This window comes from Monodelphis domestica, chromosome 5 (genome assembly GCF_027887165.1).
Source record: "Monodelphis domestica isolate mMonDom1 chromosome 5, mMonDom1.pri, whole genome shotgun sequence".
NCBI classification, from domain to species: domain Eukaryota; kingdom Metazoa; phylum Chordata; class Mammalia; order Didelphimorphia; family Didelphidae; genus Monodelphis; species Monodelphis domestica.
Window position 1 is genome coordinate 38,836,823 of NC_077231.1, and position 124,842 is coordinate 38,961,664.

Below are 124,842 nucleotides of genomic sequence, written 5' to 3' on the forward strand. Positions count from 1 at the left end.
ACAAAGAGAGACAGAGACAGAGAGAGAGGGAGAAAGACAGAGAGAGAGAGAGAGAGGGAGACAAAGAGAGAGGGAGAGACAAAGAGAGAGGGAGACAGAGACAGAGAGAGAGAGAGACAGAGAGAGAGAGAGACAGAGAGAGAGAGAGAGATGAGAATTATGTAATTGGAATTTATGGCCTGCACAGCAAAAATAATAGAAAAACTTGAGCCTGTGATGGCAAATCTCACAAAAGAAACATCGATTGGGAATGCAAATACACAAAAGTGAAAGACAATTTAGAAGGAGAGAAACAAAAATAAATAACACTGAAAGAAAACACGATCTCTATCCAAGCCAAACATAATGATCTCAAAGACAGGATGTATAGAGGTTTAGAGGTCACCCAGAACATAACAAGTCAAAAAACCTGAACAATGAAATAATAAGCAAGAAATAATACAATAAACTGCCCAGAACTTCTGAACACCGAAAATGAAATACTCATTTAAAGGACTTATAAATTACCTCCAGAAAATGCCCCAAACTGAAAATTCCAAGATATGTAGCATTTCAATTTAGCATTCAATTCAGGAACAACAAATTCTGCAAGCAAACAGAAGAAAGACCTTCAAATACAAAGGAAAGGAAATTAAAACCACACAAGACTATTCTGCACCTGCCAGAAAACACAGGAGAGAATGAAATAATGTATTTCACAGAGCAATAAAATTCAGGATATAGCTTAGTGTGGCTCATCCTGCAAATGTAAGCTTAAGCATAAATGAAAAATCATGGATGTTCAATAGTAAAGAGATAGAAAGAAAACCGACGTGAAGAAATGACTTCCTTCTCAAAGACCCAAGACAACATAAATGTGGGTGAGGTGAACAAAACAGAGCAGCAGAGAGTCAGCAGAGGAACCAGTAAGAGGCTTCTTGCTAAATACAATTAAGGAAATAGGAGTGAAGACAGAAGTCAGGTGGAGGGATCAAAGGAGAGGCATACCCAGGCCATTATGGACAGAACCTTACAACACCCTTCCTATAGATAAATCAATATTTTTTTGTGGGACTCTACTACAAAATGGGAGAGTGCGTGAAAAGGAGAAGGGTGTGATTTGGCTGGTTCAAATTAATGGCTAACAATAGAAGAAAGTTACTTGTTGGACTTTCAAGAAGAAAAAAAAACTTATTTGGAATTATGCACAGAGGGCTTTTAGAATCACAGATATGCACAATTTCTTCTTTAAAAGTTAAAATAAATTTAAAAAGTTAAAGTTTGCAAAAATAACTTGAAAGCCAGCAGGAAAAAAAAACACAAAGATTAGATAGAGATATCTATAAAAGTTTAGTAACTTAAAAATTCACAAAATGTATATGCTGTTGTATATAATCTTGCCTGGACAGAATATACATTTTTACTGTAATTTGCTGTAAAATAAATGGTTTTACAAAAAAAAAAAGGAGAAGAAGAAGAAAACTTGCAGGTGATTAGGTGAGGAAGAGAGAGGAAATGTTAAAAAGGGACAGAAAAAGAAGGAAGTCTTGTTTTGGATAGTGGGAACTTTTCACATCAGCTTTCCACTGATGAATGCATGGATAGGTGAAGAGAGTAGGGAGATAGTTACCTGGTGTTGAGCATAGTCTAGGGAATTTGGTGCTTGAATGAGAGAGCTTGGACCTAGGGACGATATTTGGAGACAAATGAGAAAAGAAGGTATAGTTCATTGGTGGAATGTGGTCCACTACAATGGAGCAATGTCTTTTCTGTCACCTGTAGGAACTGAAATTGTTCTATGAATGAGACAAAATAGAAAAAAGGAATCCTCAAAGCAAGCTGTACAAGGCAGTGATAAAAATTACCTAGAGCAGAGTGTCCCAAATATATACCTCAGAAGTTTTGATTCCATAAGTCATACAGAGAATAGAGAGGGACTAGATAATTATAGGGATGTAAGGGTCTACAGTAGACAAAAATAGAGGACAGGTAATGGGGGAGAGAAATTCTTCTGGGAAAAGGGGATGCAAAAAATGATAAGTTTTAAAGGGTAAAAGGGGAGTGAGAATTAAATAATACAATAAAAGCAAGAAAGAGAAAGGAATTAATGAACAAAACTCCAAAGGAAAAAACATAACAAATATGGGGAAGGGAAAGGATGGGGAGAAGTAAAAAAGAACCATTAGGAATAGGGACACCTTAGAATAGCTTAAAGTAAAATAACTGGAGACAGTACTGTGTTTATAGTGGAAGAGGGGATAAATCACAATGAAAAAAATTAAGAGACAAATGGAAGAAAATACAAACATAATTATCATAACTTTAAATGTGAATGGATCAAATAATCCAATAAAACAAAGAAGAGTGACAGATTGGATATCAAAGCCTTGGGAAACAATAAAATGGAGGAGACTGGAAAAAAATCAGTATGCCTCCAGTGAATCCAAAAAGCAGGAATTACAATTATGCTATTTAACAAAATGAAGACAAATGCTCAAAAAAAGGCATAAAGAAGGAAACTATGTTATGTTGAAAGGGATTGTAGACAAGAAACTAATATTAGTAATAAGCTTATATGTTCCAAATGTCTTAGAAACCAAATTTATAAAGGAAACATTAACTGAGCTACAAGAAGACATATATAGTAATGCAATATTGCCACGAGTCTTCACTAACTCTCTTAATTTTGGATGTCTAACAGAAAGATAAACGAAAAGGAAAGTATTGAACTAAATAGCTAGAAGTACCAAGCTAAAAGACTTATGTTATTTTCTAAAAGGGACTGCAAGAAAGTATTTGTATTTCTAGCTACCAATTTGTGGAACTGTTACAAAAATTGACCATGAATTAAGACATAGATATTATAAACAGATATAAAAAGGCAGACATAGTAAACATATTCTTTACAGATCATAAAGCAATAAAAATGGTCTTTGGTCCAGGGACCACAAAAAAAATGCACAGACCCAAATAGAAACTTAACAATGAAATCCTAAATAGTGAATGGATCAAAGAACAAATCATAAAAATTATAAATAGTAACAATTTTATTATATATGAAAATATATTATGATACACACTAATATTAGTAATATTATTAATCATATAAAAGAAAATTATGAGTAAAACAATATGCATCTAAGTAATTCTCAAGAGAAAAATATCATTATAAAAATACATTAGCAAAATGTAAAATGAGAGGATTAATGAATTGAATGTACATTTAAAAAAATAGAACACTAACAAATAAACATAAAATAAAATAAACCCAAAAGATGAGATAGCAAAGATCAGAGGAGAACTAGATAAGTTGGAAGTAAAAGGAAACCATGGAATTAGCAAATAAAACTACAAGCTAGTTCTTTCAATAGACTAATAAAATAGGTAAACCTTTGCTTAATCTGATTAAAAAGAAGAGAGCAGAAAATCAAGGGAATAAAATAGCAAATAAAAAAGGTGAAATCACAATAAAACCAGAAAAAATAAAAAGAATAACCAGAACATATTATGTGATTATTTCCTAACAAAATTGAGAACACAAAGTAAATAGAGGAATACCTTAAAATATGTAAAATATTCAAACTATCAGAAGACCAGATAGAAAACTTAAATAGTCCAAACTCAGAAAAGGAAATAGACCTCAAAGGTAAAGGAACTACCAAAAGAAAAAACATATTAGTCTGATAGATTCACAGGAGAATTTTATCCAATTTTAAAAGAACAATTAGTACCATTTTTCACAAATTATTCTCATAAATTGAAAATAAAGCTTTCAGAATTCTCTTCTGAGGCAAATAAAATCCTAATACCTAAATCAGGGAAAGATAAAATAAAAGGAAAATGATATTATTGATGAATATTGAATCAAAATTTAAAACAAAATTCTATCAAACTTATTGCAATATAATCAAGTTGAATTTATACCAGGGATTCAAAAGGATGCTTCAGTATTAGGAAAATCAACAAAATTAATCATATTAAAAACTCAACCATCCAAAATCACACAATCATCTCATTAGATGAAGAAAAAGCCTTTGACAAAGAATAATGCTCATTTATGACAAAAATTCTACAAAGTATAGGCACAGGGGGACCTTTTTAACACCTATTTAAAAGCAAAAGTAAGCATCATGTACAATGGGGAAATAGTGGAACATTTCCCATGAACTATATTCAGAAGTGTAGCAAGGATTCTCCCCACTATTATTTGATGTAGTCCTGGAAATGCTAGTGATAACATGTCAAGAGAAAGAAAACAGAGGCATAAAAATAGATAAAGAGGAGATAAAACTATTCTTATTTGTTGGTGATATGATGGCATGCCTGAAAAGCCTAGGGAATTAGCGAAGACACTAATTAAAGTAATTAATAGCTTCTGCAAAATTACAAACTACATAATAAGTTCCTTCCCAATCATCATTTCTATTTAATAAAAATAAAATCCAAGAAGTGATAATAGAAAGAGAAATCTCATCCCAAATAATTATAAAATGTATTAAGTATCTGGGGATTGACCTAACCAATTCAATTACAAAATACAAAATTTAAGAACAACTTAAAAAGATGGAGGAATATTCAGTGTTCATGGTGAGGTCATGCCAATACAATAAAAATAACAATACTATTAAGGTTAATTTACTTTTTAAATTAATAAATTAAAATGAATAATTTTAATATATCAAACTACCAAGGGAATACTTTATAGAATATCATAAAATAATATCAAATTTTATATGGAAAAGTGACAGATCCAGAAATGCAAGGGAAATGATGAAAAGAAGCAAGAACAAAGAAGGAATACCACTTTCAGACATCACTATATTACAAACAGCAGTCATCAAAACTGTCTAGTACTGGTTTTTAAAAATAGAGAAATAAATTAATGAACAGACTAGAAAAATAATTTCTTTTTATTTTAATTTTTTCCAGATTACATGTCAATATAATTTTTAATATTCATTTTCTAACATTTTGCAATCCACTTTCTCTCTCTCCCTCCCATCCCTCACCCCTCCCTAAGAAGGCAGATAACATGATATAGGTCATACATATATTATCATATAATACATATTTCTATGTTTGTCATGTTGTGAAGCAAGATATATATTGTTTACATTAGAGAAAAATTCATGGAGGTAATGAATAATGGCATGTCTCAATCTGCATTCAGACTCCATCTGTTCTGGGTCAGTTATTAACTTTATTTATTTAACTATTAAATTTAATAGTATTGTTATTTTTTTGTATTGGCATGACCTCACCATGAACACTGAATATTCCTCCATATTTTTAAGTTATTCTTTTTTGTCATGAGTCCCTTAAAGATGTTTTGACTTGTTGATAATCATTAAGTCATCTGCAATTGGTCATCATACATTACTGTTGTTATTTGTGCAGTGTTCTTCTTGTTCCTTTTTTTCTCTTTAATGACTTTTACCTTCCAATGGTGCTAAAGCAGAAGTGCTATAAGGGATAGGCAATGGGGTTTAACTGATTTGTCTTTCCAGGGTTTGTTTGCTTGTAATCATCTTATTTGTCATTTCTTGTGACATAATGGTGTTCCATTATGAGCATATATTACAACTTGTTCAGCTATTCCCCAATTGATGGACATCCGCCCAGTTTCCAATTCTTTGACAACTGTAAAAATTAAATTATGTCTCTAATAATAAAAATATTATATTTTGTGAGGTTTATTAAGGATCATTAGACATCAAGGAATAAAGAAGATACAAAATAAAACCACATGCCCATGGCTGATTAGCCCATTTAAAATCCCCACACTTAGCTTACCACTATACTTGCTACATCATTGCAAAGGAATCTCAGTGCATGAGACGATACCAATTGTGATCTCGCCAACGTGGAGACTCAGGAGAGATTATAGGGAATTCTGGGAAATACCAAAGACTTCTGGGGAATTAAGTCTAGGGTTCAAAATCTCCATTTATACACACCACAAAAGAAAGAGCTGCCAAAAATATTTGTGTACAAGTAGGTTCTTTTCCCCTATTTTTAATCTCTTTAGATACAGTGATATTGCTGGGGCAAAGAGTTTTGTGGTCATTTGGGTAATGTTCCAGATTGCTCTCCAGAATAGTCGTATAAATTCACAGCTCCACCAACAGTGTATTGGTATCCATACTTTTCCCAATTCCCTCCATTTATCATTTTATTTTTTGTCATATTAGCTAGTCTGATGAGCTGTTACTTCAGAGTTGTTTTAATTTTTATTTCTCTAATCAATAGTGATTTGGAGCATTTTTTCATATGACTAAGGATAGTTTTAATTTCTTCATCTGAGAATTGCCAGTTCATATTCTTTGACCATTTATCAATTGGGGCATGCTTTGTAAAGAAGAATTTCTTTTTAAAAATGAAACTCAATAATCCAATGTTTGATAAAGTGGGAAACATAAATTAATTGGGAAAAATTCCTTATTTAAAAAAACTGTTGGGAAAGCTAGAAACCAAACTGGAAGAATTAACACCTTTATACCATATTCCACAATACATTCTAAATGGATACATGAACTTAATATTAAAAATCATACAATAAAAAAAATTGAAGACAAGCAGATCATAGCTATGGGGAGGGATGCATATTTAATCAAACAAGAGAAAAAGATAATTACAAGTATAGTATTTCTTTTATTTATTTTTTTACCAATTATATGTAATAACAAATTTCCACACAATTATTCCTAAATTATATGATCAAACTTATCTCCCTCCTTCCCTTCCCTTTCCCCCCTTCTGGTGCTGGTAGGCAATTCAATCTGGATTATACAGGAATTGTTATGCAAAACATATTTCCATATTGTTCATTTTTGCAAGTGAGTAATCTTATAGAACCAAAACTCCCAAACATAAACCCAAATAAACAACTGAAAATCATATATTTTTGTCATGAGTCCCGCAGAGTTGTCCTGGATCGCTGTATTGCCAATAAAAGCTAAGTCTATCACAGTTGATCTTTACAAATATCATAGATAACTGTGATTAAATGAAACAGTAAGGCTTCCATACAGACAAGATTAATATACCTAGAATAAGAAGGATAAGAAAGAAGGTGAGTGGGGAAAAAAATCTGCATCAAATTTCTCTCATAAGGATTTTACATTCAAGATGGGTAAACAATTAATAACTATTATATATTACACAGAGAGACCATTAGCTATCCCCCAATAGATAAGTGGTCAAAGAATAGGAACAATTTCTGAAAGAATTGCAAAGTATGCACAATCACATAAAAGAATTCTCCAAATTACTAAGTAATAAAAGAAATGCAAATCAGCCCCTGGCTTTTACCTTAACACTCTGAAAGTTGGCAATTCTTGATCAAAAATGGTTGATCAGTCAATGTTGGAGAGTTTGTGGAATGATTGACCCTTTGGGTTGACATCAATACATGGATACATGATACTGGGGTTGTTTCTGTCCCTATTGCACCTAGTCTTTCCTACCTTAGATGATACAATATTGGAGATGGAATGGACTGGACTGCAACTTTATGAAATTTGAAAGGTTGTAAGAGGTCCAGAGTTTGCAGATATCTAAACCTACTTGGTCTGCCAGTGGAGAGTGTAACAGCCACCAGACTTAGCCCAGTAATTTATTGACCAGTGATTTATTAATTCAAGATACTGGATCCCCCAAATTAGGGAATTACTCTGTGCATCAGATAGACCATATGTGGAAGTAAATTTGATGGAAAAAAATGTGTTTCTAGCAATGCAAATAGGGTGAAGGGAAGGGGAGAGATGAGAAGGGGTTCTACCTGTTGATTAGAAGAACTATTTCCACCACCTTGGTTGATCCCCACCCTTGGTTTGGAAGTGCCACTCATCTCCAACTTCTCCCCTTAGGTTTGGCTTCTCTAGGCATTCTCATCTCTCGGAAGAATGACTTTCTTTAGATTTCAGGAGAGGAAAGGAATGAAAACTGACTGAAGTCTGCAATTGATAACTCCAGTTCTTCCCCCAGAAGGACTTCTAGAAGGTTTCCTTGTGACTGAGTTTCTTTGATCCAGACTTTCTAGGTCTTTCTCTGTGTTTGGGGAGTTACATACAAAAAACCCATGAATCAATAAATATCCTTTGCATTTAGCTCCAAGCCCCAGCAGGCTAGGAATATCCCCAGCAGTTCTAAACAAAGACTGATAGACCGACTGCTGACTTGTTTCTTCTAAAAAGTATAAGGAAGAGTAGGCAAGAGCCAGAGTATAAAACTGACCACTCTTTCTGGTGACAGAGAGGCAGCGATGGCTCTGTCTGGTCTATGCTTCGCTCTGTTCACACAGTCCCAGTATCAGGGTCTCAAGCTCCTCCTCTCGTTCTCCAGAGCTTTGAAGTTAGAGTTCCTTGGATGAGGAGGCTGTGGCAGGTGTGGATGGGCCACAGCCCCCTTCTCCTCAGACCGTTTTATCAGCGCTCTCCCTGCCTTTCCAAGGTGATGGCTCTGCAGCTTCTCCCTGAAGGCATGGTTGAAGTCATTTGGGTGCAAAGGATGTGGCTGAGAGGCCACATCTGTGGTCCTCCCTCCCTCCCTCCCCACCTTGTTGTAGTGGCTAACAAGACCTGACTTGCTGGTGCTACTGAAGCTCCTGACATCCTCCCCTAAGCAAATGGTTCAAGTGTCCCCTCTCCAGATGTGTGAGCTCTCCCCCTCCTTTTTGATGCTACGGACTAACAGTTTGGGGTTTCTTCTCAGATGTGGCTATTTCATCCCAGATAGAGGAAACAGAATAGATGATTCCTGGAAGCGAGTTGGTAAGCTAAAGCTTCTCAACAGCTCCTCAGGCACCACCTACATCCCACACCTGGGCTCTGCCTCAACCAATCCTTCCAGCCTTCTGCTATTGGAGCGTCATCAGTCCGATTTCTCAAGCTGACTTCTGACTTTGAAGAGTACCTTCATGATGCTGTGTTGCTGGGGAAATGAGGGAAAGGTAGGGAAAAGAAGGTCGCAGGTCCCCCCTCCCCCACTGCTCCAGGAGGGAAACTGATCAGGCTTTGCTTTTTTTACTATAATTATACTAGGGAATGACATTAAATTAAGCCAGACTCTAGGGATAGATAAGTGGGTTTATTTGGGCTAGAAAATAAAGGTCTGCAAAGGCTAATGAAAATTTGATCTCCTGCAACTCTGCAGGGACCAAAGGCTCTTTCTTGGGGAAAGGATTCTCCAGAAAAGGAGGGAAACCCTCGCGCAGCGCATCTCTCTTCTTTTATACTTCCTCGACACCTCCCACAAAGGAAGTGGGATGTGTCTGAGGAAGTTGGGATGGAGAGTCCTGGGAGATGTAGTCTCCCAAGGGTCAGGATTCAGGTGCATTTTAAAATGCACAATGCTAACTGCCAACATTTGTTTCTATCCTCTTTCATACAGGTTGCATGGCTGGTCAATGTATGCAGGTGCTAAGGCCAAACTTATCACTTACAGTATCCTGGAAGTATTTTGAATGAGCTAGAATTGGTGCCAAACAGCTTTGACCCTTAAGTGATAGAAAGTAGCATAAGAGTGCTGGGAATAGAGTCAGGAAGAACTAGGTTCAAATGCTGTCTCTAATACTTATGACTTGTGTGACTCTAGGAAAGTCACAACCTCTGTGAGCCTCAGTTTCTTTATCTGTAAAATGGGGATAATACTAGCATCTACCTTGCAAAGTAGCAGCAAAGGGGCAGCTGGGTGGCTCAGTAGATTGAGAGCCAGGCCTAGAGACGGGAGGTCCGAGGTTCAAATCTGGCCTCAGACACTTCCCAGCTGTGTGACCCTGGGCAAGTCACTTGACCCACCGTTGCCTAGCCTTTACTGCTCTTCTGCCTTGATACCAATACACAGTATTGACTCCAAGACGAAAGGTAAGGGTTTAAAACAAAGTAGCAGCAAAGATCAAATGATAGAATATATATAAACCACCTCACAAACCTTAAAATGCTATGTTAGCTATTATCACTAGGAAAAGTCTAGATCTGTGATTTTATTAAAATAGTAAATCCCCAGGTAGAGGAATTCCATTTATCAGTTCAGGGGAGCACCTTAAAGTCTTAGAAAATTGTCTAGACCACAGAGAAGTTATCATCACCATCATCATTGTCGATTGATAAATCTGGACATACTTAAGCATACTCCACCAAATTCTGGTGTCCTCCTTCCTATCAATGCCAACATCTTCCTTTGAAGACTTCAAGCTTATTCTGAAGTATTCTAAAAATACAGTCTTTATCACTTAACCCTTTTTCAAATCACAGATTCTCGAGGGAGGATTTTTCTCAGAGAAAGACCCATGTCCTTCCTGAGGAAGAGGCATGGAATATTCCGGTTAGAAATTAAACTAAAAGCTTACAACAATAACAGGCCCGTGAAATAAAGAAAAGTCTAAATTATTAGAAAACCTTAAAGACACCACATTTGGGATTATGCAAAGTATAAAAACTGCAGGACTTGAAATTGCAGGGACAAGAAATATAATTCAAAACTGGAGGGACACTTTGAGAAGAATATCCCAATTTCATTCAATATTCTATGAAGAAAAAAGGGGGAAGAACTTTTGAGTTTGTAATTCAGGTAGACACCCAAATACAACAGTAGCATGAAAACTAAAGGAATTAGATAAATCTTGCTTATTAGCAAAAGATGCCAACTCCTGATGAATTGTGAAAAATAGTAAATCAGTTTAAAAGATGTTTCCAAACAAAAAATAAATTAACTTGTGGAAATTAAACTCAATTAAGCTTTACAATATCAATCCATGTGGACACAGAAACCAACAAAGAGACCATGCCTGTTTGCATAGACTCTAAAGCAAGAATCTATTAATATCCTGAAGAATGATGAAACAATAGCTCATGGAGTAACTGGGAATAGTGAATCTTAAAATTTCTCAGGCTCTACCTTGGAACATTATCTTAAGGTTATTCCCCATTTTAAACAATGGAGGTACTTGATCAGGAATGTATTGGGAACTTTAAAATTACTCCACCCATACTTAGGCATACTTTAGGGGAAGATGAAGTTGTAAAACTCCTTACTGAACAATGAAGGTACTTAACTCATACTTATAGTGAGGCCAAAAGCCCTTAAGCTAGATCTATTTTTAGATCTAATACAAAAGGGTGCTAAATACCTATGAAGGTCAAATTAATCACTAAAAGGTCAGGCAACTTGCAAGGAACAACCTTAGCAAAGAGGTGTGAAATACTCAGAAGTTTTGGTCTACCCAGAGAAGGTGATAACAAGATGTGAATTCAGAAGGTGATAACAAGATGTGAATTAAGAATGGTCAGTCCTTTGGAAAACGTCTACTGTGATTGGTAGATGTGAAAATTTAGGGGAGGTGACATAGGAGAAAATTCTCTTTAAAAGGAGGTCAAAGGCCTCTGGACTAGTTCAGCTTAGGAAGCTGAATTGGAGGGCTCTAGGTAGCTGAACTTAGCTGAACTCAGGAGCTGAACTGGAGGGTCTCTCTGAACACTAGAGTTTTGCTTGGGACAATCTTGTGGTGAGTGACTAAAGACTGACTTGGTTTCTCTCTTAAAGAGAAAGGCTTAGGCCCTAGCCTTCCTATTATTTCCTCTTACTCTGTCTCTCTCCCCCTTTCTTTAATTCCTTCATTTGTATTAATTAAAATCTCCATAAAACCCAGCTGACTTGGGGGGAATTTTCCCCATGGCGACCACTTATTTTTGATATAAAATCAAGACACTAAAAATTATCTTTATGCTTTTGGCAATTCAAGTCTTGAACCCATATTTTTGCAGTCACAGTTTACGGCAACCACTCTTTTGTCTGTAACAGAATTGAATGACCAAAGATTTAAACTTTTGATCCAAATCACCACCCGTATAGTATAAATAGATATATTTGTCACAACTTTATCTTGGATAGACATGCAAATGATGTCTGTACCAGAAACAGGAATACAGTTTTGGTAGATAAAAAATATAATTCTCTAGAGTCAACTCCAGGAAATGGAAATGGATTCAGGGATTAAAAAGAACATATCCTCAACTAGGTCACCATACATGGAAGCAGCAACACTACTGTCAAAATACCATTGAGAAAAAAAGAGAACTATTTTCTGTTATAAATTTTTAATTTATATATATAAATTATAAATACAAATATAAATTTATATATATTTATAAATAATAAATAAATATAAATTATACATTTAAAATAATAAAAATAAAAATAATATAAATTTTTATATCAAAAGATTAGAAGTGCCTTTAAGGAGAGGATTATTAATTGGTTCAGAGGAAACTGCTGTCCATGGAACCAGTATTGAGTTATCCCCCCTTTGCCACATTTAGGCTAATCTTGAGCCCACTTTTCCTGGACTTTTTGGGACTGTAACCCTGGTTTGTGGGAAGTTTATACCAACTATTCTTATTACAGACTCTTAGTAAATGCCTATAAAAAACAAACAAATTGTCTTGCTAATTAACAGGTTTCAGTTGATAAATGATACTAATTGATAATAAATTGATTATCAACAGAGGGATCACATTGGTAAGGGCTCATGAGTGGAAATGAGAAACCCACACACCCACAATCCTTTGTGCTACAGTTATAATCCTGAAAGGGTAAGTATAAATCAACCACTTGCTTGCATAAATGGAGTTTAAGAGAATGGCAACGGAGCATGTGCTATCCTATGAGAAATACATATAGAAATGGGTTCAATGCATAGGATGGGTTAGAGGGGCCTGAAAGGAACTACTTCTAGCTAGGGTGCATTAGGGGGGATTCAGAAGGCGCCTCAAAGTCATCGCAGAATTGCAAGAGACCTCTAGGACAACTTTGTTCAACCACCTTCTAATGGTCACTTTCTCTTACACATAAACGTCTGTTTTCACTCAGTTCTAACTGAGCTGGGCTTAGGTGCTCTGCCCTTTAGAACTCACAAGGATGGACACATCCATCTCGAGACTGCTCTTCAGTCACCCAAGTTCAGAGAAGGCAATACCAAGAAGAAAAAGCAGCTGAGAATCCAAAGGCTGGGCTCAGTTTACCTAGTCGAACTCCTATTCTAGCTCTTAAGTGGAAGCCAAGTTTGCCATTTCTACTGGTGTCAACCCATCTCCCAAAGCTCCAGGGGAAAAAAATCAATGAGTTCTGATACTTCTGGGAGATAGGGAGAGAGAAATCCGACTAGAGAGGAGTCAGTCCCTTTAACATCCACTGAGCTAGCCACTCCTGGCTCAATGACAGGACCAAGGGACTAAGAAGGGAATTTCACCATCCCAAAGCACCAAAATCCCTCCGGAGTGAGCCAGTACCTGTGGCCCATGGGAACCAGTCAGGGCAGATCAGCACATGTTCTGTGGGATCTATGCCAATCCAAATCCTACTACACTAAATCAAGTTGAAATTTGCCTCTCTGGAATTGGCACCTTGCAAAGGGGGGACGATTTCTTTTGGAAGCATGAAGGACATTGCGTATAAATGCAAAGAGCCAGTCAACAAGCATTTATCAAGTCTTTATAATGTGCCAGGTAGAAAGAAAAGGCAAAAACCCAGTTCCTACCCTCAAGGAACTCACATTCTAATGAGGGAGAAAACATGCAGACAATTATTATATAAAAGATATTCACAGAGTTGATAAAGACAATGTCAGACAGAAGGTACTTAGCAATGGAGAGACCAGGAAAGGCCTCTGAAGGGTTGAGCTGAGCCTTGAAGGAAGCCAAGGAAGCCAGTAGGTAGAGGTAAGGAAGGAAAATGTGAGACTATTCCAGGCATGGGTGTCAGCCAATGAAAATGCAGGAGTTAGGAGAAGAACAATCTTGCTTAAGGAACAATAAATGTGTGTGGGGAGGGGTGCAGTGTCAGGAAGTAAAATGTAAGAAGACTGGAAAGATAAAAAGAAGCCAGATTGGAAAACACTTTAAATGCCAATGGTAGGGGGTAGCTGGGTGGCTCAGAGGATTGAGAGGTACATAGGAGGTACTGGGTTCAAATCTAGCATGAGATATTTCCGAGATGTGTGATCCCACTGCCCACCCCTTACCACTCTTCTGCCTTAGAACCATTACACAGTATTGATTCTAAAACCAAAGATAAGATTACTGTTGGGTTTTTAAAATTATCAATAGTATTTTATATTTGATCCTTGAAAACCCAGGGAGGGAGATATCAAGCATAGGGTTTTTTAAGGATGCAGGATACATGGGCATATTTATAGGCAACAGGGAAGGAGCCAGTAGTCAAGAAGAGATTAAAAATTAGAAAGAGAGAAATCTACTCAAGGTTTGATGTGATGGAGGGTTCATGAAAAGGGATTGTTCTTGACAAGGAGAAGGACAGGAGTAAAGGAAGCAGGAATGGAAGGCATCTGAGTAAGTTGCAATGAGGAGGAAAAAAGAAGAGAGCTTTTTAGGGAACTGAAAAGACTGAGGAACTAAAAAGTTAGGGTATTTGGGGGAGAAGCAATAATTATATTAAAGCATCCTAATATAAGGGGAGGAGATGGAGTGAAGTAAAAGCACTGAACTCATTGAGGAAAGAAAGAAAATATCTTGGAGGTCAGTAACTAACAGTCACCATGATCTAGATTGGGTGATAAATGTATATCATGGGAACTTCAAAGGAGGAGATGTTACTGAATGATGATGGAAGAGCTGGGGTCTGGAAGTGGCAATGAATGGCAAGAAGTATGCCAACTCTTCCACCATTGTGGGGAAGAACGTGTTATGGGTGAAGGTGTAAAGAGTGGCCGGTGATGCAGTGTTATCAGAGAGGATCCAGATCTCTTAAATGCTAGAAGATGGAAGGAGTGAGAAAAGAAATGGTTTAAGATGTGAGTGAGTTGGCAGTTACTTAACAAGTATTCCTTAGAGCACAGTGGAAGGGGTGGGTAGACCTAGAGTGAGGCATTTTAGGTGCAGGAAAGGAGTGAAGGAGTGAGCATTTGGGAATGGAGAATTGGGTTTGTACTTCAGCAACGAGAGATTCCAAATCACAGGGATGGGGAGAGTCTAAGAGTGGGTAGAGTACTTACTTATTCTCCTATTACAGATGATTCAACTGCAGCTCCAAGGATCAAATGGCAGGCACATAACCCAGATAACTTGATTCCTATACACTGAGCTGTTTCTCATTAGAGCTAAGGGGGACCTTGGAGATCAACTAATCAACTCTTCATTTCACAGATGAGAAAATTGAAGTCAATTGCCCAAAGGTATTAAGCATCAGAGCCAGGATTTATGCCTAAATCCTCTAACTTCAAATTGAGTTCCCTTATCAAATTCAGGGACAGAGAATTGCAGAATCAAAGGACTGCAGAGCTAAAAGGTTCCTCGGTATATATTTAATCCATCTAATACATGAAAGGATTCCTCCACTGTTACATACCCAACTGGCCATCCATTCTCAGAAATCCCTTAACTCTCTTTTGGATGGTCCTAATTAATAAAATGTGAAAACTTCCCCTTGGCAAAAGGGGCAGATTAGAACAATCTTTATTCCAAAGGCCATGAAGACAGCAAAAGTAGGTGCTGTGGAATGCTTAGAGCTTAGTTAGCCATCAAAGAAGTCAAGGTCATCCACTGTATACCGAGTTATGACCATCATCTTGACTTTTGCCTTGCCGTTGGACTTAGCTGGCTCGGAAAGAAAGAATGAAGTCAATGATCAATTAATGTTTATCTCTGCCTCATTTAAATCCAATTTAAGTTCAAGTCAAAAGACATCACCAGTGATGTCATTTTACTTTTCCAAGTCCAAAGGACAACAAACCAACCAACCAATTAATACAAAATTTCTCCCAGCATTAAATTCTTATTTGCTTCTTTTCATCTTCCACTATTTTTCCTAGTTCTGCCTTGTGGAACCAAAAGGAAAGGAAGATGTTTGATCTATATGACAGCCCCTAAAGTACTTAAAAATAATTTTATCTCACCCCTGAGTCTCATCTTCTCACTTTTTTTCATTTTTTGGGGAAAGTTTTATTTAATTAGTCAATTTAGAAGATTATTCCTTGCTTACAAGAATCATATTCTTTCCCTCCCCTCCTCTATCCCTTCTGGTGGCTGACGAGCAATTCCCCTAGGTATTACATGTGTCCTCGATCAGAACCTGTTTCCATGTTGTTGGTGTTTGCACTAGGATGTTCCTTTAGAGTCTACATCCCCAATCATATCCCCCTCAACCCATGTGATCAAGCAGATGTTTTTCTTCTGTGTTTCGACTCCCACAGTTTTTCCTCTGAATGTGGATAGTGCTCTTTCTCATAGATCCCTCCGGGTTGTTCAGGATCATTGCATTGCCACTAATGGAGAAGTCCATTACATTCGATTGTACCACAGTGTATCAGTCTCTGTGTACAATGTTTTCCTGGTTCTGCTCCTTTCTCTCTGCATCACTTCCTGGAAGTTGTTCCAGACTCCATGGAATTCCTCCACTTTATTATTCCTTTGAGCACAATAGTATTCCATCACCAACGTATACCACAATTTGTTCAGCCATTCCCCAATTGAAGGGCATCCCCTCATTTTCCAATTCTTTGCCACCACAAAGAGCACAGCTATGAATGTTCTTGTACAAGTCTTTCCCCTTATTATCTCTTTGGTCACCTCACTTTTTAAAAAGCACATAATAAATTCCACATATTACTTTCAAAATTCTTTTGCTAGTCTGTAACTCCTTCTTGAATTTTCTTTTGTTGTGGTAATTAAAAATTTTTTTTCAAGGGCAGCTGGAATGCCAGGTCTGGAGATGGAAGGACCTAGGTTTCAATCTATCCTCAGGCATTTCTATTTATGTGACCTTGGTCAAGTCATTTATCCTCAACTGCCTAGCCCTTGTCACTCTTCTGTCTTAGAATTGATACTAAGAGAGAAGATAAGGGTTTAAAAGATATTTCAATGCCTTCCCCTTATTACCATTATTAACTCCTCCTCTTCATCAGTTTCTGCTTCTGGGAATTCTTTGAAATAATTTCTTTCATAATTTCTTATCTTATTGTACAGTCATTCAGTCATGTCTGACTCTCCAACTCTTTGTGACTCCATACCCCATCAGCAATTCATGGAGTGTTCTTGGCAAGGATGCTGGAGTGGCTTGCTATTTCCTTCTTTTCCGGTGGATCCATTGGCTCTTTTTGTCTGGCAATCAGGGGTTAAGTGACTTGCCCAGGATCACACAGCTAGGAAGTATCTGAGGCTGGTTTTTAACTCTTATCTATTGAATCATCTAGCTACCTTCTACACTAATTTCTTATGGCACAATAACATTCCATCATATTCACGTAACACAATTTATTCAACCATTTCCAGTTCGTGGAAATTTCCAGTTAATTCCATTCTTAATTTCCAATTCTATGTGTGTTTTTTTCTTTTAGTTTTCATTTCAGGATTAGGAATTTATTGTGCTTATAATTATTTCTTCCCTAGTATTAACCTTCCACTTAACCAGTTCCTTCTCTATCCCTGACTGTTTCCCTGTCAAGTTTTATTTCTACACAAAAATCTTCATCTTTGTGTGTTATGTTTTGAACTTTCCTTTGTCTGATTCAGATGCAAATGAGGTTCCTTTATGACAAATCCTTCCACCCCACCTCCATGTTTTTAATCTTCTCACTCAATCTAATTATAAGAAATAGTAAGTTCTACCTCTTCTTTCTTCCTACACTAGTATATTCATTCTTTTACCTTCTCTCCTCTTTTCCCCTCTTAAGAACTTCAGAACAGAATCAATCCATGTAATGCCTCTGGGTTTTTTGGGTTTTTTTTTGCTTTTTCACTCACTTCACAACCTTCAAAGACATGTAAGTTCTGAAGGGACACTTGGTTATTCTTCCCTTATTAAAACATTAGCACATAGTCCATAACTCTGTACTATTGTTCAAATAAAATTATGTTTCGAGGTTTCTCTGAACAACTATGTTTGTATTTCAAAGTTCCTACTCAGCTCTGGTATTTTCATGATGAATGCTTGGAAATCCTCTTTCACTAAAGATACTCTAAGGTTAGCTTTGAAGGATAAATTATGCACATATTTATGTACACATATCTGTATAGGTTTTGTGGAACTCTAAAATGTCTCCTGATGATCTCTGGTTACATTGTGAATCTACCATCTTGTTTGTCTGCACTAGTGCTAACTCTGAGATGGAAGAAAGTCACATCCTGTAGTGGACTTCTTGATCATTATTTTGCCTGGTACAATTTTTTTTTTTAGCTTTTGCTGAACTAGTTGTTGGAAAGTTGCTTTGACAGCTTCTGTTCAGTTCCAGAAGTCTCTGCATGTTTTTTCAATATCATTGAGAGAGGCTCAGCAATTATACCTGCCTGTTGTTCCTTCCATACTATATATATGTATGTATGTATATAGCTTGTCTTGGTCAGGGGACTTGAATTCATCAAGGGCAACTAGGTATTCTCTTATTATCTCCTTACCACTCTTACTTCTTACATCAGGAGGAAAAGGTTTCTCTACATGACGTAAATGGTACAGAAAATCAAGCTTAAGAATTTAGGAGATATCTAGTTAATAGGAGACCAGTTGGCCGAGTAGCCTTTAGATTTACTATTATTAGTGAGCAAAAGGAAAAATTCATTTGATGTGATGTGAAGATCCCTCAACCAGAAGCCAGAAAACCTGGAATCTTTTTACTGTTATTTACTAACTGCACAGCTTTGAGCAATCAATTAACCTCTATGGGCCTGTTTTCTCATGTAAACAGAGACTAATGGTTTCTTTTTTCTTGTTTTTTTTTAATCTATTTGATATTTTTTGTTTTTATATCACCTTCATTTCCAAATTCATCCCTCCCCACTCAATTACTCAGAAAGTCACAAAGGAGTGGGGGAAAGACAGGGAAGAGCCATTCAGCAAAACTAACCAAAGTAGCAAGTTCCATATTCATAGTCCTTTAACTCTTTAAAGATGGGAGGAAGGTACATTATCTCTTTTATTCTGTAAGGACAAAGTTGGTCATTATAATTTCAGTATTTCAGTTTTTCAATTTTTTGTTCTTGCATTTACATTATAGCATATTCGTATATTGATTTCTTGGTCCTGCTAACTTCAATTTCCTTTAATTCATCTAAATCTTCAGTTACTGCTCTGAATTCTTTATATTCTTATTTTCTTATGGCAAAGTAACCTTCCATCACATTTATATGCTACAAGTTTTATAGTCCATCAACAACTAATGGGAACCTACCTTCTTTTTAGTGAAATCTCTGCGTCAAGGGGTATGGACATTTTCTTAGTATAATTTCAAATTACTTGAACAAATTCATAGTATCATCATAAACTGAGTTGGAAAGGACCCGTAATGTCACATAGTCCTGTCTCTTTGTTTATAGATGAGGAAGCTATACTACAGAGAGTTTAAGTGTCTTCCTTAAAGTCACACAGACAGTAAATGACTATGACTGCAAATCTGGTGCTCTTTTCACTGAATCATTCTCCTCCCACAGCTCTAATAGTAAATTTATTGGCCTGTCTTTCCACAACTCCTCTAATAAAATGTCCTATCTTTTGTCATCTTTGTCAGTTTTTTCTGTGTAAGGTAAAACCTTGGAGATGTTTTAATTTGCATTTTTCTTACTATTAGTGATCTAAAGCAATCTTTGATATGCTTGTTATTAGTTTACAATTTGTCTTATTACTTAGGCATTGGAGAATAGCTCTTGGTCTCAAATTCTATTGTTAGTTCCCTATATATCTTGGATATCATCCTCCTTGCAGAGAGACTTAATGCACAAATTTTTCCCCATAAGCCACTTTTCTTCTTACCTTAGTTGCATTATTTTGTTCATGTAAAATGTTTCCAATTTCAAGTAAACTAAAGTATTTATCGTTTGCCATCACCTCTCCCTTTTGGTTGGTTAAATAATCTGCCCTTAGCCACCGATATGAAAGATCTGATTCTCTTCTAATTTTTTTTTATGATGTAAACCTTAATATTCAGGTCACATCATGATTTTGATAGTATTGTGCTATGTGATATAAAATGTCAGACCAAAACTATTTTCTATCCGGTGTCCCCAGCAGTTGTCAAATAGACAGTTCTTCCCCCAAGTAATTTATGCTCTTGGGTTTATCAAACATTCGGTCATTAAATTCAATTAGTTCAACTTTTATTGTCTATTCTACTGAACTACTTTTCTGTTTTTTAATCTGTACCAAATAGCTTACATGACTATGGCTTTACAGGATAATTTGACATCTGGAAGTACTATTGCCCCTTCAGTCCTATTTTGTTTCTTTATTTCCCCAAAGACTCTAAGCTTTTTGTTCTTCTAAATGAATGCTATTATTATTTTTGTCTGGTTCAGTAAGGCATTGTCTTGGTAGGACAGACTGGTATAACACTAAACCTATACATTAATTTAGGTCATATGGCCATTTTGATTTCTAGCAGCCCCTCTGGAATAATAGTCCAACAGTTGGGACCCTAGGCAATGGCCACTGCTGCCAGGTTCCCAGATTAGGGCTTCTAGTCCTGTGGTTAATGAGTTTGCCATTAACAGCCAGAGAGCAGACAGAATTAGCTCCCAGCAAAGGTACTTACTAAGATGGCATAGTAAGAACAATGGCTACAAACCATTCCCTCTCTAGACCTTCCACTGGCACACTCAGCATTGTGGGAATTGGGGCACAAACTTAGACTTTAATGGTAAGAAAGCCTATGCCATGTGGCCCAAGCTACTCAAGTCTCTAGTACTAATTAATAATCATCAAAGGCATTTCTCCTCTGGAGAATCCTTGTAAAGCATCCCACTCTGGGCACAGCATCTCTGCTGGCCAGATTGATCAGCAGGGCTCCCAGGGCCTGTTCCCAACAGAACACAGTGACTTCCAGGAGGCCATAGCTGCTCTCTGGGTTTGCCAGTGATCATGCTCTGGGAGGCTGGAGTGAGCCTCAAGTGAATTCCTTTTTGGCATCTGTGCCTTACTTTAAACTCTCTTGAGCTGACTTTCCAACTTCGAGATGGAGTCTCTCCTTCTGCATGAGCACCCCTAATGCCGGAATGCCATGGCTGTTAGGGGAGGAGAAACATACCCCCCCAAAAGTCCCCTTCCCCAGTTCTCAACTGCTGATTCCTGTTCTGACTGACTCAAATAGCTTAGACTATACATTTTAAGTGGGGTACAGAGTAGCCATTTATTTTTCTTCTGATTACATTGCTATCCTCATTCAATCAGAGGAGGAAGGGCTCATACTCTGAAAAGAAATAATAGTGAATTAAGACCTTATTAACACATTAGCACCTATGATTACATCCTGTGACTATATCAACGGAATGGGGAGAGGTAGTTAGGGTACCAAAAATATCTGTCCCACCTTGGGTTGAGACAATATTATTTTTAATCTCCAATCTAGCTTTAAAATGTTGTGACTCTCTGAAGATGCTTCTGGTTCTTCTGTGGGTGATGAAATTATAGAATCTGAGTATCGGAAGAGTCCTCAGAAGCCATCTTCAGGCCTTCCAATCTGGTTTCTATCTCGATCACTTCAATGAAAGCTGTTTAATTGCCTGATCCAATCATTTTTTCCTCCCTCTTCATCCTCTTTGACCTTTCTACAGAATTTAAGATGACTAGCTATTCTTTCCTTTTTGATATGCTCTCTCCTCTTAGCTTCCATGACCATCCTTTCTCCTGCTTCTCCATATGTAATCTCCTTTGCTGGTTCATTTTCTCCTTCTTCCCTGTCCCCCAGTGACTCTCCAACACTCAATCTTCAACTGTCTCCTATCTCTCTATTCTTTCCCTTGGCAAACTTATCTACACTGGTTTTAATTATTAACACTAAGTACATAATTATAATTCTCTATATCCACCTCCATTATCCTGAAAGATCCAATCTCACATTTCCCACTGTCTACTGATAATCTCCATTTCTACAGGAACTTTAGTTTATTTGCACCTTATATTCAACGTGTCCAAAACTGAATTCATTACTTCTCTCGAAATACATGTCATTTGTATAACGTTCCTATTTCTGTTGATTATATCTCCAAACTTAAGTCATTCCATCTTAAAACTTTGGAGCCATCTTTGATTCTTTCCTCCCTCTTATGCCCCATATCCAATCAGTTGTTTAATTTTGCCAATGCTGCCTTTGCAATGTGTGCATATTAATATATGTTAATTTCTCTTCTTTTCATTCATACTGATAGTATTTCAATATTTCAATTTAGGTCATCAATATTATTAAGTATTTCCTTGAAATTTTGTCCAGTCTTTCCCCTGTTCATAATTATATTTCATTTGAGCAGCAATAACCACAGGTGGTAGTGGCATCTGGACATCCTCTAGACCTCTGGCCTCCACTCTGATCTCAAAAATTCCTGGCTTCCCCTCTGATCCTGGAGCCTCTTCTTACTGAAATACACTTTCCCATCAGCCTCTTTGATGATAAAGGACTGCAGCACTTTCTCTAGGCCTCTTTTTTCATCTGTCAGTATATGTCTTATTTCATATCTGTTGTTCACAACTTCTCTACCAAGAAGAAGGATATAGATTGGATCATCTGGTCAATATGATCAGTCGTTGAATTAATCTGAGTTCTGCTATCTTTTGTCATTGTTTTCCTTTACATTAGAGTAGTTATGTTATTATATCTCACAGATTTTGTGAGAATTTGCCAGATGAACCCTCCTTCAATATCTTCTTTTCCCCAGGTTATATATCCTTTTTTTACCCTTGTTTTAGGGGACTTACACATATTGATTTTCCCCTTAACACCTTAACTCCCATTTCTTCCTGGTTGTCACCTCCTATGACCTACTCCTCCATTCCACTTCTTTAGTAACCCATAACAGTAGTCATCCATCATCCATTTTTTCCTAATACTTTACTCCTTTTTTTAAGGCCTGCTCAGATGCCAACTTCTCTAGGAAGCCTCCTCTTTTCTCCATCTAGTCAGGCTGAAAGTGATCTCACTTTCCTTCAATTTATGATAGCAATGAAGCCCTTATTTGAGTAGTACCAAAAAAGGAATACACATAAAACCAAAAATCTCCTCTACCTACAGTGTTGATTTGTAAATACATACACACACACACATGCACTCATACTTTTTAAAAATCTCGTTGAGACACAGACCTAGTAGTAGTAGTATTGAATGTAAAGGTCTGCTCAGATTTATATCCCTTTTAGGTATAGTTGCAAATTTCTCTCCAGAAAGGTTGGATCAACTCACAACTCCTCTGCTAAGGCATTAGTGTCCAATTTTCCCATATCCCCTCCAACAGTAATCATTTTCTTTTCTGTCATATTAGTCAATCTGATAAAGAAGTAGACCTCAGATCTGTTTAATTTGCCACATACTACATATTACATACCACTAAGAAAAATGTATATATTCTTTTCCATTCTCATTCAGCAATTGCCAGAGATCTCCCATATTTAAAACTATAATTCAGGTCCTTAACTCATTTCTTATTTAGTCTTTTGTTAGATTTATCTAGTTCTAAAAGGGGAACTTTGATTACATATTATGTGCATGTTAGGTTTATACTAAGAATACAGAGTTGCTTCAACATAAGGAAAACTATAAATACAGTAAACCATGTTAATAATTTAAATAGTAAAAATTATATTGTTATATCCATTTATAATCTTTTGACAAAATCTAACATTCATTACTTTCTTTTTAATTTTAATTTAATTTAATTTTTTTGGTTACAATACTCACTTTATTTCCCTCCCACACCTACACCCAGCCTTCCCGCAGCCAACATGCAATTTCATTGGGTATTACATGTGTCCTTGATCAGAACTTATTTCCATGTTGTTGGTGTTTGCACCAGGATGTTCATTTACAGTCTACATCCCCAACCATATCCCTTCGACCCATGTAATCAAACTGTTGTTTTTCTTCCGTGTTTCTACTCCCACAGTGTTTCCTCTGAATGTGGAGAGTGGTTTTTCTCATAGATTAACATTTATTACTATTAAAAGCTCTTGAAATTATAGATCTAAATGAACTTTCCTTAACAATGTAAAGAGTATTTACCTAAATCCAAGAGGAAATATCATATGTAATGGAGAAAAGCTAAAAGGCTTTCAAATTATGATCAGAGGTAAAGCAAGGATCATCCATATCATCCATTACTATTTAACACAGAGCTAGAAATTCTATGTATATAAATAGGACAAGAAAATAATTGTCTTGAAAAGAACAAGCATAGGAAAAGATTTTTTAAGTTTCACTTATGGTCAACTAAAAATTTATTAAAATAACTTCAACAAGGTTGCAGGATAGAAAACAAATCCATACAAATCTTTGACATCCATATATACATCTGTACATATATGTAGGTGTGTATATACATGTGGGGTATACTGGATGGTATTCAGGGAAGACTAGCATCTCTGGTATGAGGGCTTGCTGAGCCCTTGTGTCCCAAGCCATCACCAGTCATCTTGACTTTTGTCTTACCATTAAACTTCAGTGACTCTGGAAAAGGGAATAAAGTCAATCCATGACAATGTGACTCTGTGTCATTTAAAACCAATTTATGTGGGAGTCAAAAGACATCCCCCACGATGTCATTTCAGTGTTCTTTGAGTATGAAAGGTAACAACCACTCCTATATGTACAAAACAGAACTCAACAAGAAGAATTAGAAAGAGAAATTTCATTGCAAATAACTACAGAAGCTATAAAATACTTGTGAATATATTTGCCAAGATTTGCCCCAGGATTATATGACTATAACTACAAAACCTCTCTTCAGAATAAAGACAGACCTTAATGTTAGAAAAACATTAATTGCTTGTGGATAGCTTGGACCAATGTGATAAAAACAATAACACTACCTAAGTTAATTTATGTGTTACTATACCAAACTATCAAAAGAAATGTATATAAAAATAATAATAAAATTCACAAGGAAGAACAAATGATCAAAAGCATCAAGGGTAATTATGGGTGGGAGGCAGATGTGAGAGGATGGACGTTTACCAGATCTCAAACTACACTACAAAGCAGAAATCATTAAAAGGATTGGTTATTGATTTCTAAAAAAATAAATATTGATCAATGGAACAGATGCAGTACACAATACATAGACACAAATACAGTAGTAGCACAGTGTTTGATAACTCCAAAGACCCCACCTTACTGAGTGTGACTCACTCTTTGACAAAAATTGTTGGGAAAATAAGATATAAGAGTCTGGCAGAAATTAGTTTCAGAACAACATTTCATCTCATATGCCAAAATAGGATTCAAATGAATATATGACCTAGATGTCAAATGTTACATCATAAACAAATTAGAGGAGTAAGGAAGAAATTCCTTTCACATTTATGCACAAGAGACAGAATTCATGACTAAATGAGTCAAAGATCACACAAGATAAAATAGACAATTTTGATTTTATGAAATTAAATAGGTTTTACACAAACAAATCTAGTATAGTAAAAAAAAATAGATAAGTAAGAAAAGATCTTTATCGAAAGGCCTTATTTCCAGGCTATTTCTGATTATGTCTATAACTGATTCAAATGTATAAGACTAAGAGTCATTTCTCAAAAGATAAATAGTCAAAAAATATGAACAAGCAGTTTTCAAAGGAAAAATTCCAAGTTATCAATAACCCTATGAAAAAAACTCCCAAAGTCACCAATAATTAGAGAAATACAAATTAACAACAACTTTGAAGTTGCACTTCATATTTATCAGACTGAAAAAATGACATAAGAAGAAAATACCAAATGCTGATGGAGCTATGGGAAAACAGGTACACTAGTGCACTGTTGATTGATCTGTAAAATGATTTGAAACTACGTCCCAAAACTTAATAAACTGTTTATAACCAGTCTATTACTAGGCCTATCACTACCACAGAAATCAAAGAAAAGGATCTATTTGTGCAAAAATAATTATAGCAGCTCTTTTCACAATAGCCAAACGAAGGGACTGTCCTCCTACATGTATTTTATCTCACAAGAAATTATGAAGAGAACAATTTTGAAGAAATTGGGGAAACCTTACTGTAGAGTGAAGTGAGTAGAACTAGGAGAATAATTTGTATAATATAATTATAGAGAAAAACAACTTTAAAATTCTTTAAAACTCTGATCAGCACAATGATAAAAGCACAAGTTCAAAACAATGAAGATGAAACATACAGCTCATCTCCTGAGAGGTTATGAACTTAAAATGAAGAAAGAGACATACATTTTCAGACATGGCTAATGTATGTGTGTATACATGTACATATACACATATATGTATATATGTATTGTTGATATATGTTGAGGGATTTGTTTTTTTAGGGTTTTAAAAATATTATGGATGGGAGGCAGTAAAAGGAAGAAATAGTTGTAACTGGGACAGATTAATTTAGAAAATATTTATTACTTGAAAAAGAAAAATTACAAACTATTATTTATGAAGGGAGATAAATTTAGACCCCCAACTATTGTAGTTTTATTGTCTATTTTCCTCTTGTAATTAAAGTAACTTTTTCTTTAAGTATTTAGATGCTATGTCATTTATCATATACATCCACATAGACACATGCATGCATCTATGCATAGAGAGATTATTGATATTATTTAATTATCTATGGTGTATTTAAGCATAATGTAGTCTCTCCCTATTTATCTTTTTTAACTATGTCTGTTTTTATTGTTTTATCTTAGGTCGTGTTTGATACAAATACTTTTTTAAAACTTCATTCGTTCGCTCGAGTCTCTCAATTTAACTTTGTCCAAATCTATATTTCAAGTGTGTTTTTTGTAAACAATGTATTTGGAATGTTATTTTCTAATATATTCTGCTTCTCTTGTTCCATTTTATGGGTGAGTACTTCGCATTTGTGTTCACCGTTATGGTTTTGATTTGTATTTCCTTCCATCATATCCTCTTGTACTTTTCCCCCTTTCCTTCCCAACTCTTGCTTTACTAAGAAGGGCATGGGAAAAAATAAGAGAAATCTCTTCAACATTAGTAATCTACCATTGAAGTGGTCTGTTCCTAAGTTTATCTCCCTTCTTTCTTGTCCAAGCCACACTCTGTTCTCTGGTTTTTACACTTTCTCTGTCCTCACTGTGATGTCCTCAAAGTTTGTTATGGTTATTCTCTCCCTGAGTCTACTCTTCCATTTATACCTCTCCCTTTTCCCTGTTTCCCTGTTGAGTTGGGCATTTCTAAACCAGATTGTGTGTATGTTCAATCCTCTTTCATCCAGTTCCAATCAGGTTCTCTCTACACATATTCTCTTCTCCAACATTCTGTCTATGTGAAACAGAAAGTTCTTATCTTTTTGTTATTGCTTTCCCTGGATATTAATTTTTCCCTATTTTGTTTTCCTCTCTTAAAATCAACAAAAACATCTCAAGAGCTAGTTTTTATCTTATTTAACTTCATTTTTGACCCTTAAAAACATTTAAATTCTGAAGGAACACTTTTCACTCTTCATTAGAATGTTAAGTTGTCATCCAACCCCTTGTAACTGTTGAATTATATTTACTTTTCTAGATTTTTTCTTGACTTCTGTGGTTGAAGTTCAAATTTCCACTAAGCTTTTGTATTTCATTAGAAATGTGTGAAAGTCTATTCTATAGGATTTCCATTTTTTATTTTCACCTGTAGGATTATGCCCCATTTTGCAGGATATGTTGTTCTTGATTATGTCTTTTTCATTCATCTTCTGCAATATAGCATAAGATTTTCTCTTCCTTAGTATAATTGCAGCATAATCTGACTATGGATTCTTACTACTTAAACCCTTTCTTTATAACTATTTAAAGTATTTTTTTCTTTGTTTTGGAAGCTTTGAATTTTGGCCATGACTTTCCTGAATATTTTTAGCTTGGGGGTTCATTTTAGGGGGTGATTATATTCTTTCTATTTTCACTTTGCCCTCTAGTTAATAAGAAAACTGAGCAATTTTTATCATTTATTTAAATATGATGTTCAGGTTTTTTGTTTAGTTGTGGTTTTTAGGGAATCTGAAGCCTATTAAGTTATCTTTCCTTAACTTGCTAGAAATAAGGCTAATTTAGAAATATATATGTATTAAATACCTTCCTTTATATTCTATTTTTTCACTCTGACTTTATTCTTATATTTCTTGTTGTCTTATGATTTCAATGAGTTTTCTTTGTTCTATTTAGTTTTTCAGTGAGTCCGTTATTTGGGTAAGGTTTTTCCCTTCTCTTCTAAGCTATTTATTTTCTTTCCATTTTCCCCCCTCAAGAAATGTAATAATATTTTTTTATCTCTTACTTTATTTCTTCCATTTATAATCATATTCCCTGTAACCAAGCCATTCTATTTTTCTCTGAGAATCAGCCTATGTTTGTTTTGAGATTACTCATGTCTTTTGGGTTTACTTCTTGGGCTTCTCTTAACCCATCCTATTTCTCCTTGCATTTGATACTTTCTTCTGTTTATTCATATTTCCAGTCTCGGTTCTTGGGTTAGGATTTTGTGTTCATGGGCCATTTTCCTCCTCAGTAGTCTGAAAGATAGTGTTGATCTGGTATGGGGGCCTGGTTTTAGGCCCTGATTCTGTTTCAATCTTCTGTTAGAGTTCTGTGGGAGAACTAAGGGTTCTGACCTTAGTTGGTCTGTGTATTCCTCTCCTTACAGGATCCCTAAGTCAGAATCGATTCTTTTCCCTGCTGTGGCTCTTAGAGGCCACAGTGATATGCTGTAGTTCATTCTGGTCACCTGTTTCCTTTATGCCCTTTCCACCTCCAATACTACCCTTATGTATGCTCAGACGATGAATTGGTCCCATTTCCTGCTCCGGCTCCCCATGCACTAAGGAGTGCCTATCTAGGCCTGTCTCCTTACACGGTGACCTGTTGGTTATGTCCCTTCCAGGATTGGTATTTGGCTTTTGGTTTCTTAGGTTTGTACTGGAGAGAGAAGTTTATTTTGTCTCTTTTCAGTTTTCTAAATCATTAGCATTTCTGATGTCCCTTAGAAAGACTTGCTGGGGCGTATGTGGGAGATCTGGCCTTCTCATCATCTTAATTAGAAGTCTGAAAACTTTTTCAACCTCCCAGCGACCGCCAATCTCTTCACTTCCCATTACTTTCACAGATCATTACTCTTGCATTAGCTGTACTCCCTTTCCTAATCTCAATCCTTTGGTGAATCCGTTTACCCCTATACTATTTTACTCTCATTCTCTTAAATTAAGTATTATTAATTATTATTAATATCTATTATAATATAATAATTACTAAAATTAATTCTTAATATTCCATAATTAAGTACTGAGTCGTAATACTGTTGCCTTTATGCTAGTTTACCTCTATACTATTCTCTACCCTTAATCCCTGGTCCTATCACTTTAGGTTTTGCCAAACTATCTCTGGATTACTTCTCTCATTTGCAAGCTTTTTCCAGCCTGGCCACCTCTCCCCTTTGCAGTCTTCTCGAGAGCCGCTCTACAGTCCCACGGCCCAGGCTTCCTTGCTGTTCATCGCCCAGAAGGCTCTCAGGTGCCTGGAATGCCCTCTTTCTCCTTTGTTTTTCAAGTCTCGCCTCAAGTGCCTGGTTCTTTCTGAGAACTCCACAACTCCCCTCAGCTGCTGGCAACCAGGAGAGCTGCCTTTCCTCCAAAGTTACTTTGTTTCTGCTTTCTGTGGGCTGTGCATGGACTCGTAGGGGGTTTTTGCATTTGGCTGTGTGTATCCAGGTTGTTCCCCCAGTTAAAATGTAAACCCATGAGAGGCAGGAAGCGTTCCCCTTCTATGTGTATCTCCAGCGCCTGGCCCAGGGACGAGCACCCAGTGGGCACTCCATAAGCGGTTCCTCTACGGACTGCTTCTCTAAGCAACAGATTAGAGTCCTCCAACATTCCGATGCAGTTTGGGCTGCCTCATTGGAGGGGCTTCATAAACTGTGCTTGTTAAATGGACCTGATCTAGAACCGTCTCTAGGACTGCGGACATGATCTGTACAAGCAGGGTCGTGGTGTTATTATCCATTCCATCCTTCTCTCAGCTGCACCTCTGGCTGTTCCCTTCACCACTAAGGACCCCTTTCAGCTGGACCTACACAGATAGTCTAGACCAGTGGAGATAACGAGAGAGATGAGGTTCCTTTTGATTTTTTTTTTCACTATTTGGCTCATTATATACCACCACGTGCTTTTGAACCCTGGAATGGATTTCCTTACAGCTTAGATTGTTCCCCAAGAGGAGAATAGAAAGATACATGGAATCATCCAGTCCCAGACACCTCTGTCTCAAGATCAATGTCCAGAAGGGAAACACTAAGTGGAAAAGGCAGCCAAGAGCCCAGACTCAAGGCTAGCTGATACATGGAAGCTGTCACCCTGACACTGGAGGAGGGGAAGAGCACCAGCCCTTCCCCCATCCCTCTATCGAGAGGTTCCTCATCTGCTCATCGGGAGGAAGAGAAGTGAGGCCAAGGGCAGAGTCATTCCCTTTTTAAAGGTCTCCTGAATCATTGGCTCTTCCTACTCGGTGGCCAATGAAGGGATTACTTCTTCTTCTCAAAGCGGGAGCCCTTCAGCACTGAGCCCTACTGTGGTTGGAAGCAGCTTAGAGGCTTTGTCATGTCCAAAGCACCCAAATGCTGAATTAGCATCCATGATGAGTTAGCATAAAGAAGGACAGTTTTGTCCATGATCTGTTCAATTCCTAGTTCCATTCCCGTATGGCAGAGGAGGAAACTGAGGCTTCAGAGTTGTGATCTGCTCCTAGGCATATAGCTAGTGCCTATTGGAATTTGAATCCAGGACTCATGACTCTAAGTCCATAAGTCTTTCAACTTACTACACTATCTGTTAACATTCTCCCTCTGGGCACTATATTTCTGTTTTGGCCACCTCATCACACGACTGACTCACATAGCTCACTGAGTCCACTAAAACCCCCAGGTCCTTAGGAGGGTGAGAGGGAGGATTCTATTGCAGTCATCCAGTGTGCAAAAGGATGAGGCCTTGGCCCCAGGCTATGGCTATGGAAACAACAGGAAGAATTGTGTGTGGGGGAGGGGGGTACCCTCTCTGCAGTGTGGAGGTTCTCAGTATTAGGAGCTTATCCCAAGCCCAGATTTCTTTTCTCTCTCTCAGCACTGAGATTTCTGGCTCTCATGTGGGCATCCCACAGAATTATAGCCTTAGCTTCGACCTTTCTTTTGGACCTCAGTTTCCCTTTATGAGTTGTACAGACTCATGAGCTTCCTAATCCTGATAAGAGTTAGGGAGACACTCCCTGCTTTCAAGTTCTAGGCCCCCAAAAGCCAGGAGGGGCCCATGTTGCTTCAGAGAGTGGCTGACACACCCTATCCCCAAAGTGGCTGAATTTCTGGCTTACCCAGAGACCCAGCCAATGGGCTACAGAGAATAGCAGGGAGGTCCTTAGCTCCTGGCCCTTGGCCCCTGACTCTGACCTCCACTTCCAGTTTGCAGAGGGGGTTAGGAGTTTCTGCGAACAGGCTATCCCTGCCCTAGATTTATTAGGGGAGGGAGGACTCGAGGCAGCTGCATTCCGCCTCACAGATGGGAACATTTCTGCAATCCGCTGTAATGCACTGGGAGACACTGGGCACATTGCTGAAGTTTGACTCATAGGCACAGGGAGGGTGGAGGGGGGGACTGGAATTGGAGGGGGAGGAATGAGAAGAGAGGAAGGATAGAGGAGGAGGGAAGGAGATCCCTTGGGAAATGCCTTTTTAAAAAAACAAGCCGAAACGTTCAAAATAAACATTGTTGTGACCCCCTTTTCTTTTTATAGGACCAGGCGATTCCCTCCCTGGCCGAGACGGGAAGATCGGAAGGGGGCTGAATTGGGGAGGAGGCAGGGGTTCGGATCCCATCTGAAACTTCTCCTGCAGGGTTGTGTGTGTGTGTGTGTGTGTGTGTGTGTGTGCGCGTGTGCGCGCCCGCGCGTGTGTGTGTGGTGGCATTCCCGGCGTGGGACTCTCGCCTGGAAGCGGCCGTGGGGTCTGCGCCTGGCTGTGGAGACTTTATCTAGTTTCCTTTCTCTGCAGGTGGAGAGCTCTTTCTGCCTGCTGGAGTGTGGGTGTGGATGGGAAGTATGTGGCCGGGCGCCCGGCCGTTGGTGTGTGCCTCTGGTCTGGAGGTTTTTTCTTTTGGTGTGTCACCGCGTTCCCGCGCACATCTGGGTGGGTTTGCCGTCGGCCTCGGTGTGTTTGTGCTGTCTGGGTCGTGTCTCCTTAGTCAGCTGTCTTCGGGTGTCATGCCTTTGTAAGGATGGCCAGTTTCGGCTGCGTGTGTGCCTGCGTGTTTGTGTGTGTCTGAGCGCACAGTCTCCGCGCTGTGTACGTCAGTTTCGTGCCTCGGTGTGGCGCCTGGCTTGTGGACTCGCGCCGCGCCGGGCTGCTCTGGGCTGGGCTGCTCTGGGCTGGGCTGAGCTGGGCTTCTCGGGGCTGGGCTGGCTGTAGGCACCCTCCCCGCTCCTCCCCTCGCCTCTCCTCCCTTCTCTTCTCCTCCCCTCCTCTCCCCTCCCCTCCCCTCCCCCTTGGCCCGCTCTCAGACTCAGATAAAGCATTTCCTTCCATTGTCATCCTACCCGGACGGCCCCGCTGCCAGGGCCCTCCCCCTCCCGGCCCCCTCCCTTCCTCTCCCGGGCTCTCAGACTCTTTGCAGCTCTGGTGCCTCGGGGGATGTGAGGCCGGCGCCCCCGACCCCTCCCTCCCCACACCCGCCCCGTTCCCCACCATGAGCCCCCTTCTCTGAGGGCCCCGGCCCCTGGATGCACAGACCCGGTGCTGGTGAGTACATCGCCTGGCTCGGCCCGGCCCCGGCCCCAGGTCCCCGCCTCCTCCTCCCTGCTCTGCACTGGCACGGTCCCGGTCCCCCACCGCACCCCGAGCTCGCTGGCCCCCCACTGCAGCGAGGCACAGAGCTGCCGCTGTGCCTAGCTCCCTCTCTCGGCTGGGCCCCGCGGGAGGTTTGTTCCAGATCGGGGCCGGTACCGGGGCGATGGGGCAGCCACGGGCCGGACGAGGGAGGCCCGCGGGCTGCCTTCCCTTGGCCCTGCGGACTCAAGTCCCACATCCCCCACTCCGGAGCCTGGGGGGGTGGGGGGAGGGCCAGGCCAGGCCAGGGAGCTGGGTAGGGAGCCGGGGAGGTGGAACCGTCAGTGCTGGCCATTTGTGTTGCGGTGCCTTCCTTGAGTAAGACATCACCTCCGCCGGGGCCATTGGCCCAAGCACTAGGGCACACCCCCCCCTCGCAGTGTGGGGTGCAGCCATGGACGTTTAGAGGGACCCCTGGGAGCATCTCGTTCGAACCCTCCTTTTACCGAGGAGGATATTGAAAGCCACAGGAGTTGGGGCAGAGTTGTCTTTCTTGAGACCCTCACCCCCACCCCCCCACCCCCACCCGGCCATATTCATTGGCGTTTAGAGCCCCGCGTCTGAAAGTGAGAAGTGGAGGCACCCCACGGTGGGTTCTGGGGCAGGGCAGGTGGAGAATAACAAGTTGTATTGGGGGGGATGGGGGAGGAGGGGATGGGCTTGAGTCTGCAACAGTAGAGCAGAGTCTCCCGTGCTGGGGCCACAGACAGCTGCATTTCCTTCCAGAACACAGTGTTTTCAGGCCCGGGAAGGCTCCTGCAAAGGGAAAGGGAGACTTTCCACAGGCCTAACTCAGCCGAGCTCCTCATATTTTCTTCCTTGAGGCCCATTCAGCGCAGGAACCTCAGCAGAACCTGCTCTGCCCTGCTCTGTTGTCCAGCCTTCCCGTCTCAGGGGGCTTCCTCTCCTTTTCTACCTTTTGGTGAGAGACTTCCTGCTCTCGTCCTCTCTCCTGTGTCTTCCGGACACTTTTGGATGCTGTGCCCTTCCTTGCAATTTAGGATAGGGGTGAGGGCACTGAATCCAGGACCGGGGACTTCTGGGAATTCTGCTTCTTCAAGCCTCCAATCTTCCTCTTCTGTAAACCTCGGGGCCTTCTTAGGATTTCCATTGGGGAGCCAAAAGACTCCTCTTGGAGTCTCCCTGAGTTCCATGATGGTCCAGGATTCCCCGAGGGATTCTCATTCCTCTCCCTTTAGCCCTGAAGCTCTGATCCTCTTGGCCCTGCCTTGGAAATCTGCTTCCCAAGCCCTTCATTGTCTCGTGGCCCTGTTTGCCATTCTATTATGTAAAACAATTTACCACCAGGGCCTTCCCAGCCTCCCAGGGACAGGAGGCCCTGGGAAATTATCTACTTATGGCCAAAGAAGGCCCAGAACAGAACTGGACCCATGGGGTGTCATCCAGCGAGGCTATGCTAGGAATCCAGGGATTCTGGTCTAACTGGGACTCTTCCATGGATCTTTAGTCCCCGATGGGGGCTATGTCACTGTCAGAGTTGTCCCATGGTGTCATACTCAGAATGAGCCTCCTCCATATGATTTTATTGGCTCTGTGGCTAAGATTATCTGCGAAGGTGAACAAATCTATCATTGGCTTTGTGCTTGTATCTTCAAAACGGACCTCGTCTAATATTTTTGTCAATCAATAAGCATCTATTAAGTGCCTACGATGCGTCAGGCACTGTGCCAAGTGCTGAGTGTTACAAAGAAAAGCAAAAGACAGCTCCTGACCTTGAGAAGCTCACAATTTTTTTGTGGGGTGTGTGTGTGTGTGTGTGTGTGTGTGTGTGTGTGGGTGTGTGTGTGTGTGTGTGTAGGTGGTACTTGGAAGAAAAGATTGGGTAGGGGAAATGATGCCTAGCACCATGTCTTTGTGTCGTTTTTGAATGGGAATGTCCAAGCTATTCAGGTAGACTTTTCTCCAGTTCTGCTCTCTTAACCTTCCTAAGTGGCTATCCCTTAATTCTGGACCTTAAGTTCCCTATCAATAAACAGGGAGAAAAAAGGTGGGCGTGCTGCTTTTGGTGCAGTTGAGACTAGAATTAGCCATGCAAATCTGAACTCCAGTGTCCAGTTCAGTGCCACTATGAGGATTCTCTAACTCTCTTGTGTTCTTGACTTGAACCTTCAGGGAGATAAAGACTGTGGAGTTGAACCTCTTTCCCACTGCCAGCCCAGGAAGTGTGGACTACTCATGTACTAGGGAGGCAGGTGCTAGGAGAGGTGAGGATCCTCATGGTGTCACCAGCCTCAGTGAAGGCTCGGAGCATCCAGACATTCCTCTGAAGAGGCATGTGCAACTCGAATCTAGAAGATTGGAAGGAAAGCTAGCCTAGGGTCAAGTTACCTCCTCCCAATAACAGTATCACAGAATTTGGGGGCTCTAAAAGTCACCAGAGATCATCTTGTAGTTAAACCTCCTCACTTGACAGATGAGGACATTGAGACCCAGAGAAATGAAGTGATTTGCTCACCCTTCCCCAGTCTGAGCTAGGACTCAAAGTTCCTGACTCCTAGGCCAGGGACCTACATTGGGCTTGCTGCTCAGGGCTTTCTTATCCCTGTAGATCCATTCTGTGTCCATGTTGCCTTCTCTTTCCTGGCTTCCCTATGGCCCAAATCCTGAACAGCCTGTCCTGTGCCCTTTCTGCATATTCTCTTTACAACCCCAGCTTGGCCTCAGTCATATGCTGGGCTGGGGCTTGGGGAAGGGGCTATGTAGTGAGATAGTCAGGGAGGCCTTCTGGAGGAGGTCTGCCCAGTCTTCAAGGTCCCTATGACTGGGTGTGTGTTTTGAATCTGTTCACTAGATGGGGCACTTCCTCTGGGACAGGAAGCTTAGATTTCCTGTAGGTGGGGGGAGAAGTGGGGGGCTTGATATTGCCACTGTTGTTATGTGGATCTAACGGGGGAGAAGAGGTAGAGATGTTGGCTTGGTATTGTGCCTATCCTCTGTACCCCCCCACCCCCAGGAAGCAGGCAAAGGGAGGGCATCAGTAGGAGGCCTAGGCTGATGCTAGAGGAAAGGGGGGGTGGGTCTAAGGCAGTGGGGCTGGAAGGGCCAACACAGCAGGAAGCTGGGTCAGCAGGTGACCTAGCCGGGTATTGTGCTTCCTTGTTATATTTTCCCTTGTTTCTGTGGTAACTTTCCCAAAGGGATGTAGGGGTCCAGGACACTGGGAAATGCTCATTCCTTAGAGAATTGAGTATTGGAGCAAAAATCTTTACATCCCATCAGATCCTAATCTCCTTGATGCCTCAGTCTACCCCTATAACATTGGGAACCCTAGAAGAAGAGCTTGGGAAGTATACACAGCAGTTTAGTGGGCTAGAGGAAGGGCAGGAGTTTGGGGGAATGGGGAGCTCTCTCCTGTTCTCTGGGTTCTTTCTCCCCTGGGCTTGGAGAGGTAAAACGGAGGGAAGCTAGATAACATAAAATGTGGGGCTTACAGCACCAGGGAATGGGGACTCCTTTTCCCAGGAAAGAGGAAGCTAGAAAGGAGTCCGGGCATTCTGAAGCCCTGCTTCTCCTTGCCTCCTCCCCATCTGGACTGCTAAGCTGAGATCAGAGGAATCTTGTCAAAAACACTCACTGTACCCCTGGACTTTGCATCTCGGCCCAGTTTTCTCACCGAGTCCCTTGTCAGTTAATTCCCAGGTGCGGTGAGGTAGGAGATGGGCAGGTATGTTCCTCTGAGGGGGGAGGGAACAGCAGAAGGTCTTGGACCAGTGCCAAGGGTGGAATAAACTCAGGCCACTGTGTGCGTGTGTACATGTGTGTGTGTGCATGTTTGTGTAAGCACATGCGTTATCTGTGTCTGACTGGTGCTCATCTAAACACATATGGTGCAGGTCATGTCAGTTGGCATATAGGGGAGTGCTGAGTTGCTATGGGCTATAGGTTGGGGTCTTTATAATATCTCTGTAGTAGTATGGCCAATCAAAGATGGTGGGAGGGAGCAGGTGTGGGCCTATTTCTAGAATGTACACATAAATGTGTGAATATGCTATCATTGACTTAAAATTTAAAGCTGGAAAAGGCCTTAGAGAATGGAGAGAACTTGCTTTTCTTTCCACAAATGAAAACAACTAGGCCTAAAGAGATTAAGTGATTTACCCAGGCTTATGCAAGTAGTCAGTGGCAGGGCTGAAAAGAGAATAATGCTACCATTAATAAGGAAAAGTAATTGACATGGATATGGGGTCAAGGGAAAGGGAATAAGCATTTATAAAGCACCAACTGTTTGCCAGGCATTGGGCTAAGCACTTTATCAATATCATCGCATTCCATCCTCTGGGATGTAGGTACTTCTATTATTCACATTTTGCACATGAGGAAACTGAGGCAAAGAGGTTGAGTGACTTGCCCATGGATGCCTAGCGAGTAACTGTTTAAGGCCAGATTTAAAGTCGGGTCCTCCTGACTGCAAGCCCAGCTCTCTATCCACGGTACCACCCGGATACCTTTAAGGTTTTCAAAGCTTGTCTATGTGAGAAGGTAATACAAGTACCGTAAGTGCTCCATTTCGCAGATGTGGAAACTGAGGCAGAGACATTAAGTGACTTGCCCAGGGCTCCTTGGACAGTTAATGGCAGCATTAGAACTAGCCTGGAAGTCTCCCGATGCCCTTTTCGTCGCAGAATGCAGCATCGCTTTGTGGCTAGGCAGGGGCTGTGTGTGCTTTTACACATGTCACAACGATGATGCCCAGATACTGGTTCATCTGGAGCTGCCCTCTTCTCATCTCCTTTGCTGCCCCCTTCACACTCAGGTGGTTTTTTCCATTCTTCCCTCCCCAGGGGAAAGCTAGAGCTGTTGGTGTACAGGAACCTTATGGTCACACAGAGCTCACACTAGTTTCCCTCTTGCAGAGCTCCTGTGCCCAACATTTTCTCTTTCTCACTGGGGTATATTTAGGCATCCTCCTTCCCAGCACCATTTCTATTCCGGCCACCTCCAGCCTGTGACACCCGGGGATGGTGGTGCTCCTTTCTAGGTCCTGAGAAGGTGATGGAGGGCTCAGGAGACAGGTTGTGGGGTTAGGCCAGGGGACTGATTTAGATCAGGCTGAGGAGGACATTTGGGGAGGCAGTCTTGGGGCCAAGGAGGAGGGGGTGCAGGCCAGGAAAGGAAAAGGAAACTCAATTGGATTTTGTCTGCCCTTCTTGAACCTCCCTTCCCAGGCGCTGGTCCTTGGGTGGAAGGGTGGTGGAGGGGCGGCCTTGCTTTGAGGACCCTGGCCTTCCCGCTAGCCACCTCTCATCCTTCCCATCAAACTTGTCCTTCTTTAGTGGGCCTAGCCTGGATAGTTGTGCTTCCTCTGCAGTTTTGGGGATACTCTAAGGCCTTTACCCTCACTTAGCATCTTAAACAGGAAGCATTGCCGAGAAAAAGAATAGCCAGAGGAAAGGACAAACACTGTGACTGCTGAGAAGACAGCACCAGAGAGCCCTTCAGAGCCAGAAAGGGGAAACAGGGTCTACGTTAGAGCAGGGATGGAGACAGACTTTGGAACTTGGGAGAAGGGTGGTTCAGGAAGGAGAGACAGTCCGAAAGATAGGACAGGGACCAGATTCGCCGAGGGATTCCAGGCCAGAGAGAAGAGCCTGTTCTGGTCCCCATCTCCTTCGTGGAGAATGGCTGGGCCGTGAGTTCCCAGACGATGTGGGGCTGCCTAACCTGGGACCTCACGCATAACCTGGGCAGACTGGTCACCCTGTCCTAGAAGTGTCTTCAGGGTTCCAGTGGAGAGTTCTTGGTCACCATCCTCCAGCCTCTAGAACCTCTCATCCACTCTGTCCTCCGACTTCCCTGCCCCATGAGCCTCTGCCCTTCATCCCCCCATCAGATTGGCTAGAAGAGTGTGTTCTCCTCTCAGACCTCCAGGGCAACCCCCACCGAGCCCAAGTGGCTGTTATCTGCTCTGCTTCTGATCAGCCAGATCAGCCCTTTGCTCCTTGGCAGATGATAGGGCAGGGGGCTAGCGAGATCACGAAGGGCCCAGATAAACCTGGGCTCCGGGGGCCTTGCCCCGGCTTCCCTTCCCTTGTATTTCCTCTTGCCCTCCCCCCCGGCGTGGGTCCGAGGGATCCTGCGGGCATCAGCAAGTGTAGACTATCAGAAAGATTAGATAGCCAGGACCTGTCTAGAGGAGCCTATGGGGAGAGACGCCTTAGGCCAGAGCGTCCCCGACAGTGGATGCGCGGATGCGCCAGAGCCCCAAACAGCGCCCGGGATGGCAGGGCTTGAAGAGTGGGCCGGGGCGCACTTTCAGAAAGAGTGGGGCGGGGGAATTCGGGAGCACAGCGGCGGCGCTCTTGTTTTGCTCCGTCTCGGTCCCCGTAGCCTAGGCCCCAGAAGCCCTCGCATCAGCCATCTAGGGTATCTCAGATTCGGAAATGTGTTCTCAGAATGACGGGGCGAGTCACCCTGGGGGTGGGGGAAAGATCCCCGGACAAGGGGGAGCCTGAGAGTTAAAAATAGCACCGACTTGGGTTTCAGTTAGCAAACGTGGAGCCTGGCAGCATGGAGGTGGGGGTGGAGATGAAAAAGGGCTGTTTGCCCCAGCCCTGCGTTTCCCCCGAGACCCGGGACTGAGTCACCGTGGAGACACTGACAAGTGGCCCATCCCGGCTCCCACCAGCCCCTCCTGGGCCTGGAATGAAGGCGATTTACATTTCAGGAAACGCTTGTTTTCATGTCAGGCCCAGGGTACAGAATCTCCTTTTTAGGCCTTTGAGACTGGGGGGGGCGGGGAGGGGGGGGACCTTCCCTGGCTTCTGAACTCCTCACCTGGGCCCATCTGTCGCCCAGGTATGGTCTAGGAGGGAGCTTGTCGGGAAGTGGGGGAGCTTTGATTGGGGGGAGCTGGGGGGGGGGACCCCCGAACCGGCCTCCTTGGAAGGGAACAGCCAGACTGAAGGTGTCCTAGACTAGCACCGCCTGAGGGTGGGGTGAGGGGAGAGGCAGGTCCACGATTGCCCTCATACGCAGGGAGAACTAGGCCAAGTTCCCCAAGCCAGGCTTCTCCACCCATGCGGGACTTGGGAAAGCAGGTACGTCAGCAGCCAGAAGTTTGTTGTGGATCCAACATTTTCTCTCCCCCCCACCCTCCGCCCTCTCCTAACGAAGCAGGTCTCCCAAGTCAGCCAGGGGTCAACCACCTGGATCTGGGAAGCAGGTTGGCTGCTCCCTCCTTCTGGGGAAGGTCCAGGAATGGAACAGCCTCTGCTGGCCCCAGCTTGGAGCCCCAGCGTGCAAGCACTCCAGGAACTGATCTGGGCAGCCCCAAGAGAGCCCTTCCAGCTAAACAGGGGCCTGAAGGGGCACCAAGCCCTTCTCCACGAGTGCTATTCGGCGGTCATTAGGTGTCCGCTGCGTGCCCAGCCCTGTGCCGAGGGTACAATCAAACGAGAAGAAATTCTCCTTGTCCTCGAGCTTACCAGCCGGGTCATTCTGATCAAGGAGAGGGCCTGAGACGGCCAGGAGGGAGCCGGAGGAAAGGAGAACTGCCAGTAATAGAAGCCTTATGCAGCAAGAAGAACTGAAATTAGACACCAAGAAGAACTCTGTAAAGGCTTGTGAGATCCTGGAACAAAAAGGAGAGAACGACAAAGCCAGAGGGCAGTAGATTTGCTCAGTGACCCGTGGCATGATCTCTACTTTGTTTGCTTTTCTGAGCAGAGGGAGAAAATAGAAATGAGAAGGCCTAGGAAAATGGAGTGGCCATCATCCCCTCTGGGTCGTGAAGAAAGCTGCCCCTTTAAGGGTTTTCCTTTATGGTTCGGGAGAAGGAAGAGAGAATACAGAGACTGTCCGTCTCTTAGGATGGACAATGGTTCCTACAGTGGCCAATGCCTTTCCCTCTAGCATGAGGTTAAGAGTAAGGAGTGCAGTTGGTGTGGGAAGGATGGGAGGTGTAGAGTTGGGATGGGATGGATGTTTGCTGAACTGTATTACAGGGGGGGGCAAGGGGGGGTCATGGGAGCTTAGATTTAGCTCTGTGAGGAACCTTAAAGGTCAATTAATATAAGCCCCTAATTGGATCATTGAGGAAACAAGGTCCAGAGAAGTAGAATTACTTGCCCACATTGGAACAGGAAGTAAAAAAATGGCAAAGCTGGAATTGATACCTAGCCTCCAAATGGAGCTCTCTTTTCATCGTACAGCTACCTCTGCCAACTAGCTGGCATCCCCTGCCCAGGGCATGCTTCAGGGTACATCTGTCTTAGACGAGACAGGGAGTGGGAGGCCTCTTCCCTAAGGAGATCCAGAAACATGTTGGTTCTTAGGCACAAATCTGGGAGGTAGGAAGCTTTTGTTCTAGACAGTTGCAGTGTCCTCCTAGCATGGGGGAGGCAATGGACTGTGGATGCTGGGCTAGGAGTTAAGCACTAAAGCTAGGCTAGAAGGAGCAGGCAAGGTTGCCCAGTGAATAGGAACTATCAAGGCAAGGCGGAAAGTCTGGGCCTAAATGAAGATGGTCAGAAACCAGGGAGACAGATCATACCAAGAAGACGTAAATATGAGAGTCCAGAGTAAAAGCAGGTCGTTTTTTTCAAGCTCAAAGTCAGGAATCAGATCTGCAGAAGCTTAAAAACCAAGGAAAAGTAAGTGATCTGTAATATTTATATTTATATCATTTATATACGAATACACCATATACTAATCCTCCTCAGCCAGGAGATTTTATGTACTTCCTGAGTAATGGAAGGAACACTGAACTCAGAGGACCTACCTGTGTGACAGTTAATCCCCCCTCCATGTCCCAAGAACAATCTTCCAAAACAATTTAGAAAAACAGCTTCAAGGAGTGACTGGACTGATAATGCCTGCCAGCCCCCAATTTCAAAGAGAAGGTAAAAAAAGAAACCAAGTAACAATTTAGGCTCATTGAAACAAAAAATTTCCTAACAATTAGAATGATCCAAAAATAGAATGGGCTGTTTTTAAGTTAGTGGAGTCCCCCCCTGCACACATACTCTGTTGGGGGTCTTCAAACTGCTGTGTTTTAAAGTTGTAAAAAGGATTCTTCATTCGAAGAAGGTCTCTTCCAGTTCTGTAACCTAAGCAAGTCACTTCACATCTCCTCGATTCCTCATATCTACAGTAAGGTCCTATATATGACTAAATAATCTCTAAGGATCTTCCCAGCTTCGTATCCTATGATTCACTCCCTGGTTGGCTCATGCATCCTTGACATGAGAGGGGAATAAAAAGATAGAATAGCTTTAAACTTTAAAAATAAGTTTGATTTCATTTTGTTTTTATATCACAGTCATATGACTCCCATCCTATAAACCCTCTCTCATAACAAAGAAAAACAATTAAAAAAAATAAACCCCACATAGTGATATTGTATGCAACAGCTTGTACCATTTAGTCCCCCACGTATCTCGATGTTCAAAAGAGGGTGGCTCACTTCTTCATCCCTTTTCCAAGGCCAAGATTATTCATTACAGTTATTCGGTGTCCAATTTCATATTTTTTGTTCTTTTTAATTACATTATTGTAATCATTCTTTTTTCTTTTTCCCCTATTTTTCTTATTATTCCACTCTGTCATTTCAATCCATCTTCCCATGTTTCTTTGCACAGTAATGACCCATTACATTCTTATACCACAGTTATTCAGCCATTTCCCAATTGATGAAGTTGAGGAAATATCCCGTATTTTGCTTTGTGGTTTTGTTTTGTTTTGTTTTTTTCCTTACCACAAAAAGGGGTAGCTATGAGTATTTTGGTATATATAGGACCTTTCTGTTTTTGACCTCTCCAGTCAAAGTGGTAGGATCTCTGGGTCAGAGAGCATGAACAGCTGAGTGACTTTTCTTGAACGTTTCCAAATTATTTTCCAAAATGATGGGACTAATTCACGGCTCTATCAGTAATGTATCAGTGTGCTTTGCCTTCCTATAGCCCCTCCATCATTGACTATTTCCATTTTTTTTTGGTCATCTTTGCCAGTTTACTGAGTGTGAAGAGAAACCTCAGAGTTGTTTTAATTTGCATTTCTCTTATTATTAGTGATTTGGAGCAGCCTTTCATAGGGTTGTTGATAGTTTGCAAATCTTCCTTTGAAAATGATTGGTTCATTTCCTTTGACCAGAGACAGATTTTGACACTCATGAACTCAAAACTTGATTAAAATAGGAAACACGTAACTTTTAATCACAACAAACTTCCCAGTTTGTGGGCACAGAATGGAAGCTGTTCCTGGAGATTATCAGGAATGAAAAAGACCCCAAAGCTATCTAGCTTATGGGACAGAACCATTTTGTGCCAGTTTTGTCAGGGTTGGAGAAGAGAGATCTCAGGAATATTCCCCAGAAGGCTGTGGGCTCCACAGACCTTCTTGTGGAAGAAGTCCAGATTAAGGTTTCTTGTCTTGAATATCCAAAGGGAGTATCATTGTGCTTCTTATCCTCTGCTCCAGCCCCTATTCCTTCTCCCAGCTCACTGCGGGGAAATCTATGGCTGAGGGGTGGTTGGAAATGGAGAAATTAAAATCTGACCCTAGACACTGACTAGCTGTATGGCTCCCTGTTTGCCTCAGTTTCCTCATCTGTAAAATGGGGAGAATAGTAGCAACTTCGAAGGAGCCTGTTCTTCATGTTTGAGATTGACCCTTCCTTGGGCTCCCTTTGATTTCCTTGAGGTCCCTGACCTCAGCCTTTACCCAATGCTGATTTTTCCTAAGGCTCAATGTCTTGGAGCTGGCAGCTGCACTGCCCCTGGCATAGGCAGATTGGGTAGCTCCCAGCTGGCACTTGCTGCCAATAGGAGAGCTCTGCATTCTGATCCCTTTCTCCCCACCTGCATCTGTCCTGCCCCCTCACACTACACCATATTTAACTACTTTGTGTAACTCTCTCTATTGTGGATATAGTTCTATTTGCCCTCTTCTGGCCTGTTAAAATATGTTTTTTGTATCCCCCAGCGCTTCGCATATTGGCTTGCACATAGTAGACACTTAATAAATGCTTGTTGACTGATAAATGCTTGCTTAATGAATGCCAAGGGGCAGGGAGCCAAGGAGGCCCTTCTCCCACCCCCCATGGAGCGCTCTCTCCCACTGTCATGGTTACAGCCACTTCCTGTTTGACTCACGCTAAGCGGGAGCAAGAAGAAGGGGCCAGCCAGGCTCCCAGCCGACACTGCTGGCCTCGTGGGGCTGTTTACAACAGCAGCATGTGGGATTCCCAGAAAGAGGCTCCAAACCGGACATCCTGAGGTAGCAAAATACCCAGGTGTCACAGGCTAAAAATAACTCCCTTGTGGCTGCCTCAAAGGTGGCTGGCGCATGGAGGGGGCAGGGTGCAGCCCACGTGGGAGAAAGCTGCTGCCATACCTGCTGGCCACAGTTTCCCAGACTGCCGTGGTTCTGGCTTCTTCAGTCTCAGCCCGGCTTAGCCTGAGCCTTCTCCTGGGCTGACCCACTCATTTGCTGTGGATGCCGTTAGCACGATCTCTTCCACCCTCCGTCTCTACGGGTGCTTCTGTCCTGCCGACCCCTTTGGGGTGGGATGCCAGCCCCCCCAGCCCCTACTTTGATACCAGGAGAGTCGACTCTCCTAGATGACTTAACACAGCTAGACGGACCAGGGGCATGAAGGGGGTAGCATCAACACTCTGTCCCACTCCCCACCCCCAAAGTACTAACTCGGGGTTCCATCAGGGACTTGGGGATCGGTACAGTAAAACCAGGGTGGACATAGGGAACATCTGACAGCTTCTCCCCACCCTCTCCCCTTCCAAAAACAGTATTGCTCCTATTCCTTTATTTCCCATTGCTTCATTGTCCCATGCTTGTTTGGCAGAAAAGTCTTGATTGAGTATTTAATTAATAATTTAACTATTAATTTAATAATTGATTGAGTACCTCCAATTTACTTTGTCTATATCTTGATGATATTTTTGCATATTTTCTTTCCTTGAGAACAGGGATGGTCTTTGGCCTACCTTGGTGCTCACCACAGTGCCTGACACATAAATGCATATTCATTGACTGTTTGGCCATCGTTCTGAATTGTTCAAAATATAGTCCCACATTTTGACCTTAGCTCGCCTTCAGTTCATGACAGACATGCTTCGTTCATGTCATAAATTGAGCGTACGTGTATCAAGTGCCTACATGACATGGTGAATAGTATACCGGTCAGGAAGATGAGTCTTCCTGGGTTCAGTTGCCGCTGTACGTTCATGGGCAAGTCACTCAACCTTGTTTGCCTCAGTTTCTTCCTTTGTAAAATGAGCTGGAAAAGGAAATGGGGTCACAAAGAATCTGACACAACTGAAACAACTAAACAGAACAACAAGATGTGTCAGATAGCTCTGAGAATAAAAAAGATAAAAACAGTTCTTACAAGAGCAAGAATTTCCTATTTGCTTATTTGATGACTGAGATTTATTGGACTCTATAAAATGAAGCCATTAGATTGGTCTCTTTCAGCACTAAATTCTAAGATCCTATTCTTCGTCTTCATTCTAGTCTCAACTTTCAACTATGTTTTGGCCCACGTCTGCTGACTTAGAAAAAATGGAAATGATGGATGAAGGACCAGCTAGGTTCTGAGGACTGAAATACACAAGGGAGACGGTCTTTCCCTCCAAAGTGATTACAGTGCACTGAGGGAATGGAGCGTGTTCTAAGAGAAATAGAGGATATATGCAAAATAGATATACATCGCGAGGGGTATGGGCACTAACAAGCTTGGCAATCTTGAAAAAAGATCTCTAAGAAACTGGCATGTTAGCGGAAACTCAAAGGGAGAGGCAGAGATGAGGAAGGGAGAGCATTCCCAATAGAGCCAAGGCTCAGAAACAGACAAGTAAATAGGCCAATTTGCCTAGAATGTAACGTGTGAGGGAAAATGGTATGTGTATGGGCTTGGCAAGATAGATTGGATAAGTTGTAAAGAGCTTTGTAAAAATCCCAGAGAAGAGTTTGTATTTTATCCCAGAAGTGGCAGGGAAATGACATGGGCAGACTTCTGCTTTATAAATATCAATTTGGCAACTCCGTAGAGGAGGGCTTGGAGGAGGAGAGTGATTGGATAGAGGCAGACCTAGTAGGAAGTGATTGCAGTAGTTTGGGAGATGGGTGATGAGGGCCCACACTATGGTCATTGTGGTGTGCAGAGAGGGAAGTTGTAGATGGATCTGCAGTGAAAAGGGGGAGCAAATGGAGGGGAGAGAAGAGAAATGGGAACAGTACGAGGGGGAAGAATGAAACCGGTAGGGACCAGAAGGAGGATAAAATAGAGGTGATGAAGAGAAAATAGAGAAGAAGGAACAAAGTAGGCAGAAACATATAGAACCAGAGATGGAAAGAAATAGAGCCAGGTGGAGAGAGAGCAGACAGGTCCAGGTGGGAGAGGAAGCTGGCGAATGGCCATTTGTGGCAACCAGGTGGTTTCCCTAGCAGTTCCTGGCATTTTGAGTTTAGAAGACTGCAGAGCAAGAAGTGAAAGTCCTAGACCTAAATTTTAACAAACCTTCCTCATGAAAGACAAAGACTTCTACGTTATGATCTGTTTCTTCAACTCCCTTCCCACCCTTTGCCCTATTACAGGAAGAATGGCCTCTTTCTTAGCACAGACTATCCCTTAATTTCCTGTATTAGTGTGACACAATCTTGGGAGGCAGGATTTCTGAATCCCTCTTGAAACCAGCTCATGCCTGAGATGTCTTCCAACCTCTGGCAGGGAAATGTTTCTGAGCAAACATGGTGCAGTGGAAAAGAATAATGAGTTAGAAATCAGAAGAGGTAGGTTCAAACCCCCCATCATCATCTATATCATCTTGGTCTAGTCATTTAATTTCTCTGAGCCTCAGGTTCTTCATTTAGAAATTAAAGGGGTTGGACCAGATGGCTCCTAAGGTCCCTTCCAGCTCTAAATCCTTATAACTGTTCTCACCCCTTAGACATCCTGGACCTTCCAGTCAAAAAGTAGAAACAAGATCCAAGAAAGATGGAAGGGGGGTCTTCAACCAGAGCTAAAGAACCAAAACTCTAACCTCTTAGGCTTGTTTTCTCCCCCCTCATTTGGTTAGGGGGCATCTCCTCTCTGATCCCAGATTGCCCTGCCTCTTGCCAGCTGCCTAGCTAAAAAAGGGAAGGTATGATTGATTGATGGGTTGGAAGTATAGGAAAGGACCTGAGCTATTGGTCTGCTATGCACCAGAGTGCAGACGAGATATTTCTGGTGTGTGGCAAAACCAAGAAGACCCAAGTGATCAGCTAGAGCCTGGGCAGGTTCTTGAAGCTTACTTACTAGGCGAATGTTAGTGCCAGTGATGTTTTCTTCTCCTCACCTTCCTCACTTCTGACTGCTGAGTGGGTGAGACGACAGCCAAAAGTTTGGATCACAAATAAGGAGCAGGAGAATTGGACGATAGTGAAGGGTAAGGGGATTGAGGTTGGGAGACATGTTGCTGCTGAGGCGATTTGCTGCCATTTGGGGCACTCCTACAGCAAGTGCTTGGATCTTTCAGGGCAAGATGAGACATGAGTTCCTAGGGCTTTCTGGCTCAGTAGCCAAGTGGCCAGGTAACCCAGCTGTGGAGTCAGTAGGCTATTTCAATGGGCGCAAGCTCAGCAAGACTTAGACACGTTGGGGTTCAGCTCTCCAGGGAGGGGAGAGAAGGTTCCTCTTTGGAACCCTGTGAGAGAAGAAGGAGAAAGGAAGGCTCTTTGGAGACAGAAGAATCCTGTGCCACAAGTTGCTCTGATGAGCTGGGCTGGCAAGGCTTCCCTTCTTCCTTTGCCCCACCCCACCTCAGTCTTCCACCTCCATTTTTCTCATCCCCTGGGTGTTCCTATTTACTCCCTTCTTTACTCATTGTTTCAGCTCTTCCTAACAGCAAGTAACAACGTTTCTTTGGAGATGATAAGAGAGCAAGGTATCCCAAAGAATCAGTGTTTACATTCTGGTTCTGTTTTAAACTTAAAAACCTTCAATGAGTTGTTTTCCCACTGTAGACCTTTGTTTCTCCCCTGTGTGACAAAGGGAAGAAGGTGTCTGCCAGGGTTCCCTTTCTGCCCCGGTATGGCTTCAAGCTTCCTAGCTGAGCACAGTGTTCAGGGATGCCAAATGATTTCACCAGGAATTGCTTTCAGAAAAGCAGCCCCAGTTGCCAGCACATAGGGCTTTTTTGAGCATTGTTTATAAGCTAGGTCGTTAGAAAACATCCTTTTCAAGCCCAGTAACAAACACTTCAGAGTTCAGGGCCATTGATTCTTTTCCTCCCTGGAGAGAAAGCATGGATGGTGCCTGATGCATGGGGTTACCAGGCCTGAGCAGGAGCTCTGGGGAATCTGGCTGAATTCCAAGGCATCAAAGCTGGTGACATTCACTGACCTGGTGTGGTTGGACTGGAACAAAGTGGAGGAGGAGTGGAGAGAGATTGATAAGTGATTGCATGCTCTGCAGAGCCTGTTGCCTTTTGGATGGATGTTGATTTGATTTGGCTTATTTTTCAGGAGTCTGGATGAAAGGTGGACCTGGAAGACCAGGGGTAGTCACCTCATCTTTTCTGTTGGGGGATCAGGTGGAGCTTGTTTGGGAAAATGGAGATCTTCATAGATCCCAGAGTGGGAAAACCCACTGGAGGAGGGCATCTGCTCTCATTGTCAAAGGAAATACCAACTTTTAAAGATCTACGTTGATTTTAGAGCAAGTGGCTAGGAAGGAGTATGTGTATTAATTGAACAAAGAAGTATGAGGTATCTGTTATTGGTATGTGGTAGGGGCATTTAGAGATATGGAGGAAGAGAACACAGTCTCTGAGTTAAAATCTAGATGGGGAGACAAAATGAGTGGATTAAAAAGAACACAACACCAATCCATGGTTAAGTGCCCAAACTCATGGTACATGGAACCATGGGAAGTCATCAAGATTAAAAATTTTGTAATCTTTATTTTAATAATGAATTTCCACGTAAGTTTTCCAAAGTGATATTATGTGTATTCTCCCTCCCTTCTTCTCCCCCCCCCCCCAGGGTTGACAAGCAGTTCAATCTGGATTATGCATATATTATCACATAAAATTTATTTCCATATTATTAATTTTTATAAGTGAATAATCTTATAAAACCCAACCCCCAAATCATATACTCAGATAAACAAGTGATAAATCATATGTTTTTGTCTGCATTTCTACTCCAACAGTTCTTTCTCTAGAGGTAGATAGTGTTCTTTTTCATAAGCCCCTCAGAATTGTCCTGGATCCTTGTATTGCTGTTAGTAGCAAAAACGGTCACATTTGATCATTCCACAATATTTCAGTTACTGTGTGTCATGTTTTCCTGGTTCTGCTTATTTCACTCTGCATCAGTTCCCGGAGGTCTTTCTAGCTCTTTCTGAAATGATCCTGCTCATCATTCCTTATTGCACAATAGTATTTCATCACCATCATATACCACATTTTGCTCAGCCTTTCCCCAATTGAGAGTCATCAAGATTATTAAAAGTCAAGGAAGTGAAGGAAAGAGATCATTTTGTACTGAATTATTCAAAGAAAGCTATAAAGAAGAGATGGTACATGAGTTGGACTTGGAAGGATGGATAGGCAAGGAGGCAGGCAGACCCAGCAGTATAAATTAAGGCAGGAGTGCTTCTGGTGGGTTTTAGGGGGCTGAACAAGAGGCGGAAATTTAAGAGAGAGGGGGACAGTGAAGGGATAAGCATGCTTCTGTACTCTCCTTTGCCCTGAGATGGCCACCTGAAGTAGCATGGTGCCCTCAGGGAGTTCTCTGTCCTCAGTCTTTGGAAGTAGCTGCTGCTAAGAGGCAAACCAGAACAAAGCAGCACCAGCCAGTTGGCTTTCTTAAAATGTTCTAGCTGCTTCTATAAATGGCACCAGGGTGGCTCGTGTTCCCCTAAGCACCATTCCTTCTCCTTTTCTCCTGAGCCCCATTGACTTCTCCCACTCTCTCACCCTTTCTCTAGGCTTAAGCTAAGCAATTTTACTATGGGGAAGACAAGACATGACTCAACACCCCATTCATTTTGGTAAAGGAAGTTTGGACCTAGTACCTCTCCAGCCAGCCGCTGTGCCCTGTCTGATAACCAGACTTCAGTTCAAGATTCAGGGCCCTGCCTATATCCTTCTTTGAATCCCTGCTTTTTCCCTTAAGTCCTTTCACTGCCGTGGGCTCCTTCCCTCTCCACCCCCTCTCCCCTGCACACAAACTTGGGTTTCTGCCTCATTCTTCCCTACCTGTCTCTTCTCTCCTTTCTCCAGAAGAGCTCTCAGGTGCCAGGCAAGTCTGTAGTACTTTGGGGCTGGGTTCCAGCACATTCCCCAGGCACTAAGATGAAGTGGCTGGGTCCAGCAGCCTAGGAAAGATAACCTGTTCTTTGCCGCAAGGCAGCCCGGGGAGGGGAGAGGGAGGTCAGTGAGAGATGGCCGCAGTCTAAGGGTCCTCCCCAGTACGTCAAGTCACATCCTGTCTTGCCACTTAAACCTCACTTCCCTTCTCCTAGTTCTCATGCCTCCTCTGACTCATCTCCAGCTTTCCTGATCATTACTGACTGGCATTTTCACTTCAGCCTTGGTCTCTACCATGATTTGATTTGGCTTGTCTTTCAAGAGTCATGATGAAAGGAGGACCCCGAGCCGTCACGTCACCTCCTATTTTCTGGTGGGGGTCTTGCTAAATCCCAGAGTGAGGAAAGAACTCTCCCCTGGGGAAGGGCATCTGCTTACAGGGTCAGAGGAAGTGCCCACCTCTAAAGGTCCATGCTGATTTTAGGGGAGGTGGCCAGGAACTTAAAGTCGGGGCTCCCCCCCCCTGCTTTGCCACTGTGACCTAGGGCAAGTCACCTATGATCTCTCTCCAAGCCTCAGTTCCCTCCCCTTTAACATGAGGCTAATACTGTGGATTAAATAACCACCCAAAGTGGTCTCTGTAAACCTTGGGAGGATCCACCGAGGTCAATACATTGTAATCACTCAATGTCACACGAATACAAAGTGTTGTTACTAGTCTTGAGAAGGAAAATTGTGGTAGTCAGGAAGACGTGTTCAACTTAGGCAGTGTGACCCTGGATATTCTCCTTGACATTTGCTGGGAATTTTCTGCATTGATGGGGAGTTTCTAGGTAAAATATTTATTAAGCCCTTACCACTGTGCTAAGACCAGAAGTCTCAGACATCTAGCGCCCTCCTTTGTGAGTCACTTCAAGCATTTCCCCATTCAAACTATAGGAGCATCTTTCGGCTGCCCACCCTGGTGACGTTACTGTCTCAGGGCAGGGGCACCCTAAAGATGAGACGAGAGGGAGGGTCAAAATGGTACAGTTGTCTTTTCGTGAGACCACTTTAGACCAGGCTGCTACAGGATGGAGAGTAGAATGGGCTGGATTTGTAAGTCCATGGACCTGGGTTTGAATCTCCCTTCTGCCATTTCCTCCTTGCATCATGTTGGGCAAGCAGTTCTCAGCTTTGGTTCCTTATCCATTAAAAGAGAGGATTGGATTAGATCTGGGTTTCTTAACCTTTCTGAATGTTGTACCCCTCTTTGGCAGCCTCACTAAGGCTATGGACAACGGATGAATGAATAAATGAGTAAATGAAGCATTTACGTGAGCTGATTTATTTATATATGATTACTAAGTAGAAGCACTGTTCCAAGTGCTGGGGACACAAATATAAAAACAAAACAGTCCCTCCTCTCAAGAAGCTTACCTTCTAATGGGGAGACAGTGAGGTTTCATCTGCAAGACAGAAGGAAATGCCCCGGGTTCCTTGGGATGCAGTGACAAAAAAAGGTGGTGATGCTTGTCGTTCATGTAATTTCCACTGATAAAATCATAGTCGTTTCTGATGTTGAACCATTTGACAAATGCTAAGGACTTTGGTATCGGAATAACATTTTAAAATGTATAATATAAAATATATAGGATTACAGTGGAAACTGCCAAAATGGAGTGATCACGATAGTTTTTAAAATACGTTCATGAACTTGAGAAGAGAACTGTGGGGCTAGAGAATTTCAATGGGTTTTTTCTAGGTCTAGGTTGTTTTTTTTTAATCTTTTATCCAAGAAACTCATTTGGAGAGGTAGGAGAGGGGTTGAGAAACATTGCCCTCAGCCAACATCTGTCTTTGATGAAGGGAAAGTAAACTATTTTACTTCTTTTCTTGATGGGTGAGAATCCAGGTTTATGGGAGCTCAGGCTGATGTGAAGTTGAGGTAGATAGAAAGCCCCAACATCCCCTAGTATTGGTCCTTTCTTTTCTTTTCATTATGCACAGAAAAACACAATCCCTCATTAATATTACTCTACTCTCTGCAGCTTTTCCTCACTCATCTTTCTCTCTTTGCAGATGGGACCCAGGTGAGCCCTGGCCCCCAGTATCCCAGCCCCACTGGCACAGGTAAGAGCTGGGCCTCCAGACTGGGAATTTGGAGAAGTGCTACAGATAGGACATGGGAAGAACAGGAAACTGACACAGTTTCCAAAATAGAAAAGAAAAGGAGGAAAGCCAAGCCTCTGGGGAGAGTGGAAGGGAGATGAGGAAGTAGAATTCTGGGTTTCAGGCAAGTAGCAAGAAAAGTCAGTTTGTTTCAAAGGGGAGGGTTGAAGGTAGGGCTTATAAAGTCGGTTCTCATAGGCTATTGTAGGTCTTTTCCCTCATTTTGGGGAGCTCAAAAGGGAAGAAGACAGATTCTCTTCTTTCATCTATTAAGTTTTATAAAGGGACAAGGTACGGGGATGAAGAGAAGGATAATATCTATCCATGCTCTGTTGTTTAGGCTTTGGGAAATGGAATATGTGTTTAGTCCTTGTGTGAGAGGTTATATACGATGTGTCTATTTCTTGTCATTCCCCACCTCCTGCTTTCTAGCTTCCTTGAAGCTCCAGGATTCCATATTTTGCTGGTGGGCCATGCTGGAAGGGTTACCAGATGCAATTATTATACACACACACACACACACACACACACACACACACACACACACAGAGGTCACTTTATAATAAAGCACTTTCACATACATAATCTTGTTTGATCTTCTCAATAACTCTAGGAAGGAGGAAGGGAAAGTATTATTATACCCATTTTATAGATGAAGAAATTAAAGCTCAGAAAAGGTACTTGCCCAAGATCACCCAACATTCAGTGGCAAAACTAAGACTCCAATCCAGGCCTTCTGGCTTTAAGTCCAATTAGTCCTATAGCTTTATCTCATGGTCCCATGTCTTTTTAAAAAACATTTTATTTTTTCCTAATTACATATGATAATAATTTTAATATGTTTTCAGAATGTTAAGATTCAGATTGTTTTTCTCTTTCCTTTTCCTCCCCTTCCCCTGAGATAAAGTAATCTGAGCTAGGCTATACATGTGTGATCATGCAAAACACATTTTCTACTTTGGTCATATTGTGAAAGAAGGTTCATATAAAACAAACAGCACCCCCCTCCCCGGCTGCATAAAGGGAAAAATAGTATGCTTCAATCTGCATCCAGGCTTCATTGTTTCTTTCTCTGGAGGTGAATATCATGCTCCCATGCCTTATCCCCTTCCCCTTCCTTCCCAGCTACTTGGAATCTTGGCTTATACCCCATCTATCACTTCCCCAGTCCTTCCTGCTTTCACATCCATCCTGTTCTAGTAAGGTTCAGATATGAAGATTCAGGGCTCGTCTGCTTAAAGAACTGAGGGTGAGATCTACAAGTGTGAGAGGTGGCGATTGACAGGGACTCTGTGCCGGAGTAGCAGGGAGGGAAAAGCAAAAGGAGCTACCTATCGTCCTGACTCCTGCTTGCGAAATGTAACAAGGAAAGCCACTCTGCTGGTGCGTGTATGACACCATTCGAGCTGCTGTGGGGGGCAGAGCCTAGAAACTCCTGAGGGAGATAGGGAAAGCGCCAAATGAGTAGTACAGAGTGTAAGTGTCAGAGATCTGGTAAGACATCGTGGAGGAGTGGGGCCTTGAGTTGGACCTTGAAGAATGGATAGAGTAGAGATAACCAGCAAAGTGTTAAGGAGGACTGCCCAGGCAAGAGGAGCTATGTGAGCAAAGGCATGAAGTCAGAAATACACCGTGGAGTGCTCAAAGGACAGTGAGTGAAGTTGTTTAACTGGAACAGAGAGTCTGTGGAAGCACGTCATGAGCATAGATCAGGGAGGAAGGGCCTGAGACGAATTCCTTCTCCCAGGCAACCTGAGCAGCCCTCTAGCCGAGTCAGTTGGTATGAGTGGATTGGGCTAGTCCTTTAAAGTTTGCAAAGAACTTCACACACACACGCATATATATATAATCTCATTTGCTCTTCACAACTTACGGAGATAAATGCTATTATTATTAATGTTATTATGCTATTATCAAATGAGGTCGTACTTATAAAGCCTGCATAAGAGACAATAAAGTCCCTTCACCGCCCCTCCCTTTATTAGTTTTACTTATTAGTAGTGGTGGCTATTAATGTTTTGTTGTGGCTCCGTCATTTTTCAGTCATTCTGACCCTTCATGACCCCAGTTGGGCTTTTCTGGGCAGAAATACCGGAAAGGTTTGCCGTTTCCTTCTCCAGCTCGTGTCACAGTTGAGAGGGCTAAGTGACGTGCCCAGGGCTCCCTAGCTAGTAGGCTGATGTTGCCTCTTGCGCTCAGAACTTAAGGAGTGTGTGAAGGTGGGGGTCCTCTGGGGGGAGAAGGACTCGAGTCCCGGGCACGGGGCTCGTCCCGAAGGCCGTTCCCGAGCCTGCGGCCCAGCCATCTCCTTTCCTTGGGACGCTGGAAGCCTAGATCAGACCGGGCAGGGACCGTAGAGTAGGCCAGAGGAGGCCTAGAGACTCAGCAGCTTTCCCCAAGGCACACCGGTCCGCAGTGAGGTAGAAGAGCCGAGCTGCGGGCCTGAGTCTTTGGACTCGACTGCACTGGTCTTGGTCCTGGACCAAAGAACCGAAAGAGCTTTAGAGACCGTCTGAGGTTAGCCCAGAGGATCTCTGGACTTGGAAGGAGACAAGGGTGGGCTCTTTCTTGTCAAATCCTCGACCGGAGCCGCCACGCTTGAAAAGTATCGCTCTGAAAAGGGGTGCCTCCGTTTCTCCAGGCCGCCAAAGAGGTTAGGAAGCCCTCCTCGGACCCAGCATCTTAGGGAGGGATTCTGGGGAACGGAGAGGCCCGGGGCCAGTCTCCTGACTGCTGCCTGGGCCAGCCTGGGGGGCCTGAGGGATCGGGGGATCCCCTGAGCCTCCCAGGGCCGGGGCACCTCTGAAACATGGAAACCTGCTGAGAAAAGGGCTCTGCTTTGAGAGGGGAAGTCCCCGAGTCAGAGTCTGCCCTCTCCCCCTCTAATTGCTAAAAAGACAGGCGCCCCCTCGTTCGGAGGCTTTTCAGCTTTGCGCCGTGCGCCCAGGTAAGACGGGCACCCTCCACAGCCCCTCCCTTTTCCTGGGCGCTCCCCTCCCTCCTCCCTCCTCCCCACCGAACCTGCTCTGGGAGCTGGCTATAAATAGCCATTTTCACCCAAGACCTTGGCAGCCTTCCCGGCACCATGGAGGGGCTGGCCTGGCTGTGGGTGGGGAGGGCGCTCCAGGAAGAGGCAGCTGTGCCCCTGGGCACCGAGGGCCCTGGAGGATGCAGGCACTCCGTGAGCCCAGGCCCAGGGGAACTGAATGGCTGCTTTTGTGGCCACAGTTGCCCCCCGGAGCCCCCAGGCAGAAGCCTGACCAGCGTAAGTGGGAGGGAGCAGCCTCAGCCTGCTCTGAGGAAAGCTCTCTCGGGCTGCAGATGGGGAAAGCGAGGCCCAGGAGGAGCCGTGGGGGGGGGGGGGGCGGGGGGGGGAAGGGGTCTGGGGGGGAGCCCGTCCGTCCTGGGGAGGGAGGCCGAAGGGGCTGGGAGGGGCCCGGCCTTTATGGGGCTCCGCTCTCTCCTCAGCCGGTTCCAGCTTCTGCCCAGCACTGCCCGTCCCTCAGCTCCAGCCCATGGACCTCAGGGTGGGGCAGAGGCCCCCCGTGGAGCCCGCGGCAGAGCCGACTCTGCTGGCCCTGCAGCGCTCCCAGCATCTGCATCATCAGCTCTTTCTCGCCGGCCTCCAGCATCAGCAAGTGGAGCACATTCAGGTGAGGGTCCCCGGCCCGGGTCCGCCCTCCCCCTGTGGGCCTCGGCCAGCCGCCTGCCCCCCCCCACTCTGCTCCCCTTTCTCCGTCCCTCCCCAGCTCTCCCTGGAGACTGCGGGCCCGGAGGCGCCAGGAGGCCACCAAGAGCAGGAGCTGCGGCAGCTTCTCCACAAGGACAAGAGCAAGCGGAGTAAATGGAAGCGGGAGGGGAGGCCGGGTGGGAGATTCTCTGGCCCTGCCCCAAGGCCTGTGGCTGTCCTCAGCCTGTGTCTGGGGCTCCCCTCAGGCCTGGGTGACCCTGGGCGAGTCACTGGGCCCCCACGACCCAGCCCTTCCTGCCCTTCTGCCTCGGAGCCAATACACAGTATTGATTCCCAGGCAGAAAGGGAGGGTTTAAACTGGGGGGGGGGGGGGCTCTGAAGAGGGGAAGATCAGCAAGACCTGGGGGGGAGGGGCCTAAGCTGGGCATTGGACAGAGTGTCCTGAGGAACCCCCCTCCCCCCAGGTGCTGTGGCCAGTCATGCTGTGAAACAGAAATTGGCTGAAGTCATTCTAAAGAAACAGCAGGCAGCCTTGGAAAGAACTACCCATTCCAACATCCCCTTCAGGTGAGCCTTCCCTTTCCTCCCCTCCCGCCATATGCAGGAACTCCCCCTTTCTTTTTTTTTTTAACCCTTACCTTCTCTTGGAATCAATACACAGCATTCATTCCAAGGCAGGAAAGCATCAAGGGCTAGGACATTGGGGTTAAGTGACTTGCCCAGGGCCACACAGCTAGGAAATGTCTGAGGCCAGATCTGAACCCAGGACCTCCTGTCTCTAGGCCTGGCTCTCAGTCCATTGCGCCACCCAGCTGCCCTCATGAACTCCCTATTTCTTTTTTTCCCTTTCTCTTCTTTATTTTTAATTGAAATATTTTAATTAATTAATTGACATGACTCATGCTCTTCTTCCCCCCCCCCCCCACTAGCCAGCGTGCAATTCCACTGGGTTTTACTTGTGTCCGGATTCCCTATTTCTAACAAAAAAGCTATAACCCCCCCAAAGCCCACACCAACCAGTCCTTCTGCCCCCACCCCACACGTTCCCCTACGTCTCTGATGCCAACCCCCCCCCCAGGGTGCCTCCTTATCCACATACATCCCAGCAGCCCCCTGCCTAAAAGCCCCCTCCTCCACCCAGAAGACGCCCCACTGCTCCCCGAAGGCTAGCTAACAGTGGCCAGAGCTGCTCCTCCCGCCATAAAGTAATGGCTGGCTAAGAAAGAACGCGTCGAGTGCCCACGGAGCAGTGGCCATCCCGAGGCCCACATGAGAGCCCTTGCATTCCATCGGGGGAACCAGTACACACATAAATGGGCCAGGGAATGGGGAAGAGGCACCAGCCCTGGGGAGAAGGTGCCGCTGGAGCCCGAAGAAAGCAAAGGCTTCTGGGAAGCCAGAGCGAGGCAGGAAGGCGTGCGAGCCTGGCGGGAGGGACCGACGGCATGGGCTAGGCCTGGACGTGAAGGATGCCCTGTGTGTGGGGACAGGGTCTGTCTGGCTGGGCTGTGGAGCACCGAAGGGGCGTTGGATGTAGTTAAGAAAACCCTGCGGAAGGAGGCTGGAGCCGGGGCCCGGAAGGCCCTTGGTGTCCAGCCCAGAAGACGGCGTTTGCTCCTGGAGGCGCTCGTGGGGAGCCGTCACAGGGTACCGAACAGAGGCCATCTTGGCTCCAGGAAGAGGTCCAGCAGCTGCTCCGAGGAGGGCTGGAAGTGTATGACACAGCACTGCCCTCTGCAGCCAAGAGGCGGCCAGCCGAGGGGCCCAGGAGCTGCGTCCTGCCCAGAGGAGGAAGGAAGGCCCTGACGCTGGGAGCTGTTCGATCCAGGCTCTCTTAGCCCTCCCGCTTCCGTTTCCTCACAGAGAGGATGAGAAGGTTCAACGATGCAGAAGGAAGCGCATGAAAGCTGTCCTCAGCGGGCCGGGCGCCCATTGCTGAGCCCTCGAGCAGGCCCTTTTTCTCACCTAAGCCCGATGACGGGCTTGGCCTGAGTAGCATCCGGGTTCCCTCCTAGTTCTTGGGCTAGGCATGGGGCTAAGCCTCTCGTTGGATCCTCACAAGCAGGGGAATTCAGGGCTATTGTTTTATTTACTTACTCACGCTCATTTTACAGATGAGGAAACTGAGGCACGTAGGTTCTATAGCCAGGGAGTGCCCGAGCTCGCTGCCTCAGAAGCCCTCTCCTCTGTAGTGCTTGGGGCCGGGCGCCTCAGGCCCTGGGAGGGTGCTCTCCTAGCGCAGCTGCCTCTTCTCCACAGGACCCTGGGGTCTCTAGAAACAGAAGGAGCGCCCCCCACGGTGCTGAACACTTTCCTGCCCACCGTCCCCAGTCTGCTCAGGGACTCCCCAGAACACTTTCCCCTGCGTAAGACAGGTGAGCTGGGGAAAGAGCCAGGCTTTGGGGATGGGGGAGTGTGGAGGAGATCTTGGGGGTCAGGGAGAGGGGCGCGGAGCCGCCGTGACTCCAGGACTCTCCACAGTCTCCGAGCCCAACCTGAAGCTGCGCTATAAGCCCAAGAAGTCTTTGGAGCTGAGGAAGAACCCACTCCTCCGCAAGGAGAGCGCTCCTCCCAGCCTTCGCCGGCGCCCCACGGAGCCCCTCGGGGGTGAGGGGACTTGGGGGCAGAGAAAGGGGTCTGTCCACATCCAGCCTGGCACCAGGCAGTTTCCTGGGCTTGGGGGACGGAGGGGCCTCCGCTTCAGGCCAGCCGATGGAGGGCTGGGGCCCGATGGAAGTGCCTGCCAAGTGTGTTCTTGGACAGAAAGGATGAGGGGAGCCGGGCGGGAGGAGGGGGGAGGCCTGGGCCTCGTCCCTCATCCTTGGACTCGTCTTTCTTGTCCTCGCCACGTCAGATTCCTCCCCCAGCAGTAGCAGCACCCCTGTTTCAGGATGCAGCTCCCCCAATGACAGCGAGCATGGCCCCATACCTGCCATGGGCTCTGAGGTAAATCCTGGCTGCCAAGAAGCGATTGTGGGGCGCCCTCGAGCCTTTGGAACCCCAGTGGTGCGCCTGGGAATTTAGGGTTCAGGTCGGGAAATCTGAGGGTGGTAACGTGTCCTCCTGCCCCTTGGCAGGAGCTCTTGGCCCAGCGGCTTCGACTGCACGAAAGCTCGGTGGCCCCATATGCCTTGCCCACTGTGTCCACGCTTCCTGAAATCACCCTGGGGCTCCCCGCCACCACCCGGGTAAGTGGCCAGTGTGGTTCCTCTCCCTTCCGAGGCCTTCTTCATCTAAGGCTTCCCCCTGTTCCACCTCCCCGGATCCAAGCTCCGTTCTACGTTTCCTTTATTCGGATCCGCTACCTCAGTTCTTCTTGGGTTAGCTTCGTCCTGTTCACCCTCTGCTTCTCCCCCAGACTGATGGCGACCGAAGGACTCATCCTGCTTTGGGACCCCGGGGACCTGTCCTGGGGACCCCCCACGGTCCCCTCTTCCTGCCTCCAGGCCTAGAGCCTGAGGCAGGGAGTACTTTGGCTTCCCACCTACAACCCATCCTCATCCTGGAGCCCTCCATCTCTCACCCCCCACTGCTGACTGGTGAGGCCCCCTCTTGCTCCTGGGGAAGGGAATCAGCAGGAGGGTAGGAGAACGGGTCCCTGTCCCCCAGGATCTGTAGCTAGGAGTCGCCGGGGCTTTCCTGCCCACAGCCCCTCCAGACCGCCTGGCTGCCCCCTCCCCTGGGCGCCCCAGGCCCTTGCACTCCCCGTGTCCTCGGGCGATTCTGAGGCGCCCTCACGGATCTTCTCATTCTCCGTAGTGCCTGGGCTTGGGCCGCTGCCCTTCCCTTTTGCCCAATCACTACTCTCCAGTGAACGGCTTGCAGGGTCAGGCCCCCACACGCCCCTGAGCCGGACTCGCTCGGAGCCCCTGCCCCCCAGCACCACTGCTCCCCAGCCGCCAGGCTCTCTGCAGTCCCGCCTGGATTGGCTGAAACAACACTCCCAGCTGAGCAAGGTGATGGCGGGGAGGGGGCACGTCTGGTGAGGGGCCGCGGTGGAGGGGAAAGGGCTACGGCCGGCCGGGGCGGCCCTCCTTCCTAAGAGTCAGCGGGGGCTGAGCCCTCCTGCCCGCCCCTACGCCCCGGACTCGCTGACCGGCCTTTGGCATCTCTCGTCCCAGAGGCCAGCAAAACCAAGTGAGAAACCTCGGCTTCGGCAGATCCCCTCCGCAGAGGACCTGGAGACCAACAGCGAGGGGCCTGCCCGAGGCCCGGACCCCGGGAAGCCTGAAGTCGGGGGGCCTGCCCCCTCCCAGCAGCACCAGCAGGTAGGCTCCTGTTCCTGCCGAGGGTCTGGGGAGGAGACGGACCCCCAGAGAGCAGGAGGAGCTTCAGGGGCCCCCCTGGCGATTCAGGCGACCCCCCCATGGCAGGAACTGGAGGCACGCCCACAGAGCAAAAATGGGACAGCCGCTAGTCACCACCAGAGGGCACGCAGTCTCGAGTTTTGTCCCCAGGGCGCTCGCCGCCAGTCTCTTTCCTGAACAGCAGCGTGCCTTGGGGGGCTGGCAGGAGCTGGGGCTGGAGTCTGTGCACAGCCAGAGTTCATGTTCTCACACGGGCTCGGAACCTCTGACCAACCCGAGAGTCTAGCGAGGGAGCTTTGGGTTCCAAACAGACTAGCCGCAAGTCACACATACCTCCCCTACGTTCGAGCCCCGAGGAGCCTTCACGGCCCTTCCACACGGAAGACCCAGAGAACTCTGGGAGGCCAGCCTCCCGAGGGGCTTTCTGGAGAAGCCACTGAGGGCAGTGTAGTGGCAAGACGCTTAGAGCTGTTGTTCAGTCATTTCAGGCCCATCTGACTCTGACCCATGGGAGATGTCCTTGAAAAAACCCCAGAGGCGTTTGCTATTGCCTTCTCCAGCCCATTTTACAGGCGAGGAAACAGAGGCCAACAGGGTTAAGCTCAGGGTCACAGAGCTAGTGTCTGAGGCCTGACTCCATCCACGATTCTATGCAGCCTTTAGATTGCCCAGGTCAGAGGGCCTGGTTCAAATCCCGTCTCTGATACTACCTTCATGGCCTTGAGGAATTCAGCCTCTCCGACCTCAAGTTCCCCACTTGAACTAGATAGCCAGCTGCCATCCAGATCTATCCTCCTTTGATCCTCTGATGTTCAGAACAGAGGTATCAAACTTGAGGGCTGACGCATACACACCAGGCAGAAGTCCCAAGTGTACCCTCCTCTAACCAGATTAAAGTGTAATTGGGAGGTGGCTTAGTGGACGGAGAGCCAGGCCTCGTGACAGGAGGTCCTGGATTCAAATGTGACCTCCGACATTTCCTAGCTGTGTGACCCTGGGCAAGTCACTTAGCCCCTATGCCTTGGAACCAATACATAGTATTGATTCTAAGATGGACAGTAAGGGCGTTTTTTTGTTTGTTTGTTTGTTTTTTGTTTTGTTTTTTTTCTAAACCCTTATCTTCCATCTTGGAGTCAATACTGTGTATTGGCTCCAAGGCAGAAGAGTGGGAAGGGCTAGGCCATGGGGGTCAAGTGACTTGCCCAGGGTCACACAGCTGGGAAGGGTCTGAGGCCAGATTTGAACCTCAGACCTCCCGTCTCTAGGCCTGGCCCTCCATCCACTGAGCCACCCAGCTGCCCCCAGTAAGGGTGTTTTTATTGGGAGGGGAGAGTAGTACGTAATTGGGAAGTGTTTTAACAAAATAAAAATATCTTACAACATAGATAATGTTAATGGAGGTTTTTTTAGTCAATATGCAGCCTGCAAAAATCTATTTCTACTCTAGCCTAATACTGTTTCTACTTGAGTCTACCGTTGGGAGCAGCTTAGGGCTAGAGAAATCAAAGGTATCAAGAAACCATCTTCTCTTTCAGATATTCCTATGGGAACAGCAGCAACGGTTGTTGAGTCGGCTTCCCAGGGGAAGTACAGGCGACTCCCTGCTGTTGCCCTCTACCCAGAGTGGACACCGGCCCCTGTCCAGGGCACAGTCCTCCCCAGCTGCCCCTGTCTCCTTGCCAACTCCAGAACCACCCAGCCAGGCCTTAGTCCTGCCCTGTCCTGAGACCCCTGCCAGGACCCTGCCCTACACAACTGGTAAGATTGAGACCGGGGCCAGGGCAGAGAAAAAGACCAGGGAAAGATCATTTATTAGAAGAAAATGAGGTGACTGTGTGTGTGAGCACGCATGAGTGCATCTGTGGGGTAAGAGCCGTCTGGGGAAAGCTGCAGGCCCTTTCCCAGAACAGGTTTTGGAAAGCATAAAGCAGAATATCTGGGTTACGAAGGGAAACGTCCTATTGAAATCCAGCTGTCAACATGTTTAAGAAATAGTAGCCTTCCAGTTCATAACTGTTCTGCATTCAGGATCCTGCGTTAAAGCTCCCTGAGGACACAAGCCTTCTCCTCCTCTGTTGACCCCACACCCTCTGAAGTATCCTGATGTATTCCATTGCAGCAACAGAAGTGTCTCTTCAGGGTGTTGTTATACCCTAGCACAGTCCATAGTCCCTGGGAAAACAAAAAGGAAAGGCTTAACATCTGTAAAAGAAGGCACGCTGTGCTGGATAGGGTGGAAGACACTTTCAGCCTGCTTCTCGGCAGATTGAGAGAGGGCCCTGCTGGTGGCTGGGGTCACAGGTCACAGGTCACAGGTCACAGGCTTCCCAGAGAGAGCACCACTCAAGAGAAGCAGGATTTCCGTAGGCAGCGCTGAGAAGGAAAGCCCTGTTGCTGCTCCCACTCCTCCCCTGAAAAGGGTCCCCAGTAAGCCAGAAGAAGGCAGTGCTTTTCTCTCAGATCTATGATCAGTTCCGTTCCACAAATGTAAATCTCGTAAATAGACAAGGCGCTAATGAAGTCAAGAGACTTCATCCATTGGGGGTCTATTCCCCCTGGGGGCGCACAGTACAAACACTAAAGAGCCCACACAAATACAAAGTGACTTCGCGCCTTAGAGAGCTCTTAGATGTGGGGGATCTGACAACGTCCCAGGCTGCGGGGGCTCCTGAACCTTGCCTGGAAGGAAGGGAGAAGTTCTGAGGGGCAGGTTCAGAAGGAGGGTGTGCTCAGCAAAGGGGACAGGCGTGAAATCTCATTTCGGTGATAAGGGAGACCAAGAGCAAGAACAGACCTTGATGGCACCCGGCAGCTTCAGAAGCATGGGCAGAAATGGATCAGGCAGCAGTGGTTGGGCCAGCTGGAGAAGGCACCGGGGTGAGCGCGTTCCTCCGGGCGGGAGACGTCCCCACACAAACATCCGCCTCTTGTTGTCTGGCCCCCGCAGGGTTGGTGTATGATTCAGTGATGCTCAAGCACCAGTGCTCCTGTGGGGACAACAGCAACCACCCTGAGCATGCTGGCAGGATCCAGAGCATCTGGTCAAGGCTACAGGAACGGGGGCTCCGCAGCCAGTGCGAGGTGAGAGGCTGGGGCCGGGGGAGGAGAGGCCACTCTTAGGGCGTGAACATAGAGGAGGAAGAGGATGAGGAGAGCGTCCCTCAGGAGCTTCTTTCTGCTTAGTGTCTCCGAGGCAGGAAGGCCTCACTGGAGGAACTCCAGTCAGTCCATGACGAGCGACACGTGCTGCTTTATGGCACCAACCCACTCAGCCGACTCAAATTGGATAACGGGAAGCTTGCAGGTAGGCAGCCTCAAGCTCTCTTCATTCCTAGTTCTGGTCCTGACCTTGCCCTCTTCTTTCCTCTGTACTCGCCCCCACCCCACACCCAACTCCTCCCCCACCCACCTTTGATCTAGCCTTCATCTTGGCTTGCTTCTGCCCTTCTTCCGCCTGTCACCCCCCTTGGATGTCCCAGACTTCTATCCAGACCGAAGCCCATGCCCCCCCAACCACCTTTGCTTTGCCTTTTCCTCTATGCTCCCCTACATCTTTGCCCCATCTTTTCTATCCCTTGCTCTTGGGTAGAGAAGGCTCCTATGCCCTAAGACTCTCTGTACCCACTCTCCCTGCAGGGATCCTGGCCCAGAGGATGTTTGTGATGCTGCCCTGTGGTGGGGTTGGGGTAAGTGCTCCCTTGTAGCCTCCTGAGTGGCACTCGGCTTGCCGGCCTCCTCCGAGAGAACTATTCCTTAAGCCCTCCTCCTTCCCTGCCACTGCCAGAAGGCCAAGAAGGGGAGCAGCTTTATCTGTGAATCTCTTGTGTCCTTCGTGCTGAGCAGCCTATCTGATACATAAGACATGCAAATGGCTGCTGAGTGAATGAGCCGGGGGCCTGAGCAGCAGCACAGGTCCTGGCTCGGGGACATCGGGTACTCTGTGCCCCTCTGTGCGCCTTGGCCCTGCCCTGAAGCCTTCCTGGTCATCAGGCCTAGTCCCCAGCTGCTTGCAAGTTGGGAAGCCACGGCTACATTCCAGAGGGCAGGCAGGGCTTCCCTCGATCCTTGGGATCCTTCCTTGCTCCCCCGTTGTGGGCTCTTTCCACGCTGGATGTCTGTGTCCATGCTGTGGCCTACCAGTCAGCCTCCAGGCAGAGGAGGCACCAGCCAAGGGTGGATGGCGTGGGAGGATTGAATGAATGCCCTGGTGGACTTGGCTGTAACTTGAGCTGTGAGTATAAAGCTATGAGATCCAGCCTGGGGCACGGGTGCAAGAAGGCAAGCAGAAAGTTGCAGAGGGTGCTAGGACTCCTTGGAATGCTAGTAGGACCCTGTTCAAAACTTCCTATTTCTTACCACTTTCTGGTTTTTCCAACTGTTTGTTGTTACTTCTGTTTTCTCTTCCCTTCTCCCTTTACCTCTCTCTCTCTCTCTCTCTTTCTCTCTCCAGCTTCTTGTGATTCTCTCTGCCTTCCTCATCCCTCTTGGTCCACCTGCCCCCCCACTTCCCCACCATTCCCTCCTGGCCCCTCCCTAGCCTTTGAGGGGAGCGGAACCATGGCCCTGGGGCTCGGTTGAGGGAGGCCTCCCAGCCCAGGCTAGGGCCCTGAGTGGAAGACAGTGGTGCAGACGGCCCCTCCGGCTTGGACCATCCAAAGGGCCTGAGCAGGGTCAGCTGGGACCTAAAACCCCAGCTTGACTAAAACCCTGAGCTCCACCCAGGTAATGCCATGTCCCTTTACCTGAATGGGGAGGCAGGGATGGTGCCAATGGCAGGATGTGCCAGCCAGTCTGGAACTAGTTCCAGTGACATAAAATGGGAAGGAAAAAGCACATTGGGATTGGAGGGCCTCAACAGGCCCAGCCTGTAGGCAGTGAGAGGCCTTGGCCTCCTTCAGCCTCGAGGGGCAGAACCATCTACCCAGATCTCTGATCTTTGGCATTCTTGCCATGAAGTGGGCATTGCCCATCTGACGAGCTGCCTCAGCCCTGTCCTTTGGGGTGCCCACAGGCCGTTATACTCACTGTAAAGCCCTGGGTGATACTGGCTATGACTTGGGCCCCCACAGGTAGACACAGATACCATCTGGAATGAACTGCACTCCTCTAATGCAGCCCGCTGGGCCGCTGGAAGTGTAACTGACCTTGCCTTCAAGGTGGCTGCCCGAGAATTAAAGGTAGGAGGTGAAAGGAGGGAAGGGTGGCAAGCAGGATGAAGGGGTCTTGGGAGGTCAGATCCAGCAGCTGGATCAGCAGTCTTCAGGACTGGGGAAGGGCCTGGGGTCAAGCACGTCAATTTGGGTTTGAACCTCAGGATACCTCTTACTTGGTAGGAAGGAGAATTCAGATTATGGATTATGAAGGCCACTCATGTCCAAAGGGGTCATTAGAGAGTTGAGTTAACAGCTCAGCCCTCCCTGGGCACCTTTCTCTCTTGGCTTCAGTTCTTGTGTCTAAAATGAAGGGGATTAGACTAGGTCCAGCTCCAAGATCCTATCAGTTTTTGAAGTGCCCTTTTTCTGAATGTTTTTGTGGGGCATCAGAACCCAAATAAGGTTTGGGCTCAGAGATGTTTTTATTAATGATAATTAAGCTTCCCCACCACAAACTGGGTAGGGAGGGATTGTTCCTAAATATGAAAATTATATTTTCTTTCTTAAATCCCACAATTCCTAATAATGGAAAATTGATTATATAAGGAATATTTTAGCAACAAGAACTCTAATTTTCCTATACAAAATTTGGAAAACACACTCCTGTTTATTACATCAAAGACTTTGAGGCTTCATCATTGTTCAAAATATGACATTATTACATATATGGGTGTGTGTATACATGCATGTGTGTATACACATGTATGTATGTAATACACACATATAAGATGTGTGTGTGTGTGTGTGTGTGTGTGTGTGTGTGTGTACACACACGCCTAAATACTCATATACTTTGGGCTTTGATTCAGATCATTCCTTTCTCAGGACTGCAGCTAAGCCTCTGCCTTAGGCCTGCTATCTCTTTCTCTCTAATGACCAAGTGTTGGGTTAGCAATGTTTATTTGTATCATAGTCAGCCCATGGGGCTTGAGCTCATCTGATATTTTTGAAGTTGTATTGAACTTGTCCTAGGAAAGAAACACACACAAATACACACCTATGTATAATATACATGCACATGATAGTTAGACCTACATATATAATGTACTGCCTATATATAATAACTATCTAGCCCAATATAGAATGTGCATACATATAATATATACACATACCTATACATAATATACACATATTTGTGCCATTCAGAATGAAAATTAAGACATGAAAATATGTACATTAATGATTAAAGTGCCCTTCGTTCTGCTAATCCTCCCCTCCTCACCCCCAGTGTGCTTTTGTGTTTCAAGAGGTTTGGCCTGTCCTAGCCTTAGCCCTGGTTCTCCAGGGAACCATACCAAGGGATCCTCCCCGTTCCTTATCTCTGAGTACTTAGAATCCAAGACAGGCTCATTGACTTGGAAAAATAATTAAAGTGGCAAAATAAAACCAGCCAGCTAAAATAGCCTGGAAGCTCCTTGAAGGCAGGGCCCGTCTCCATGTTGTATCTAGGCATAAAGTAATTAATTAATTCATGCTTCCTGATGGATAGATGTGGAGTTAACATCTAGGCACCAAAAGCACATCAATTTCAGTAGAACTTTGGGGAGAAAAGCAAGGCTGAGGAGATTGTTGTCATGCCAAACCTAAGTAGGGCAAGCCCCCAAAAAGCATCAACTCTCACCTGGAGAGCAACCAGGAGTCTGGCTTTAGGCCCAGTTCATACAAGAGAATGGTAGGTTGATATAAGGCTATGAGGAAAGGTATGAGACAGATGTCTGGTTGGGTAATGCTGACTCTGATGTTCTGTTCCCAGAACGGTTTTGCAGTGGTGCGGCCCCCAGGACACCACGCCGACCATTCAACTGCCATGTAAGGTCTAGGTGTGGGAGGCCTGGTTGGGGGGAAAGTAAGGAAGTGCCCAGGGAAGCAACAGGCTGGTTCCCACAAGAATATACCCATGAAAAGTCCCTTAAGGGATTCACCAAATGGAGGATCCGAGAGCCAGCCCCTCCTCATTCCCCTCGCCCAGTCTTCCTTATCAAAAACACATGGATGAGCTACGCATGTGCCACACTGAGGGAGAGACCCTAGAAGAGATCAGACTGGTAAGAATGCTTGTTTCCTCACAGGGGATTTTGCTTCTTCAACTCCGTAGCCATCGCAAGCCGGCAGCTACAGCAGCAGGGGAAGGTCAGCAAGATCCTCATTGTGGACTGGGTAAGTCTCCTGCCTCCCTCTGGACACACTGCGGCTGTCCTCTGCTAAGCCTACAGGCCACAGCCCTTTTTAAGAGAATGAAGGTAATTATTGCTGGGCTTTTGTCTCCAAGACGTTATAGCAAAAGAAAGCTGGAGGCAACGAGAACAGACCTTTTCCCTATTCATTCTGCCCTTAGCCACTGTCCCTGCACTAATATAACTGATTTCCAGAAGTACTCCAATCTCTTTATTTCAGCTCCTTCCCTTAAATGAAACAAAAGTAGAATTTTTTAGTAGAAAACTTGCAAGAAAACCTAAGAGGGAAACAAAACAAAAATAATTTTTTTAAAGTATAGAAATGGGCAAGTTTACAGAACATAAAATCCTTATCCTATAGTCTAACCCAAGAAGTCTTGTGCTTTTTTTGTGCCAAGGACCCCTTCTTGGGATAATATTTTAAAATAAACATACCTAAGATGGCAAAGAAAACCTATTATATTGAAATACTTCTTTTTTTAAAAAATCATGCACCCCAGGTTAAGAACCCCTAGTCTAGCCACAGATTGACTGGCATGGCTTATTTAGATTCTCTATCTTTTTGCCTCTTCCCTGGATGAAATCTACCCCTTAGTGAAACTTGGTTTCTTCCCCACTTCTTCCATCTAGTAGGCATGTGGGTCTAGTTTTTCCAGTGGTCATACAGCCTTTACTGGTAACAACATCCTCCCTGGAGCCTCATTCTCCTGCTAGAAAGAGAAAAAGGCTTTCCTCTCTTCCTTTTTCAAAACTGACCTTGCCCCATCCTCTAGTTGATGCTGTCTACCAAGTTCTTGTTTCCTCTTTGAGGGACACCTCTAGCTCTCGGCTTATTTGCCAAGTACTTATAACTAACATAACCTTAGCCCAAGGAGGGATCTTTTTTCCTAGCTCATATTCCAGAATATATGTACTTCTCTAGGTTTTCTTATGATTCACTCAATTCCTCATGAGAATAATACTGTCCTCACTCCAAGTTCTACCCCTCTAGTAGTAGAACCGCCACTATTACAGCAATAAATAACAGTAATAGAAATGAATTTTCTCCAATATTAAGAAGATTGTTGTCCCTCTAAACATTTGATGAGTCATATACCTCTCTCCTCAGAATTTAGAGTCTCTCTTTTCTAGGGACTCATAATATCACTCCAGCAATGGAAAAGTTTTTAAAAAGGAAGGGAAAGAAATCTAGATAATCAAACTGATGCCCAAGAAGGATACAGTCGCCTACCCAGGACTGATTGATCACTGGGGATAAAGCCCTGGTTTTTCTGACTCAGTTTAACATTCTTGGTCCAAAATGTGTGTCTTACCTGTCTTCCTCCAGATGTGATGTTAAGAATAGAGTTTTCTGTTTTCAAACTTAGTTCTTCATAACAACCCTAGCAAATAAGTAGCACGAGTACTCATTCCCATTTTACAGATGAAAAAAACTGAGATTCAGTGAAGTCAGGAGAGTTGCTAGCTGTCTCTGAGCTGCTAGGCAGCAGAGCCAGGAGTTAATATTAATAATTTAATTTTAATATTTTAATTTAATTTTTTATATTTAATAATTTAATTTAATAATTTAATATTAATATTCTTTGCCTGAAGTCCTCCCTGGACAGTTGAGATGCAGGATACCACTGAATTCTTTTAGACAAGAACTCGCTGAGGGGGCAGCTGGGTGGCTCAGTGGATGGAGAGGCAGGTCTAGAGATGGGAGGTCCTGGGTTCAAATCTGACCTCAGACACTTCCTAGCTGTGTGACCCTGGGCAAGTCACTTAGCCCCCATTGCCTTGCCCTGACCACTCTTCTGGCTTGGAGCCAATACACAGTATTGACTCCAAAATGGAAGGGTTTAAAAAAAAAAAAAAAGAACTCGCCGAACTTCAGTTCAGTGGCAAGAGTTTAACAGCAGCCATCTGTAAAAAGTTGACCAGTTCCAGTCCTTTTGATCAGAGCAAATACTAACAAGATCTCCCTAGGGCTCCTGACTTTGCTGAGCCCCCAAAGACAAAGGCTGTTCTCTAAAGTCCAACCCAACCAGGCAGGTTTTATTTAGAGAGTGAGATTTTAGTGCTTTAGATGAGGAGCTCCCTGGGCCATATGATCCTGAGAGCGTCCCAACTGTGATGCCCAACGTTTCTGAGAACAGTTACGCGCTTTGCTTAAGCAGGCACAAGTGGTCAGCATCGGGACGTCAGTGTCAGGGCCTCCCTCCCTGTTGCTGCTTTTTATAGGCCAATGGCTTTCAGTGTGAGGGGTCAGGAACTTGGACTTGAAGTAGAAGAGGGCTTCTGTCAGTGCGAACTCAAGTTGTTTTTCTTCCCTAAGTCTGTCTTGGCCTTGGTGCTTTCTCTATTGGCCAGACATTTCCGTTATGTGTCCTTGAATGAGGGGAGTGTTCTAATGGTTCCATATAGATGGCTGGCCCTGTGGCACAGTCCCTCCCTCCCAGGCGCTACTCCACTCCGTTCATGCTCATCTCACCTCCAACAGGATGTTCACCATGGCAATGGAACTCAGCAAACCTTCTATGAGGACCCCAGTGTGCTCTACATCTCTCTACACAGACACGATGATGGCAATTTCTTTCCAGGCAGTGGGGCCGTTGATGAGGTAACATGTCGGTGTGTGACCCCTAACCCTGCATTCCCCCCATCTACTGCAAAAAGGAATGGGCACAGGATGATTCGCCCTCCTGTAGGCAGTCAGCTTCCCTGACTTATTCCCTGGTAGTTCTTGGGGCTCTGTCCCTATCAGGAGGATGGAAAGATGAGGGTAAACGAGCTGGGAAAGAAGAGAAAAACCCAAGAAATAACTCCTTTTCCAGGGTTTGTCACCTCTCTTGGAGTAAAGACTAGAAGAAGAGAGAATTACCCTGCTAGGGAGCTGGACTTGGAGCTGTTAGAGCTCTCTGGGCAGAATCTTTCTAGGTAACAAAAAAGTTCCATCTCTCGTGCCTATACCCTCGAGTTTTTTTCTAAGGTACCAAGATTCGTCAGTGATCCTGTTTCTTTAGTGCAAGGAGTTTGGGAAGGGGGCAACCCAAGCAGTACAGAGAGACACTGACTGAGCCGAAGAGAAGGAATCCGTAGGAGTTAGGCTTTCCATGTCTATGCCTGGTCCCAGCCAGAACCTAGGTATGACCTCCTTCCCCAGGCAGGTGGAGCTTCTTTGAGTCCAATAGCTGCATTAAGTCTAATTTAATAAACATTTGTGTAGTACTTACTTTATGCTACCTGCTAGGGATACTTAATGACAAAAAATGAAACAATTCCTGCCTTGAAGTTATTATTCTAATTGGAAGCTACAACAGAGACACAAACGGGAAGGGGTTTGAGTTGGTACCTGAACTAAGCCTTGAAGGAAACTATGGATTCTAAGAGGGTGTCTGTGAGCAGAGGAAAGTCTGTCTGCAAAGACCCAGAGGTGAGAGAGTGAATGTTCAGGAAACCGCTGGCAATCCAGTTTGACTGGAATGTCTCGTCTATGAAGTAGAGTGATTAGAAATAAGTAAGGAAAGGTAAATGGGAACTAGACTGGGAAGGACTTCAAATACAAAGTTAAGGAGTTTGTATTTCGTAGAAGCTGCTAAAGTTTTTTGAGTAGGGGACAGACATGGTCAGATCTATTTTAGATTTATTGTTTTCGCAACTCTATCAGAGGATGGACCAGAGGGCAGAAACAAGGGACACCGAGAGCCTGAAGGGTAATATTCATCTGAATGGAAAAGAGACAAATACAAGAGCTTGTGGAGGCAGGAAAAGGAGAAACCTCCAGAGCTGGCAACTGATTTGATATGGAGGGGGTGAGGGAAAGATAATTCTAGGGTTGTGAAACTGGGTGGCTAAAAGGATGGTGACAAACAGAAATGACTATGTTTGGAAGAGAAAGGAGAAAGGAAAAAGATATATAGGACCATAGCTCATGGGCATAGCAGGGTCAAGTGATAGAGAAAACATAGGAGGAAAAGTGCCAATAGATAAAAAGAAACTGACGGAAAATGATTGATAAAAGGAACAAACTCTCAAAAGAGAAAGGAACAGGATCTAAGGTACAGGGAGAGACGTTGACCTTAGCAAGGAGAAGAACCACCTCCTCCTTTGTGACTCAAAGGAATGCTACAAAAGAATTTCAGGCATTGGAGAAGTGGAAAAAAGGAGCCCATAATGGATTCCTTGATTTTTTTCTGGAAAGGATTAAGGGTGGCCATCTGGTGAGAGAAGGGAGAAAAGGGTAAAAAGAAAAAGTTTGGAAGTTTATTAGTTGGCAGCTACTTGAAACTAAAAATAAAACATTATCATCTTTGGATCACAGGCATTCTCTTTTCAAATATGCCTGAGGTTTATTTCCTTCTCTCCTATCTGATTCTTAATTCCTTAATGTGTATCTGTACTTCTTGGGCTGCTCCATCCTAATTTCCTCACCCTAAAGAAAGTGTTACTGAGTTATCTCCCCAATCTGGAGAGCTGTTTGGGGGGAAGGAGTAGAACAGGATTGTGTCTCACTCATATAGCACCTGCTACAACTTAATATGGAGATGTTCCACTTGAAGAAAATTCAGTATTCAAAAATCAGGACTTAAAAAATGACAAATTAGGAGGTGGCTATTTCTATCATCAAGCTTTACCTTGGTGCACAAAACAAATTACACAGAACCATAGGATGCTAGCTCCAGGAGGGACCTCAGAGATCATCTGTTCCAGTCTTCTCATTTTACATTTGAGGAAATCGTGAGATAAACATGTGAAGTGATTTGCCCACAATCAGAATGTAGCAGTCAGGACTCAAATTCAAAACCTTTGACGCCAAGTCCAACGTTTTTGCTAACACGCTTCACTTCATCCTCTGGATTTCTTTAAATCACAAGCTGCTAGGAGGAGGTAGCTGGTTCAGTAAATAGAGTGCCAGGACTGGAGTTGGGAAGACCTGGGTTCAGATCTGGCCTCAAACAACTTCCTAGCTGTGTGACCATGGGCAAGTCACTTAATCCCAATTGCCGAGCCCTTACCTCTCTTCTGTTTTGGAGCCAATATTTAATATCTATTCTAAGATAGAAAGTAAGGGGTTTTTTTTTAATCACAAGCTACTGCCCTAAAGATATTCATTCAGTCTCTCTGACATTCATTAGCCAGACTCTTCCAGGTCTTTACCAAGAAGGTGACAAGTCGGTAAGCATTTATTAAAGGCCTACTATGTGCCAGGCTCTGTGTTAAAAGCTCTGGAAATAGGAAAAGACAAAAAAAAAACTAAACAGTCCCTGTTTCTAAGGAATTCACAGACTAGTGGTACAGACAGGATGCAAACAACCATGTGTTAACAAGATACAGATAGGATACATCAGAGATACTATCAGAGGCAAGGCAGGAAAATTAAGGAGGGCTGGGAATTTACTTTTTACAGGAGATGAGCCTTTAACAATTGACTTGAAAGGAGCCAAGGAAGCCAGGAGGTAGAGCATGGGGGACAGCCATTAAAAATACCAAAAGTCAGAAGATGGAACATCTTATGTGAGGAATGGGAAGAAAGCTAGTGTTACTGGATTGCAAAATACATGGAGGAGATTTCGTATAAGAATACTGGAAAGACAGGAAGGAACCAGATTATGAAGAACTTTTAAAATAAAACAATTTTATGTTCAGTCTATGTCTATGATACAGCATGAATTACTTGGCAAGAACATAACCTAAGAACCAGGAGCCTTGGGTTCCAGTCCTAGCTCTGCCAAGGTTTAGCCTTAGTTTTCTTTTTTCAATAAAATAAAAGGTTTGAACTTAGATGGTCTCTAAAGTTCTTTCCACCACCAATAATCTCTGATGCCACTTTGACTTCTTTTATCTTTCTCCTCCCTGTGTTGCAGGTGGGGGCTGGCAGTGGAGAAGGCTTCAACATCAACGTTGCCTGGGCTGGAGGCCTTGACCCACCTATGGGAGACCCTGAATACCTGGCAGCCTTCAGGTCAGTATTCAGAGTGGTAGGATTTCTGAGGAAGTTCGGGACATAAAATAAGACAGGGAGAAGCAGGCCTCACTCTCTCGCCTTTTCCTCCAGCAGCTCTAGGTAAGACAAGAAATCTATTGAGCAATCACTGTATGTAGACAGCTGGGTGGTCTAATCCTTAGAATGTTAGATTGGGAGTGAAGGAGGTCCAAGTTCAAATCATGATTTAGACACTTGATAGTTGTGTGATCCTGGGCATGTCAATTAACCTCTCAGATTCAATGTCTTCACATGGAAATGAAGAGCCACCAATTAGAGGTGGGAAGGCTTGGTCAGAAAAGACTTTGTGAAGGAGATACACTTTGAGGAGGAATTTTGTAGGCCCTTCCTTGTTGGAAGGAGAGGATATTCGAGACAGGATAGTTGAGCACATTTTTTTTAAAAGGCCCTAGGAGCTTCTCAATCTAAAAATATACAGGATAGGTTAAGGCTTAGGAAAGGGAGAGACATGTCTGGAAGACCTGACACTTCAGTGGGAAAATCTAATATTTGTGAGTCCAGAGATGGGAGGTGACAGTACTGATTTTCTCAGGGACCATGATTCTGGTCACTAGGGCCAAATTTAGCCATGTTCTGAGACTCTGACTTGCCCACTGCCCCAATACACTTTTTGCACTCCAAAACCACCTTATCACAAATGGTCCCTGAGAATACCATGTGCCCCACAGAACAGTTGTGATGCCCATCGCCAGAGAATTTTCTCCTGACCTGGTCCTGGTGTCAGCTGGATTTGATGCTGCAGATGGACACCCCCCACCTCTGGGAGGCTACCATGTCTCTGCCAAGTGTAAGAAGATTTGAGGCAAATGGCTTCTAGACTGAGAAGAGATTTTGTTCATCCTGAGACTGAAACACGAAAAGGGGAAAACGTGGGGAGGGATATGACCTTGGTCAGCTTGTGTCCTGTGAGCATGAGTTTGTCTTACTCAGCACTAGGAGAAACTTTAGGGTCAAGTCCCCTAATATCCTATTGACCTGTTGGCCAACTTCTTAATGAGTTATCTCGTCTGTTGTGTAGGTCTATGGGCATTAGGCACTGCCTTGGATTTGGGCCATAGTCTAATAGTTAAGACAGAAGCCAGCAATAGTGCCATTTCCTAAGAATGTGGGTCCCAGGTTGATTGGCAGCCCTTCCAATGAAGGGATGAGACTTGGAGGCATTCACAAGTTTGGGGGAGCTTCATTGGCCCTGGGGAAAGACATAGATGGGATGCATCCTAGAAAACAATGAGGTCCCAAGAGAGTGGGGGGAATAATCAAACAGGAAAGAAACAGGCAGAAGCCTTGATGATTCCATGCACCCATCCATTCCTATCCCAGGCTTTGGGTACATGACACAGCAGCTGATGAGTTTAGCAGGAGGAGCCGTGGTTTTGGCCTTGGAGGGTGGCCATGACCTCACAGCCATTTGCGATGCCTCTGAAGCCTGTGTGACTGCTCTGCTAGGTAACAAGGTGAGATACTTCTCTCTACACTCTAGAGGGCAAGAGGGAGTAGTATAGGTTCTTAGGGGCATAGAATTGGGGATGACTGGAAAATGAAAGGGGATTCCATCTCCAGTCCAGGCCAAGGCCAAGAAATGGAAGAGGGGGAGGTATCTGGGCCCTGTAGGTGACTGGTATGTGCATTTCCTGTAGGTGGATCCCCTCTCCGAAGAGAGCTGGAAACAGAAACCCAACCTAAATGCCATTCGATCCCTGGAAGCTGTGATCCGGGTGCACAGTGAGTAAAAGGGTGATAGGATAGCCCAATAATCTGATCCAGGGATGAGAGAGGGGTCGAGTCATAAAATTAACCTTACTCAGGGATATATCCATTTCATGGGGGCACTGCTAAAGCTGTAGGTACCAGACAATAATACAGCATATAGGATTCCCCTAAGGGTACTAAAAAATGGCATGATCCCCACTTATTCCCCCAAATTGGGACTAAATGAGTTTTCCAATGCCTCTAGTGGCAAGTACTTCTATGCCAATTAGCCAGAACTATTAACAAGGGCCTTTGGAACCCTGCCAGACTTTCTGGAACTTTAAAAGTTTGTGGAATATGTGCATTTGGAGAGTTAATAGACCAATCCATAAACTTCCCAAACATCCAAAATGTATACTATAGTCAGTGATGTTGAACCTTTTAGAGATGGGAGTACTGGGCCCTGCCCCTCCCCCCCAGAGTGCTACTCCACACAGGGGAGGGAGAAAGCACTCCTATTGGGTTGTTGGGTGGACGGAAGAGTGAAGTGAGTAATGGGGGGGGGGGGTGGCCCAAGGGCTCTACTCCCCTCCAGCTCTGCCACCTGTGAGCTACCCATCTTAACCCCTCTGTATTCCTGTTGGGCAGCTGGGCAGGAGGTGGGTGGTGTGAAAAAAAAATGTCATCAGACATGGTGGAGAGGGGCCCACTCTTCATGCCATCTTTGGCACCCATGCCATAGGTTCGTCATCACTGCTATAGGTATTAAAGTCTACAAGCTGACCCATTGCTCCTTTTAAGAAGCAAGGAGTGGGGAATTAGGGTAACAGGACAGTGTTCTCAGTTGCAAGACAAGGGGCTTTAGGTATGCATATTCTGGACCTAGTAAGTCCTAGGCTGATCGGTAGATCAAGGACCCAAAGCTTAGAGCTGGAAAGGCTATGGGAGCCTCTCTGAATCCATTCAGCTGAATAATGGGTCACCGTGCACAGCAGCCCAGATTGTTCCTCTCCACATCAGTATTTGCTGCCCCATTGGCCCCTAAGACTGTGCCCACTCTTCATTTTTTCCTGTTTGCTTTAATTGCACATCTTATCTGGGAGCTGGAAAGCAGGGCAAAATGGGTGCAGATATGGGGCGTAAGGGGAGAGCAGAGTGGCCTAAAGATTCACTGGCCTTGTTCTGAACTCAGACACCCAGCCCCAGGAGTGTTTCCTTGCACAGGATGCTGGGTGTGTTAAATCAATCCTGAATCTTAGTCTCTTATTTCAGGTAAGTATTGGGGCTCAATGCAATGGTTGGCCTCCTGTCCGGATTCTTGGGTCCCCTCAGTAGCAATGGCAGACACAGAAGAAGTGGAGACAGTGTCAGCACTGGCCTCCCTTTCAGTGGGCATCCTGGCAGAAAAGAGGTAACTTTCCTACTCTATACCACCAATAGCCTCTTTAGTCTGGATTTTGGAGTCTATCTTTCATCTCTAGTCCTCACTATATCAATCCTAACTTTTCTCCTTCCATTCTCACTGCCTAACCCAGAGATGACAGGGTCTCCCTCTCACCTCAGCCTTCCCTTTCGGAGTTCTCCGACTTGACTGTTGCCAATTTTTGCTTCATCTTCCTCCCAAACCAGGCCCTCAGAGCAGCTGATGGAGGAAGAAGAAGAGCCTATGAATCTCTAAGGCTCCAGGATAAACCAATTTGCCATCCACTCCTGCCCTTCAGACCTAGATCTTCTAACCAATGGCCACCATGTTTAGTCCCCGAGGCTTCAGATACCAAGGGTCCTGGTCTGATGTCTGCCACCCTTGCTCCTCCCTTGACAAGTCACCCAGAAAATTTGGGAGGATCCACAAGCCCTAGGGTGGGGAACAGGGACAAGTCTCCAGAAAGGAACAAAGAGAGATAAGGGAGTGGTGCTCAGCCACTGCCCCACCCTAGACCTCTCCAAGGGCAGATTCCTTTAGCTTTCTGGAGCATGACCTCTGGCTTGCAGAAGATAGCTTTTTCTGGGAGTCTGACTGGGGTCTTGGCTCTCCTGTCTCAACCTACTCCTAACCACTATCTCCAACCAGGGGCCCCAGCCCTTTGCCTTCAAGGTCTGTATGGAAATGTGAACTCAATCCTTCCTGCAGCTAGAGCTCCAGAGAAGACAGGTTCATTGGGAGGCCCCAGAGGTCTCCTTCCCCTTGTGCATGATTAGATGTCCTGTCATCTCTCCACTCCAAACTTACTGGGCTTTCAGGGATGCCCTTGCCAGGCACTAGAACGCAGCACAATCTAAGAATTGCTAGTTAGACAATTCTCTACCCCACCCCCATCTTCAGTGCCCAGACTGTGTATTACCTTGACTTAACCATCTCAGTATCCTGGGGGGGAGTGAGCAAGCTGTCCCTCTCCCCCAAGCAGATGGTGCCAACTCCCTTATCTTCTCTCTGGGATACAACACAACTTAGAGGGAGCCTTAGCTTTCCCATCTTAAGGCTTCCATTCAGGCTTGATTCCCTGTCCCCACACAGAATTGCCTTAGCTGCAGTGAGGTGAGCTAAAGGGAAGATGTGGGCCAGTGAGAAGGGCTGCTCCTGGGGACATCAGCACAGGGGCTTCCTAGCTCCAGCTTGGGGCCAGAAGTATTTGTGTGTGTGCGCATGTATGTCTCCCCCACAAAACTCCTGTGTATGTGCATGTTTTTGTTTAAGAAAAAGAAAAATCTGAATAAATGTTTATTTGCTTTAATACTGCACAAGACAAAGGCCTCCTGGTGGTGAATGGGTTTAAGTGGGTACATTAAGTGCATGAGTGCACACATTCCCTCATGGATGACATATACATGGGAGAAAAGATGTCAGGGAAAAGGAAAGAGAATCTGGAGATGCTGACCATGCTATCCCATCCTGATGGGACCTATTCTTGCCTTTCTTGGATGACGCAGTAAGTATGGCTCCAGTCTTTGACTGAACCAGCTGGAAGATAGCTTCACCTCATCCCCTCATTTTACAGGTGAGAAAACCGAGACCCAGAAGTGACATAGTAAGTGGCAGAGCCAGTATTTGAATGCAGAACCTCTATTCCAAATCTAGTGCTTGGTCCAGTTTCAGAGAAAGGTGGACGCTCCCTCACATTACATTGGTAACCCATGCAAGTGTCTATTATCCCATCACTGCATATAGGCAACTCTATGGAACAGTGGACACAGTGCTAGGCCTGGAGTCGGGAAGACTCGGTCGTGGGATAGCCTCCGATGCTCACTAGCAGTCTGACCCAATTTTCTTATCTGTAAAGTAGGGATAATAATAGTATCTACCTCTCAGGATTGTTATGAGGCTCACATAAGAGAATATTGAAGTGCTTGGCGCATAAAAGATGCTTAATGCCTGCCCCTCCCCCTCTACTAATAGCTGGCATCTATCTAGCACTGTTTGCAAAGAACTTTACAAATATTATTTTTATTCTTACAACTGACCTGGAAGGATGTGGTATTATTATTGTCCCTATGTTATAAATGAGGAAGCTGGGGCTTAAGAAGTTCCGAGGTCATACAGCTAGGACCCGTATGAGGTAGAATTCTAACTTGTCTTCCTGACCCGGTGTTCTATCCACCTAACTACTTCATGGCCAAAACCTGGAATATCTTGCGCCATTTCCCCAATTAGCAATACATAAGAATCTAGGAGGGTATCTAGAAATGACAGCACCCAGCTTCGGATGACCCCATTTCTCTGCCTGCGTCTCTTCAAGTCTCCTTCAAAGCTCTCTAGCCCACAAGTGACACCCAGAGGCCATTTAATGATAAAGCAGCTTGTTTGTTGTCTTTGCTAAAGTGACAGTGACTCGGCAATATGGCTGAGGGTGGGATGGGCACGAGAATTCCTTTGAGTGGGGAAGAAAGAGCTAAAAAGTGACACATGCACAATGCCAATACAGTGTAAAAATGTAACAGCAGACCGGCGGAGCTTCTTAAGGACCCCTGGGTCTGAGTATGGTATTAGCAGATCTTTTGTCCAGAAGTAGGGGGAAAAGATAAAAAGTTTAGGAGAGGGAAAGAAAGCAGGAGACGAGGCGTGTGGTAGGCTGGGGAGATTTCCAACAGATCTAACAATGTCCGAAGACCTCTCTCTCCTGCAAGACTCTGTGGACCTTCCCCAGCCCCAACTTCAACCCTAGGAAAGTGGCCTACGTAGGACTGGATGGGGACTAAATGAGTGCAAGGTGATATGTGAACATGTGGGTTGACCAGGAAGAAACACCCCTCTAGGTCTGAGCTATTTTGCCATTTTTCAAAATCTCTTCTAAAGGCATTTGCCAATTCATCTATAACTCATTTCAAGCTTCCTAGAGAGTGCTGCGCTGAAATGCAGGATTACTGCCCAATCCCAGAGTCCCTAAAAAGGGGAAAACAAGAAAAAGACCCCTTTTCTCTACTCCCCAAGTAGGGAAAAAGTAAAGCCAAATGCAGGCTCTTCTAGGAAAGAGTCTCTTCTCAGACACCCCCATAGCTTCATTGGCAAATCTTCAAACCTGATCCTGTCATTAGAAAGTGACAGAGGAGGGCTCTTTCAGGCTGGGTGACAGAAGCAGTCAAATTACCTCTTCTTCCACTCAGCTCCTGGGCCTGCCAATATAAATGTTTTCCTGAGTCACTTTCCCCCTAACACAAATCCATAGCCTTCTAATTTTGTTGCTTCCTTCTCCATTTAAAAAGGACTTACCTTAGGATAAGAAAATAGATCCATATGAAAAAGTACAAAGCATCCCCTCCTCCCTAGACAGGCCCTTCCCCTACTACCTTGCTCACAGGGTAAGGGAAAGTGTCCTGGGAGACCTTCACCCTAATCCCCCTCCCCCTCCCCCCAGCATATCCTCTGCCGTGGCTCCTGAACCTCCCAACAGAATCGGGAGCAGGACCTCCTCTCTGCTTCTCAAAGACTGAGTCCAATCACTAAGAACCACCCGGCTGGGGAGCCTAAGTAGTCAAGGTCAGAAGTCACTGAGGATGCTGATGTCAGCAAAGTCAGCTCGGTAGCGGTGGGCATATAGGCTGAGCAAGAAGGCCCATTTGAAGGAGATGAAGCTCCACACACAGGAGAGGTAGTAGCTGGTGGGATCTGTGAATCCTGCAGGAAGCAAGGAAAGGATGGTTATAAGAGACCCAAAGATGACTTCAGGTCCTGCCCTATAATGCCCAAGACTCAAGAAAGGGGAGCGAGCCACTGTATACAAGGCAGAAGACACTCCCTCCTCCCTTGATCCTGTTGCATGATGCCCATTATGCCTTGGACCAAACCCAACAGGAAGACCCAAATCTCATGAATAGCCCCTGGTCCATGCAAAGAGGGTGGGGAACAAAGTATAACAGAGAAGCTGGGGCTTCTAGAAGATAGGTCTGAGACTGGCCAGTCTTCTTCACCCTACCTTATGTTTATGCAAAACCTTTTTTCCTAGCACTGGGTTACATCAACAAGGGAACAAACCAAACCCATGTATTATAGGCCTTAAAGCACTATATAAATGTGCATTATTATACTGTAGAACAACTACACCCCAAAAATCTCAGGAGGGAGGAATGTGCTCTAGGCTCAGGCCAGACGTCAATTCTCTGGTAATTCTGTTTTTAGGTGGTCAATGGATATTACAGATCCTACTACTGCTTGAAATGTGGCTTATCTTGAGTTGGGTCTTATAGCATTCATCTTGTTTGACCTCTAGCTGAATACCCTCCCAGCCTCCAAGCCCTCACCGTGATGCCTAGTGATGGCCAGGACAAGGAAGGCGCAGAATGCGGTGATGGAGACAGTGGAGAAGAAGATGCCCACTAGGAGGAAGCATCGAAGACCCTTGAGCCAGGTGCGCCAGTAATCCTGTATGTACATCACATGCGTCGTCAGAGTCCAGAGCGCCAGAACACCTGGAGAAGGGGCACAGTGTCAGCCTGGCCCTCCTTACAGGAAGCTGAAGACCACAGATCCATGGGTAGCCCTGTATGGGCGAGGAGGTATTCTTGAAAGGGGGCTGCGGCCAAGATAACTCCTACTACCTGAAGTAGCAGAAGATAAGACCCTTTAACCTGCCTATCTCTAAAAGAGGAAAGCTCTGGTTATTAAGCTGGTGACTAAATGCATCTCCCTTTTCTGCCTCTGTCCCCTTAGGACCTCACTCCTTCCTCCAGTTTTTCAAAGTCCTTCCCTGTTCCTTTCCCTTCAGTCACCATCAGTGCTTTGTCTCCCAAGCAGCAGAGAGCCAAAATTTAGGAAACTACTCCTACCACTAGGCGCCCTCTTCTCTAGAGGTCTCACAACACTTGTGGGACTATCTCTAAGAGCCCACTCTTCAGCCATGTCACATCAACTACAACTTGTTTCCTGGGAAGCTCTCGCTATATTTTTCTTTTTTTTTTCCTTACTAAATTTCCTGCCTTCATCATGTCCAGCAAGCCCTGGCCTTGGCCACATGTCATACAGGGTTCCTCTTCAATACTTGAAGCACGAGCTCTTAGAGACTCCCAGGGTTAGAATTTGGGGAAGAAAGATGGGTCCATGCATGCTCACATTCTCTGCTACCACTCTTCTCTGAACCTGCCCCTTCAGGGCCTAAGGAGGCATTTTCCCTAGGATGACAGTGGCCACCAGGCCAACACAACTGGATCATTCTGTGCCAGGCAGTGCCAGTTGCTTAGCAACAATCCTCTGAATGTGATTAAGGCCCCAGGGTTCCTGAGCCAACAAAGACATAGGGAGAGAAAAATTTATACAATAACTTCAACACTGCAAAGAAAACAGCTGTGAAAGACTTAAGAACTCTGATCAATTCAATGACCAATCGTAACTTTGAAGACTGATGAGAAAGAGATGTGATGGACTACAGGTACAGAATGTGACAAGCCATTTCACAGACACCTAATGGATGCATTTATTACAAGAAAAGGCTTTTATTTCCCTTTGTGATGGGAGGTAGTGGAAAGAATGGAAACAGAATCATAGTGATACTGTTTTAAAAAAGAGAAAAATCAATGCATCATTAAAAAAAACAAGGAAGTCTAAAAGGAACAAACAAGCAGGGAAGTGTTGGAATTGCCATATTAAACCTAAACTATACCAAACAACAAACCATAATTTATTTTTTTGAGATTTACATTGCAGAAGCTTCACATATAACCTACATTTTTGTTTTTCTTTGTATATTAAGATGTTTGTGTTTACTCATGCTGAAAAATAATTTTAAAATACCTAGTAAAAGAGGGCAGTAGGGTCATCCCTCCTCCCTCTAAAGGGGAAGTTCAGTCTGGTTCCCAAAGTTTCTTTTCTATCTTTTTTTAAACCTTTACCTTCTGTCTTAGTATCAAGTCTAATTCAGAGGAGAACCAAGGCAACAGGGGTTAAGTGATTTGCCCAGGGTCACACAGCTGGGAAGTGTCTGAACTCAACACCTCTCACTCCAGGCCTGGCTCTCTATCCACTGAGCAACCCCACTGCCCAGCATAGAGTTTCAGTACCTTTAGAGAAGGAAGCTTCATGCCTGAGGTTGAGTTCTAGTCACTAGGCCAGTAGGTCTTCAAGGCCACATACAGTGAATACCCCTCCACTGCCAGCAGGAAGCATTAGAGGCAGGGGAGGGGAACTTTAAACGAGGCCTAATGACTGAAACTCAAAACTAGACTCAGCCCTGGCCTTTTTCTACCATATCACCAACACTTTCTTGAAAGGACCAGGCTTGGGACTAGCTGTTTCAGGGAATTTTCCTTCCCCAACAACCTGTTTGTAAGTCAGAGAAGGCACCGAAGGAGGGGGTTCACAAAGGCCATGCTGCCAAAGGAGGAATCCAGGCAACTTCTCCAAGTTTTTCAGTAGAGGCCAGGGAGGCCCTGAGAGCTGCTCTCCCATGACTCAGCATCTTTTGGAACTAGAAACTGCTAAGTAAGGAATTAATAGAGATGCTGACCATGGAGCTCACGGGCTGGGACCTCACAAAAAAAAGGGGGAAAGAGGAAGAAAAGGACTCCTCATACTCATTTTTTAAAGGGGTAATGTGGAAGCCACAAAGAGGCAACATAAAAATTCCAGTCCCTTACACCCTGCAGTACTTCTCCCTACCAAACTGTTCTGCTTCATTTGGGTAAAAACTTCCAAAGGAGCCCATACTGCATCAGGTGAAAAATGCGTAAGTACAGAAAAGCTGTGTGCACAAGGGAAAAACAGAGAAACCTGTTAAATCACCCCCAAGCCACAAAGACAAGTTGATCAAAGGAAAGCCTTGGTTAGCTGACGCAATGACTTATGTCATTGTCATGTCATGACTCATGTCACTTAGGTGTTATGACTCAATACAGATCTGACACATAAAGAAAATGTATATATGGGTACCAAAATAGGACCTAGCAACAAACTTGGCAATCACATCCTCCCAAAGCCACGACCCTCCACTGAGCCTAGTGGAGATGTGGCCCAGAGGCACATGGCACTGCCAAGTCCAGCTCCCAATGCATTGGAGCAAAAGGATTATTTATAAATTTTTATTTTTTTTTTAAGTGTTAAAAGTTAGAGTGAGAACTCCATTTTTTCCCTTTCCAAACTAAGCCATACAGAGCCACTTAAAGTGTTTTCTACCTGTAAATCTGAAGTAGGCTCCAGCAAATGGGCCCTAGTCCCTCTTTCTCCATTGTCCCCATTTTTTTCAGTGCCACCAGGCTCAGGAGTGAACTCCTTCTGCTACTAATGCCTGGCTGGCATGCCTCCCTCACTGCTCCCTGGTATCATGCCCAGACAGCTTCATACCCCAACACCACTGGACATGTGCCCCTGGGGAGGGAGGGAGGAGAAAAGAAAACTGGAACTGCTCCCCCGTGACTCAGCATCTTTTGGACAAGTGATCAGAGGCCACGTGATCTCAACTCCAGGGGCCAGTGATAGAATTTCTTTTTTGCAAAAGAAGGTTACCCTCATCCCTAGGAGGCAAAGAGGGATAATGGGCTGCAAAGCCTATTCAAGAGGCCATTTCTTCTTCCAGGGTACAGTCCTGGGTCACTAGATAGAGTATCTGCATCACCTATAACATTCCGGCAGATTTTATAGTCCCAGACTCATATCCTGGAAAAGTCAGAGCACAACCTGGGGCATAAGAAAGAACCTCAGATATCATCTAGTCTGATTCCTTCACTTTACAATTGAAAGACATAAGGCCTAGAGAAGTAAAGAGACTTGTTTAAGATCACTAGGCTGGATGGATTTTAAGACCTGGCCCAGTAGATGCTACCCCCCCCCCCCTTTTTAAACCCTTAGCTTCTGTCTTGAGAGTCAGTACTGTGTATTTGCTCTAAAGCATTAGAACAGTAAGGGCTAGGCCATGGGGATTAGGTGACTTGCCCAGAGTCACACAGTAGGCTCATTTTAAGGGATGAGAATGGATCTTCTTGGAGATCCTGCTCTTATGCTAGAGGCTGATTCTCCTCTACATTTCTTTTGCATCAAGTTGCAAATGCCACAATGGGGAGATCTTTCATTCAGTGAAAATCTATGGCAGGAAAAAAAAAGAGGAAGGCAGTCCTGACAGAGGGGGAAAGTGAGGGGTTGGCGAATGCAGGCTGGAAATTCCGGCTCCTCTTGTGAAGAGGGGATGTGGCATGTCTGGAAGAGGCACACACCTGGCCTTGGCTCACTCCCAGAGTGTGTGGCCCGGGAAAAGGCTCACTGCTCTGCAAGTCAAGTCCTGGGTTCAAGTTGAAGCTCTGAAAATCACCTGAGCTCTGTTACTTCTTTTGTAAACCGAGAAGAATCCGGAGATCATGGAAGCCCTCTCCCTCTCCACTTTCTGCACACAGTGCACAAGACGTGGTGGTGATCTGCAGGTTGGCTCGTGGTTCATTAGTCTGCTATTCAGGCCCCTTGGGGCAGCCCAACACCTTTATAACAATCTCACAATTCCTAGAACCTTTACATGGCTTGGTTCAAAGTGGCTTCCCCTAATCTAATCCTCTGGCCTCTAAGGTTACGTGGGCGCCGCTACCCTCGGACATCAGAGGAAACAGCCGAAGGTAAAGTCGGTTGGCCCTAAGTCCGCGGCAGGTAGGGTTTTGGGATTCCCCTCCCCCAGCGCCCCCTTCTCTGCATAGGGACCCGTCTCAATACCAAGGGTCAGGCACTCGGTTCCCCGGGGGTCCCTGCCAGACCCGGGGGCGATCCTGGTCTAGTTTGCTCGCGAGGCCGAGGCCCGGGCCAGGACCTGGGGGCGGGAGGGAGGGCCTGATTTCTAATTCCAGAATGAGCGTCACCCCAGAGGAGCCCCGCAAGAAGAGGGTCGGGTGTAGGGGCGGGCAATTTAACCCTCGACGCCAATCAGGTAGGTCCCAGGGGCCCCCACAGGCCAAGGGCCAAGGCTGAGCTAAACCAACCTGAAGCAGGCGTGAGACTTCGGGGCAACGCAGGGCGGGGCGCGCGCCCCCTTCCCCTCTCCCCCCCCCCCCCAGCTTCAAGTGCGGGAGTAAACCGAGGCAGGACTCGAGCAGCGCGCGCGTAGGCGGCTATGCAGATATATGCAAATGAGCGCTCCCATGATGCGTCAGGAAGAATATGTGCTAAGAAGGGGAGGAGGGAAACGACCCCCATCCTTCCTCGGTAGGGGCCGTGGGGAGCGAAGAGCCTCTGGGTTCCCTATCCTGCGCCCGCCCGCCCCGCCGGGTACCTGCGAGACCTCCCATCGCAGCGGTCCCGGGCTGAGGGAAAAGGAAGGTCCAGACGAGGAAGGCGGAGAGACCCATCACACAACCGACCGCCGAATAGGCTGTGCGGAGACCGAGCTGCCACCGGGAAGGAGCCATGCTGCTGGGAACCGGCGGGGTCTCCGCGTCTCGGAAAGGAGTCAGCCAAAAAGGCCAGCCTCAGGTGCCGAGCGAAGCGGAGGGCCGGGCTAGGTGGTCACACTGGCCCCGAAGCTCCGCCTCCTCCCGCACGGCCGCCCCGCCCTCCCCTTACCCCCACCCGCCGGGCTTCCCAGATGCCACCCGAGACCACAGCGCCCTCGCTGGCGGGAGGCCGCTCTCCTGCCTTGGCGCGGACCCTCGGTGACCTCCCACTCGGGTCCCGTGGACACAGTCTCCAAGAACCGCAAGATTGTGCAAAGTAACGAGGACTAAAGAAAATAACCGATTCTTTTGATCTGCGCGGTAAACCTTAAAGCTATTTACTGTCATATGGAGAAAAACGAAAAAAAAAACAACCGTTACTATTTCATAGGTTTTCCTTTTGCGCAAGTCACTTAGTTTACAAAATCCGAAGCTGAGGTAGCAAGGTTTTACATATGTTCTTCATCAGGAACCCCTATATCACGTAAAAATTTTTATTTTTCAATGTACAAGCCTTTTTTTTCTCTTCACTTCCTGTGAATGGGATTGGGGAGGCAGAAAACAAAATCCTTCTAACTTTCAGCATCAGGCAAAGCCGTTTTTCCCATTGACCCTACGCAGGGATCTATAAAGATATTACATTTACTTTGGAGGAACAGTTCACTTTCCTAAATTTAGCCTTTTTGTTTGTAATTTAGCTTAACTTCTCAACTAACGGGAATTTATTTTCTCTCCCTCCCATCTTTCCCACACTGAAAAGAAGAAAAACAAAACCTTCCTAACAACTATAGTTAAACAAACTCTCACGTTAGTCTTGTCCAAAATTGTCATAGCCTTGGATACTAAGCATTTCTTCTAGGAACAATCCCATTTCCCCACGGTTAGCCTTCTGAGTCCATAGGGTTTTCTTGTTTGTTTCTAATTTAATTTAGCTTTTCAACTAATAGACATTTATTTTCTCTCCCACACTGAAAAGAAGAAAAACAAAATCCTTGAAATAAATATGCACAGTCAGGCAAAACAAATTCCCTAAATTGTTCCTATCCAAAACTGCATGTCTCATTCTCAGTGGCCTTTAGGTTCTCTTTTTTTCTTAATTCAATTTTGTTTTATTTTCTGTTACAAATTCTCACACTGATTGAAAAAAGCAAGATAAATATGTATATAAATATGTATACACATACAAAATAAATGTTCACATTATCCATGTGCCCAGACACACATGTAAAGAAGAAATAGGAGAAAATATGTTTCAATCTATCCTTTGAGTCCATTAGTTCACTTTCTAGAGATAGATATATCATGCTTCATCATGAATCTTTTGAAACTAAAATGGATCATATGTTAATCAGTCTTCCAAAATTGATTATCTTTACAATATTACTGTTTCTATAGAAATTGTTCTCCTAATTTTGCTCACCTCACTTTTCATCAGTTCATTCAAATCTTTTGGGTTTTTTTCTGAAACTATCTCCATCATTAGTACAGCACAATAGTATTCTATCACATTCATAAATGTTTAACCATTCTAAAGCTGATGATCCCCTCAGTTTCCAATTTTTTGCTACCACAGGAACTGCTGCCATAAATCTATAGGCTATTTTCATCTTTAATTTCTTTACGTATAGTCTGAGTAGCAGTGTCACTGCTTCACAAGCTTTTTGGGCATAGTTTCAAATAGCTTTCCAGAACAGTTGAACTAGGTCACAGTTCCACTAACAGTATGTTAGTATAGCTATTTTCCTTTACTCTCCAGCATTTGTCATTTTCCTTTTCCAATCTGAGTATGAAGTAGTACTTCCAAGTTGTTTAAATTTACATTTCTTTAATTATTCGTGTTAAAACTTCAAAAAATTTTTTTATTCAGCCACTCTCCCCTCCCTACACTAGAGAAGGTCTCTTCTAGCAAAATTATATCTTTCATGCTCCTCAGTTCATTCTCTGGAAGCAAACTCTCACAGGCTCTTTTTCAAATGTTGTTAGTAGCTATATATGATGTTCTCTTAGTTCTACTTGCCTTACTCTGCATTATCTCATATAGTTCTTTACAAGTTTTAAAAAAATTAATCTGCTCTTCTTTTCTTATGGCACAGAAGTATTCCATTGCAATCATTACCACAATTTGTTCAGTCATTCTCCAACTGACAGACATCTCATCAGTTTCAAATTCTTTGCCACCACAAGAGAACTACCAAAATATTTTAAAATGCATACAAAGTTTTATAACTCCAGACATAATTCCCAATTGTTCTCGAAAATGGTTGGATCATCCCACAGTTCCAACATTGTATTAGTGTACCCACTTTTCCTCATTCCCTCCAACATATGTCATTTTGCTCTTTTGTCATTTTATCCAATCTGATGTGTGAATTCTAAAACTATTCCACCCTAATCAGACCATACTTTAGAAAATCTTATTTAGCTATTTCCTGATCAGTAACAATAGAGATACTTGAACTAACAGAATCAGGTCTTGGGAACTCTACATTTGTCCACCCTCCTTAGTTTAACAAGATTAGTAAGGTCTGCACCAAATTTAAGGATTAAGTATCTGAGAAAAATGGCCTTCAACAGGCATGTGCAGAAAAAGCAGACAGACCCCTGGGCTGTCCTAAGTCAAACTAAGCTATCATTGGTACAGATGAGATGCAGAAAAGTGACATAAAATCGCCTATATAAGGCACATCACTGGCTCTCTTCACACTCTTTCCCTAGAGAGGCGCCTCTGGCTGGCAACGTGCTAGGTGTTCTAACATCTCGGAGTGGTGGCAGTTATTTGTCTGGGTTTGGCAGTGAGTTTGCCCTTGAGATGATTCAGGTTCGGGCATCTTGGCTGAGCCTTTTTGGAGTTCAGGTTGATTCCTTCCTCCTTCACATTTCAAAATCTTACTTTCTAGATCTCCTAGTCAGGCAGGAGAAATCCTACTCTTTTTCCTTCTTCCTTCTTCTTAATCTACTCCACTATATCAATTAAATCATCATAAATTTCCAGCTGATTTGGGTATTTTATTATTTGGGATTTTCCCTGGCGACCAATTAAATTTAGATTTTAAGTCACAATGCTAAAATTATCCTTTACAGATGGGTGTGATATGATACCTCAGAATTATTTTGGTTTGCATTTCCCTAATCAGAAGTGATTTAGAGCATTTTTTAATGTACTTATATATGGCTTTAATTTCTTCATCTGAAAACTGTCTATTCATATCTTTTGCCCATTTATCAATTGGGGAATGGCTCTTATTCCCATAAATTTGACAAAGTTCTCTACATATTTTCAGTATGAGACCTCTATCTGAAAGACTGTCTACAATATTTCCCCCCAATTTTCTGCTTCTAATTGTGGCAATATTTGTTTTATTTATCAAAATCTTTTTAATTTAATGTACTAAATATTATCAAGTTTATATCCCACAATGCTCTCTACCTCTCATTTACTCATAAATTCATCTTCTACCCATATATCTGAAAGGTAATATATTCCCTGTTCTAATTTGTTTATGATATCTCCTTTTGTTTCTAGATCATATAACCATTTTAATCTTATCTTAGTAAGTTGGGGAAGATATTGGTCTACACCTAATTTCTGACAAACTACTTTCCAGTTGTCATAGCAATTTTTAGCAAATAGTGATTTTTTTAATCCCAATATACTGGATCTATTTTTTTGTCAAATACAAGATTATTATAATCTTTTACTACTACGTGTTATATGTCTGTTTTGTTCCATGGATCTGCATTTCTCTCTCTTACCTCGTATCAGATAGTTTTGATAATGATTGCTTTATAATTGTGTTCAAAATCTGATACTGCTAGGCCTCTTTACATTTTTTTTTCATTCTTTTACTAGTCTCTATCTTTTGTTTTTCAAAAGATTTTTCTCATTTTTCTAGCTTCATGAGATAATTTTTTGGTAATTTGGGTAGCATTGACAAGGTAAATTAACTTAGGTAGAATTGTCATTTCAATTACATTGACTCTGCCCATCCATGAACAATTAATATTTCTCTAGTTATTTAGGTCTTACTTTATGTAAATGTTTATGTTTTATAATTATGTTCATGTAGTTCTGGGATTTGTTTTGGCAAGTATAGCTCCCAGGTATTTTATTCTATCTATGATTATTTTAAAAGTAATATCTCTTCTTGTAGAACTTTATTAGTAATATAGAAAAATGCTTATGATTTATGTGGGTTTATTTTATATCCAGCTACTTTACTAAAATTATTCATAGTTCCAACTAACTTTTAGTTGAATTTCTAGGTTTTTCAACATATAACATTGTATCAACTTCAAAAAGATAGTTTTATTACCTTTTTGCCCATTCTGCTTCCTTCAATTTTTTTCCCTTTTTGCTTTCGCTAGCATTTCTAACATTATGTTAATAATCATTGGTGATAATGAGCACCCTTGTTTCACTCCTGATCTTATTGGAAGGCTTTTAGCTTATCTCTATTACAGATAATACTTGCTGAAAGTTTTAGGTACGTGCTTCATATTATTTCAAGAAAAACTTTATTTATATCCAGTAGGAATGAGTGTTATATTTTGTCAAAGGCTTTTTCTGCATCTATTGATATAATCACATGATTTTTATTACTTTTGTTATTAATATGATCAATTATGCTGATAGTTTTCCTCATATTAAAGCATTCCCTGTATTCCTGGTATAAATCCTGTTTGGTCACAACATATGGTTTTTGTGATAAATTGTTACAGTCTAGAGAATATTTAATATGGTTATAGATAGGTTGTATTTCTTCTTCTGAAAACTGCCTATTCACATCCTTTTACCTTTTACTAATTGGTGAATGGATCTTAGTCTTATAAATTTGACTTTGTTCCTTTGTATATTTTAGAAATGAGACCAATCATTTGGTCTATCAGAGAAATTTCCTACAGAGATTCCCCCCCCTTCCCCAGTTTTCTGCTTTTCTGAGCTTTATTGGTTTTGTTTGCACACAAACTCTTAATTTTATGTAATCAAAATTATCTGTGTTACTTCCCATGTACTTGTCTACTTCTTATTTGGTCATAAACTCTCCTGATCCATAGATCTAATGTGCAATTTCTTCCATGTTCCACTACTTGGCTTATGATATCACCCTTTACATCTAAATCAGGTATCCATTTTGAGCTTATCTTGGTATCAATTCTAAGAATTGGTACTAAGTATTGTAAAGATTAAAATTTAGGGAAATATGGGGAGACTGAGGCAGGTAGAAATTAGTTTCTCTCTGTAAGGAGTATTATATTTTTTTTAGAGGTTTATTGAAGATTAAGGATTAAAGAAAATACAGGATAAGAGACACGTGTCCAGGCCATAGAGAGGCCTAGACACAACCTCACCTACATTATGAAAAAAAGCAGGCCTGCCCCAAAACGTCCAAGAGTCCAAGAGTCAGAAAGCCTTATGAATCAGCTTAAATACCTTCTCGATCTCGGCCCAGGTGAGATTACAAGGCATTCTGGGGAAGTGGAGCAAAGGCTCGTGGGGATTGTAGTCCTGTATTCGAGTCTATTTTTTACAGTATTGATTACAAGGCAGAAGAGCAATAAGGGCTAGGCAATTGGGATTAAGTGACTTGCCCAGGATCACACAACTAGGAAATATCTGAGACCACATTTGAACTCAGTATCTCCCATCTCTGGGGACTATTCACTAGCTGTCCCACCCAACAGTTTTTGGCAAAGAATGAGTTCTTGCCCCAGTAGCAACTATCTTTGTGTTTATCAAATATTAGATTACTGTGCTCATTTGCAGATTCTATATATCATGAACCTAAACTGTTCCACTCTCTCTATTTCTTTCCCAGTACCAAATTGTATGACAATTGCAGCTTTATAGTATAGTCTGAAATCTGGTACTGGCAGGCCCCTTTCCTTCCCACTTTTAAAAACTGATATTCTTGACTTCAAAAATGAATTTTCTTCTTTTTTTTACTTTATAAATTAATTCTTTGGTAATTTAATTGGTATGGCACTGAATAAGTAAATTATTTTAAGCAGTATTGTCATTATTATTTATTGGCTCAAACTACCCATGAGCAATGAATATTTCTCCAGTTATTTAGAGATCTGTCTTTATTTGTATGAACTGTTTTGTAATTTTGTTCATGTTGTTCCTGTTTCCCAAGTATTCTATAATTTACTCAAAAAGCTCATTCTTTTCAGAACTGTTTCTTCTCTAAACTCCCCAGGGAAGTTTATCTTGCTTTGTAAAGAACTACCAGGGGTATGGCTGAGTCTTTGGCCAATTAGTTTATGGTAGTAGCTCTCTAATTACATTAAACTTGACTGAGAAGCTTTTTTAATCCTTATAAAGGGATAATGAAGAGTAGATACTTATTTGAATTTCATTTAAGACTTTACTGTCAACAAAATTCTTCTGAAAGAAAAAAAGGCCAGGAATATCAAGGGAATTCATGAAAAAAAAATGAGGGAATGAGACCTAGCCATTCCATATCTCAAACTATATCCTAAAACTATAATCAACAAAATAATCTGGTATTGGCTAAGAAAGAGAATAGTGAATCAGTGGAATAGATTAGGAAGTCAACACACAGTAATGACCATAGTAACATAATATTCCATAAACCCAAAGATCCAAGCATTTGGGGGAAGAACTCATTATTTGAAAAAAATCTGCTGGGAAAACTGGAAAACTGTATGGCAGAAACTATGCCTAGACCAACATCTCACACATAAAAGAAGATAGTCAAAATGGATACTTGATCTAGAAATAAAAGGTGGTGACACCATAAATTAAGAGAACATGGGAAAGCTTACCTACCAGACCTATAGATAAGGGAAGAATTTATAACCACAGAGAACACTATAAAAATTGAAATGCAAAATTTTGATGATGTTAAATTTAAAAGTTTCTTTACAAATAAAACCATGCAATCAAGACTAGAAGGGAAACAACAAAATGAGAAAAAAATTATAGCATGTATCTTTGAGAAAGGTCTAATCTCTCAAATATATAGAGAACTGAGCCAACCTCATAAGAATACATTGATAAATTGTAACCCCAATTGATAATCAAATGATGTGAACAGGCAGTTCTCAAAGAAAGAAATTAAAAGGATGTATAGTCCTATTAAAATGCGTCAAATCACTAGTGATTAAAGAAATGCAAATTAAAACAACTCTGAGATACTGCCTCACACCTATCAGATTGGCTAACATGACCAAAAAAAGAAAATGATCATTGTTATGGGGGTCGATGTGTACCCCTGGGGTTTCCCTCTTTCTTCTGGGCTCCAAACTGTTATGGGCAGGGAGGATACCTTTGGAGTTTGGGAAGGATACCTTTTGCAAGCATGCAAGACTCCAAAACTTAGCTTAAAAACAAAAAAGAGATTTATTAATTTAGAAAGTAATGTTGAGAGTGGCCAGGAGGATAGCAAGGTGAGACAGCAAGATGGGGAGCAGTTCTTTAGGAGGACAGCATGAAAGGAAAGGCTGTTCCCCCAGATGACATCAGTTCTGGGGATTTTATACTTTTTACAACAGAGTTAGTCACTCAGGCATGAGGTGGGGTGATCATACTGGGGTCTGCCTGGGGACATAAAGATTCCTTAGTTTTAGGGGATAAACAGATGTCTGATAGGATCGAGGTGTGGCTTGAAGGTGCATCTTTCTGTCCATCTAGAGGACAACCAAAGGAAGATAGTCATCTCAGGACCCTAGAAGGGTCATTGGGTGTTTTTAGGCTCAGAGTCAGGAGGAGGAAAAACAAGGGAGTTTCCCTGATAATAGTTGGCCTGGGTTTCTGGGGTACAGTGCCCATGTCAATAATAAATGATAAATATTGAAAGAGATGTGGAAAAATTGGAGCACTAATACATTCTTGTTGGAACTGTGGACTGAAACCATGCCTAAAGGGCCATCAAACTGTGTATACCCTTTAACTCAGCAATACCACTGCTGGGTCTGTATCCCAAAGAGATCAGATAAGAGAAAAGGACCTACTTATATGAAAATATTTTAGCAACTCTTTTTTTATAGCAGCAAAGAATGGGAAACTGAGAGGATGTCCATCCATTGGGGAATGGCTGAGCAAGTTGTGGCATATGGTTGTAATGGGAAATTATTGTACTATAAGAAATGATGAATAGGATTAAATTCAGAAAAACCTGGAAAGACTTTCATGATGAGAAGAACCAGGAGAATAGTAACCGAAATGCACAATAATCAACTGCGAAAGACCAAGTTATCATCAGCAAAGCAAGTTTCCACGATGAAAAATGCCATCTACAGCCAGAGAAGGAACTGTTGGAGTCTGATTGCAAATCAAAGTGTGTCATCTAACATGAGTTTTTTGTTGTGTGTGTCAGCTGGAAAAAACCCAGAACTAGTAAATGGTCAAAATCACTCTTTAATGGAGGGCAAAAGGGGTTCAGTGCCAGGAGGGCTCCACACAGAGCTGTGCACCACACAAGACTGCACAGTGTCTGAGGACTGAACTCTGGCATCCCTGGTCACTGACCCCTGGGAGTGCCAAAGGAGCCACTAAAGTGGGGGAGCTTAAATACCTTTCTAGGTGACCTGGGGGCTTAGGGTGGGAGGGACAGTTGATTGATTTTATTGTGGTAAGAAAGGAAAATGATGAGTTCCAGACAGGATTAACAGTGAGGGCTGCTGCTTTACAAAGGACACAAAAGGGAAAGACTCAGCCCAGGGCTGGACCACCTTGGTAAAGGACTTTAGCCTAAGGGGAGAAACCAGTGGGACAAAAGAGATACTTAACATCAGATGGGATCAGCTATTCCCACCCAAACTCTCAGGATGTCCATTGTCTGAGGACCTTCCCTCAGGGGAAAACTCTCCTCTGACAAGGTCAAAACCTGGGCTTTCTACCTCCCATCTAAACAAACTGGGGATCTCTAGATTTCCACCTTCATATGTCTTCTGCCAGGGCATTAGCAATGTGGGAAGACGTATTGCATAAACGTACTGATATAATCTATATCAGACTTTACCACTGGGAGGAAGGGGATGAAATGAGAGAATCTAAATTGGAAAATATCAGAAAACAATTGTCAAAAATGGTTTTTATGTGTAATTGAAAAAAAAAGTTTTAGTTAAAAAAAATTTACTACCTCAATGACTGTTACCCAATTTGTGGAGAAAAAGTGGCTGATTCGAGCTGGCATATTATTAGTTCAGGTTTTATATTGGGACAATTTAAATAATTTAATAGTTAACAAAAGTGTCAGGGGCATGGTACCTCCAGAAACTCAGACAAACTATTATCAGCGAAATCCCTTTCTCCCTTACACCCTCTGACTCCCAACCCAAAGCTTCTGACCCAGAGAGGATTATCCTTCTTTGATTGTCCCATAGATCCAAATCATGAGAACCACCCCCATGCCTTCAGGGAAACCTCCTCGCCAACCCCTTGCCCCAGAGTCAAGTCTTCATTGAATACTAAAACCCCAGAACTGAGGCATTCTGGGAGCAACCTCCCAGGTTGCTCCACTCTTGCCTTCTTGCTTGCCAAAAATGCAACATTACTAATAAATCTCTCTTTACTTTTAAGTTAAGTTTGGAGTCTTGCATTCTTGCAAAAGGTATCCTTCCCGAACCCTAGGGGTACACCTCTGCACCCCGCGACAAAAGGAGGCTTTTTAGTGGTGTCCTAGAAAGGATATTCAACAAAGATACTATAGCAATTAACTCCCACGTTCTACCAAAACCTACTGGTCAGCAGATCAGGTTGTGTGATTTGCTCAACTTAAGGACAATTATCAAATCCCAAAGGCCTTAACTCCATCAACAGGACCTGAGGCTACAAGACGGTGCTTCAAGGGAGGGCCAGGAACAGTTTGGTCCCCTTGGAAGGGGAAACTAGCCCAAGTCCTGTTGGGAATGGTGAGGAGAAGAAAAACCATGGCAGATTTGGGTCTTGTGCTACTGCCCCCTTGCATTTTGTCATCTCATCATCTGGACTAGGGGACGGATGGGATCTATCAATTGCCCATGACAAAGACTGACTAAGCTGATGACTTCAAAGTTACCGATAACTCCAGCTAGAGTGGTCTCATTTGAATAATATTTCAGAAGACCCATTGCAAGAAGAAAGGAAGTAAAGCCAATAAGTAGACAGAATTTTCTAGCAGTTCTAAATACAAGAAAAATTCAACAGTAAAGAGAACAGAAGGCAGTAAATAAGTGGCATAGGTTCTAAAAGCTATAGTTCATAGGAAGAAAGACTGCTACTGACCAGTAGATGTGCCTAGAGTCTGGATTAGAGGTAGTGGCACACCCTAGGGTGAGCGTAACCCTCATGGAAAAAGGGCTGCTTTCTATGGAGCCACTATCCTTTTGGTCACCCAGCTTGACAACCTAAGAGCCATCTTCTATTCCTTTTCTCCAAAATCTTCCCCTCAGGAGAAAGGCTAAAGGTAATAAACATTCCACAGTATGCCAGCATACCTGACTGAGCATCCCTGGCCCATACTAAATAAATGCTGGATATAATTAATTCCAGGGCAGTGAGGTGGTTCAGTGGATAGAGTGCCAGGCCTGGAGTCAGCAAGATTCAACTTCTTGAGTTCAAATCTGACCTCAGGCACTTGCTGGATGACATTGGGCAAAATCCTGTTTGCCTGTTTCTCCATCTGTAAAATGAGGTAGAGAAGGAAATGGCAAACCACTCCAGCAGTATCTTTGCCAAGAAAACTCCAAAATGATCTTTGTTTCCAAGGAATATTGTTTGAAAATAACCAAATAAAACAATGTTTAAATTGAAAAAAAAAAAAGAAAAAACATGAAAAAAAAGAAAACTCCAAATGAGTCAGATACAACTGAAAAAACGACTGAACAATAACATAATTGTCTCCAGTGATCAGCTATTTAGCTAGAAGATAAAGGATGTGTAGCACTAGGCAGATTATTCCTATAGAGGGCAGCATGAGCAGAAAATAAAATTTATTAGATGCATTTTGTTAGTACAGGATCATAAAAGGAAAATAAAGCAAAAAAAAACAAACAAAAAAACCCAACAACCCTATTTTAGAATTAGACTATTTTATAGACCTATGACAGGCAGGGAATATTTTTGAGCCAGAAGATAATTAGTAAATGGTGAATCAGATGGATTAGAATGAAAGAATCCATAGGCACCAAATTTGGGAAGTTTAAGGAAAGTTTGTCCAAAAGTTTGAGACATTCGTTCAAGTTAAGGGTCTCCTGAGGAGGAGAGTAAATCAATTAATGGTAAAGATTGTATTACCAAGGAGAACCAGGCAAAAGGAAGGAAGCTGAGGAGGAGAGGTAATTTTGAGAGATAACCAAAGGTGTCAAACCCAAATAGAAACAGGGCCACCATACATAAGGATCCCTATGGACTTCATGTTGACTTAGAAAATCACATCCTCTCCAATATTTATAATTTTCTTTTTTTTTTTTTATAATATAAGCCAATCTGATAGGTATCTTAGATTTATCTTAATTTGCATTTCCTTCATCAATAGTGATTTGGAGCATTTTTATATGAGTATACAAAGCTTTAATTTCTTCCTCTGAAAACTGCCTGTTCATGTCCTTTCATCATTTATCAATTGGCAAATACTTTGTATTCATATAAATTTGACTCAGTACTCTAGATATTTGAGCGAGTAATCCTTTGTCAGACATTTGTTATAAACATTTTCTCCAATTTTTTGTTTCCCTTCTAATCTTGGTTGCATTGCTTTGTTTGCACAGAAACTTTTTAATTTAACATAATCAAAATTATCCATTTCATTTTTCAGAATGTTCTCTATATCTTGTCTGTTTATAAATTCGTCCCTTATCCATAAATCTGCTAGGTAAAATTTTCCATGTTCCCCTAATTTGTTTATGGTATCTCCTTTTATTTCTAGATCAACTATCCATTTTGACTTTATCTTATTTTATGGCATCAGATGTTGTCTGTACCTAGTTTCTGCCATACTTTTTCCAGTCATTAGTACTGTGTGTTGATTTCCTAACCTATTCCATTGATTCACTACTCTATTTTTTAGCCAGCACCAGATTGTTTTGAGGATTACAGCTTTATGGTTATAGTTTGAAGATCTGGTATAGCTAAGCCTCATTCCTTCATTTTTTAAAAATTAATTTTCTTGATATTCTTGACCTTTTGTTCTTCCAGATTAATTTTGTTTTTATTTTTCTAGCTCTAGGAATTCATTTTTGGATAGTTTGATTGGTATGGCACTGAATTGGCAAATTGATTTATGTAGGAATATTATATTGGCTTGGCTTATCCATGAAGCAATTAATATTTTCTCAGTTGTTTAGGTGTGACTTTATTTGTGTGAAAAACTGTTTTGTAATTGTTTTGATAAGCTTATTCCTAAGAATTTTATATTATCTACGATTACTTAAAAAGCAATTTCCTTTTCTGCTATTGAACTTTGTTGGTGGTAAATAGAAATGCTGAAGATTTATGTTGGTTTATCTTGTGTCTTGCAACTTTGCTAAAGTTGTTAATTGTTTCTATTAGTTTTTTGCTTGATTCTCTCAGGTTCTCTATGAATAACATTATATCATCTGCAAAGAGTGATAATTTTGTTTCCATATTGCCTATTCTAATTCTTTCAATTTCTTATTCTTCTCTTATTGTAATAGCTAGCATTTCTAGTATATTAAATAGTAGGGGTGATAATAAGCATCTTTCCTTCACTCCTGATCTTATTGGGAAGGGTCCTAGTTTATTCCCATTACAGATAATACTTGCTGATGATTTTAGATAGATGCCCTTTATCACTTTAAGGAAAGCCATTTTTATTCCTATGTTTTCTAACATTTTTATATGAAATAGCTTTTGTATTTTGTCAAAGGCTTTTTCTGCATCTGTATCTGCAAATTCTGCAACAGAAAGCATATAGTTTTTGTTGGTTTTGTTATTGATATGGGTATTTATGCTGATAGTTTTCCTAATATTTAACTATCCCTGAATTCCTGGTATGGAACCCTCCTGGTCATGTTGTATGATCCTTGTGATATAATGCTATATAATTTCCTTACTAGTATTTTATTTTAAATGTTTGCATCAATATTCTTTAGTGAGATTGGTCTATAGGTTTTTTTTTCTCTTTTTTAGCTCTTCCAGGTTTAGGTATCAATACTATATTTGTGTCATAAAAGGAATTTGAAACTCCTTCTTCCTCTATTTTTTCAAATAGTTTATGTAGTATTGTAGTTAGTTATTCTTTGAATGTTTGGTAAAATTCATTTGTGAATCCATCTGGCCCTAAGGTGTTTTTCTTAGGCAGTTCTTTGATGGTTTGTTCAGTTTCTTTTGATGTAATGGAGTTATTTAACCATTCTATTTCCTCTTGTGTTAATATGGGCAATTTATATTTTTGTAAATATTCATTTATTTCACTTAGATGATTAAATTTATTGACAGATAGTTGGGCAAAATAATTCAATAATTGCTTTAATTTCTTCTTCATTTGGTTGTGATTTTACTTTTTAATATTGGTAATTTGGCTTTCTTCTTTCATTTTAAAAATCAAATTAACCCGTGGTTTATCTATTCCCCCCCCCCACACACACACACAAAACTAGCTCAATGGTCTTACTTTTGATTTTATTTCTCTCCCCTTTTATTTTCACAATTTCCAATTTGGTATTTAATCAGAAATTTTTAATTTGTTCTTTTTCTAGTCTTTTTAGTTGCATGCCCAATTCATTGATCTACTCTTTCTCTATTTTTATTGATGTAAGCATTGTAAAGATGAATTTAGAGTTGTGACTTGTGAACCTTAAAAATTTTCAGGCCCTACTTCATAGGGTTAGGACTGTAAACCTTAAAAATTCCCCATTGGGACCATTCTCCATTTGGGCAGTGAAAGTAACTTAGATCAGGAATGTGAGAACTCTACTTAGATCAGGAATCTGAGAACTCTACTTCACCATACTTAAGCATGCCTTAGGGGAAGATAAAGTTGTAAACTCCTTTCTGAACAATGAAAAGTACTTAAACCCATACTTATAGTAGGACAAAAGTTCTTAAGCTATGCCTATTTTGGGTTTATTGAATAATTGGGACAAAAGGGTGCTAAGTACCTATAAAGGTCAGACAACTTGTGAACTTACAAGGAGCAAAGAGGTGAAAACTTACTCAGAGATTCTAGTCTACTCAGGTGTGAATTACTCAAAAAGATTAGTCTGCTCAGGTGTGAACTAAGAATAGTCTGTCCTTTTAAAAATGTCTACTGTGATTGGTAGATATAAGGACTTAGGGGAGGTGACATAGGAGAAAATGCCCTTTAAATAGGAGCTCAGATTCATTCAGAAGAGCATTCAGATTGATGATTGAGCTGGTGGAGGCAGCTGAGATGATGCTGGCCTGGTGTCACTAGAATCCTTGCTTGGACAGATCTTGTGGTGGGTGATTAAGGACTGACTGATCTTTCTCTTAAGGGCTTAGGCCTGGGTTGGCTAGGGCTGGCCTGGGCTGGTCTATCCTTTTCTCATTATTTCCCTTTTTCTCTCTTTCTCTCCTTTTCTTTAATTCCTCATTTGTATTAATTAAAATCTCTATAAAACCCAGCTGACTTGGGTATATTTGAATAATTGGGAATATTTCCCTGGAGACCACCTTATATTTGATTTAAAAACAAAACACTGTAGTGAAAACATATTTCCTGCGGTCACAACTTACTCTTCCACTCTTATATCTACTATAATTTAAGTCTTCCACTATTTAATCACTACAGTTTATGGCCTCAACTATTTTAATTATTACAGACTTAAAATCTATATTTAATTGTTCACCAGGGGAAATCCCAAATAAAATACCCAAGTCAGTCTGGTATTTTATGGTAATTTAATTAATATAGAGGGAAGGAATTGAAAGGGAAGGAAGGGGATATAGGATTTCTTCTGCCTAGCTGTGCCAGGGGGAATTTAAAAATCCCTGCCTCTAGGTCTCTGAAGAAGATTAGAGACTTCTAAGAGGATAAAGTTGGAAAGTAAAGGAAGAAAAACTCAGCCAGAAACTCACCACCGAACCGGACAATAGCCTGTAGCCATGATAAGATGCTGAAAGGCTCAGCAAGCTCCTCTCAGCTAACTCTCCACTGCCATTAAGGGAAAAAGAGTTTTCAATCAAGAACTCTCCAGAGAAAGCAAGGGAGCCAAATATATAGACCTTTCACCCTTGTGTCTCCTCCTCTAAATGCTCATTCCTAGTTCTCATTTTCTTTTGATTAGATTATATCTTTAGAGTTACTTCACACTTCTTTGTTAAGTTCACCTTTTGTTACTTACTTGACCTTTTTGTGATTAATTTAACCTTTATAATTACTTAACACCTTTTTTTATTAGGATACTAAAAATAGACTTAGCTTAAAGTTTTAGCTTCACCATAAGGTGAGAACTAAGTACCTTCATTGTTCAATCAGGAGATTACAGCTTTATCTTCCCCTAAAGTAAGATTTAAGTAGGGTGGAGTAATTTAAAGTTTACAGCATTTAAAGATATAAATTTCTCCCTAAGTACAATTTTGTCTGCATGCCATAAATTTTGGTATGTTGCCTCCTCGTTGTTCTCTTTAATAAAATTATTGATTGTTTTTGCAATTTGCTCTTTGACCCATTATTTAGTATTGATTAAAAATAGATGTCAATCAATGAAACACATTACATAACATATGTTAGCAAAATGACTTAGTTGCTTGGTATTCAATAAACCTAATTTCTGCCAGGATGATTTTTACTTCCGTAAACAATTTTTTGGGGGAATAGTAAGTCTTTACCATAGTAGCTTAGGTCTTTGGGTTTATTGACTACTAGGCTACTAGGTTCACTACTAAATCATAGTTACTGATTTGTAGTATATTTTGAGATGTAATACTGCTATATCCCTTTCCTTTACACCTTTTGTTTCCCTAAATATCCTTGACCTTTTTATTCTTCCAATATATTTTTTTCTAGCTCTACAAAGTAATCTTTTGGTAATTTTAACTGGTATGACATTGAATTAGTGAATTAATTTAGGTAGTATTTTAATTTTTAGGATATTGGTTTGGTGAGCATGAGCAATTAACATTTTTCTATTTTCTTAGGTCTGATTTTATTTCTGAAAGGTATTTTGAAGTCATATTAAAATGGTTCCTGTGTGTGTGTGTGTGTGTGTATGTGTATGTACATGCATGTGTGTGGGGAATAGGTTGACTCCCAAGTATTTTATATATTCTGTAATTATTTTGAATACAATCTCACTCCTTTATTTCTACCTGCAGATTGGTTGTTTTTTGTTTTTTTGGTAGGGGATGTAGAAAAAAAGTCCAAAGGAAATTTGAAGCTCCCCAAAATGATTTAGTTATTACTAATTATATAATAGAAGATTTGCCTGATTCTAGTTTTCTTGGTTACCTTGATGATATATAAATCAGCCCATTGTGAACCCCCAAAGGTAATTCAACCTATAAACTAACTTATTTTACTTATTTAGTCTGTTTAACAAAGTTTGTCTTCTTCATAGATGTATAAATCTATGATTCCACTTAACTAAGTGTATTCAACTTTTATGACATTGAAGGAAACATGGGATTACAATTTTTGTGATACACATGACCACAATAGACTCATTTCCCAGTGTAAATTTAAGTCCTCTGACTTAGAACCCTAGAGACTTATTCAAATTGATCTCTATGACTATAAAAGATTGGAAAAAGTTTGTCACCAATCTGGTCCTCATCTTTCCTTAAATGGATTATATCACATTTTAGACAAGATGGATAATAAAGAAGACATGACTTGAGAAGGTCTAAAAGGAGGATATTGTGGGAAATTTTCTTTTATTATGTTGTTTGGGGAAAATTATTATATTGTTTAAATCCAGCCTTATTAGATTAAAATTTATCTACACTCAGAATGTTGCTAGGTCCTAATAACTCTCTTGGAAAGTTGGAGATGACCACAAGGTATTTTGGGGTTCCCCCTAGATTCATTAAAAGCATTCTTATTTTGAGTTACCACACCCAGGATTTGTGATAGATCTACCTAAGCTTATGTTTTGGATTTCCTTGTTTTGACTTTGCCTAAATTTTATTAAATATTTACAGTTACTCAATACTATCTCAATCTACCTTGCTTTCAAGTTGCTACTTTGCTCAACTGTGTATGGTATGTGTGGTTTCTGTTCAGATTCCCTTGTCTAAATCATAAATAACACAAACCTTCTAGAGACCAAAAGGAAGCCACACCTCTTTTCTGGCTCTTTCTTCTCCACTTTCTACAATAATTTCAGATCTGAGGATTTGTTCTTGTGAACAATATCTGTCATTTGGTGCATATTTTAAGTATTGATATTAATTGTCTAGATTCCTTTGAGCATAATGTAGATTCCTTATCTCTTGTAGTCAAGGCTATTTTTAATTTGCTTTGTCTGAGATCATAATCACTACTCCTGCTTTAAGAGTTAAGTTAACACCCAGTAGATTTCATTTCAGTTCTTTGTTTTTACTGTGTATGAATCTTTAAGGTTCAAGATTTTTTTTAGATCATGTACTTTGGATTCTGCTTTCTCCTCTATTTGGTTCTCCTCTTCTGTTTTATGGTTACGTTCAAGAGAATATAGTATTATAAGATTATTTTCACTTAAGGAATTATTTATAAAATCATAAGATTATACATAGCTGGAAGGGACCTTCATTTAACAGATGTGGAAACTGAAACCCAGAGGAATTAAGTAATTTGCTCACATTCACTTAAGGTGACAGACTTAAAAGACTCAAAATAGTCAGCTTTCCTGTGTACTGGACTTCTTCTACAATAAGAGTTAGCATTTAAATAGCATGTTAAAGTTTTCAAAGTACTTTGCAAATATGATCATCCCAACAATTCTGTGAAATATAGGTTGTTTATTATTCCCATTTTTCAAATTAGGGAAATGAGGTAAACCTGAATTAATTTACTTACCCAGGGTCATTAAACTAGTAAGTATCTAAAAGTACATTTGAACTAAGATCTTTCTGTTTTCAGACCCAATGCTCTATCTTTTGTAGCAGTCCACCCTTATCTAGGGACAAGGGAAACAGAATGTACAGAGTGGCTTAGAAGAGAGCATGCTCAGTCTTGGCTAGGAAAGCCTCTGACCCTTGATCCCAGCTTCCCCCAGGTTAGGAGGGAAAAACAGATTTCTTTGTGTTCACCTGGCTAAGATAAACCACACCTATATTTTGTCCTTAACCAATGATAATCATCCCTATGTATTGTGTATATTTGCATATCAAAGAGATTAAAAGGAGAGCCACAGCAATCTCCACCCTCTCTTGGATCTTAGCTCTCACTGATGTCTGTCTTTGCCGGGGCTTGGCCTCTGGCCAAGCTCCATCTTTAATTCCTTTCCTTCTCTATCTCTCTCACCTGGGACCTGGCCTTTGGCCAGGCACTTTCTTTTCTCTATCATGTCTCCGACCTGTGTGGTATTAAATTTGGATCATTGCATGGAATTAGCCTTTTGAGAGGTCCTCTGATCAGAGCTCTGCTGTGGCTCATTTGTAATCAATATGGCCTGGTTTCTGACGCATTTCTGCCATCTCATATCTCGAACTTGGCTCCATCACGCCCTTTGCGGAATCCTAAAATTCTATCCTTTCTCTATCTTTCATACCTTGTGGCTTCTTGCTGAAAAGAGACTACATCTTTCCATTGTGCAACCTGCCTTAGAAGTATCAGCTTGGAAAAAGAGGTCAGCAGGGCACTAGAAGGCATATTTGGTATCCAAGAAACATAAAGGACAATGACAAAGGCTTCCAGCACTTTTTGGGCACTACTTCTATATAAGTACACTGACAAAAATTGCATAAAATGAGAAGGTGGAGGCAGCTGGGTAGCTTAGTGGATTGAGAGCCAGGCCTAAAGACAGGAGGTCCTAGGTTCAAATCCGGCCTCAGACACTTCCCAGCTGTGTGACCTTGGGCAAGTCACTTAACCCCCATTGCCTAGCCCTTACCACTCTTCTGCCTTGGAAGGTAAGGGCTTAAAAAAAAATGAGAAGGTGTATTGGGTTACAATGTGAACTATTAGAGGGTATATATGATCAGAGATCACAGTGAAATTGAAGCATTAAAGCAATGATTCCAGGGGCTTCCTCACTATTATCTTTGCACAAGTTACTTATTCCCTTATCAGTGAAATAAGGAAATGGAGAAGATTACCTCTAAAGTGTATTGATCTAAATCAAATTATCCCCAATATTGCCATCAGCTTTTATCTAGTCCTATGATTGTAGAATATAACACTTCTACCCCCCTTTTTGAAATCTTAAATTAATCACAAGGGGATAAAAAAGGTTAAAATTTTTTAAAAAATAAATGATCAGAAAGCTGCTAGGAGCTAAGATGGTGGAATAAGGGATGCCCAGCTCAACCAAGCCCTCCAAACACACAAAAATAGAAGATAAAGGGCTTCAAAACAAAGGAAAGCAGGAGGAATAAGTCTCACTGGGATGAGAGTGGAGAATAGGTATAGGCTAACATCTTACACTGCTGTGGGGGAAACCAGCCCTCACAGGAATTGGGGGTCTTTGGTGGTGTGATGGTGTTGGCAAATGAAGAAGAGATGGGAGACAGTTAAAGTTTTTACCTGCAGCCAGGCATCACAAGAACTGTTCTGCTTTGGCCCAGATTGATTTTTATTTTTATATCCTCAATGGTTACACATATACTTGGCACACAGTTTCATTTTTCAATGTACATGTTTCCTTACAGATAATGGAATAAGTCATACATTAACTTTTAACAAATAGTTTGATTGACATTCTATAATTATCCTACATACTTTGATTCCATGGAATCTAACAACAAACGCAAAGCTTTATAGAAGATACAGGTTTTCTCATCACAAGTAGCATAGCTAGAGGTCACTTCTTCATTAACCTGTGAGGTGCCTAGACATACAGTTAAGTCAAGAGTGATTATTCGTTACACTAATCAATTATGTAATCAGATTTCTTTCTTTTAAATAATATTTTATTTGATCATTTCCAAGCATTATTCATTAGAGACAAAGATCATTTTCTTTTCCTCCCCCCTCCCCATAGCCGACACGTGATTCCACTGGGTATCACATGTGTTCTTGATTTGAACCCATTGCCATGTTGTTAGTATTTGCATCAGAGTGTTCATTCAGAGTCTCTCCTCTGACATGTCCCCTCAACCTCTGTAGTCAAGCAGTTGCTTTTCCTTGGTGTTTCTATTCCCACAGTTTGTCCTCTGCTTGTGGATAGTGTTTTTCTCCCTCCAGATTGTTCAGGGACATTACACCGCCACTAATGGAGAAGTCCATTACGTTCGATTATACCACAGTGTCTCAGTCTCTGTGTACAATGTTCTCCTGGTTCTGCTCCTCTTGCTCTGCATCACTTCCTGGAGGTTGTTCCAGTCTCCATGGAATTCCTCCACCTGATTGTTCCTTTGAGCACAATAGTATTCCATCACTAACCTATACCACAATTTGTTCAGCCATTCCCCAATTGATGGGCATTCCCTCGGTTTCCAATTTTTGGCCACCTAAAAGAGCACAGCTATGAATATTCTTGTACAAGTCTGTTCCCTTATTATCTCTTTGGGGTACAAACCCAGCAGTGCTATGGCTGGATCAAAGGGCAGACAGTCTTTTATCGCCCTTTGGGCATAGTTCCAAATTGCCCTCCAGAATGGTTGGATCAGTTCACAACTCCACCAGCAATGAATTAATGTCCCTACTTTGCCACATCCCCTCCAGCATTCACTGCTTTCCTCTGCTGTCATGTTGGCCAATCTGCTAGGTGTAAGGTGATACCTCAGAGTTGTTTTGATTTGCATCTCTCTGATTATAAGAGATTTAGAACACTTTTTCATGTGCTTATTGATAGTTTTGATTTCTTTATCTGAAAACTGCCTATTCATATGCCTTGCCCATTTATCAATTGGAGAATGGCTTGATTTTTTGTACAATTGATTTAGCTCTTTATAAATTTGAGTAATTAAACCTTTGTCAGAGGTTTTTATGAAGATTTTTTCCCAATTTGTTGCTTCCCTTCTGATTTTAGTAATATTGGTTTTGTTTGTACAAAAGCTTTTTAATTTGATGTAGTCGAAATTATTTATTTTACATTTTGTGACTCTTTCTATGTCTTACTTGGTTTTAAAGTCTTTCCCTTCCCAAAGGTCTGACATGTATACTATTCTGTGTTTACCTAATTTACTTATGCTTTCCTTCTTTATGTTCAAGTCATTCACCCATTTTGAATTTATCTTGGTGTAGGGTGTGAGGTGTTGATCCAAACCTAATCTCTCCCACACTGTCTTCCAGTTTTCCCAGCAGTTTTTATCGAATAGTGGATTTTTGTCCCAAAAGCTGGGATCTTTGGGTTTATTGTATACTGTCTTGCTGAGGTCACTTGCCCCAAGTCTATTCCACTGATCCTCCTTTCTGTCTCTTAGCCAGTACCAAATTGTTTTGATGACTGCTACTTTGTAATATAGTTTGAGGTCTGGGACTGCAAGGCCCCCTTCCTTTGTATTTTTTTTTCATTATTTCCCTGGATATCCTTGATCCTTTGTTCTTCCAAATGAATTTTGTTATGGTTTTTTCTAAATCAGTAAAGAAATTTTTTGGAAGTTCAATGGATATGGCACTAAATAGATAAATAAGTTTGGGTAGGATGTTCATGTTTGTTATATTGGCTCTTTCTATCCATGAGCAGTTAATGTTTTTCCAATTGCTCAAGTCTAGTTTTAGTTGTGTGGAGAGTGTTTTGTAGTTGTGTTCATATAGTTCCTGTGTTTGTCTCGGGAGATAGATTCCTAGGTATTTTATTTTGTCTAAGGTGATTTTGAATGGGATTTCTCTTTCTAGTTTTTGCTGCTGAGCTGTGTTGGAGATATATAGAAATGCTGATGACTTATGAGGGTTTATTTTGTATCCTGCAACTTTGCTAAAGTTGTTGATTATTTCAATTAGCTTTTTGGTCATAATCAGATTTCTAAGGATACAATCAACACAATATTGTTGCCAAGTCTGAGGGGTTAAAGGGTATAATCAACATAACTCAGTTTTAAGTATTATTCCAATATCAAGCTTTCATTTTCTAATGTTTTACTAAGGTATCCAAGACATATTGCCTAGCCAACAATTAACAAAACAATCCAGTGAGGTGGGGTGCAACATACCAGTCTCTCCATGAAAGGCAATTAATACCAGATCAGGGAGACTTGTCATCCCTGGCCTGTATGGGGATAGAGAATCTAAATACAGTTTTGCTGGGGGTTTTATACCTAGAGGGGTCCCATCTATGACCCCTTATACAGATAGGTAAATAGGAATCCTTAGGCTTGATTTTGTAAGTAGAATCTTTTGGCAATATTTTAGGAGGATAGAGTGGAACATCTATTTCAACCCTGCAGGCATTTGACTCTCATTTATGTTTCCCTGGGGCTGGGTAAGAATAATAATCATAACAATTCCAATAATAAAGGGGTGTTATAAGAGAAGAGTCACACAGGAGGGTCTGTATGGGTATTTCCATCCTTCCTGAGGGCCTCTGTGTAGTCCCCAGTTTCTACCTGTGACCATGTCAGACAGCAACATGTCAGTCCAGACATGTCAGGACTTGATGGCTCCCAGCATTATACAAGATACCAATCTTGTCATATCATTAACACATTAGAGGAGCAAGGAAGAAAATACCTTCAAGACCTATGGGTAAGGAAGATGATCAAATGGGATAGGGAAGATAAGAAACCACAAAGGGGACAATTTTGAATGCATAAAATTAAAATGTTTTTACCCAAATAAAACAAATAAAGGTCTAATCTCCAAAATATATAATGAACTAATTTATCAATACATATAACTTAGAAAAAGGTGATGGACAAAGAAACAAATCCAATATATTATGAAACAATAAATGACAAATTAACAGATATCATCCCTGAATATCTAGGCCTTTGCTAAAATATATTTAATTTACCTTGCTAGTCTTTCCCAGGAACTCATGAACAGTTCAGGGTTGTAGTCAAGGAATCTGGACATGAAATTCAAGATGATAGACTCTACTTAAACTACACAACAGTAGAAATACTTCCACCACTCTCTCTGGGGAATTTTTCTGGTACATCTGTGTTCTTATATTTTCTCTGCTTTAGACTGCCAGGAAAAAAGAGAGAGAGAGAATTGTGCTCCGACAGATAAACCACCTAAGAACAAGAAGAGAGGAATGGAATAAACACTTTATTAAGCATATAAATATAAGACACTCTGCTATGTGCTTTATAAATATGATCTCATTTGATTCTCAAAACAACCCAGTAGGGTAGGAGCTATTATCTTCATTTTACATTTGAGGAAATTGAGCTAGATGGAGGTTAAGTGATTTGCTCAGGGTCACACAGCTAGTAAGTATCTGAAGTTATATTTGAACTCAGGTCTTCCAGATATCAGGCCAAGTTGTCACCTAGTTGCCTCAGGGACAGGTCAGACACTTTAAATTCACACCTTCCCAAATCAAACCCTGGCCCACTCTAATAAAAACAATGCATACCAGATACAGTGTCACTACCATTTTTATTTTGATCCAACAATGATAGCCAATAGTTCTGGAGTTTAAGAGGCTCTTTAAGAATATGAGGGGTGGAGGGGGAGCATCTGGGTGGCTCAGTGGATTGAGAGCAAGACCTAGAGACAAGAGGTCCTAGGTTGAAATCTGGCTACTTCCTAGTTGTGTGACCCTGGGCAAGTCACTTAATACCCATTGCCTAGCCCTTACACAGTATTAATTCTAAGATAGAAGGTAAGGATTTAAAAATATATATATATGTGGGCCTCTTTTAGCCCAAAATAAAGGAATAATTCTGTATCTGTTTGTTTACTCACCTCATTCAAACATAAAAGAGTAGGAACAATGAATCATTTGTAAGAGTTCACACATACAACTCTCATGATCTGCATACACACACACTCTTTGCCCCAAATATACTTCATTAGCTAGCTTTTATTAGTTGTTGCTCCTCTTTGGTAACCATCTCTCCCCTCTCTCCTTTCATTTCAAATCTCACTTCTCTTTTGTTTATATGGGTACATGATTTGGGGTACTGGTTTCAAAAGATTGCTCTATTGAAAAAATAATAATGCAAAAATATGGAAATAAGTATTATGTTATAACATTTGTATTACCTAGTGGAATTGCTTGTCAGCTCCGGGAGTGGGGAGAAAAGAGGTGAGGGAAAGAAAACATATCATGTAAACTTGGAAAAATATTTTAAAAAATAAAATATTAAATTAAAAATATAGATTAGGAGGATTTAACCTTTTTTGTATCAGAGTCTTTTGGCAGTCTGGTAAAGCCTCTTCTCCTTTTCTGGTGGATCTATTCTCAGAATAATATTTTAAAATGCATAAAATAAGATCCATAGGATTACAGAGTAATCCAATTATACTGAAATATAATAATCAAAATGTTTAAAAACAAGGTCAAAGGAGGAGGCAGAGCCAAAATGGCAGAGTAAAGATAGGTACTTACCTGGTATGTCCCAAATTTTCCTCTAAGAAATTTTGAAATAACTCAAAATGAATTCTGAAGTGGCAGAACCAATTAAGGATGGAGTGAAACAATTTTCCTCCTCAATTCAACTTAGAAGATTAGTAGGAAGGGTCTGTTTCACTGGGGTGAGAATGGAGCACAGTCCTGAAGACTCTCATAACTAGTTCTAAGAACAGCAGCACAAAAAACCCCAAAGCTTGGGACAGTGCCCCCTCTACCCCAGGAGCAAAGCCCAACTGCAATATAAAGTTAAAAGTCAAGCAATAGGCTGGAAAAGGAGAAAACCACACACAAAAAGAACCTGACTATAAAATGTTACTATGGAGACAGAGATAAGCAAAACAAACTCAGAAGGAGACAACAAAGTCAAAATATCTACATTCAAAACTTTTCCCCCTTCCAAAGAAAAATGCCAATTGGTCTCAGGTCCAAAAAGTTCCTGAAAGAGCTCCAAAAAGGGTTTTAAAAATCAAATGTAAGAGGTAGAAGGAAAATTGCAAAAAGAAATGAGATGCAAGAAAATAATGAAAAAAAGAAAAACAGTCAATAGCTTGGTAAAGAAGGAACAAAAAATACTGAAAAAAAATCTTAAAACACAGAATAGGCTAAATAGTAAAAAAGCACAAAAATTCACTGAAGAGAAAAACTTCTAAAAAAGCAGAATTGACCAAATGGAAAAAAGGTGTACAAGAATTCACAGAAGAAAAGAAGTGGCAAAAAGGGAAAGAAGGCACAAAAGCTCACTGAAGAAAATAATTCCTTTAAATTGGAATTCAGCAAGCAGAAACTAATAACTCCATAAGACATCAAGAAATAATGAAACAAAATTAAAACAATGAAAAAAATAGAAGAAAATGTGAAATATCTCACTAGAAAAACAACTGATCTGGAAAATAAACCAAGGAAACATAGTCTAAGAATTATTGGACTGCCTGAAAGTCATGATTAAAGAAAGAGCCTAGAAATCATCTTTTAGGAAATTATTGAGAAAACTGCCCTGATGTCGTAGAACCAGAGAGTGAAATAGAAATTGAAAGACTCTACCAATCACTTCCTGAAAGAGGTTCCCAAATGAAAACTTCAAGGAATATTATAGCCAAATTCCAGAGCTCCCAGGTCAAGGAGAAAATATTGCAAGCAGCCAGAAAAAAACAATTCCAATATTGTAGAGCCATAGTCAGGATAACACAAGATTTAGCAACTTATACATTAAAGGATTGGAGGGCTTGGAAAATGATAGGCAAAGGAACTAGAATTATTAGAATCTTCCACCCAACAAAACTGAGCATAATACTTCTGTGGAAAATGTATATTTAATGAAATGGAGAACTTTTGAACATTTCTGATGAAAAGACCAGATCCAAAGAAAAAATCTGACTTGCAAAGACAATACTCAAGAGAAGCATAAAAACTCAAATAAGAAAGAGAAAGCCTAAGGGATTCAATAAGGTTAAACTGGTTATATTCCTACTTGGAAAGATGACACTTTTAATTCTTAAGAATTTTATCATTATTAGGGCAGTTAGAAGATTTATACCTACACAGAGAGAATGCATTGACTATGATGGGATGATATCTAAGAAAAATTAAATTAAGGGATGAGAAAAAGGGAAGGGAGAGATAGGTTGAGGTAAGTTATTTCATATAAAAGGCACAAAAGAAATTTTATACTGGAGAGGAAGATGAGGGTGACAGATAATGCTTGAACTAGAATTGGCTCAAAGAAGAAATAACATACACACTTAGTTGGATGTAGAAATATATCTGATCCTACAAGGAAGAAGGAAGGGAGGACAAGGGGCATACTGATAGAAAGGAGTGGGGATTGGGTGAGGTAGTGTCAGAAGCAAATCTCTTTTGAGGAATGGCAGGATAAAAAAGAGAGTAAATAGGGAGAAAATAGTATGAAGAGAAATACACAGTGATCATAACTGTTGAAAAAATTTACAGCTAGTTTCTCTGATAAAGGCTTTATCTCTCAATACATAGAGAACTGAGTCAAATTTATAATACAAATCATTCTCCAATTGATGTTCAAAAGATAAGAACAGGCAGTTTTCAGATAAAGAAATCAAAGCTATCTCTAGTCATGAAAAAAAAATTCTAAATCAGTATTTAAAAAATATTCTAAATCACTGTTTTCTAGATCTGGGAGTGGGAGGTGGGTTCAAATCTGGACTCAGACACTTCCTAGCTGTGACCCTGAGCAAATTGCTTAACCCCACTCAGTTGCCTAGTCTTTGCTGTTGTTCTATCTTAGAAATGATACTAAAATATTAAGGTAAAGGCTATTTTAAAAATCACTATTGATAGAAAAATTCAAATTAAAACAGCTCTGAGATATCATCTCATATCTAATAGATTGGTTAATATCACTGGAAAGGAAAATGACAAATATTGGGGGGATGTGGGAAAACTGAGACACTAATGCACTGTCATTGGAGTTGTAAACTCATTCTGGAAAACAATTTGGAACTATGTCCAATAACTATAAAACCATGAATACTCAGCAATACCACTACTAGGTCTGTATCCCAAAGGGAAGGGCAGCTAGGTGGCACAGTGGATAGAGTGCCAGTGTTGAAGTTAGGAAGACTCATCTTCATAAGTTCAAATATGCCTCAAAAACTTAGCTATTTGACCCTGGCAAGTCACTTAACCCTGTTTATCTCAGTTCTTTATTTGTAAAAATGACCTGGAGAAGGAAATGGCAAACTACTCCAACATCTTTGCCAAAAAAACTCCAAATGGGTTCACGAAGAGTCAGAAAGGACTGAAATGACAGAACAACAATATCCCAACAAGATAAAAGAAAAAGGGAAAGGGCTTATAAGTACTTATAGCAGCTCCTTTTGTGGTGCCAAAGAATTGGAAATTAGAAATGGATTTTCTACTATTTGGGGAATGGCGGAACAGTTGGTCATATATGGTTGTAATAGGATACTATTGTGCTATAATAAATGATATGTGGGATGCATTCTGAAAAACATGGATGCAGAAGACAGATGCAAAGTAAAGAGCGGAATTAGGAGAACAATATTGTATGATGATCACCTGTCTTGGCTATTCTCAGCAATACAATGATTGAAGACAATTATAGAGAGGACTTAATGATAAAAGTACTTATGGAATCTGAATGCAGCTTAAAGCATACTTTTTTTTTGCTTTATTCTGATTTTTTCTTTTTTTAATCTGTGTTTTCTTTCAAAACATGTCTAATATAATAATATGGAACTATATTTTGCATGACTACACACATCTAACTTACATCAAATTGCATGCCTTCTCAATGAGGCTTGAGGGAAGAAAGGGAATGAGAGCCATAATTTGGAACTTAAAAATATTTTAAACATGTTAAAAATTGTTTCAACATGTAATTGGGAAAAATGAAGTATTTTTAAAAGTTAAAAAATAAGTTCATAGATTTTAGGTTAGTGTCTAGAGATTATAATTACTTACTAATTACTAATTAAGCTTCCTATTAGCTTGTAATAATGGAAAGTTAAATAATTAAAAAGTAGAAACCAGTATACATAAGATTGAAGCAAAATCTATCAACAGAAAATATGTAATTTTCAATGGGATGGTTTTCTTTAAAAAGTGATTATTAAATATATCAATTAGAAAATATATGGTTCAGGGAAAGTTAATTGGCTCAGTGGATAGAGTGCCAGACCTGCAGTCCAGAGGAACTGGGTTCCTTTTTTTTTGCCTTTAAAAAAAAAGAAAAAAGAAAGAAAGAAAGAAAAGAAAATCATTACACTCAGTTGATCAATAAGCATTTTAGGGGCAACTACATGTCTCACTGGATAGAGAGCCAGGCTTAGAGACCAGAGGTCTTGGGAATAAATCTGGCTTCAGATATGCCTAATTATAACACTGGGCAAGTCACTTGACCCCCATTGCCTAGCCCTTTCCACTCTTCTGCCTTGAAATTAATACACAGTATTGATTCTACAATGGAAGGTGAGGGTTTAAAGAAAAAATGTGACATAAAAAAAGAGATAAAATAGTTACTATATAATGAGAGTGAAGACCAACAGATATACAGCCCAAGAGATAATACCAAGGAAGTATGAAATGAGAAAGAGGAAGATTACCAGCACCTGGGGTATTTGGGATACTTATGGAGAAGTTTAATTATGTGAGGACATAGACGAGAGAGAGGGCTTGGATGAGTTTCACTCTGTGTGGGATGAAAGATTATCAAGTCTCCCTCAACGCAGCATTCTTAAAAGGTGTGTGTGTGGAAGGGGGGGAGGTAGGGGGAAAGTTAATTTCAGATTCTCTTCCCCTTATTTGTTCTTCTGTGTGTAATTCCTCAGTTGCATCAGTAGGTGGAAGTCTTCTCTAATCATCATACCTCTCTGGTCAAGCTAAAGCCTTATTTTGTAGGTCCCCCATTCAATTCTTTTAGAAGGCTTTCCCCCTTAAGCTCTATCCAGCCTAGTGGGGTACACATATTTAGAAAAGCTGTGATTCCGTTATTGGGGATGGATGGAGATTTGGGAAAGGGCCTGAAAAGAATCATAAGTAGACATGTGGAGGCAGCCAGAGGGCTCAGTGGCTAGAGAGCCAAGCCTGGAGACAGGAGGTCCTGGATTCAAATGTGACCTCAGACACTTCTGAGGAGGAGGAGGAGGAGAACAAAGAATTCTTCTATTGGAGCAAAAGCAGCTGTAAGGGGGATGGGGGAGGGAAGTGATGATAAGACAGTTTCCATGTGAGTGCTCTAACAGTGGGAAATGGAGAGACCTATGCTCCAGGAAGTCTAGACTACAACTGGAAAGGAATTCCTCCATCACTGACCTGAAAAAGAAATGGCAACTCTTGAGCATGGTCCATGGAAGGACCTCTAAATCTAAATAAACGGGACACTCAAAGTTCAACAGGTCCTATAACGCAACAACAACAACAACTGAGTCAAGCAGAGACTCTGCCACAAAGTCAATCTTCTTCTAGGCTTTCCAGTGTATTTATATGCCGGACACTGGCAGAAACTCTTCATTTCTACTGAAAATGACCTGGAATTATAGCAGGAAGGACTGAAATTAAGCAGTGGGAGAAAACCTCCCAACTCTCTGAACACCAGTATGGGAAAAAGAGAAGACTTGGGGGGCTCTTGATATGAGGAAGAAAGCCCAGCTTTCTATCAATCTCTTTGATTCAACTTAGTTTCTTGGTCTCTCAATCTTTATCTTTTTCTGTTATTTGGATTCTCTGAATCTCACTCTGTGGGTTTTTCCCTCTCTTTCTCACTGGAAAAATGTGAGCTCTGTCCTCTACCCAATGAAGAAATAGGAATCTGTTCCTACTTCTAGGATATCTCTGAGTTGGATCAAAAGCTTCATAGAGCAAGATTTGGGTAATGGAGATGCCCTGCTGCTTTGTTAGGGGCCCTTTTCCCCGGGTTGGGCACGAACACATTCTTGTCTCCTCCATCTGAGTTCTGGTGCCAGTCTGACTGGCCAGGTCCCTAGGGGCAGATTGAATCACTTCACTGACTGGGCACCTCTATAATGGCATTTCCCTCTGTGAGTTTCCTTTATTCTGCCATCCCTGTGGGAAGAATCCAGGCAGAAGCTGAACTCCAAAAAGGGGTTCTGAGCACAAGAGGATTTAAGAACCCAGTAATGAAAGGATAGATCAGATTAGCAATCATGACAATAAACCCTGAAGCCTAGGAAATGAGGGAGAAGGAGGAAGAGATGGAGAGGATCTGAATACAGAACAAGCCCTAAGGATATAGGAAAAGATGGAAGAATCAGGATTCTTTAACTTGACAGAAATTGTCCAAAACTGGAATGGGGCAACTGGACAGGGATGCTGCCTGAGCCAAGACTTAAGGTAGGTCTGCCTGTATTCCCCTCTCTTTTGTCCTGGCCTTGAGAGTATACTTATATACCTCCCCCATATGCACCTACACAGACATCAGGAGCATCAACTGGGAGAAAACCAGAGCTGTTCATATGCTATCTTTTCCATGTAATTTGGGTGCTGTTCATTTAATATCAAACTCTATAGATTCTTTTGTTCTAAACTGTAGAATTATTAGAGTTGAAGGACTAGCTCTCCAGTCCAGCCTTGATTCCAGAGATGTTAAGTAACTTGCCTAGGGTCACACAGAAAATTGTTGGTCCATATTCTTGTATCATAAGAATAAAAACTGGGCAGGTGTTCAAACAGACCTGGGGATAAATGGATTCATTCATCCACTGACTATAATCATGTAAAAGGAAAACAATTTTGGAGCACGTCATAATGCTGATCAATGAAATAACAAATCATGAGTCCAAAAGACTGATGATGAGACACGGTTCTCACCTCAGCAGAGAGGATCTGATTAAATGAGACAACATTTTCTGGTGTGAATTTGTTTTTCTTTTTTCTTTTTGCAAACCCTTACCGTTCAAATTAGAATCAATACTGTGTATCACTTCTAAGGCAGAAGATCAGGAAGAGGTAGGCAATGGGGATTAAGTGACTTGCCCAGGATCACACAGCTAGGAAGTGTCTGAGATCAGATTTGACTCCAGGACCCCTTGTCTCTGGACCACCTGCTGCCCCCTTTTTTCTTGGTTATACTCATTTATTTCAAAGGAGGGCTTTCATTTTTGTTGTGATAGTTGCTTGCAGGGGGTGATGCAAAGTTAAAAAAAAAAGAAAGCAGAAAGTACTCATGAAGCATCTTTTAAAAACACACAGCTGAGCGCTTGCTTTGGCAGCACATATTCTAAAATTTTAACACAGCTGAGAGCAGAAGAGTAGTCAGAAATTGTCACAGACAAGGAGGACAGTTTAGGTACTAATGAGTTAAATTGATTTACATGCCTCAAAAGAATAGAATAAAAGAAGTTTGGTCTCCTGAACAATTCTCTCTTTCTGTTCTTTATATATTGAAGTATTTGTGCTTATCAGACTCCACCAACTAGCAGGTCCCCAGAGTGGCTGACTATATCTCCCCTCAGGGTTCTAGGGAAAACCTTGCAGGAGTGAAGTTTATCTCCCTAATACTATAGCTCAGAGGAGCCCCCATCCTATATATCCTCTCCATTATCAGTGATCCATGCACCAACAAGTAACCATCACTCCTCAATATCAAGGAACCAGCTAGTATTGGTTAGCTCTAACAAAGAGATAGAACTGAGAAGGGATCTTTGCTGAAAAGACATAGCAAGGCAAAATGTACAAGAATTTCTGGGTGGGAAACAACCTTCTCTACTAACTTCCTGGGGAGGTCAAGCTTGAAGTGGTGACTACTGACATTTCTCCCAGTCAAGTTCATTTCTGGGCCTGGCATAGCCATTGGACAAATCAATAAGGAAGAGTCGCCTACAAAACTGAGGGAGTTATACATCCCCATAATGATTCACTAGCCAGACATCCCTGGAACTCCTTGTGGCTACTTTGAATTCAGGAGATGAAGAAATGACATTAAGAATCTGAACCTTTAATCCCCTGAGCCAACCAAAGCTTGAGGAAAGTCTCAGTATAATGTTGCTGTAGTTTATTTATTTATTTATTTTTAATAATATTTTATTTGATCATTTCCAAGCATTATTCATTAGAGACAAAGATCATTTTCTTTTCCTCCCCCCACCCCCCATAGCCGACACGTGATTCCACTGGGTATCACATGTGTTCTTGATTCGAACCCATTGCCATGTTGTTAGTATTTGCATTAGAGTGTTCATTCAGAGTCTCTCCTCTGTCATGTCCCCTCAACCGCTGTAGTCAGGCAGTTGCTTTTTCTCGGTGTTTCCACTCCCATAGTTTATCCTTTGCTTATGAATAGTGTTTTTTTCTCCTAGATCCCTGCAGATTGTTCAGGGACATTACACCGCCACTAATGGAGAAGTCCATTATGTTCGATTATACCACAGTGTATCAGTCTCTGTGCACAATGTTCTCCTGGTTCTGCTCCTCTTGCTCTGCATCACTTCCTGGAGGCTGTTCCAGTCTCCATGGAATTCCTCCACTTTATTATTCCTTTTAGCACAATAGTATTCCATCACCAACATATACCACAATTTGTTCAGCCATTCCCCAATTGAAGGGCATCCCCTCATTTTCCAATTTTTGGCCACCACAAAGAGCACAGCTATGAATATTCTTGTATATGTCTTTTTCCCCATTATCTCTTTGGGGTACAAACCCAGCAGTGCTATGGCTGGATCAAAGGGTAGTTGCTGTAGTTTTTAACCCTTACCTTCTGTCTTGGAATTGATACTATTTTTGGTTCCAAGGCAAAAGAGAGTTAAGGGTTAGGCAATTGGGTTTAAGTGACTTGCCCAGGGTCACATAGCTAGGAAGTATCCGAGGTCAGATTTGAAACCTCCTGTCTCAATGCCTTTTAAGGAAAAACTAGCTTAACTTGCTTGAAAGGAGGGTTTAGAATACTGCTTCTACTATACACCCATCTGAGCCTTTTGTATACACACTCAATTACTTGTTTCTTTTATATAGGCTCAGCCAATCATGAAATATTTCTTATATGGTATAATTGTCTTCCTGGAAATAGCTCCATACCTATAGTTTTATGAAGTTGAGTAAGAAATTTACTCACACACTTTTGGAGGGGTTATAGAAAAATGATTTTACACTTTGTGATTATATTCTGGACCTTCTGTGATTGTATCAACTTGGATGAGGAGTAAAAGCATCTTGGTTACCCATTAAAACCTTATCATCACATCACATTCTGTGAGGACATTAACTGAGCTGGGGGTTGGGGGAGCAGGTGGGAAATCAAATCCCTCCTCCCTTACATTTAAGTTGATAATAAGAAAGAAAGAAAAATTAAGTTCCTGATAGAGCCACGGATTCAACCTTTATCCCCTGACTCCTGGTTCTCTCTATAATATCAGTTTCTCTCCTTTTACTATAATGTTATATTTAATTCTATATATAATTGCTACGCCATGGCATGTGAAAATTTCTGGTTTGGTTCCTTCTATAGATACTGATTTTGTATTGATGCTCCTTCCAGACACTATAAAGGCTATTTACAGCCTGAACCCACAGTCCTATACCTCCTGCTCTCTTCTAAGTGGACTCACTAGCCCCTTCCCATCAACTGCCTCCTATCCTCCAACTCCTCCTCTTCCCCTCCTCCAACAACAGGGCACTGTTCAGGTGATCGGTGTCCCTGTCACACGTGGGTAGTTTGGACACAAGCCAGTGGAATGTGCCTCTGGGGAGATTTGAGGACTTAACTCCTTCTCCTTCCAGCCCTATAGACTTGCCTTCAGGTTTCTAGATTCAATTGTCTTCCCCTTGCCATCTTTAACCCACTCTATCCTAGTCCTCACCAACTTATTCCCAGGTTCTTTCTTACCTCTTATATTCCTAAGGACAAAAAAGAACTCCATCTCTTCCCTACCCAAGAAACCCTTATAACCCTCCTTCTGCTCAGCAACTCATGGATGACTGGTTATGACCAGCTCATCCTAGGTGGGATTGGCTTCCAGGTGATCAAAGCTCCAGCTCCTAGTCTCTAGTTCCACTACCACCCCCCTTCTTACCAGAGGAATGGGCAGTGAGGTGGAGTTGCAAGTGAGCAATGAGTTGGAACCACTGCCCTCAAGGGAAAAGAGAGATCAAGTCCTTAGATCAAGTAAAGCTAGCTAGCAAAGACCAGGACACAACCTGGGTTCTTTTTTTAACTCCATTTTTGATTGTCTAAAATACTTCAATACAATATGACATCAATGGGTAAGGAAGGTAACCGTATAATGTCAGTGTGGTAATCATTGGCTTCCTGGAGCGTTTGGGTCAGGGATGAGGACATAGTTCCTGTTCAGAGGGTGAAGGATTGTCTGGTTTGGCAGAATGCATGGTCAGAAGTACCATGAGGTAAGGCTAGAAAGGTAGGATAGCACCAGGTTTTAGAGGACCTTGAAAAGTTGGCAAAAGAGCTTAAACTTTATTTAGGAAGTAATAAAGAACCACTGAATATTTTTGAGTAACAGAGAGACATCAAATCTATGTGCTAGAAAGATTAGCATGTCCATGTATGAAGAACAGATTGGAGGATTGGTGAGAGTAGAAGTTGGTATTGCAGTGGTCCAGGGAGATGACAAATTGGAATCATTGTTATTCATTTCTAAAACAAAGGGCTATTGAGGTCAGACCTAGGATTTCAAATGCTTTAAAATCAGAGTTCTAAAGTCTCCAAGGCCAAAAAATTATCCTTATTTTCTCAACCATTGGTATCTCTTCCCAATGTGCCCCAACAGAAGATGGCATACTTTTTATTTTTTATTTATTTATTTTTATTTTATTTATTTTTATTTTTTTATTATATTTTATTTGATCATTTCCAAGCATTATTCATTAAAGACATAGATCATTTTCTTTTCCTCCCCCCCACCCCCCATAGCCGACTCGTAAATCCACTGGGCATTAGATGTTTTCTTGATTTGAACCCATTGCTATGTTGATAATATTTGCATTAGAGTGTTCATTTAGAGTCTCTCCTCTGTCATGTCCCCTCAACTGTTGTATTCAGGCAGTTGCTTTTCCTCGGTGTTTCCACTCCCATAGTTTATCCTTTGCTTATGAATAGTGCTTTTTTCTCCTAGATCCCTGCAGATTGTTCAGGGACATTACACCGCCACTAATGGAGAAGTCCATTATGTTCAATTGTACCACAGTGTATCAGTCTCTGTGTACAATGTTCTCCTGGCTCTGCTCCTCTGGATCTGCATCACTTCCTGGAGGTCGTTCCAGTCTCCATGGAATTCCTCCACTTTATTATTCCTTTGAGCACAATAGTATTCCATCACCAACATATACCACAGTTTGTTCAGCCATTCCCCAATTGATGGGCATCCCCTCGTTTTCCAGTTTTTGGCCACCACAAAGAGCGCAGCTATGAATATTTTTGTACAAGTCTTTTTGTCCATTATCTCTTTGGGGTACAGACCCAGCAGGATGGCATACTTTTTAAAGAGACTCTGTGCTCTCCATCCTCTATTCTGGAGTTGTTCTCTAAGAGATGTCTAGCTAGATGGAGTCAGAGCTTGAGATGAAACAAGTAATTCTTCTCTCTCCTCCCCCCTCCCATTCCAGCCAAACAACTCCAAAAATCATCTCCTACCCAGAGATGTAGTTTTGTCCCTTCATACTCCTATCCACATCTCCCTCAACCAAATCTGTGTCTTAGCAAAGCACAGGAAAGAAGGAGAGGAGGTAGTCAAATTAGAAAAAGTGGAATATTTTTTGTCATTCTCACCCATCCACAAGTAGAATAGAATGAAAGTTATCTGGAAGAGACCCAGAGCCGTGTCCCATTCTATTCTGGCCCACTTAGAAGTAAAGGTTGGAGGCAATTGGGTAGCTCAGTGGACTGAGAGCCAGGCCTACAGACAGGAGGTCCTAGGTTCAAATCTGGCCTCAGACACTTCCCAGCTGTGTGACCCTGGGCAAGTCACTTAACCCCCATTGCCTAGCCCTTACCACTCTTCTGCCTTGGAGCCAATACACAGTATTGACTCCAAGACGGAAGGTAAGGGTTTAAAAAAAAAAAGAAGTAAAGGTAATACAATCTATACAGATACTTATAAAGGCAACTGACAGCCTGAGCCCAGTTCCCTAGACCATCTTTACCACAATTCCAACAAATCCAGTCATTGGAGGACTTCTCTCTCCCTCCCTCCCTCCCTCTCTCTCTCTCTCTCTCTCTTTGTCTCTCTGTCTCTCTCTCTCCCTCCTCCCTCTCTCCCTCTCTGTCTGTCTGTCTCTGTGTCTCTCTCTCTCTTTCTCTCTCTCTCTCTCTCTCTCTCTCTCTCTCTCTCTCTCTCTCTCTCTCTCTTTGTCTCTCTGTCTCTCTCCCTCTCCCTCCCTCCCTCTCCCTCCCTCTCCCTCCCTCTCTCTCTCTCTCTCTCTCTCTCTCTCTCTCTCTCTCTCTCTCTCTCTCTCTCTCTCTCCCCCCCCCTCTCTGTCTATCTGTCTCTCTCTCTGAGTGTGTGTGTGTGTACATACATTCACACATATCTATATCTCTATATCAATAGCTATCTCCTATCTTGACTGTTTCCTGTAGGTCTGTTCAAATTCTCTAGCTTTGGGGTATGTACACATTGATAGAATGCCAACTGAAAAATGGCTTTATCTTGCCTGGTTTCCATAGAGAGAAGGAGAGGAGGAATAAAAAGCAGAAGAAATAGGATCCCAGTTCTTCCCATAGTCCAGAGATTTATGGGGGCTAGACAAAGGTTAGACAGCACCAGAAGTCAAGGACAAGATAGACAAGGGCCTAGCTTTTATGGGCTCTCCCTACTGACCCTTGAGCATTAAATACTTCCTGATTCAAACTAAAATCTGGAGAGGGAAAAAGAGAAGTGGAAGACATACTGGGAAAATGTTAGAGAGACTATTAGGGAAAGTGGCAGGATGGAAAGTGGATTGGCAAAGCTGTTGCTTTCATGGATCTGTGTCATTTTCTCCAGATTACTTACTACATACAACCCAATTCTCCGATTCCCAGATTAGTAAAATGTCATAGGAGTTCCATCCACCCCAAAACTATAATTTGTACAATCCTTGTCTTTCTTGGAAGTGTCATTCCTGGGCGAACATTTCCTATTTGGATCTCTCATCTCTGATAGAATGAGCTTTAACCTCCCTTCAGCTGCCTTTCCAGTTTTCTAAACGATATTGTTTTCTGTACATAGATGAAAAATGTTTCCTCCCACTCACTACACACCCACATTTCTCTGGAATCTTCCCCCTACACCATTTCTAAATCTAAATTAACCACTACTCTACCTCCCAATCCCTTCAGTTCTAACCCTGTATTGTCCCTCAATTGTCTTCTTTCCCCTCCCCCAAGCCTTCAGCCATCTAGTTGCCCTTTCTTTTTGAGAATCCTGGCTATTTTTCGGTTTCTAAATTTCCTGAACTCAGGAGCTGGGGAAAGCCCAGCATGATTTTCATGCCCTTTCTTTTGTCTCTTCTCACCCAGCTCAACCTGCATCTCTCTGAAAGCAGGACACTGGTATAGGAGTACAGGGGGGAGCTTTCTTCTTACTAGGCTGGAAAACTTTGGAATGTATCGTCTTTCAGCCTTAAAATGCTCCTGGTGAGTTATGGCAAGAAGAGTGTCAAAGGAGCTGAAAGGCCTAGAAGTCTGAGAGAAGAGTTTATTCCCTTTTCCTAAGCCCTCATTGCCATCATTAGTAATGAGGGCACAAAGGTGGGGATGGAGAAGGCAGTTGTCTTTCCAAAGTCTCCAGGATGTGGTAGATTTTGGTAGATTCTTAGAGTCAGAAGAGACTCCAGAGGTAATCTTGTAGTTCAGCTTTAATTCCTACTGTACCATCCTTGAAAAGTGATTATCCAGCCTTAAATTGAAGGTGATTAGAGAATTCTCTACCCTTCATCAACTTCTGCTCACTACTATCCCATTTCACCTGTGTAGAATTCACACTGGGGCATCTGAGGAAGAGTGGGAGTGGTCCCAAGCACCCTTCCAGAGATAGAAACTAAGCCTAGAGAAAATGAAGCCATTTGGGTTTTTGTCCAAGAATCACTTTTCATGATAGTGATAGCATGTCATAGTTACTTAATAAACGCCTGTTGAGCAAGGGACATGAATAGGCAATTTTCAGTCAAAGAAATCAAAACTATTAATAAGCACATGAAAAAGTGCTCTACATCTCTTATAATCAGAGAGATGCAAATCAAAACAACTCTGAGGTACCACTTTACATCTAGCAGATTGCCTAACATGACAGCAAAGGGAAGTAATGAATGCTGGAGGGGGTGTGGCAAAGTTGGGACATTAATTCATTGCTGGTGGAGTTGTGAATGGATCCAACCATTCTGGTGGGCAATTTGGAACTATGCCCAAAGGACGATAAAAGACTGTCTGCCCTTTGATCCAGCCATAGAACTGCTGGGTTTGTACCCCAAAGAGATAATAAGGAAAAATACATGTACAAGAATATTCATAGCTGCGCTCTTTGTGGTGGCAAAAAAATGGAAAATGAGGGGATGCCCTTCAATTGGGGAATGGCTGAACACATCTGTTGATGATGGAATACTATTGTGGTCAAGGGTATAATAAAGTGGAGGAATTCAATGGGAACTGGAATACCTCCAGGAAGTGATGCAGAGTGAGAGGAGCAGAACCAGGAGAACATTGTACACAGAGACTGACACACTGTGGCACAATTGAATGTAATGGACTTCTCCATTAGTGAACAACCTGGAGGGATCTATTAGAAAGAACACTATCCACACTCAGAGGAAACACTGTGGGAGTAGAAACACAGAAGAT

The 124,842-nt window shown here is 42.7% G+C and overlaps 2 protein-coding genes across 4 annotated transcripts; one reads left to right on the plus strand and one right to left on the minus strand.

Moving 5' to 3' along the window:
- The first annotated feature begins 32,077 nt into the window (after positions 1–32,077).
- HDAC7 (histone deacetylase 7) lies at positions 32,078–77,945 on the plus strand. 3 transcript variants are annotated; one of them, XM_056798378.1, is made up of 26 exons: positions 32,078–32,683; positions 52,108–52,158; positions 55,666–55,850; positions 55,947–56,037; positions 56,353–56,455; positions 58,148–58,263; positions 58,370–58,495; positions 58,743–58,834; positions 58,966–59,076; positions 59,247–59,427; positions 59,648–59,844; positions 60,010–60,156; positions 61,731–61,953; positions 63,143–63,276; positions 63,379–63,499; positions 63,832–63,881; positions 65,265–65,372; positions 67,102–67,157; positions 67,418–67,505; positions 70,005–70,124; positions 73,369–73,466; positions 74,177–74,295; positions 74,829–74,962; positions 75,146–75,230; positions 76,470–76,608; positions 76,827–77,945. In XM_056798378.1, exons 1-26 carry the CDS (start codon positions 32,665–32,667, stop codon positions 76,873–76,875), a joined length of 2,943 nt encoding a protein of 980 aa, XP_056654356.1. In that variant the 5' UTR covers positions 32,078–32,664; the 3' UTR covers positions 76,876–77,945. The 3 variants fall into 3 exon arrangements, with proteins under 3 accessions (XP_056654356.1, XP_056654357.1, XP_056654358.1); XM_056798379.1 differs by lacking the exon at positions 52,108–52,158 and having other exon boundaries at positions 32,296–32,683; XM_056798380.1 differs by lacking the exons at positions 32,078–32,683; positions 52,108–52,158 and adding an exon at positions 54,884–55,144.
- Positions 77,904–86,281, minus strand: SLC48A1 (solute carrier family 48 member 1). The gene is made up of 3 exons (XM_056798381.1): positions 85,865–86,281; positions 80,931–81,098; positions 77,904–80,307 (listed from the first exon to the last, which is right to left on the minus strand). The coding sequence occupies exons 1-3, from the start codon at positions 85,998–86,000 to the stop codon at positions 80,171–80,173; spliced, it is 441 nt and encodes a 146-aa protein (XP_056654359.1). The 5' UTR covers positions 86,001–86,281; the 3' UTR covers positions 77,904–80,170.
- Between the last annotated feature and the right edge of the window lie 38,561 nt (positions 86,282–124,842).

Coding starts and splice junctions, on each gene's coding strand:
- HDAC7 (XM_056798378.1), top strand. Junction 59,845..60,009: donor AACACTCCCAGCTGAGCAAG/GTGATGGCGGGG, acceptor CTCTCGTCCCAG/AGGCCAGCAAAACCAAGTGA. Junction 73,467..74,176: donor GAATACCTGGCAGCCTTCAG/GTCAGTATTCAG, acceptor TGTGCCCCACAG/AACAGTTGTGATGCCCATCG.
- SLC48A1 (XM_056798381.1), bottom strand. CDS start 86,000: ATGGCTCCTTCCCGGTGGCAGCTCGGTCTCCGCACAGCCTATTCGGCG. Junction 81,099..85,864: donor TGCGATGGGAGGTCTCGCAG/GTACCCGGCGGG, acceptor CCCCTTCTCCAG/GTGTTCTGGCGCTCTGGACT. Junction 80,308..80,930: donor GGCCATCACTAGGCATCACG/GTGAGGGCTTGG, acceptor TGCTTCCTGCAG/GATTCACAGATCCCACCAGC.